The 137365-nt window shown below is 35.7% G+C and overlaps 21 protein-coding genes across 37 annotated transcripts; 11 read left to right on the top strand and 10 right to left on the bottom strand.

Annotated features, from left to right (window-relative positions):
• Nucleotides 1–3174: 3174 nt before the first annotated feature.
• Nucleotides 3175–5405, top strand: LOC131000341 (uncharacterized). The gene is made up of 3 exons (XM_057926208.1): nt 3175–3543; nt 4048–4267; nt 5031–5405. Exons 1-3 carry the CDS (start codon nt 3338–3340, stop codon nt 5244–5246), a joined length of 642 nt encoding a protein of 213 aa, XP_057782191.1. The 5' UTR covers nt 3175–3337; the 3' UTR covers nt 5247–5405.
• Nucleotides 5406–10035: 4630 nt separating this feature from the next.
• On the bottom strand, nt 10036–13656 carry LOC131000340 (phospholipase A1 PLIP2, chloroplastic). The gene is made up of 5 exons (XM_057926207.1): nt 12724–13656; nt 11840–12352; nt 11686–11745; nt 11093–11509; nt 10036–10823 (listed from the first exon to the last, which is right to left on the bottom strand). The coding sequence occupies exons 1-5, from the start codon at nt 13291–13293 to the stop codon at nt 10248–10250; spliced, it is 2136 nt and encodes a 711-aa protein (XP_057782190.1). The 5' UTR covers nt 13294–13656; the 3' UTR covers nt 10036–10247.
• Nucleotides 13657–22311: 8655 nt separating this feature from the next.
• Nucleotides 22312–25189, top strand: LOC131000339 (transcription initiation factor TFIID subunit 13). Of its 4 annotated transcripts, none has more exons than XM_057926206.1 (7): nt 22318–22553; nt 23357–23476; nt 23559–23596; nt 24051–24110; nt 24215–24289; nt 24475–24602; nt 24931–25189. In XM_057926206.1, exons 2-6 carry the CDS (start codon nt 23380–23382, stop codon nt 24583–24585), a joined length of 381 nt encoding a protein of 126 aa, XP_057782189.1. In that variant the 5' UTR covers nt 22318–22553; nt 23357–23379; the 3' UTR covers nt 24586–24602; nt 24931–25189. The 4 variants fall into 4 exon arrangements, with proteins under 4 accessions (XP_057782186.1, XP_057782189.1, XP_057782188.1 ...); XM_057926204.1 differs by having other exon boundaries at nt 22336–22553; nt 23348–23476; XM_057926203.1 differs by lacking the exon at nt 24931–25189 and having other exon boundaries at nt 22312–22553; nt 23348–23476; nt 24475–24779.
• A 1756-nt stretch (nt 25190–26945) lies between these two features.
• LOC131000338 (la-related protein 1A-like) lies at nt 26946–34835 on the top strand. The gene is made up of 14 exons (XM_057926202.1): nt 26946–27421; nt 28464–28989; nt 29422–29590; nt 29931–30021; nt 30345–30416; nt 30566–31095; nt 31606–31675; nt 32243–32332; nt 32398–32726; nt 32855–33001; nt 33140–33203; nt 33352–33497; nt 33994–34098; nt 34315–34835. Exons 1-14 carry the CDS (start codon nt 27161–27163, stop codon nt 34466–34468), a joined length of 2754 nt encoding a protein of 917 aa, XP_057782185.1. The 5' UTR covers nt 26946–27160; the 3' UTR covers nt 34469–34835.
• A 7626-nt stretch (nt 34836–42461) lies between these two features.
• On the bottom strand, nt 42462–43747 carry LOC131000337 (zinc finger protein ZAT4-like). The gene has a single exon (XM_057926201.1). The coding sequence runs from the start codon at nt 43562–43564 to the stop codon at nt 42578–42580; it is 987 nt and encodes a 328-aa protein (XP_057782184.1). The 5' UTR covers nt 43565–43747; the 3' UTR covers nt 42462–42577.
• Nucleotides 43748–49176: 5429 nt separating this feature from the next.
• Nucleotides 49177–54155, top strand: LOC131000334 (ABSCISIC ACID-INSENSITIVE 5-like protein 6). 5 transcript variants are annotated; one of them, XR_009093713.1, is made up of 5 exons: nt 49191–49434; nt 49741–50487; nt 50588–50659; nt 53303–53498; nt 53889–54155. XR_009093713.1 is itself a non-coding variant. In XM_057926197.1 (4 exons), the coding sequence occupies exons 2-4, from the start codon at nt 49828–49830 to the stop codon at nt 53961–53963; spliced, it is 807 nt and encodes a 268-aa protein (XP_057782180.1). In that variant the 5' UTR covers nt 49177–49434; nt 49741–49827; the 3' UTR covers nt 53964–54155. The 5 variants fall into 5 exon arrangements, 4 of the variants coding, with proteins under 4 accessions (XP_057782180.1, XP_057782181.1, XP_057782179.1 ...); XM_057926197.1 differs by lacking the exon at nt 53303–53498 and having other exon boundaries at nt 49177–49434; XM_057926198.1 differs by having other exon boundaries at nt 53303–54155.
• Nucleotides 54156–54308: 153 nt separating this feature from the next.
• On the bottom strand, nt 54309–56508 carry LOC131000336 (elongation factor 1-beta 2). The gene is made up of 6 exons (XM_057926199.1): nt 56283–56508; nt 56038–56157; nt 55777–55843; nt 55165–55279; nt 54755–54868; nt 54309–54651 (listed from the first exon to the last, which is right to left on the bottom strand). The coding sequence occupies exons 1-6, from the start codon at nt 56366–56368 to the stop codon at nt 54488–54490; spliced, it is 666 nt and encodes a 221-aa protein (XP_057782182.1). The 5' UTR covers nt 56369–56508; the 3' UTR covers nt 54309–54487.
• Nucleotides 56509–59983: 3475 nt separating this feature from the next.
• Nucleotides 59984–61908, top strand: LOC131000333 (probable E3 ubiquitin-protein ligase RHC1A). The gene is given in 3 exon segments (XM_057926194.1): nt 59984–60238; nt 60653–60852; nt 60854–61908. Coding segments are annotated over 2 exon segments (969 nt in total). The 5' UTR covers nt 59984–60238; nt 60653–60720; the 3' UTR covers nt 61691–61908.
• Nucleotides 61909–62768: 860 nt separating this feature from the next.
• On the bottom strand, nt 62769–66986 carry LOC131000332 (uncharacterized). Of its 2 annotated transcripts, none has more exons than XM_057926193.1 (2): nt 66752–66986; nt 62769–64859 (listed from the first exon to the last, which is right to left on the bottom strand). In XM_057926193.1, the coding sequence occupies exon 2, from the start codon at nt 64833–64835 to the stop codon at nt 62916–62918; it is 1920 nt and encodes a 639-aa protein (XP_057782176.1). In that variant the 5' UTR covers nt 64836–64859; nt 66752–66986; the 3' UTR covers nt 62769–62915. The 2 variants fall into 2 exon arrangements, with proteins under 2 accessions (XP_057782176.1, XP_057782174.1); XM_057926191.1 differs by having other exon boundaries at nt 62769–64867; nt 66752–66984.
• A 2239-nt stretch (nt 66987–69225) lies between these two features.
• LOC131000331 (polycomb group protein FIE1-like) lies at nt 69226–72900 on the bottom strand. Its single transcript, XM_057926190.1, has 13 exons — nt 72626–72900; nt 72482–72547; nt 72256–72378; nt 71890–71970; nt 71630–71722; nt 71460–71535; nt 70847–70926; nt 70657–70728; nt 70195–70254; nt 69986–70082; nt 69793–69856; nt 69660–69719; nt 69226–69572 (listed from the first exon to the last, which is right to left on the bottom strand). Exons 1-13 carry the CDS (start codon nt 72800–72802, stop codon nt 69509–69511), a joined length of 1113 nt encoding a protein of 370 aa, XP_057782173.1. The 5' UTR covers nt 72803–72900; the 3' UTR covers nt 69226–69508.
• Nucleotides 72901–74543: 1643 nt separating this feature from the next.
• LOC131000329 (uncharacterized) lies at nt 74544–77186 on the top strand. Of its 2 annotated transcripts, none has more exons than XM_057926184.1 (6): nt 74544–74770; nt 75330–75402; nt 75540–75633; nt 75733–75849; nt 75940–75997; nt 76458–77186. In XM_057926184.1, exons 1-6 carry the CDS (start codon nt 74738–74740, stop codon nt 76932–76934), a joined length of 852 nt encoding a protein of 283 aa, XP_057782167.1. In that variant the 5' UTR covers nt 74544–74737; the 3' UTR covers nt 76935–77186. The 2 variants fall into 2 exon arrangements, with proteins under 2 accessions (XP_057782167.1, XP_057782168.1); XM_057926185.1 differs by having other exon boundaries at nt 74554–74770; nt 75567–75633.
• Nucleotides 77187–78156: 970 nt separating this feature from the next.
• On the bottom strand, nt 78157–79862 carry LOC131000330 (cysteine proteinase inhibitor-like). 3 transcript variants are annotated; one of them, XM_057926188.1, is made up of 3 exons: nt 78765–79015; nt 78509–78655; nt 78157–78475 (listed from the first exon to the last, which is right to left on the bottom strand). In XM_057926188.1, exons 1-3 carry the CDS (start codon nt 78927–78929, stop codon nt 78311–78313), a joined length of 477 nt encoding a protein of 158 aa, XP_057782171.1. In that variant the 5' UTR covers nt 78930–79015; the 3' UTR covers nt 78157–78310. The 3 variants fall into 3 exon arrangements, with proteins under 3 accessions (XP_057782171.1, XP_057782172.1, XP_057782169.1); XM_057926189.1 differs by having other exon boundaries at nt 78157–78655; nt 78765–78854; nt 78918–78980; XM_057926186.1 differs by having other exon boundaries at nt 78157–78655; nt 78765–79862.
• A 1145-nt stretch (nt 79863–81007) lies between these two features.
• On the top strand, nt 81008–87985 carry LOC131000328 (protein DGS1, mitochondrial). The gene is made up of 14 exons (XM_057926183.1): nt 81008–81409; nt 81767–81881; nt 81969–82172; nt 82387–82524; nt 82693–82854; nt 83356–83550; nt 84029–84129; nt 85092–85181; nt 86025–86097; nt 86167–86195; nt 86275–86398; nt 87132–87242; nt 87415–87515; nt 87602–87985. The coding sequence occupies exons 1-14, from the start codon at nt 81156–81158 to the stop codon at nt 87720–87722; spliced, it is 1818 nt and encodes a 605-aa protein (XP_057782166.1). The 5' UTR covers nt 81008–81155; the 3' UTR covers nt 87723–87985.
• Nucleotides 87986–90021: 2036 nt separating this feature from the next.
• On the top strand, nt 90022–93625 carry LOC131000327 (bi-functional coumaroyl CoA and feruloyl CoA ortho-hydroxylase F6H2-2-1-like). The gene is made up of 3 exons (XM_057926182.1): nt 90022–90515; nt 90597–90604; nt 93004–93625. Exons 1-3 carry the CDS (start codon nt 90027–90029, stop codon nt 93578–93580), a joined length of 1074 nt encoding a protein of 357 aa, XP_057782165.1. The 5' UTR covers nt 90022–90026; the 3' UTR covers nt 93581–93625.
• A 3842-nt stretch (nt 93626–97467) lies between these two features.
• LOC131000325 (uncharacterized) lies at nt 97468–99692 on the top strand. The gene is made up of 5 exons (XM_057926179.1): nt 97468–98297; nt 98375–98504; nt 98596–98907; nt 98986–99090; nt 99173–99692. Exons 1-5 carry the CDS (start codon nt 98167–98169, stop codon nt 99578–99580), a joined length of 1086 nt encoding a protein of 361 aa, XP_057782162.1. The 5' UTR covers nt 97468–98166; the 3' UTR covers nt 99581–99692.
• Nucleotides 99693–101821: 2129 nt separating this feature from the next.
• LOC131000324 (G2/mitotic-specific cyclin S13-7-like) lies at nt 101822–104200 on the top strand. The gene is made up of 8 exons (XM_057926177.1): nt 101822–102142; nt 102247–102373; nt 102460–102526; nt 102615–102830; nt 102915–103037; nt 103119–103529; nt 103619–103800; nt 103886–104200. The coding sequence occupies exons 1-8, from the start codon at nt 102106–102108 to the stop codon at nt 104034–104036; spliced, it is 1314 nt and encodes a 437-aa protein (XP_057782160.1). The 5' UTR covers nt 101822–102105; the 3' UTR covers nt 104037–104200.
• A 4-nt stretch (nt 104201–104204) lies between these two features.
• Nucleotides 104205–105701, bottom strand: LOC131000326 (molybdopterin synthase catalytic subunit). 2 transcript variants are annotated; one of them, XM_057926181.1, is made up of 2 exons: nt 105379–105701; nt 104205–105019 (listed from the first exon to the last, which is right to left on the bottom strand). In XM_057926181.1, exon 2 carries the CDS (start codon nt 104946–104948, stop codon nt 104460–104462), a length of 489 nt encoding a protein of 162 aa, XP_057782164.1. In that variant the 5' UTR covers nt 104949–105019; nt 105379–105701; the 3' UTR covers nt 104205–104459. The 2 variants fall into 2 exon arrangements, with proteins under 2 accessions (XP_057782164.1, XP_057782163.1); XM_057926180.1 differs by having other exon boundaries at nt 105540–105683.
• Nucleotides 105702–107246: 1545 nt separating this feature from the next.
• On the top strand, nt 107247–111145 carry LOC131000323 (cyclin-dependent kinase C-2-like). Its single transcript, XM_057926176.1, has 13 exons — nt 107247–107482; nt 107617–107754; nt 108158–108239; nt 108391–108481; nt 108588–108617; nt 108771–108880; nt 109001–109073; nt 109154–109274; nt 109361–109478; nt 109717–109856; nt 109951–110008; nt 110283–110353; nt 110445–111145. Exons 2-13 carry the CDS (start codon nt 107645–107647, stop codon nt 110959–110961), a joined length of 1521 nt encoding a protein of 506 aa, XP_057782159.1. The 5' UTR covers nt 107247–107482; nt 107617–107644; the 3' UTR covers nt 110962–111145.
• Nucleotides 111146–111435: 290 nt separating this feature from the next.
• LOC131000322 (uncharacterized) lies at nt 111436–115566 on the bottom strand. The gene is made up of 8 exons (XM_057926175.1): nt 115407–115566; nt 114421–114885; nt 114136–114325; nt 113447–113550; nt 113225–113327; nt 112855–113147; nt 112392–112697; nt 111436–112031 (listed from the first exon to the last, which is right to left on the bottom strand). Exons 2-8 carry the CDS (start codon nt 114871–114873, stop codon nt 111681–111683), a joined length of 1800 nt encoding a protein of 599 aa, XP_057782158.1. The 5' UTR covers nt 114874–114885; nt 115407–115566; the 3' UTR covers nt 111436–111680.
• Nucleotides 115567–120923: 5357 nt separating this feature from the next.
• LOC131000320 (uncharacterized) lies at nt 120924–126465 on the bottom strand. 5 transcript variants are annotated; one of them, XR_009093712.1, is made up of 9 exons: nt 124895–126465; nt 124610–124799; nt 123903–124006; nt 123682–123784; nt 123294–123604; nt 122831–123136; nt 122005–122463; nt 121764–121923; nt 120924–121279 (listed from the first exon to the last, which is right to left on the bottom strand). XR_009093712.1 is itself a non-coding variant. In XM_057926174.1 (8 exons), exons 1-7 carry the CDS (start codon nt 126107–126109, stop codon nt 122107–122109), a joined length of 2586 nt encoding a protein of 861 aa, XP_057782157.1. In that variant the 5' UTR covers nt 126110–126465; the 3' UTR covers nt 121562–121823; nt 122063–122106. The 5 variants fall into 5 exon arrangements, 2 of the variants coding, with proteins under 2 accessions (XP_057782157.1, XP_057782156.1); XR_009093711.1 differs by having other exon boundaries at nt 121764–121823; XR_009093710.1 differs by having other exon boundaries at nt 121764–121823; nt 122063–122463.
• A 1796-nt stretch (nt 126466–128261) lies between these two features.
• Nucleotides 128262–136006, bottom strand: LOC131000319 (molybdopterin biosynthesis protein CNX1). Its single transcript, XM_057926172.1, has 13 exons — nt 135708–136006; nt 135132–135258; nt 134016–134146; nt 133386–133487; nt 133190–133273; nt 132080–132307; nt 131719–131909; nt 131490–131594; nt 130987–131295; nt 129465–129622; nt 129175–129281; nt 129019–129075; nt 128262–128786 (listed from the first exon to the last, which is right to left on the bottom strand). The coding sequence occupies exons 1-13, from the start codon at nt 135954–135956 to the stop codon at nt 128568–128570; spliced, it is 2067 nt and encodes a 688-aa protein (XP_057782155.1). The 5' UTR covers nt 135957–136006; the 3' UTR covers nt 128262–128567.
• Between the last annotated feature and the right edge of the window lie 1359 nt (nt 136007–137365).

Raw genomic sequence — 137365 nt, 5'->3', positions numbered from 1 at the left:
ACAAATCAGTGTCCTATCAAAGTTTTAGTAGTCTTCCCCAAATGAAGAGCCTGTATAAAAAAAATACACATAATATGTACTCCCTCCGTCCACGAAATGAGTACCCATTTGTGGACGGCACGGGTTTTAAGAAATGTATTGAGTGTAGTGTGAATAGAATAATGGTCCCACATTTTTTAGTGTATTAATTAAAAAGTTTTGTGGTGTACACTTGCCAAAAAGGGAAATGGATACTCATTTCGTGGACAATGTATTTACTAATGTGCATTTAATTATTTAACTAATAGTGTGCGTTTAACAATTTAACTAATAATTCCTCATCGATCCCTAAAAAAAATATCCTCATCGATTTTTGACGATTTAATTATACACTAATTTATCTATAATTGATAAAATTTATGACACAAAATAAAAAGGAAGAAAGACTGAAAGAGAGAGAACATTTATATGTTTCACTTTTATTTTCTTTTTTTGCAGAACTATGTTTCACTTTATTTGTCAACTTAAAAAATTACAATAGTTATTCACCTTCGTTGCTTATCTAATCACTAAATTAAGGGTGCTTGGTGACCTGATCTCAGGGGGGCAGGGGAAAATGGGAATGAATAAAATGGATGCTTAATTATCTAACATAGTTTGTATGGGTTTTTTTTTGCATAAGTCATTGAAATAATTTAATCTTTATTTGAGATCAATTTTAAAAGTATCACTAAAAAAATTAATTTTTGTTCTCACTGAGTCTTTGTTTTGCAATGACAATAAATAAAAGTCAGGGTCAATCTCTTGCAAATGTAGGTCAATATCTATCGAAGTCAGTGTTCACCCACGGCCAATTGTATATTGCAGTCTCAAGAGTCACTAGCAAAAAAAGCCTCAAATTTTTAAAATGTGACACGGAAAGACAGACGCACAACACAAATTACTAACATTGTATACAATGAAATTTTCGATAAACTACGAGATAATTTTGAATATCATTTTTTATTTTATTTTTTATGTCATTCTATAGAGGTTTAATAAACTTTCTATGATTATTATTCAAATAACTTTATTATTAAATTTTAAAATTATTATTTATTTTTATGATTTTTTTGCAGGTAAAATAGGTGGAATTAAAAAAATTGATGGAAGTTCTTTTTATGCAACATTAATATTTTCATACACAAATATAAATAAAAAGTTGTAAAATGTTAATGAAGAGAGAAAAAATAAAAATATTTTTACTTTAATTTTTTCATAATTTATTTTTTTTAATTTAATTTTGATGATTTTTTTATACCATATTAAAGATTTTTTCACGAACTTAAATTTAAGATGGTAGTATATTAAGTATTTTTTCTTAATTAAATTTGATGATGTTTAGATGAAAAAGAATTAAAGAAAAAAAAATAGAGAGAGAAATAGTGAAAAAATTAGTAAAAGAAAAGAGAGAGAGTAAATGGAGGGAAAAAAACTCATCTTTTATAGATTATATAGATCTCTATTTTAGTTTTACATATATGCATACCTTTTTTTAATATAATAATTTGACATTACATATTAACAGTTTTTTCAGTGAATAATATCCATAATTTATAAATATATTATTAAATAATTTCTACATCTTTTTTTATATAAATTATAACAGATTACGACGATTTACACACTAATATTTTATTAATCATGCAAAATAAACCTCTTAATATCAAATGACGTACACTCGTGTTGTATCTAATTAAAAATTAACCACCCCCAGGCACCCAAAATATGGACGCATTAATGAAGTGTTATTGCAATTTGGCTATCATTTATTCACCCATTTTCCTACCTAACTCATTAGGGTCCATTCACTTTAATGGAAAAGAAATATATATTTTATTATTATTTTTATATATTTATTATGATAAAAAAAATATTAGAGCATGATAGAATATTTTATCGGGCAACTTCTTTTTATTTTTATTTTTATTTTCAAATGTTGGATAATAATTTGGATAGCGGTGTTAAAATATTTTTCAACATTTTTTCTATTTTTCATCTCTAATAAACATATGATAAAAAATTAAGAGTAAAAAATATTTTAACATCTTATCATTATTTTTCAATAAAAATTTTACAACCAAAATAAATGCACCCCTATGAGTCAATTACAAAACAATACATGAGTAAATTACATCATTTTAAACATGCTTAAAAAATTGTTTAATAAATATCTTATGTTTGTATTTTTTAAAAAACAAATATTTTATATTCACACACACACACATACATATATATATGTGTGCGCAATTATCTTGCTAATCCAATTAAAATCATAATTATAAAGAAAATTAGATTATATAAAAGAAAGAAATGAAAAAATCTACGAAAAAAACCCTTAAGAGCACAGAGGAGCAAACTAAGAGTCAAGCCTCCTTAAAACCTCTTTAAGAAAAACCCGGAAAAGGAAAAACCAATAAAGAGGAAAAAACCTCCTTAAGGAAAACATGGGAAGGGAAAACCAATAAGGAGAAAAAAGAATTAAAATCATAATTATAGATTACTTTACAATCTATGAAATGGTGGAATATATATATTTTTCTCTTTTTTTCCACACGTTCTTTTAGATGAAATTTTTTCCTCGGGCATGAAGGAAATTTTTTTTGGGCTACCTATTTTTCTCATATTTTCACTCCAATTCTTAATAATATTTTTTGGGCTACCTATTTTTCTGAATTTTTTGTGAATATTATGTGTGAATTGAGTAAAGTATAAAATGGAAAGACTACACTTATTGTTCACATACGAAGATGAGAAAAAAAAAAACACATTTATCGTCGACTTTTACCATTTTGATCCGTTCTCGATACTGCTTCCATTTTTATTTATAGTAGTAAAGTCCACAAACTTTAATTCACAATAATAATAGCATCTAAATTCCACTCACAATAATATCACTGTTATCAATTGCTATACACCATTTTTAAAAACTCGTGCCATGTACAAAGTGTATATTTCATCACTCAAGAGAAAATGAAATAAAAAGATCGGAGACCACCAAATATAATAATAATAATAATAATAATAATAATAATAATAATAAAACATTTTTTTATTATTTTTTAATAATAAATTTATAACCAAAAAGTAATAGGGCCAATAATTGTAAATATTTCTATCAAAAGAAAAAAGGGAGTAAATAAATTGGAATAAACCGAAAGGGCAATTCGGCCAATTCAAGTGTGTTTCTTATTCGACAATCCAGACTTCAATGGTGTTTAGCTTTCTAGAAGCAGTGAAGCAGTGATTAATTTGAAGTGAATTGTGCGCAATCACCCTTCATTTTTAGCTTAATTCTGAACCACTCAACCACTCAAAGATGGCGTGGCTCACTAGATTTCTCACGGCGGTGGCGTTTTTGGCGGTCGGCGTAGTTTTCTCGCCTGAAACCTTCGGATCTAAATCGGACGGCCAGCATTCGCAGTTGCTCCTCTCCTCGCTGAAATTGGCGCACCTGCTGTGCTTCTCCACCGCCTGGGGCGCCGCTCTCTGGGTTACCTTTATCGGCGGCATCATCATGTTCAAGTAATTATCATTTTTTGTTTTTTGCTTTTTCCTTTTTTTTCAATCGAAAAGGAGTCAAATGACCGGTTGTTCATTGTTAATTGATGTTATTATGTTTAGCAATATAAATGCATTTGGTAGCTAATTTCAGGGCGTATCTCAATTGGTGCGGTATTGTTTTAGAAATTTTAACTGCTACGCTTTGTTAAAGAGTGGTTCATTGGAATTGTAGATGTGAATGGAATTTTTGATCTCCTCGGGAGGAATACACTGTGTGTAGTATACACCACTCATTTGCAAACAGAGAAGTGCACATGTTGTGTGGGATTATGCATATAAGCTTGTGAAATGATCTAATCATTCATCTCTCTATTTTGTTAAAAAAATGTAATAGTTTTGATGGTTGATTATCAGATTGGGAGGGACATTGTTTGTTATTAGTATTAATTTAGAAGTGAGCTCTATTGGTTAATGCTTGTGAAACTGTTACTGCAAAACTCAATATTGGTTGTATCTTTTTCGAAGGAATCTGCCTAGGCATCAGTTTGGGAACTTACAGAGCAAGATGTTTCCAGCATACTTTTCCATGGTGGGAGTGTGCTGTGCAGTGGCAGTGGGGTCTTTTGGATACTTGCACCCATGGAAGACGTCGGGGTCGACTGAGAAATACCAGCTCGGGTTCCTGCTTGCTGCCTTTGCTTTCAATCTAAGCAATCTTGTTATCTTTACGCCCATGACCATCGAGGTACAAACAATTATGGGTTAATAGTGTTTTATGTCTCGAACTTTTAGTATTTTCCATAAAATGTCCCGAACTTTCATTTTCTCCTAAAAAGTCCCGAACTTTCAACTTTTTCCATAAAATAACCTGCAATACAAAATTTGGTGACAGAAAGATAACTTATCTTGTGCGGATGAAATATTTTGAAAATCTTCATTGTTGAAAACCCATATTAGGAATCACCGTTGGTGGAAAATGTTGAAAGTTCGGGATTTTTTGTCATCTTTCCATCACCGCATTTTGTATAGCGGGACATTTTATGGAAAAAGTTGAAAGTTCGTGACTTTTTAGGAGAGAATGAAAGTTCGGGATATAAAACACTATTAACCCAACAATTATCTTCTAGAACTGTTTGCAATCAGTGCAAGAATTGCATTTGCTGGACTTGATTGACCTTTTTTGCAATTTGTGATTTTGTTGCTTTGATTGTGTTGTATATGATTAGAGTCATTACTTCAAATGTGTTTTAGACTTTTAGTATATCTACTCGCATCTTTGTACCAAAGAGGAGAAGGGATTCAAGGGAATAGAGTTCATTTTATTTTTTGTTTTTTTCCGTTCCTCTTTACTGCTTTCTGTGAAGAAAGTTGAAAATTTTGATTCATTTAGTTCTAGTTTTATTGATTTGAGGAATTTTATAGGAAAACCTTAGGCATCATTATATCTTACATCTGCCTTTAGTATAGCAAGCAGCATGTTACTCTGATTTCTTTTTGGGTGCAAACAGATGATGAAACAAAGGCACAAGATCGAGAGAGAAGTAAATATTGGGGAAGAAGTTGGGTGGACGAAGAACCAAGAAGTCGCAAAGAAAAATCCGAAGCTTGCTGCTATGAACAAGAAATTCGGGATGATCCATGGATTGTCTTCTCTTGCTAATATCTTCGCATTTGGTAGCCTCGCCCTCCACTCGTGGTATTTAGCTGGTAAACTCAATCTGTAAGTCTGCTGCGTATCCATCCATTTCACTGAGAAAAATATGCTTGGCTGAATGGCTGTATTTACATGTAACATTAAACATAAAATTTGCCCATTTTATCTTTTTCCCAAGAAATAGTATGTAGTTTATGACAACTTTGAAATAAAACATTTCTATTCTCTAGTTTGAGAACTGCTCTTTTGGGCATATACTTGTTCTTGCACTTGATATTTACTCCTTTCCTGCCCACATTTTCCTCTTACCTAATTCATGATCTCTTAATCAGGAGATCGTCCCCCATTTTCAACTAGTGCATTAAGTAGAAATAATTATACATATCTCCTTAGATGCCAAAAATTTCAAATTTGAATTTCTAATGCACAGTAGTGGGGTTTAATTAACCAATGCATTGCACACCTTAGGTAGTTTGTTGCAGGTTTTCTTCGAATATTAAAAGAAAAATAGAAATAGTGGTTTATATGATATCAATGGTATGTTTTGATAGCCTAGTGTGGCCTGTGTGGGACTGTTTTTTTATGTGCATTTAATTTAATGGGGCTGATTTTTTGTTGGCAGATGATATTTCTTGAGATTCTGGACCTTTTTTTTTCTTGTTCTTTAAGAAGATAGTTCATATCTTGGCTTAATGGGCCGAACCCAAAATATATGGGAATTCCATTGGTGTCATATAATTCCCCCGGCTAATAATAACACAAATCTATACTTTATATTAAAAAAGCAATTTCCAATTGGAAATCAATTTCAAAATTGAGTAATAATTTTGTAATTATAATAAAATTGAAGGTTTATATTTTAACTATATTGTTCTTTTTATTTTCCATTTCTTTAACTTCTGATTTGTTGTTTTAATTTCTTTCCAAAATTGTGAAATTCGATTAATTATAAAATATTTAATATGCATATCAAATTAAAGATCACGATAAGAGCTTTAATTTGATATATTTTATGTAAAAATATTTGATTTAAAATGTACAAATTAAATTTGTTTAAATATTAAAATCTTATAAATTTCTCTCTCATCTCTCATGTTTTTGAAAAAAAAATTATTTTAAATTCTTTTTTATTAGTATTTTTAATTTTTTTAACTTTTTTTTTCTTTTCATAATATCAAATTTTATAATTGTAATTTTTTTTTATTTTTTTATTTTTAATATTAAATTCAAATATATTTAGTTAAAAAATAAGTATTAATTTATATATAAATATAAAAAATAAAAAAAAATCGATGCAAATGCTAGTTAAAGGAATATCTTCTAGTATATGACAAGACACTGAATTATCACAAGCTGGTGTATATATTTTTAAGAAAACCAAATATATTGCTCGTAATCGTAAATGAATATTGAGGCGTTAAATAGAATTTTATTTGATACGATTTTATTTTTTCTATGTAAAAATTAGTTGTACTTCATTTGAAAGCTGGTTAATAGTATCTCATTTTTTATTGTTCTTCTTTCATGAGTGCCATATTTTCTTATAAGGTGCCTTTAAAAAGCTCTTATTAAGATCTTTTCACACGTGAAGCCAATATTAATGTCATTATATATTTCATATACACGCAAAACATAAATATGAGGATATAAAACTATAAATAATGGAAATTGATATTCTTCAAATCCACGTCGGCTGTATCAGCAAAAAATCCTTTTCGGTTGAATATAAAAATAAGATATTTTAGGCTCTCATAAGTCTATTTCCAACGTGTTATTGTCATTTTGTTGCGTCAGATTTTCCCCTTTGTTGAGCTTTCTATGAAATCTTGATAATTTGTATGACGTGTTGTTGATGTCGAAAATTATTTACATATTTTCCTTTTTTTAGAATAATTATTTACATATTTTCATTTTTATTATTTTCTTAATCCAGTTTTTTAGTAAACGCGGGCAAACACCCTTACATGACGTGTTGATGTCGAAAAATCTAGAAATACATAAACCAATTGAGACAAACAACGCATAAAGAAAATGACTATTCAAGTTAGGTTCGATGCGGTCAAAGGTGACTGTTTGGCTCAAGTTCAGCCCATTTTTTCAAATGATTAAGGATCTGTTTGCCTTGTTGGATGGATAAATCCTTTTTTTCATTTTTTATTTTTATAAAATCGTGGATTGATAAACACTGAATACAAAGAATTGTGCCATTTTAGACTTGGGACCCTTATTTTGTCCCCAAACGCGCCTTTGCAAATTGCAAGTATACAAAAAAACAAAAGCATTTTCTAGGCGACTTGTTTGGCATATTGAAAATGAAAAGGGCTTATTCAAATTGGGCATGTTATATATGGTCCCAATATTTCTTGGAAAGCTTGGGTTTACAATGGCCCAAATGCATTTCCATTTTTGGATCATCATACCCAATTTATTAAATAGCTATTTTTTTTTTTGAGGAAATTAATTAGCTAAAATTTCAAGAATCTTGAATCATGTAACTATAATTATGGGACTCTCAGGTTTAAAGTGTGCTTTAATCCGATGCTCAAATCATTGTATTTTATGAGCATATTGTCAAAAACCATTATAAGTAGTAATGTCAATGTACTTAATTTTGTATACTAAGAAATGAGATTTGGTTATTGGATCTTTCCCCATCGTTACTTCCATTAGTCGAATAATTCATGCTTAGTAATATATACTTAATATATAGTCCTATTTTTTTTAGAATTATAAAAGGTATTTATTATATAATCAAATAAGCAACTCGTACGCATAGGGATGGCAACGGGCCGGATCTGGACCGGGTCTGGCCAATACCAGATCCAGATCCGTTTTCATATACCAGATCCAGATCCGTGGATCTGAAAATTTTGGATCCAGATCCAGATCCGCGGGTCCACGGGTCTAGATCCATGGATCTACTATTTTTAAATTAAATTAAAAAAATTTCACAAAATCAACAACATCTAATTTCCATCATGAAAAATATAACACAAAATACTTTTATCTAATTACTTTTAGTTTTTATTCTTTTAAATATAATTTATTTATTAGTTTTAATTTAGTTAATATTATTAGTAAACTAAATATAAAATATAAAATATATATAAAATAAAACGGATCCACGGGTCGGATCTGGGCCGGATCCGGATCTAAAATTTCAAGATCTAGATCCAGATCCGTTTTCAAAACTGAGATCCAGATCCAGATCTATCGGGTCCAAAAAATTGGGATTCAGATCCGTAAAAACGGATCTGGATCCACGGATCTGGACCGGGTCCAAGATCCACTGCCATCCCTACGTACGCATACGGGACCTCCACATCACACAAATGTGAAAAAATAACCGTACGCATGTGGAACCAACTGCCCACACAAAAGTGAGAAAATTATCCGCGGACGAGATTGAACCTAAAATTTTTCACCAAGAAAAATTTTTAAATGCCTCAATTTTGTCATTTGAATTAGGCATAATTGACATATATAGTACTATTCGAACTTGACAAAAGAAAAACCAAAATCAAGAATGCTGGTAATTTTATTACACAATCTGTCTACATCTGCAACACCTATCAAATGTGTAACATAATTTTAATGCTACCTATAAAGTAGGGAGAGGTATTTATTAATTCCTTTCATTGCGAAAATCAAATGGCTGAAATTTTTTACCGACTAGTTAGGTAATGTGTTTTTTTTTTTTTTTTTTTTTTTTTGAGAAGTATTTTTTATATCAAATAGAAAACATTTCTGACGTCAAGTTTGCACATTTGCAACAACATTTTCATGCTCTTCAAAGTTGATGTGGTTAAGAAACAGTGTTCCAACTCTGTGGTTGAAATTTATTTAGTTTGACAAACAATTTTTGTAAGTTTCTGTTGCATATTTGCGATAATTATGCTAAAACCATAACGTGAATTTTTGCGCAAATACTGCCAATGACACCTAAAAAACGTGTAGTTTGCAATCACGCAAACATCGATATCGATGTTTTTGACAAGACTTTTTTCATTCGAAATATTTCGATCTAAAAATATTAATGAAATTCAAAATTATACTCTCCTTCGTTCCACTCCAATAAACTTATTTTTCTTTTTGGGTAAAAAAGTTGTACTTAATTGGTGTGGACCACACACTTTACTACCATTTTCTTAATCTCCATACCCAAAACAAGTGAGCCTATTGGAATGGGACGGAGGAAGTACTTAACTACAACTTCGTCATTTCACTACTAACCGTTGGCAGTCGCTACAAGAATTCTGATGAAAATTGTAAATTATACTCCTTCCGTCCCAAACGAAATGTCTCATTTCTTTTCGGCACGGAGATTAAAAAATGTGTATGAAGTAGATAAAGTGGGTTGGTGAAAATTATTTAAATATTAAGTATTGAGAGAGAGTGTATTGTCAAAAAAGGAAACAGGACATTTCGTTTGGGACAGCCCAAAAAGAAAAACAGGACATTTCGTTAGGAACGGAGGGAGCAGTATTTTTTTTTTTTTTAGGTGATGAACAACTATAGTAATGTGCTCGGGATCTCCAAATTTATTGATTAATAGATTACTTTTTTGAGGGAATATTGATTAATAGATTTATTAATATTTATATTTATATTTAGATTCAAAGAGTGTCAATTTAACGAGTATCATTTTAACGCTTATGGGGCAAATTTGCTATATGACAACATCGATTTATTTATCAAACTCCTATTAATTTGTAGAGCATAATAAATAATTTTTGCAAAATGATGCACAAAATAAACCATATCACGAGCTCATCACTTCACCAAACACATACTCCATCTTACTTCATTTGCACAACAAAAACCAATCAACTAATATTCGAACAAATTAACACAACAAATTCAATCAAATGCAAGTATATATAAATAAATGTTTATTTATATATATATAAGAACAATATTCGTGTAAATTTCCATAATTTGACCAAAGTTTGCAATTTGGTCACCAAGATTCTTGCCTCCCATTTGGAAAAATGAATAAAGAATCATCTACTACTATTATTGCAAACCCTAGTGAAAAATCATCACCCAAAGTTTGCAAAAGTGTTTATGATCAATTAAATTTGACCAAACTAAAGGCTCCCAATATCAATAATCTTGCAGGAAACAAGAACACCACAAGCAGATGCATGTGTTGAGAGGCAACTAACCGACTAAACCGTTTCAGCGACTCCCGCCCAGTCTGAACGACGCCGGCAAAGTTCAGCTGCCCCTGCCCGACCATGCCGCTGCCCGGCCTAGTAACGATGATGCCGGCATTGATCCCACCGGGTGCAAGCAGCGGCCACCAGGCTTTCCTGCGGCGCTCCCTCCTCGCCTTCCTGATGCGTTTCAGCTCGAGCTGGATGACGTTCCTAACGGATTTGTAGTAAGAGTTCATGTCGTGGTCTCGTTGGATGGAGCCACCGGAGCCGTATGCAGCACGGTCGCTCAGGATCTCGAGAGGGTGAGGCGAGTTCAAGAACACGGTCTGTGCAGCTTGGATCTGCTTCTCTGCCTCGTCAGCGTCTTCTTCTCGACAGGTCAGCAGATAGAGGCCGCTGCCCGAGGGGAGGAGGTCGTGGCTGGGCGAGAATTTGTCGTCGGGTTGGAGAATCAAGAAATCCCCCATTGGAGTGTATAACAACTTCTGTTGATGGAAAAATATTGAAGACAACAAAGTTAGTTATATGCAACAAAATGGATCAATAGTTCCTACAAAATAAAGCACATAGCAACTACGAAAAGCAAGAAAAAACACACGAGAATTGGTTACCCCTACGCGACTAAAACGACTAAAAGGGACCCAACTTAGTCATATCAAAACGAGCGTTGCAGAAACGTTATAAATCTCGCCACGCATCAAGAAAAGGCGATACGGTTGTATGTTATAGGCAACATTGTTTTGTGTATCCATACCTGTTTGCTGAGGCACGAAAGATTGCGGAAGTTCCCATTCACAGCCTTGAGAAACTCAGCAACATGGTTGGGATAGTTGCACGAGAAAGCACGTGGTACGATGTCCCGGTGCATTGTGATCGACTTGACATGATGTCGAGGCAGCCCCAGATTGCGCAGCAGGCGATCCCCACCACACATGATTGATGGCGACCCGAAAGTTATCACAGGAAGCAAAGAGGAACGAGGCGCTTCGCCCCTTATCAGCAACATGAGATTTACGAGCAATGACAGGCTTCCGCCGAGTGAGTGCCCTGTGAAACGGAATTTGGCACGTTCACCGTGAGATTTGAGATGCTCCCGGATTTCAGGCAGCATTTGCTCGTAAATCCCTTTTGCAGCCTCGTAGATACCTCTGTGAACGAGGACGTCCAGACCCTGAAGAAACGCGATGAATCAGATTTTCGTTGTCACGAAACACACATCGATCAACAGTGATTATAACTAAAGGGTTACCATAAAGCAATTTCTCAGACATCATATACATTTGAAGGCCAACAACTTGAAATAATATGAGAAATATTTTGCAATATGGTTAGTTTATGTGTAGTTACCTCAAACTGAATGGGCTCAAACAATAGATTAGCTTGCCATGAAGCCAGCGACTCTGACCCCTAAAAAGGACAGGTTTGGAAAATTCGAGTTAGTAACATTATCATATTACAAGCTAGTCGCAACGTGGATAAACTAACGACAGCATCATTCTACCTGTATGACAAAGAATCTCGTGGCGTTTTGATCATCATCACAAACAAACCACTCACACGGTGAGGATTTGATCGAGTTCAGATCATCTGCAACGGCCTGCTTTACTTCCTCCTTTGCAGCAACAACTGCAGTCACCGAGTCTGTGGTTGCCATCAACGAAGCCACGTCCTCATTCATGCGTCCCTCGGCTTCTTCAGCCAAATCCTCATCATTCGCCGTTGATTTGGATGATTTCAACCGAAGAATGCTTCTGGTATGCGAATGCAGATAGGAAGCCGCAGTAGCTGCAATTTGATAGGCAGCAGACGGTCTTATTCCATTAGCCTTCGCCTCACCAACGTCTTCACTCTCTGTTCCATGGCATTCATCATCCTGAGCTCCAGTTGCAGTCTTCAGTTCTTGTTGCGCCTCTTCAGCTGAGATCTTCTCTTTCTCGACTCTCAACGCTTGTTCCTTCTTCTCCAACGATGAAGTCACGAACCGTAGTCCATGGTGTCTCAGCAGATTTCCTGGCTGCAACACCATTCCACATAAACCAATCAGCAGAGAATTTACTAGGAAATTCAACTATGGGGAATCAAGAACTCAAACAAAACAAACCTAGAATTCAATCTATCATCACAAAGTTCCAAAATTTTCAGAAATTCCCACAACTAAACAACATCAGCCAGGAAAAAAAATGAACAGCTGAATCACAAAAGCTATCAAATTCTGCAACCCTAAATCAGACTAGAGAAAGCCTCAAGAATCAAGATTTACTCAATAAAAGAAAATCAACATTAGTCCAAAATCCCCAAAACTGCTGCTTCATGAAATAATCATCATACAAATACACCATCATTCTTACATTGATAGATATATAACAATTAAGCAAAAAAATATACCTTAATTTGTGATATCGAATAAGCCAAACTCCCCAAATAAGACATCTGCGAATAAAATCTAGCTTCTGCAAGAGGCACCTTCCGCAGCAATTTGGAGAAGGATTCTCTATCAAATTGAATATTTTCTTCATCATCGTAGTCGCAATCGCAAACATCGCATCCTTCTCTCTCTCCACCGCAATCTTTGCCGTCTTCTTCCAATTTCACCCCCAACTCCTCCACCAGATCGCCGTGTTTTTCCTCCTCTTTCCACAGAGATCTCACATGCAAAATCTTAAGAACCCAATTCCCATTGCGGCCCTCCTCTTCGCTTTCTCTGACGTCATCCCTCTCCTCAGCCAAAACGGCGTCGTCGACCGAGATGGCCGGTTCGAACCGGTTTTTGCCGCCGGGGCCGGGCCACAGAGATCTGAGGGGGTGCCGGAAAGTGAAACCCCACGGCGAGCTCTTCGGCTGCGCCGTCGAGACGGACGGCCTATCGCTCAGGCGGACCTCCCCATTTCCGGAGGCGGCGGCGATCGGCGCCGCCGCCATGGCGTGGATCCCCGCCTTAAACCACAAAGCATCCATTATCGAAAAAAAAGCAAATCTTTTTCTTCCCGTTTGATCTTCTAAATAAATCTTGCTGTGTTTATACTACAAGACTATTTGCGTCTGCGTATGTGTATATATATGTATAGGTGATACGTAGAGGGAGGCGGAGAATGATAACGTCAGCCACAATCTTTGAATTTCTGATTCCTCTTTCAGCAGGTTAGAGAGAGTGATTTCTTTTCCTCTGGAACTACTTTTTTATTCAGTAGCTACAAAATAAAACAGACGACCAAACTTCTTAAAACCTCTCTCTCCTCTTTGCCTCCCTCTCTCCCCTCTCTCTCTCTCCCTCTGTAAATATATGATTTTTTAATGCCAGGCTGCAACTAGAAAAACTCCTCTTTTCGTGGAAAAGGGCATAAAATAAAATAAAATAAAATAATATAATATCTGGAAACTAGTAATCAAACGACGTCGTGGGCACCACTGATTTACAATTAATTTACTTTCATCAACTTTTGCCGGTCGTCGGAGTTGTAACTCTTTTTTTTTTTTTTTTTCTTTAGGTTTCGTAATTAATTTTTCATTATTGGTATGGAATTAATTCATACCTTCTTCGTTCCAATTCAACATATTATACTTTTTCATTTGAATTTGTAGGTCATGTTTTAAAATAAAATATTGATAATATATAATAAACATTTATACATAACTTGTCGAAATTCAATGTTTGTACATAACTCATTATACCATTTTTTTTTTTTTTTTTTTTTTGATCGGTCAAAGTCATGTTAGATGTTAGTAATTAGTTCCCCATCCACTCCAAGAACCACCTTATCTCTCCATTCACCAAATCCACCTTATATCTCCAATCTCCAATTCGCTCCCAAGAGGGATCGAACCCGGGTCACTTCACTTAAGTGAGGACCCGGTGGCCAGTGGGCTAAGCCCCCTGGTTTATAACTCATTATACCATTACGACCTATAAATAGTTTATTTCTATTTTCACTTCAAAAAATACTTCACCCGTCTATGAAAAAAATTATTATTTTTTTTTTGAACAACCACAAAAGAACTTGCTATCTATTTTTTTGACTATACACCATCACTTATATATATCTCATTAATTAAAACACTTTTTCATCATTTCCAATACACTCAACAAATCTTTTCTCTACTTTTTCTTAAAATTCCCTACTAAAAAGTTTTTTAATGGAGAGACGGAATAATATTTTATTTTCACTACGTTAACTTGTGCGTCACACATATCCTAAATTTTTTTACTTTTTTCTCTTATAAATTGTCTATTTGATGATAATGTTTTTAGTCGTTCTCTTCATTATTCTTCCCCAAAAGACTCGATTTATTTTTGAGTGAAGGCTTAAAAGTTCAATAACTAATTTATGATGTAACAAATAATATAATATCAATAAGTTATCTTAAATGAGATTACATGTTCAAGAGAAGCTCAATTGGAAATTCTCATATCAGAAAGCAGTTGTGGATCCAAACTCGTCACAGCTAAAATATATGAACAGACAAAAATCAAATCTAAAGTCGAATGTTAAAAAGATACGAAGACAGTTAGTAGACTTAAAAGTTAATCAGATCTAACCAGTATTATCAGCACTGAAAGAGAGAAGCACATGTAATTTAAACAGAACCGATCACCTACCCACCGTGGGCATGCATAACGTGTCCACCATGATGTGACAATTGTAATTATAGTAAGATAATTTTAATTAGAGTAAGATTTATTAGTTATCTTTCCTAATTAAAATTGCCACATCAATAGTGGGCACGTTATGCTTGCCCACGGTGGGTAGGTGATCGGTTCTGATAATCTAAATTATATTCATTGTAGGAACAATGGGCCTTAGTATTGTGTAAACAATAGCGACATTCATTCCTTAAGAAATAAAATGCACTAAAAATAAGCTTTCTCCATTCTCTCTACAAGCTTATTCGAATTCAATTTCTTCGTTCTTAGTTCGATTTCTCTCATTTTTTAATAAATCAATGCTGAATTTAAAACTCGATTCAACAGCATTTTTTAACATCCATGTTCATATCTCGTGGCCTATTGAAATGAGATGAAAATAGTGCATTTTTCTTTCTAAATAGTATATTTTAATATTTTTGAATTTTCCATTTTATAATATTACGGTCATTTATAAATACATTATTGGATATTAATTTGTTATAGTAATAAATTGTCGTGACTCCCAAAGTTGGCTAAGTAAAGATGACATAGCTAACAAATTTTGTTGAGCAACTCGTTTTCTCAAAAGTTACTCAACCTAATGGATTCATACTTAAAATTGAGATTTTCTATAATCAAGTCTTCTGGAAAAAAGTTACGAGAAAAAGCTGTTACCTATAAACAAAGAGTCAGTGTGATGATAAGATCAAATTAATAATCAGAGTTATAATGATGAAATTATAAGATTAATTATACCTTAAAATTTACTAATAATCTAATTAGCACCCTCTTTTGGAGATAAGTAAAGTAGTATGAGGAATATAGTAACCAGGGGGCTTAGCCCACTGGCCACCGGGTCCTCACTTAAGTGAAGTGACCCGGGTATATAAGGTGGTTTTGGAGATTGGAGATAGGAATATAGTAATGAAGCACATTTCAATATCATATATTTTCAGATGTGAAATAATATGATTTTTTTTTTTTGAGGAAGATATAATATGAATTTAATTAAAATATGGTAATAATCAAAATTTGAATCCAATGTGGTAAAGACTTTCATTTGCGAAAACCTGTCACAACAAAACAAAGAAAGAAAATGCGTTCTTGGTTTTATTTGACCGGATTGCAAATCTGACGTGGCGAGAGAAGTGGGACCCGCATTACTCACACAAACGCTGTGATATTTTTGGACACGTCATTACGGTGCGGATGAGCTACCAAGCCCGCGTGACGTGTCGGTAAAGTGTTGTATGCGCCAGATTTATCGCGTTAGGTTGCCGGTAATTCAGTTGTCTTTCATTGCTAGTGACACCTGCAGGGCACGTGGCTATGTTCTTGATTTCATAAAAAATAAATAAAAAATGGCTGCTTGATTTTATTAATATGCATGTATATATAGTATTTGACTATTTGTAGTCTGTAGATGAATACTCAAAATTATTCAAAGTATCAGGAAAATCAAAACTGCTATGCTCATTATGAATGCTGGTATTCTTGGATCTCGGTGACAGAAAAAAAAAAAGAAAAGATAGTTAATTATTCTTGGTGCATAGTTATATAAATTTATAGTATTAAATTCAAAAGCTATGAATTGATATATATTTACATATGATTATATATTGCATGATAATTTGTATGGACAATACAAATAATACAAACACAACCGATCACCTATCCACCGTGGGCAAGCATAATGTGCCCACCACTGATGTGAGAATTTTAATTTGGAAAGAGAATTAACATATCTTACTTTAATTAAAATTATTTAAATCTGATTAAGATTTTCACATCAGTAGTGCGCACATTATGCCTACCCACGGTGAGTAGGTGATCGGTTCTGATAATACAAATTGGACGTCGATTAGTTTCATTTATATTATGGATTCAGAGTATGGCGCTTTACATAAAATACGCATTGTTTATATGAAATACTGACTTATTTCGAATAATATGTAATGTGTTGATGTGTTAACATGTATGGTAAATAATAGACATTCGTAAAAATTTAGGCATGAAATTATTTTGATGAAATAATTAGAATGCAAAATGTAATTAGACTATCGTACGTATCATCGTAGAAATTTAAAGAAAACTGACAAATTACTCATCATATCTATATAATATATAAAACACCAGTTTAACGTAAACTTTTTCCCACCAAATTTTCTCTTTCTTCATCTTTCTTTTTCAATTTTGCTTCTTTTATAAAAATCATCAATTTTAATTCATAAAAATATATTCAATATGGATGTTAAACTAAAGATAACGAAAAGATCTTTAATTTGATGTAAAAATTACAAAAAATAAATTTAAAATAAATAAATTATTATCATTTAAAGTCATAAATTTATTTCTTTTTCTCTCTCCTCTCTCATCTATCATCTTCTCTCTCCTAAATCCATTCTTTTGAATTTCACGGTTATATCTTTTCCCTATTTCATTCCCTTTTCTTTATTAATTTAATTTTATTTTTATAGTATTTTTATTTGACATCATTTTTAATATTTATGCGACTAAAAAGATTAAACTTGTAATTTGTTCATTTTAGAACTCTTTAGCTTAAAAGTACATTTTTAAAGGTGATATTTAGATTTGTATAAATTTATAGGAGTAAATCTTAGAATATTTTATGATACATAATGATACTCATTATCATTTACTTGCTTTTGATATTTGATGATTTTTATATTTATACACAATATCAATTATATTTACTCACATTTAATATGTATATTTATTTATTTAAAATATCACTCACTTTTAATATTAGTCGTGCATCGCACGAGCGGGCGTACTAGTATACAAAAATACACCATTCATATGACATCATCAACAAAGGCAAAATCCACACGCAATTAAATGAAAACTACTAATACAAAATCGGAAATATTTTGATGATCCTATTTTTCAAATCAACCGATCGATACATACTTTTCATGATAAAGCCGATGGCTGATGAGATTAATTATAGCAATTATTTGGTAAATGAGTTGAAAACTATCCATTTTCCGTTATTTAATAATTGCATTTTTTATCTTTTATTTTTCATATAAAAGTTAGGCTAAGTGTGTATAATTTGTTAGAAAATAAATACTATAAATAAAAAAAGATAATAAATAGCATAGAAGAAACCATCCAAAGTGAGCACACAATGCATGAGATCGATCGAACTCAAATATTAAATCAAATATAGGTGTTTATATCAGTCGATCAATCATTCAATCTCCTCATAAGAGAAACGAAAAATAAATTATTTTAGGATCGCTTTATTATAATATATAAAATCATTTCACGTGGTCATCATTACTTTTTAAAGCGTCATAAATTAATATTAATTGATAACTTTAATAAGATTATAGTTAATTATACTTTAAACCATTAACCTTGCATAATCACATGCAATAAGTGAGATCATTGAGTTATTAAATTATCATACTGCAGATATACAATCTTTGAAAACGAAGCACGACTACTTTTCATTAATATATTTGAAGCAATCTCTATTTTATTTAACACCTAAATCAAAATATTTTACATGTCGCATGCTTCGGAGACTCAATATAGGATTATGATAATATTCTCCTTTTCCAAAAGAAATACTATAATTTTCCTTAATGCAACCAAATTTTGATGACTCATTATGGAAAAAACGGTTGGAAAGGCTAAAAATGGTGTAACATACCTACACCGATTTTTTTTAAATTAAGTATTACTCCGTCCGTCCCGCTTCAAACGACCCTAAATTTTTTGGCACGGAGATTAGGGACTATGTGATAAAGTGTAAGGTAGTGGTGTGATCATCCAAAAAATAGTGTTAAATGTTTCTAAATTTGAGTTGGATCACTTGAAGTGGGACAACCCAAAATAGAAATAGGGTCATTTGAAGCGACACGGAGGGAGTACTTTTTTGTTTTACAACAAGGTTTTTATTTTTATTTTTGACCATCTACAGTACTCTCATACTCCCTCCGTTCACGATATGATTTTTCTCTTTGTGAAACACGAGTTTAAAAAAAATTGTGAATAATAATTGATGATATAAATAAAAGTGCAAATAATATTGTGGACGAACCAAAATGACAAAAGTGGAAACGATATGATTTTTCTCTTTGAGCTCATTATTATTGTGAGTGGAGTTTGTGAACTTGCTACTATAAATAAAAGTGCAAATATTATTGTGAACGGACCAAAATGACAAAAGTGGAAACGATATCGTGCACATAGATAATTTTTTTTTTCGATTCAAACAAAATATTTATAAAAAAGTCATTTCACAAATATTTTTTTAGTTACTTGATATGTAAATAATTTTCAATCATCCATCACAAGTGTGATATTTCCATTTTAAAATATACTATATCCTCATATTTTTACCTCATTCACACATGATATTTACAAAAACTCATTTCACAAACTATTTATTGATTACATAACAAATTAATTTTGGTGAATCTCTTACTTCACTTTACACACATCTCCAAATATTTTTTTTAAATGTGTGTCGTACCATCCACATCACACTCTTCAAATATTTTTTTAAAACTTGTGTCATCTCATAAACACTATATTTATTGTGGACGGAGTATATCATTTATAATACTTAATTAGTCTTAATTAATCCTATTTAATAGGCATGTGCACAAACCATCATCCCTCCTAGCCCACCTGCCCGCTTCCGTCTTGTGACGGCCGGCAATTCGATCTCAGCAGTTTTTTTTTTTTATGGGTAATTTCGAAATTATTTTTTTTTCTTATTTTGGATTAATTTGATAAACTGTATAAGTTGAGATATGAATGAGAATTGGAAGTCTCTGAGATGACAGAACCGATCACCTACTCACCGTAGGCAGGCATAATGTGTCCACCACTGATATGACAATCTTAATTCGAGTAAGATAATTTTAATTAGAGTAAGATATATTATTTTTTTTTCCAAATTAAAATTATCAAATTAGTGGCGGACACATTATGCTTGTCCACGGTGAGTAGGTGATCGGTTCTGTTTTTATATATAGGAATCTGAATGAGAAACTATGCCTGGCCGGTGAATTTAGTGAATTTTGGTGCCCATAAAATGTAACCGTGGATTTAATTGTTGTCTAATGACAATATGAAAATATAGCTTGTGTTGTGCTCTGTGTATGATGATGAATTTTACTATTTTAGTACATCGGAGTTTTCCAAAAATGGTGAGATATGATTATACATTTATACTATGTTTGCAGTTGCATGGATAATGGGATTTTTCGCTTGAATTAATCTCATAAATAATGACAAATGATTATAACCAAGTGTCACTATAGGTTGTTATGCAATTACAACGACGCTTGATGTATATATGATTATATTTGAATAGTATTGATTACTAATTTATATTACTAGGGTGTTTTTTTGCTTTTTAGTCCCTCTAAATAGAGGGATAATATAAAAAGGTACAAGTCTATCTCTTAAAGTATAAATCATATTTTTTTTATATTTTATTTAGTTTTAATAATAATATATTTATTCAGTCCTCATAACTTGGTATAAAATTATATCATCGTCCCTTAAATATAAAATTATTTATTCTCCAAAAGAAAAATTGTTCGTAAATTTATATAATCTATTCAAATTTTTTATTACGTCAAAGCAAACAAATTATAAAGTAATAAATAAAATTTATTTATTTTTTATACAACAAAGCAAACACACCCTCCATTTAATACTCGACGTTGGTGTATAAATATTGAATGGTTGTTCATTAATGACATCTACGTATAAAAAATAAAAACACATCGTCTAACTGCCTCGCGTACTAGATCTCATAGACTTCTAGATGCAAAAAATAAAATTTTAAAGTTGAACAAGGCCCTCACCTATTTAGAAACATCTAGTTAATTTGAGTGATAAAATATGATTAATAAAATAATTTAATTTAATTAAATATTTTATTTGCGTGATTCCACTCTTGATAATTAATTTTGAACTTGGATTTTAATTTTTTAATTGAATAATCATTTATCACTCTAAAATTAAATTAATTATTTAATTACTTTTAATCACATCTATCATATTAATCTTATTTATCATATTTATTTAATTAAATACCCCCTATAGTTTAGCATACGCTTTAATATTATTTATTTTTTTAGCATTGGATTTCCTCCACGAATTTATTTAGGTCTATTTCAATTAGTGGGATTCTATATATTTATTAATTTAATGAGGGTGAATATGGTACTATACGTAGGTTTTTTTTCAAGGGGTTGGTATTGGTTATACAATTGATTATCTAAATTTTCAATTACTAATGCTATATTCGTACGATGTCAAAATTTATAAAATTACATGATATTATATGGGTGTGTTTGCGTTTTATCCCTCTAAGTAGAGGGATAACAAAAATTTATGCCTTTAAATGTCTTCTTTCTTTTCTTATATTTTACACAAAAGAGAAGTTCGCCATTTTTCCTTTCTTATTTTCATTTTATGGAGGTCCCTCGATTTTGGTGGGATAATATTATCCATCATTGAAGTGAAAATAAGGAAGGAAAAATGGTGAACTTTTCTTTTGTGTAAAATGTGAGGAAAAAAAAAAGACATTTAATAGCATAAATTTTTGTTATCACTCTTTTTTTCCCATCCATCAACGTGAACGCACCCTATATATATACAAAATTTTATTATAAAATCAAAGATCAATATGTTAACTATAAAAAAAATATAATGTCGTGTTAAATATTTACATCGTAAGTTTTGAAAACAGTTCTTATACACAATACTATGAATAAATGTACGAACATCATCATCACCACAAATTAAATTTAGATTCAAATCAACGATTAAGAGTATAACGTTACTATCAAGGATAATCAATATATAAATTCATATCGGCCACTGAGTCGATCATTTAATTAGACCACTAGATTACCAATCAACTGATTAAATCGTTTTAAGAAAATAGAGTGAACTATTAAATTTTGATTAGAGAGTGAATGACATGGTATACCGGCCTTCACGTTAATAGTAAATTGGAATTTTTTTTTCTTGTCGATGTCAAAAATAAAAAAAAATGCTAAGTTCGTATGTTTGTGGGCTAAAAATAAAAATCATTTTAAATTTTAAAAAATGTAAAAAGTTCGTGTATTTACAGGCTAATAACGCAAAGAAGAAACATAACTTTTTTATATTTCAAATTTCTGAAAAAACGCATCTCTTTTTTAAAAGCCATGGTTTTATTAAAATTTATATAGATAAAGCCCAATAGCTCAATTGATTAGAAGATATAGGAGTATAAAGAAAAAAAGAAGCCCATCATGAATAAAATATTCCAATTAATTTAATAAGCAAGCCCAGTAACAACCCATTAAAATATTTTTCTTTTTGTTTACTAAAATCTCTCTATTCTTACTGTCAAAAAAAAAAATTCTCTCCATTCTTCTTCGCTTCCAGAGATCCGGCGTCTCTTCGCCGTCGATTACCCTCATCACTCATCTCTCCATCCAATTTATCTCACTTATATCGGCCGTCCGGCGAGAAATCGCCGTCACCGCTGCTGTCCCGCCTCCTCCGGTCTACTCAGCAGTAGCAGCAGTTTCAAATTCCGGTATTGTAGGTAAGCCGGAAGGCTATTTGTGTGTTTTAGAATAAACTTGCCTTCGATTAGTGATGAATGTTGCCTTATATATATAGATAAGAGCTACTATGATATGTGAAGACATTGATATTCAGGTAGTTATATGCATAGCACTTTAAGTTTAGGTTTCTCTTTAGAACTGTTTTAACACAATAAGGATGAATTGTTCTACTATTTTTTTTGTTTGATCAGCTAAGTTTAACGATTATTAATTCAGATAATTTTGTTCGTCGACATTATCGTATGTCTGTGGTTGAGTGAGTAATCGGTTTATTAAGCCTTTTTTTTTTTTTTGCTAGTTTCAAATTTATGACTAGTTTCATTTGGTTATGTATCAGTGGGTTTGAAGAAAGAATTGGTGAATAATGTCACTTTTTTAGGCATTTTTTTCCCGGTTTAGGGTTCAGTATATGGGAATAGATGCATCTCAAGATTATGGTATATTTATTTTGTTGATCTTCCTAGAACTTGAGCTGGAAATTTCAATTTTGCTTTGGAATGGCATTGAAATGTTGAATATTTGAAAATTATTGATGATATTTGACAGAACTGTATTGCTCAGTAAGGTGGTATATCTGATATTCCAGAACTCATATTAGGAAATTTTATTTATAATTCAGTGTTCTAACAGCATAACATGATGAGGGAGTAGTTTTTGTGTCATTGACTTGTTAGGAAACTACAAATTAATTTATGGTGCTCTTGTTATTTTTCAATACTTGCTGTAGTTTCAATTTGTGGGTTCTAAGTAATTACTAGTGATTTTGCAAAAGAAACTGTAGGGAGGAGCTGTCAGATATAGAGGATGAGTAACACGACGGCAGGTCCCTCAAAAGTGAGGCCGGGATCATCCCAACCTTCAGAATCCTCCAAGCGTAAACGTGGAATGTTCCAGAAGGATTGTGAGTTTTTCTCTTCTGGAAATATTTTGTTTGTGACTTTAAGTTTTATTTGACACACTTATTGTTTATCTGGAGGGAGCAGTGCAGCATATGATGTATGGATTCGGCGATGATGCTAACGTATGTCATATTTTCCTGATCCTTTTGACCCTGATTTTATTTGCAATGTAATATGAAATTAATTTTTTCAATAGTAAATCGCTTCCACATTTTTCTTTTATCATGTGTTCATATTATCTGGTGAAATGAATGAAAGATTTATCATATATTGGCGGTTAATGTTGGAATATAAGCACAATTCTCATATACTATATAACTAAATTGTAGTGATTTTATAGCATGTTTGCTCACCATTATGTATGTCTCATCTCATCTCTAGGAAGTTCAGTTATAAGTGGAATGAGCAAGGATGGAAGGTTCTTATTTGTCATATATAAGGATCAAACAAATCTAGAACTGTTTAGTTTCAATTTCATTTTTGTGATAATTCATTTGAATTTAGTCTGCAAGATGCATGATATAGCATTTTGATCTAAACTTGTAATGTCTTTGTGTTGCTACTGTTGCATTGCAGCCGCTTCCTGAGACTGTTGCACTTGTTGAGGATATTGTTGTGGAGTACGTCACAGAGATGGCAAGTCTTTATTTGTTTAAATTTTTTTCTCGATAATATTTCAAAGAGTTTTGCTTTTCCTCTCTGGTCGTCGTTCTTTCTTATGAAACGGGTTTTTCTATCAGGTCCATAAAGCTCAAGATATTGCATCTAAACGAGGAAAACTTATTATAGATGATTTCCTCTTCCAAATCCGAAAGGTAAGTTGCTACGCTGGAGATTTAATTTTCTACTAATCTAATTTTACCATCGGCTATGCGATACAGATATAAAATATTTAACTTCCACCATGAATGAGTCTGTAGTTTGAGTTTTCAAATCTAAAAACGTAAGCATAAAGGATTAGATCATTGTCAATTTGTCATACACAACTGTGATTGTGTAGGATATTCCAAAATTCAACCGGTGCGATGAGTTGTTGTCGATGAACGAAGAACTGAAGCAAGCAAGGAAGGCTTTCGAGGTGGATGAAGAGAAACTGGCTTCAACCGACTGATATGCAGTATAAACACGGTATTTTCAAAAAAATTATGGCATGAATTTTGTTGTTTGTGCAATGATGCTTTTAAATTCATTGTTTGACACTTGACTTAAGTTGTAATTACATTTCCCCTAAAAAAAAGAAGCTGTAATTACATTTCATTAGTGTTTCCAATTTGAGAAAACAAATAAAATAGTATTATGGAGAAATGTATATAGATATCCATAACTAGTAGTACTACTTTTCTTTTTGTATAGTTCATATTGGTCACCTGAGTAATTGTTACCTCAAAACAATACAATTAAAAAAATTTCTGCTTGGAATAATCAAATTCTGAATAATCAAGATTTTCTTTTTCAGCATGGGTTATGTCTCATCACTGACTCAAAATGGAGATTTTTGCGTATGAAGATTTTCACGATGCGACTCATTACTGTCTTTATATATGGAAAAAAAAAAGGAAAAATCACTACTATGTTGTGATTGCTCAGTTCTGTATTTTGCATGAATTCTAGGTTGAAAGTGCTCATCCTATGCTTCTATGTTTATACAAACTTTCAGCGTTTCTGTTTTTTCTTGTGAACTTTTGTTTTGAATCTAAATACACGAACTTAGTGCTCGTTTGGCTTTTTCCACGATGAGCAACATCGATCAAATTGAAATTAACCTCGTTTCTAGGTGGCGTACGCCGGTACGCGTGCTAATACTATGGACCAAGGACAAAACAAAATTGTATAGTTAAGTAGAAAATGATGTTGCTTTCCACGAAATTAAAATAATTGCACTTACATATTTCATTTAAAAATGATGGTGTTTGAAAGAAGTAAATGCGATATAATTTTGATCATCAACCTAGCTACATTGGTAGCTTCGGCAAAAACGTCAGTAGCAGCTTCAGCGAATATGTTAATATCAATTTGGGGGAAAATAAATTTTGTGGGACTACTTTATAGTTAGCTAATCGATAATTTTAGTAACTTGAACTGTTTTTAATAACTGAGTATATATATTTAGGGCTTACAGTTTCCACATTTAATTATTTTAAATACTTATCAATAGATGATTTTTGTAAACTGTTTTGGAATCCAATACTGAATTGTCAGGATTACTCATTCGTAGGCTGACAAAACATCTGGCCCGATAGGTCAATTTGGTTTTAAATGGGTTTGGGCCTTTAAATTTTAGGCCCAATAGAATTTTCGGTTGGACCTGCATGCCCGAGTGATCAAAAGTCTATGAAAAGTTTTGCAATTTTGCCATTTTTGACGTCATTAAAAATTATGACACTTTTCCTTTTAGTACATGATCATAAATATTTTTCTTATATTTTATTTTTATAAATACTTTTTGAGCGTGTTTTTTTTTTTTTTTTTTTGATAAATTTATCATGAAAAAAGATGGAAAAGTTGAATAAACGACCGTAACCTTTCACTTTCAGCGATAGAGGAAAAGAAAGAATACTTTCTTGATGCTATAGACTTTGTATATTCCCCACGTTATTTAATAATCAAACCAAACATAGAAATCAAGGAGTCATATTGATTTCTCAAACTAAAATCGTTGGCAATTAAATGAATTTAAAACACGAATTTAAAATGTTTAGTGCAAGACGTAATATAGTTTGTGGATACAATAAATTTGAAAGATTGTGTGCGAGTGTAGCCTAGTGAAATAAAAGTTACTAAAATGGCAAATATATAGTCGTTATTTTATGTTAAATGTTTAAAATTTCTTTTATACTTATTGACTAAATATTTATAAAATAAACAAAAAAATAAATAAACACATATGTTAAAAGTCCATATATGATTCTAAATCTTATCTATATTAATAGTTTGATATTTTTATTTATGTTTATTAAATATTTTATATACATTTATTGAATATTTTATGACTATTTTAGATAAAAAAAAGATATTATTATATATTTAATATGGTCATGTATAATATAATTAGGCTACAAACTTATTTTAAAATAAAAACTACAAACCATGAAAATGTCATAAATTCTATGAGCAGAAAAAAATTATAACAAAAATATATTTTGATGATCTAGATTTGACAGATAATATCCAAAAATAATATGGTAATTTTAGCAGAAAAATATAGTAAACTATTTTTTGTAAGTGGTTCTCCTTTTGTATAGTTTTATAGATTCCATTAGGATTTGTTTTCGTATTTGTTATTCTCCATATCTTTATCTTTATTCTATACTCTATTTCCACGATGATTTGTTTTCGTATTTTCTACTCTAATAATACTAGGAAAAATTTATCAAATATATATATATATATACACTAGGAAAATAAGAAATCCACATACATGATACATACATATCTCCATCTCCATATATATATATAGATACAGTCAATCTGTCAACATTATTCTGACCACTTTACAACCCTAGTCTCTCTCTCTCTCCAAACACACTCCTTCTTTACTGCCTCTTTCAGCCGGCTCCCGCCACCCTCTCCTCCACGCCCGCCGCCGTGCTCTCTCACTACTCATTCGGAATTCTCAAATTTACATTTATTTCACTAAATTTTACGAATCGACGTTTTTTATTATTTAATTCAGCGCACTCGTGGGGATGGGGGACAATGGGGTTAGTGATCTTGGTGATCGGCCCGAGAATCCGACTGACATCGCCGCCGGTGGTCCTCCGAGGTCGCCGTGGAAGACTTCGGCCACCGCGGCTCCGGTGGCCGGTGCTGATTCGGAGTCTTGGCCGGCACTGTCCGATGCGCAGCAGCGATCCAAGTGTAATGGAGGTGTCGATTTGAGCCCTGCTAAGTCGCCTCCCCTGCCGACGGAGTCTGGGACCGATAATTGTGCTGATCCTCCTGCGCCGGTGGGTGCTGCTCCTCTGCTAGTTTATGTCAATTTTATATTTTAATTTATTAACATATTATGTTTTATTAATGCACTAGGTATTTGCATTCTATCAGTTAAAGCTGAGGTTATTGGCTTAACTTTCTTTAAGCTCGCGCGAGTTCGTTTCTAGGCACCAATATGTTCTCATGGGTTAACGAATCTAAATAATGGATGGAAAATCAAGTCGTTTGATTTTAGGAGCAATTTTCATTCAAAGATTCTCACTTTCTATTGCGAGAGGGGGTTGAGAGTTCGATTGTGTATAAAAAAATTGACTGCACTTATAGTGTCTTAAATCTCTGGTGCCACACTGAAAGTTGAGGGAAGATAGTAAGATCATTCGGGATTTTAGATAGAATGTTGGGACGCCGCAGATTATGGAACACAGATTGTTTTTCATACACACGAGAGACATTACGATTCTTTGAATGGAAATTATGCCTAATTTTCCGATATGAAAAATAAGTCTGAAGTTTTAGTTAGTTGATGGATAATAGGATTTATCCATTTATCATTGATTTAATGCGATGTAATAGCAACACATAAGTTACATAACAGGATAGACAAAGCAACCCTTCTTGGAGGAGCCTCTGTGCTGGTAAAGTAAAAAAGAAATGATCCCTGAAAGTGGTTGGAAAAAAATGACCATATGAATTCAATAATTCATAATCTCAATTTTATTATGTTTTTAACTATCTTAAGTAGGCTTATTGGCTTCTTTATCATGTTTCTTGGTTTGGCATGATGTACTAAAATATAGTATTTCCCTTTTGCTCAACTTATATCCAACTTGTGCAATGTTGGACAAGATGTCACTAAATTCATTCTGCTTCTGATGAGGCAAGCTTCTTAATGTTTAAGTTCAGTTTCTCCCTTGGACGAGGTATCTCATATCTTGAAAACTCTGATTTCTTGCATATAAGTTCTTATACATAATAATTACCATAGGCTACAAATGTTCTGTTGAAATATTTTTGTTTAAATTGGTACCTTATCTGCCAGTTCTTGTGGACATCCAGGTTACTGTTGAGCCGCAGAAATTCCATGGTCGTGGTAATTTTAAATCTCCCCGAAGGCCGTACGCAGCACATCATAATAAAAATGGCCCCAAGCATGGCCCAAATAATATACCTCCATTTGCTGTTCCCTTACCTTACCATCCGCCGACAATAGCCCCAATTTTTCCTAGTATGGTTCCCATTTCACCATCTTCTGTTCCTGGATATAGTTATCAATTTCCAGCCAGATCTTTCCCGAGAGCTGATGCTCAACTGCTGAAGTCCGGTAGTGATCCTGCACAAGCCTATGTTCCACCAATGAATGGGAATATTCAACCTACACCACGTGCTGATTCGAGGGGCCATGATTCTGGTTCTGGTGGAAGAAGGCGTAGTACAAATGAGCAATATGGACCAACGAATCCTTCCCGCAACAATCAACGCCCTGCCTCTAACAACTTCTATATGCAACCAAATGTGGGCCCAAGACATTTTGTAAGGCCTCCATTTTTTGGGCCTGGCATTGTTGATGGGCCAAGCTATCCAGGTATATGTGCTACGATGCAGAAGTATATTTGACATTTTGTTTTATGAAATTGAGATCTTATATTCTATGTTTTATTTATTTACTCCCTCCGTCCGCCAAAAGTGGACCACTTTGGCTGGGCACGAGATTTAATAAAATTGATGATAATTTTTATGTAGTGGAGAAATGGTCCCACCACTTTATGAGATGTGTGGTTGAGATTGAATTTGAGGTGATTTTTTTGTAAATAAAGATTGTTTGTAAGGATAAAAGATTAAAGTGGATGGTGGGACCATTTCTATAAAAGGAAAGTGGTATACTCTTTGCGGACGCCCGATATAGTAAAAATGGTCCACTTTTGGCGGACGGAGGGAGTACTTTTTTTCCTTCTCCTCACTTTGTTCTTCTATTCTTAACTGAGAACACTTATCTAACGGAGTTTTCTATCTACAGGTCCACCAGGAGCTTTCATTTACTATCCAGCTGTGCCCCCAGGCTCTGTTAGGGTTCCTTATCCACCGTATTTAGTTCCATATCCATTGAGCCCTGGAGTTCCTGTATCACCCCCGCCAACGATAGCATTGAGGGCCCGCATTGTTAAGCAAATTGAGTATTATTTCAGGTGAATTATTTTAAATTGATCTCATGTCTCTAAAAATTCAGCCTACACGACAGGAGGGTCGGAACTAGTTCTATAAGAACCGAAACATGTATTCAAGCCTACTGTTGTGTATCAACTGCATTTGTTTAAGTTGATGACCATCTGTTTTGAATTTTTCTTTCATATGTTTAAGTTTGGGAAAAACTTCATAGATTGTCTTTAGTTTTGAGTGGTATTTCAAGAAACATGCTAATACTATTAGCTTTATTTGGTCATGTTTTGAGATTTTTAAAACTAGCAAGGAATTACTGCGAGAACTTATCCAGTTAACTATGCACTGAACGTTAATATACTTTGGCAGTGATGAGAATCTGCAGACTGATGCCTACCTGATATCCTTGATGGACAACCAGGGCTGGGTCCTGGTTTCGAGTATCGCAACCTTTAAAAGGGTATGTGATATTTTTATTTAATCTCTGAGCATGGAAGTACTAAATAATGGTTTGACAGTTTTTCCTTCTTAAGGTATCTGAAAATATTTTTACTCCTTGATCTTTGGAGTAACTTTCTCCTCCCCCCAACCCACAAAAGAAGAGGGAGAAAAAGCTTTTGCTCTTCTCTCTGATAGGTGGGTAGGCATGGGTGTAAGGGTGCATGATTATAGTACTTAAGTGGGCTGCAAATCCATTGTCTCTTACACTTGACTTGCTTCTCCCAGATGAGTTGTTTCTGAGTCTTTTGCTACTAAGAGCTTTCCTGGAATTTTGAGTTTCAGGTTGAACAAATGAATGTAGATATACCATTTATTATAGATGCATTGCAAACTTCAGAGACAATTGAAGTGCAGGTTCAATAAATTTTCTCTCCTTAGCATTTTTCAATTAAATTTCTTCATCTTTGGTGATTGTACAAAAAGCTCTTTCTTAAGCTTTTTGTTTCTCATTTTCAGTTCCTTTCTTCTGAACTCTTTCTGCATGTCTGATCTCAATCTCGCAGGGTGAGAAGGTGAGGAGACGCAATGAGTGGTCTAAGTGGATTTCAGAATCTGTGAACAAAGAAGCTACATCCCTAGTTAGAAATTCTGGGAACAATGATGATCAGAATGAGAATAAGAGAGACAAGCTTCATCCGGATGGAAGTTCAGTGGATTCTCTGCCATTGGCTGCAGATACTCTGGAAGGCTCCATTAAAAGTTCTACAGAACATAGCAAGGATAGTGAAGAACAGAGAGTTGCTTTAGGAAACAGTAATCTAAAATTAGAGCTGGGATGTCAACCCAGCTCTAGAAACAATATCAGTGTACTTAATACTGGATCAAATTTCCAAGCCACTTCACTAGGAGCTGATTCTGTGAAGTCAGTCATATTCAAAAACGGTGAAAACAAAAAAATGCAGGCTCTTTCAAAACCGAAAGTGAAGAACTTTGGTGGGTCATCTGATGATTTTTCAAGCACATTTATGCTTGATGAAGAGCTGGAATTGGAGCAGAAAAGGACAGGGCATGACCATCCTTCTACTGCTGGAAGGTATTTTAGGATTTCTTCCTGCTTGATTATATGTAACTTTGGTTAGATGCGCCCATCTATTTCTTTGTTACATCTAAGATTGTTTAAATGGAAAATGCATATGTTTGTGATGAACAGGAAATATATTTGTGGCTCATATTTGTAGCAGAAATGTACAATGAATTCAGTAGGTAGCTCATAATTGTCGAAGAAACATGTATGATAGTCAGTAATTTTGGTTATGCAAACATCTACGGTTCCATACTTAAAATATGCCAGACATGTGTTTTTTCAACTGTTCGAATTGTTTATTTGTGATATTCACATAGACATAGTATTTATGCATTTATCTGGCTTCCTTTTTGTAAGATTTAATTATTCTTGGTATGAAAGATCAATAGATTCTGTTGATTTTCATTTCTTCATGAAATACAACAAGTTACTCTGGTATCTTATCTCCCTTGAATCCACTATATACGTTGGTGCTCCGTGCATTAAGATTTATCTTTGTACATTGTTGGGTGTCTGCAGGGTTGATGATGAAGATGAGGAAATAATTATTAATGATCAAGCTGTCGAGAGGCTTGTAATTGTCACTCAAGTGAGACCATGATTTCTTGCCAGGCTTGTTTGAGACATTCTGCTAACGTATTATTTAAACTGTCGTTCTGCTGATGTTCTCTGGATTTATTAGTTTCTATAAATCTGCTATTTATTTGAGGTTCAGTGAGGTAAAATAGATTTGCGATACTTGAAATTAAATTACCTTTTGTCACATTGTGAGGTGAAAGATACTCTAGGTTGAATTATCTTTTGGTTTACCCAATTTATCTGTACCCCGGAATAACATGGTTGAACTAGACAAATGCTTATTTATAGCTGTACATTTGTCAAATCTTGATGTAATTTCTTCTCTTTATCTTCCTCATTCTCCTCATTTAGTTGAACAGCTATTGATTGTGACCCATCTTTACCCACACTAAACATGATATGTTGTTATGTGTCTTTGAAATCTTCAGTTTCTCCTTATTATCAAATTTGTTTTATTAGGTGAAGGGGTCTATTCAAAGATATGCTTTGCCCCAAAGAGATTACTACGAAGTTGTAATTGAATGACATTATCAGTTGGATTGTTTAAGTTAGTGACTAACTAGGTTCTATGATGCAGAATAGTCGAATGAGAGCCGGGGAAGAATCAAAACCATTATCCAGTGAGCTTGCTTCCACTATAAATGATGGTCTATACTATTATGAGCAGGTTGGCATATTTGTTTCTACATTATATTAAACGAAAAGCAATTGTTAATATGACTTCCTTTTTAGGAACTGAACTTAAAAAGGTCTCATCGTAGACATAATCAGCCTATTAGTGAAGGCATGGATGACAGCTCCAGAAATTCTGCTCAAGGTGCTGCCACATTAAATTCTAGGATTCTTGATCAGTCTACAGGCAAAAGCAGCTCTGAGGGGCATGGACATCCCAACTCTCGTAAAAAGCAAAATAAAAGTAACTTGAAGCAACAGCAGCGACTGTTCTATGGAAATCTTAAAGGTCATGTAAGTGGCCGGAACACTCTGGGAGCAGTATCTGGAAGTCCACCTAGTGATGCGGTTGGTTTTTTCTTTGGTTCTACGCCCCCAGATAGTTATGGGTGAGTATTACAAAATTATATTCTATAACACAAGCAATAATGAATAACCTGCCCACAGGTGAAGCATCTAAATTTCATTTAGATTTATTATGGTTTTCCCAGTTCCGATATAACCCATTTATTTTCAGGTTCAGGCATTCAAAGTTGAGTGCCTCACCTCAAAGCAGCAATCTCTCAGGAAGTAGTCCTCCAGTTGGTTCAGTGCCAAAGTCATTTCCACCATTTCAACATGCAAGCCATAAACTTCTGGAGGAAAATGGTTTCAAACAGCAGTTGTAAGAAGATACAATTTAAAGGAATTTTATGCTATAGTTACAAGCATGCATGCCTATTCAAGGAAGGAAGGACTCATTAATTGGCTAGTTTAATTGCATCCGCATTATAAATTAAGCTGGTTAATTTTATTTCTTCAGGTACAATAAGTATAAAAAGCGCTGCCTTGGTGAACGAAAGAAATTGGGCATTGGTTGCAGTGAGGTATCTTGGAAATTATAGATGAATTTCTGTTTGAACTGCTTCAAAATATTTTTTTCATTACATTTAAGGTCTTGGCAACTACACTAAATGTGGCGGTACCTGAGTTATTTCTCTGAAGCTGATGCAATTCACCTCTGTTTACTTGCAGGAGATGAACACATTGTATAGGTTTTGGTGTTTTTTCTTAAGAAACATGTTTGTCCCTTCCATGTATAACGAGTTCCGTAAGCTGGCTCTGGAAGATGCCGCTGCTGGTTACAATTATGGAACAGAGTGCCTGTTCCGGTTCTATAGGTACAGTTTTGCATGAGTTGTTTTCTTCTTCCTAATGCTTGTAGATTTTATTCTTCTAATATTTTCTTCATTTCCTCTATCTTTCAAATAGCTGTCTTTTCAATGGGATCCTTTGTCCCACTATTAATTACACTATTTCAACAATATTTATTATAGAAATAAAGATTGTTATTTTTATAATGAACCCTAATTAATCATTATTATTGAAAATTAAAAATTAAAAAATATATATATAGCGTAATCATGGAATGATGAACCCTAATAACCAATTATTAATTCAAAAATGTAAATTAAATATACATAATTATAAACCCATCTTGGATTAGTGAACCCTAATTAATAATTATAAAATTAAACTAAAACACTAGAAATGGAAATTGAAGAAAAAGAATTGATTCAAAATATAAGCAATTGAGTGGGACACGGAATGTGACACCATAAGTGGGATGGAGGATCCCAAGTGCATCTTTTCCTATACTTACTTTTTTTTTTTCAGTTATGGGTTGGAGAAGGAATTTAAGGAGGATCTCTATGATGACTTCGAGCAGCTGACACTTCAATTCTACAAAAAAGGGAACCTGTATGGCCTGGAGAAGTATTGGTAATTGCTGCCTGCCCCTTTTAGCTCATCTTCTATAAATAATCTGTTGTCGCATGTGGTCGGAGATTTGAGAAACGTGACAATTACCAGTTCACAGTTTAACAGATACAGATAGTTGTAGAAACACTAACATCACGAGGCTGCATAATTTTTCAATTACACCCGTCACGATTTGTCTTTGTTGTCGTGTTGACATGTCCGATTATGACCTGTCAGGGCATTTCACCATTTCCGGGAGGCACGGGAGGAGAGAGAGGCAGCAAAGAAGCATCCTGAATTGGATAGGCTGCTGAGAGAGGAATATCGTAGTATGGAAGATTTCAAGCGCGCCAAAGCTAAGAATGCAAGCGTGAAAGAAGGCAACCAGTAAGGCATATTGGGCGAAACGACTTGGCATTTGCAGTGAAGTGACAATGTCGCAAATTTTGGAAGGAGAATTCTAATAGTCTATAGAGGAAAAAGGTGGAAATTTGGTGGCCATTTTTGGTTGTTGAGGAATTTTCTACTTTGTTGTCTTGTACATAGAATGTTGACGACATTCTGGTGTTGCCACAAAGAATGTCAGATAGCAGGATTTTTTTTGAAGCTGTATATAAGAAATTGATGGAAAAAAATAGATAGGTAATAATGGCGTGAGCTTTGTACAACTTGGGGATTGAGCCATGTTTCAAACCACATTAGGCCTTTGTTCCGTCTCGTCTTTATCAAATAAGATTATCTGTCTTTTCCACTGGAAATGAACAAATTGTTTTACTGAAATTCGTTAATATAAGTTTCTAAAAAAAGAAAAATATAGAAATTCGTTAATATGTTAGAGCATCGACGGAAAGGCTCGAGCCCCACCTTGATGAGCCCCATCGCGTTGTTGAGCCGGGAAGCCCGATTGAAGGCTAGAAAGTACTCCCTCCGTCTCGCGAATCTTGAGCAATCGACATGGATTTTAAGGAGTTAGTATTTTGTGTGTTAAGTGTGATACTGATAAGTGAAAATGTGAATAAAGAGAACAAGTTTTGTCATATAAAGAAAGTGCTCAAACATTGTGGGACAACTCAAACTTCGCGGGACAGAGGGAGTATGAATCGGGTTCGAGGGAGGACATGCGTCTCAAAAAAAAAATTTAAAAATGTTCCATTTTTAAAAAAAATTCGGCCATAGCACGAGTTTGGGACACTTTGTTTTTGTTTTTTCTTTTTTTTTTTCTCGATTTAAGATTTTTACAATTAGTTTACAACATTTTTTATTTTTTTAAATTAAAAAATACTATTCCCTCCGTCCAACGAATCTTGACACGTTTGATTTCGGCACGAGAATTAAGGAATTATAGATTAATGTTTTAAGTGTGTAAGTAATAAAGTATAAAAGTGATAAAATAGGAGAGAGAACGTAATAAAGTGATAAAGTAGGATAGGCAAAGGTAATTAAGAACCCTTATTGTTTAGCTAATTGTTACTCTATTTAGAAACGTGTCAAAATTCTTGGGATGACCCAAAAAAGAATTCGTGTCAAAATTCGTGGGACGGATGAGGTATATAAAAATCCAATTTTAACTAATATAAACTATATTTATAATTTACTTAATTCTAATTATGATATCATCATTTCTAGAATAAAAAGATTAGTTTAAGTATTTAGAGAATATAAAAGTTGTCTAAAAACATTTAAAAACAATTTGTGCCAAACTCCTATGTTTGATGCACAATTTACTGTTTTGTGCACAGCAAGCCTTGTCGTGTTCTTTTTTTTTTTTTTTTTTTTTTTTTTTTTTTTATATCATTGCAGAGGATCCGAACCCAATTATTTTTGGGTACCAAACAGGCAATGTCGTTTCCGTATGTTTGTGCTTAAAATCAATACAAATAAAATAAATGGGTAATTTCGACCCTATTTTCATTTTTTTTTTCTTTCTAAAAATACCCTTTGTAAATAAAATATAAAAAAAAATATTGGTTTCATAGTGTATGGGTGGAAGGGAATACACAAATTATAATTTTTTGCGTTGTTTATTCAACTTAACTGATGATAAAACTGATCAGCTAGATTTAGGTGACTGAAAATAAGTGAGCTGACTTTGCTCACATAATTTGTCTTATCAAGTGTAAATTCAATTTGCCCCTCGAAAAGAAAGAAAGTGTAAAGTCAATTTGCTACATAACAGTAGGACAGTTGTAAATTAATTTAAAGAGTGTGGAAGTGTGATGGTTAAGTTAATAACTTACATTTATTAGTCAGAAAATCTTTGAATTAAAATTTTATCAGCTTAGAATATTAATCAGTTTGTATGCAGGTTAGCTGATAATCCAATAAAATGAAAATTTAAGAGAAATTTAAATGCACAGAATATTTGATGTTGTATTTATGTGTCGGTGTGATGTCAATTCAATAAAATGATTATTAATATTTTTAGGTCGTTCATAAAAACTCTTTGCATGTTCATGGAAAACATAAATTTTTTAGCCCCAGTTTATAATAGATAAGATATATAGTCATTTTAAGTTTAAAAAATTTTAATACCTTTTGATTTTTTTTTGTGTTTTCATTTACTCGATGGTGTCATCGTGCACACCATCGAATACTTCGATTACTCAATGATGTTATAGAAAATCTTCATTTTTTTTTTCATTACTCGATGGCACCATCGTATACACCATTGAATACTTTGAGTACTCGATGGTGTCATCGAGTACACCATCGAGTACGGCGGCGGCGACTGGAATGGTGAGGCGGCGATGACCCGCTAGAAGCAATTTTGATGTAGAGAAGAAAATGTTAAATAAAATGTTAAATGTTAAATAAAAATATAATTTAAAATGTTAAATAAAAATACAAAAAAGTCTAAGGGTGTTATAGTCTTTTAAACCTAAAATGGCTATATAACTTATCTATTATAAACTAGGGCTATAAAACTTATGTATTTAACAAAAAGGGCTATATGTGATAATTCCCAGTATATATATATAATTTTCATAACATTTAATTAAATAGTAAAACCATTCTAGTATAAAATCACAATTAATAATTGAAATAAAAAAGAAAAAAAAAATCACAAAACATACATAACTGTATATATTTATACATCAATATTATTTAGTACACACACACACAAATATATATAATTTGTAAATGATTATATAACTCTTTCATTTTAACCTTGTTTAATACTCCTTCCGTCCCACGAAACATGAGTCGTTTTTTGGGCAGGAGATTAAGAAAAGCTCTCTCCGTCCACAAAAAAATTTCCTATTTTTTCTTTTTGTGACGTCCACAAAAGAACTTCCTGCCTATATTTGGACTATATCCCACCACTCATTGTTTCACTTTCACCACTCTCAATATTAATTAAAACATCTTTTCAACACTCTAATACACTTAACAACCTTTTTTTACACTTAACAATTTTTTTCTTAAAATTTTTGACACTCCCTCCTAGGAAGTTCTTTCGTGGACAGAGGGAATATTGTTTAGTGTGTTAAATGTGATAGGTGAAATAGTGAAAATGAGAATAAAGAGATTTTTTTTGTCATATATAAGGAAACATAACAAATTTCGTGGGATCGCGTAAAAAGAAATGCGACTCATGTTTTATGGTATGAATGAAGTTATAATAATATATCAAATTAGAGTTTTTCTCGCAGTCTTTAAAATTAAGATACATATTGAATCTATTTTCATTAACATAAATAACATGCATGATTTTGCAAAAGAATAACATCATAGATCGAAAAGAGAAAAAGAAAGAAAAAAATATAACATGCAAATAAACTTTTATTTTTATTTTAATCACAAAATTATCACTTAATTTTATAATTTATTTGAAATTGATTTCTAATGAAATATTTTCTTTGAAGGGGAAAAAGAAAAACCACGCAGTTTTATTTAACTATATCTCGTTTTACAATTTCCTCCAAGCCAACGTGGAAAAGCCTTATTTGTCGACTTATACATATGAAAAACACCAACAAATTAAAGCACAATCTCGCTGTTTTGATGAAGAGCTCAAGGCGTGAAATATTTTCCTCCTACTCCTTTAAATATTTTCCTAATAAAAGTATTTTGTTTAGGATATTTTAACATTTAAAATGATTTCGTACAAATTATATGCCCATCCTAAAAAGCTTCAATATTCTAGGATAGTTGAAGAAGTGGAATTAGAAAGAGAAATTTGATATCAATATTTGGAATTGTCTGATCCACGCTGTTGGTATATGGGTTAAGTATCAGATTAGCCCCTAAGGTGGAGGCCCCTATGGTATTGGGCCCCTTATGGCAAGGGTGTGTCAAATAAGCCCCTATGGTAATTAAAATCGAACAAAATCACCCTTAGCCCTAACGGTGAGTTAACAGCCGTTAACTATTTAAAAAAAATAAAAAATCTTTGTCTACCATGTGTTCGACGAAATGACTGAGACTCGTCAACTCGCCGCAGCTCAGCCTCCTTAATCCGGAGCCGCCGTTACCGCCACCACCGCTGCCGTCGTAGCCCCCGCTTCCTCCACCACCACTTCCGCCACCACCGCTGCCGTCGGAGTGAGCCTTAACTCATAACTCAGAGCGACGACTTTTGAGTTTTCACATCACATAAATTTCAAGCTTTCTCTGTTTGCATCACAACTTGTTTTCCTTTTATGTTTTGTTTTCTCGAAAAAGCAAGAAATCCAAAGTCAAAAAAAGGGCAAGTCAATGGCCGAAAACGAATCCCCGCCGGCGGCGTCGACGACGGCCCCGATGACTCTGCTGTCGGGCTTCTTCCCCGAGAATGACCCCGACATCTACTGCCGTTCGTTTTCCCAGCTTCTCATGCCCAGCTTCGGCCAGCCGGCTGACTTTATGTTCCAGCAGAATAGGCCGGCGGGGTTGGTGGTGTCGCCGCCGCTGGCAATGCTCATGGTTCCGCCCGGTTTGAGCCCCGCTAGCTTGTTAGTAAATGTTTATTGGAACTCTCGAGTCATGGTTATGATTGGTGATCGAGGAAAAAGGTTTTAGTTGGCTTAAATTTAGCAATATTGCCTTCTCTTGAGACGACTATATATATATATATATATATATATATATATAGATATTGGTTTCACTTTCAAGTTTGAACTTTGACAAGCAATTTTAGTATAAATCTATGCTTCATTTTCATGGCATCGTATCTGCATGCTATATATATGTATGCAGAATTGTCTTACAAAGGAAATTACTAAATGTTTCCTTTTCACACTTGATTCTTTCCACACTTTGAGCCATTTCTAGTGTAACATTATTCTAACTTGCTCCTATGTTCCTCATACGACTTCCACCACTTTAATGCTATTCCAATCACTCGACATCCTCCGCGCCGTGGTGACGACGCCGTCGTTGGTGGCGGAAGTGGTGGTGGAGGAAGCGGGGGCTACGACGGCAGCGGTGGTGGCGGTAACGGCGGCTCCGGATTAAGGAGGCTGAGCTGCGGCGAGTTGACGAGTCTCAGTCATTTCGTCGAACACATGGTAGACAAAGATTTTTTATTTTTTTTTAATAGTTAACGGCTGTTAACTCACTGTTAGGGCTAAGGGTGATTTTGTTCGATTTTAATTACCATAGGGGCTTATTTGACACACCCCTTGCCATAAGGGGCCCAATGCCATAGGGGCCTCCACCTTAGGGGCTAATCTGATACTTAACCCTTGGTATATTTCAAAATCTTACTTAGTATTGCAATCCTAATTTCTTATTTTTCTTTACTTTTCAAAAAAAAAAAAGTTATTTTACTTTTTGCAACATTGCAATATACACTATATATATATATATATAGGAGGGCGCTCCAATAAGACCCCTATTTTTAGTGAGATCTTAGACACGATCTCGTGCGTTTATTTTATCAATCATATAGCTGATATTGTACTTAGAGGGTGAATTTTTTTCCCAGGGTTCGTATCTTGGAGGGAGCAAAATGTTTTAAATTTTGTTATTTATCAGTATATATTGCTTTGTTCATCAGCATATATGTTTTATTCATTACTATTTAGCCCTATTTTGTGATGAATTTTTGGGTGTTTACGTGTTATATTGATTTATATATTGGTCTCATTCAATCAAGAGTTAATTAATTTGAGCTTTTGTGCTAATTTTGTTGTCTCGGAATTTTATGCTCGAATTGATTAATTCTTGGACAAAAATGGAGACAGAATTGAGTCAAATGGTCTTAATAGGAATTGAACTTCGTCTCGATACGAGTTCGAGGCGAAAACGGATCTAAAATCAGACTTGAAACCAGTGAGAACGGGCCAAAACAAGAAGACTGCGCAAAGCAGTGGCGAGCACCCGGCCCCCGCCGCCTCCTGCGTGCCGTGGGGTGAAAAAGAATATAAAATCTCGGCGAATACGAAAGAAGAAAAAAAAATAAGACAGAACGGTAAAAGAACGCATAAGATTTTATGTGATTTGATAATAGCCTACATCTACAAAGATTAAACGAAACTTCATTATAACCAGATATTTACAACATAAACAAAAATTCAACTAAATACCATCGATACAGAAAACACTTCCTATATACTCTCTCAATCCCATTTAACATGATCATTTTGTCATTTTTGAGCTGTTCCATTTTGAGCTGTTTCATTTTGATGCCTAGGCCGAAGGAGTATATTGTATTCCTAATCTCAATAGAGTTGTGTTTGTAGGTGATGGATAATGTGCCCAGAAGCTTGCCTAGGATACCTGCTATATACTCCATATAGCTAAAACTAGTAACCGCCTCGAACGGTCATATTCATAACTGATTCGACATCCTTCAGCATTCCTCAATATTACCAGATTCCTGATCCTATGATTCTCATTGATTTTTTGTCACACCCTCACATTAATAAATTAACCCCTACACAATTGTCGATTGTGGTCCCACAATTTTTGCAGACCTTAATCTCACAATTTATTATGTTCCACTCTCAATTTACAATTTTCAACATCGTCGAAATGAAAAAAAGAGGAAAATCCAGAAATGATGAGACTTAGAATGATTACAAATCTTACATTTCACTGAATTACCCCTTGATAATTGTAATTGGAAATAAATGAATTACATGAAATAAACGAAATACACTATAATTCGCCTAATTACCGACCATTGGATAGATTCAATTAAATGGCTCAGATTATATCTTAATTTCTAACACTTAAAGGGTTTCTCAATTGAAGCTCACCCTATATCTATATATATATATAAAATATGATTTTTCATAAATATAGATAAATAAGTATATACATGTGTATATTTTCACGACTCTTATCTATCATACCTTTAGTTAATAGTTTGTCAGATATGTGCTTATCTAATTGATTTATGAGATAATCTGTGATTTTTTATTTTGAAGAATAATATGTATGTTGATTGGAATGTGACTAAATCGGACTAAAATTAATGTTGCCATCCAGAGGTTGATCAGGGAACATGTTTGTTTGTATGAACAAACAAATGATAGAAGTACTATTTTACTGAAATATTATCGAATTATAGTTTGTGATAATTATGCATGTACAACTTAAACTTTATTTTTATGCAGAATAGGGAATTTAATATTTCCATGATTCCATCTAACAATCGTATCAAAATACGTGGGGTTTCCACATATATCAATTTAATTTATGTATACACATCAAATACCCAAGACTGCAGTGCTATAATACTCTCTCCTTCCACAAAGATTATATGTTTACTCCCTCCGTCCACGAAATGAGTACACATATTTCCTTTTTCGCCCGTCCACAAATGAGTACTCATTTCCCTTTTTGGCAAGGGTACCCCACACATCTCTTTAATTAATACACTAAAAATGTGGGACCCTTAAACTATTCACACTACACTCCATACATTTCTTAAAACCCAAAACTCTACTCCACCACACACGTCTTCTAACTTTTTTTATTAAAATTCGTGCCCTCCACTCCACCACACACTCTTTGTGGACGGAGGGAGTACTAGTATTTTATTTTTTCATATATACATGTAGTAAGAAATAGGTCCCTTGTTTTGTCCCCTTATTAATTTTTATGCAATACTAATTAAGACTAGCCCTAGAAAACTCAAAACCGACCTGTTAATTATCAACTGAGGGTTTAGTATTATATTGCAGCTGCGCATGCATTTTGTTTATCAACATTCATATCTTAATTATAATAATTAATTATCATCTCGGGTAAAAAAAAAAATCTTGTTAATTAGTTAAGATTTGGTTATAGCTTAAGCAGCGTTGAGATCTTGTACAAATCTCCATTTGATTTGAACCCAATTGAGCCAAGACATACACTACTACTGTCTTAAGCTTCAACTGTATAACTCAAGAAATTAAAGATGGAACAAAATTAATTAACAACAATCATCGATCATCTCTAAAAACAGCTACTATTTTATGATAGAAGATCAAACACAACAGCAGAATATTAAACACAGACTAGAAATATTTATCATAAGCATGGGTTTAATATAATTCTAACATGAAGAAAAACCCAGAAACAGTAGCTATGAGTGAGAGGAGTCCACCATATCCTCATTCTCATCGTCGTCGTCATCGTCGTCGGCGGGCGCCACGTTGAGATCAAACGGAAAGGCGCCACCGCCATTAGCAGCGGCGGCATTGTTGGCGGTGGAGGTGGAGGCCTCGGAATCGAAGGCATTGGTGTTGAAGATCGTCATCTTGAACTTGTTGTGGCTGGATCGGTGCCCCCCCAGCGCCTGATGCGTCGAGAAAACCCTACCGCATACGCTGCACTTGTACTTCTCCGAATCCGAATTCGAATTCGAATTCACCGATGATCTCTGCTCTCTCTTCGCGCTCATCAGAACCTCGATCGCCGTCATGTACAGCTCCTTCTCCTCCTCCGCCGCCGCCGCCGCCGGCTTCTTGGCGTCGCCGTCGTCGTCCTTGAGCATCTTCATCAGCTGGAACCCCGCCACCAGCGGCGTCGAGGCGGAGCTGGAGGAGGAGACCGGGGCGCGGCCCCTCTTGGAGGTGGGCCACCCCTTGAGATTGAAAAACCCTAATTCGTGGTCGTTGAGAATGTCGTCCTCGTCGTCCTCGGAGGAGTTGATCTTCATCTCCGGCGGCGGCTCCATCCCGCGCCACAGGCGGTCCGGGTGGCACCGCATGTGGCCGAAGAGCGATTTCCTCGACTGGAAAACCCTAGCGCAGATCCCACAGGCGGCGGCGGTGGCGGAGGAGGAAGACGACGGCGATTTCCTCTTGGAATTGGAGGCGCTCATCTGCTTCTTCAAGTTGTTAGCTTGGACGTGGGCGCTGCTCATGTGGCCGCCCAGCGCCTTGCCGGAGTTGAAGCTCTTGTTGCATTCCTTGCAGTAATGGCTCCTCGCCTCTTCTTCCTGATCCTCCTCCGCCGCCGCCGCCGCCTTCTTTGGGATTCTGATCTTGATCACCGGAATTGATCTCCCCTTCTCCGATCCACCCGCCTCGTCTTCTCCCACCGGATTATCGCCGTCTTTCTGCTCCATGCTTGGAATTTGGAATTTGGAATTAGGAATTCAATCAATCAAGAGAGGGAATTGTGGGAAAAAGAGGCACGCGCAGAGAAATAAGGAATGTGTTGATATGCGTCAAGATCTTTAAATTTAAAAGGATCGGAGATATTTTATTTTTTTATTTTTTGAAGAATTAATTAATTTTGGGTAGAAGAGATTGTGTGGGATTCGAACAAGTTAGTAGTGTTAGACGAGATTGTATGGGATTTGAAATTGAGATTAAAAAAAGAAAAAGAAAAGAAAAGAAATAGAAAACCCTAACTAGCTATTAGTATTGGAATTAGAAGATAGAAGGGCAGTGAGTGAGTAAGTAAATATGGTAAGTGTTGAAATTAATAAATTGATTTGCAGAAGAGAAGAGGTGTGTTTCCTTTAGGAAATCAAACGACAAAAGAAAGAGGATGGGAAGAGCAACAACCAGTAACGATTCTTTTCAATTCAATTAGATAAACTTCAACTCTACTCTTATACTCATCTCTCTCTATATGTATCTCTACTAATTTAATTTTATTAAGGATGGCTAGTATTAATTACATATTTTCGTTATAATTTATATAAGTATAAAATTTATATAGAATCATAGGATCTTAGCTGATCAACATCAGTCCAGCTTCTGTTATTTGGCATTATCTTTTTTTCTTTTCTTAACTGTTTGTGAAGTTGGAATAGGAAAAGACTTATAATGCAATAACTCGTAAAGATCTTTAATTACTTTTTCCAGATATAAAATTTTTATGTGTGTCCAATTATTTTAAAACAGAATATATATTTATTGAGGGTGTTTTATGTTAATTTGTTTATGTTTGATTGTGGAGGAATTTTTTTTAGAGCCGTGCGTGTGCGTGTGCGTGTTTTTAATTAATTTCGCGTGTTTTTTTTCTCCCAAGTTTTGATGAAACTATAATAGCTTAATTTACGAAGAACCAATAATTATTCTTAATATTATTTTTATACCTATTGCCTCTCCTAAAAGATTTTTTTTTTTAATAACTATTGTCAGTACTTGATGATTTACCTTTGATCTAAAATTTTTCTCATATGGTAAGTTATCACTATACATTTCAAGATAATGCAAATCTTTTTTGTGGATTTGGCCATATTTCCATATAGATTAATTTCCATAGAGGTAAGGAGCTTTTTCCTTGGATTTTGCTAATATGTGCATTCTTAGATATGTGTATTGTGAGTTATAGGTAGGTCTGCATATGGTCCTAATATTTTATGAACCACAATTGTATTAATATGTGTTAAGCATCTAATTTTATGTGTGGTTAACAGACAATAATATTGTCTCCAAGGGAAATCAAACGGTACAAACTCTTGTCTACGCTCAAATTCAACCAAATTAGAATTTGAAAATCCAACTCCATTTTTGGTGATCAATTAATTTGACATGGGGTTAAAATGGTGATGGCCAATGCCCACCTCTGTCTCACCTAGCTAGCCTCTACTGCTGCCACAATTCCCTCAAGACTCAGACCACTACGAAATTGTAACTCACACTAATATGTGTGTTTTAGAATATGACGATGAACGAAGAAGAGGGAGGAAGAGGAAAATTCATTACTTATTAAAAGAAAAAAACAATAACTAGGATAATATATGTGGAAATTTATTTTGTAGATAATGGAAAACTTAACCATTCCGTTAAATAAGGATCGATTGAAATTAAAATTAAAAAATACAAGGATCTATTTTAAAAAAAATGTACGGGGATCTAATCTATATCTATCTATATAATATATAAAAGAGGAGTTTCTTTCCTCCAATTTTCCCTCTTTTTTCCTCTCTTCTTCTACTAATTTTTCTATTATTTTTTTCTTTTTCTTTTTTATATTTTAATTCTTTTTTAAATATTGTCAAATTTGATTCATGAAAAAATATTTAATATATATCTTGAATTTAATATATAGCATAAAAATCATCAAAAATAAATTTAAGATGATTAAGTTATGAAAAATTTAAAATCTAAAATATTTTATTTTATATCTTCATTAAAAATTTATGTTTGTGTATAAAAATATTTATATTATTATGACACATATTACTTTATAACAATAATGCCTAAGGCTAATTTTCGTAATCGAATAATTATTAAAATTATTTAATAACTATAATTATCATTATACTTTATACAAAGTTGAAATTTACATTTTCAAATATATCGTCTAATCTCGATGTTTTCCGTGTATCGCACGAACGGATGTACTAGTGAAACAAAAAGTAAAAGTATAGGGATTTGAAGATGTATCTTGCCTTTGCTAAAACAACGTATCGATCGGCTTAGATGCACTCTAACTTTTTCCCTTTTTTCTTTGGATCTCTTATTTGAATTACCGGAACCAATATATAGCAAATTTAAGGATATAAGAAGATTAAGTGAAAATGCTAAAGGCTTAGCTCAAGTGGCAAAATTGAGGTACACAACTCTTCTCTTCTTAGTGAGAGGTCTTGAGTTTTATCGCAATCAAATAGTGTGGAAGAGAACATATTAATTATTTTCAAATGGAGATTATCGCAATTTGAATCCCAATCTTTAGTTTTTGTTGTAAATTAGACTCAGGTTTTTAAAACCCTTCAATAGTGTCTCAAAATTTACACTTCTAATTTGTTGCACAAATTTGGATCTGATGAGAGAATATTTAGACATCTATCTTACGTTTATATATTAAAAATTGCAATTAAGGATTTTTGAAGCTTTCATTGTTATCTTGCATGTGATGGTCAGATTTACGATAGTGTTAAAGTCAATATTGACTACAGTAATATCGTATGAAATATTGATAACATTTTGCTATCAATATTTTTATAAACACTATCAATATTGACTCCAGTAATATCGTATGAAATATTGATAACATTTTGCTATCAATATTTTTAGATTTCATCAGCTACCATTTCGACTTTCGAGAGTCTTTTTGGAAGCTAGATTTTGAATCTCCAAAAATAAATGTAAATATTTTTTTTTATTTTACTTTTTCTTATTCTTTTGTTATTGATCCACGTTTGAGTGAAAGAGAGGTCAATCACGGTCCAAGTTAGTGGAACGATTTGTTCTATTTTCAAGAAGTATGTTCTCAACCAACATTACACAAGTGACTACGTACGATTTGAAAGTGTGATTTTACCGAGCTAATATTACTATAATCATTTCGAGTAATTTTCCTGTTGTAAATGTGGAACGATTGCTTCGAGTCTTATTTTGACGGAAGAGTTTTAGGTAGTCAAACTGTAAGTGCTATCTCTAGCAAAGAGTGTGTTCGTTGCACACAATTCATAAGCTTCATATTAATAAATAGTTAGAGTTGAATAATTGTAATAAATTTCACAATATATGATAATTAATATCAAAATAAAAAATGTATAAAAATTGTTCTTTTAATGGTTAATATAACATTGAAGATATATTTGTAATTAATGTCGCGATGGAAGATAAAATCATATAAAATTTTAGTGTATATTTAATGAATTAATATATTATTATAGTATTTTTGGGTTCTAATTCTTTTTTTGGGGGGGTGTGTTCTCTTTAGTTGTAAGTTTATCATGAGAAAATTTTATCACATTGTAGTGGTCCCACTTTTTTATTTCCTGTTCTCTTTGGTGAAAATTATAGTATGAAAATACTATGAAGAGAGAGAAAAGATATAGAAAGAGCGTGGAGAGAGAGAAGGAATATAGAGAAGGAGAAATATAGATAGATGAATTTTGATGGTATAAAATTGAAAGATAATAAAAATATACAATATGAGAAAATGTATCACACCTACAACTTGTAATAATATTATCATGAATTGGAGTGAAAAGGTGGGAAAAAGGGGCTGCTCGGGAAAATTTTATTTTCTACCCGAGAAAATTTTTCCAACAAAGAGAACTTATGAAAAGAGTGAAAAAGAGGGGAAAGTATATGTATTCCACTATTTTCCATCAAAAAGAACACACCCTTAGTAGAAAAGTAAAGTTATATATATATATATCAATCTATTCTTTTAAATATATAGCAGTATAAATAATGAAATCAAATAGAATTTTAATGTACATCTAATGAATTCGTTGAAAACAAATGTACATCTAATGCATCAATATATATATATTCTTCAAAATATATTTTATTGAATAGAGATATATTTATTTAAAAGTCTTATCAAATAGCTACATATATGTATATATATTAGAGTAGATTTTGAAAATAGCCCATTTGTTTTATTAAAATTAAAAATTTTCCACTGGTCATTGTTACCATTGTACCCTTTAAACATCACCCCTTTAAAAATTCACGCATTTCACAACCAGAATTCTTTGGTTGTGATTTCACAACCAATCGAATTCACAACCAGTCGAATTCACAATTGGAATTTATTTTGGTTGTGAATTCAAGTAGTTGTGAATTTGAGTTTTTAAAGTTTGAATTCACAACTAAAGTCAAAATGTATTTTGGTTGTGAATTCACATATCTGGTTGTGAATTCAAGAATATTAAGTTGTGAATTCATAGATTTGGTCGTGAATTCAAGAATATATCATAGATTTGGTTGTGAATTCAAGAACATTAAATTATAAATTCATAGATCTAATTGTGAATTCAAAAATATTATAATTTCATAGGGGTGTTGAAGTAATTAAAAAAAAATTGGCTTGAGGGGTGGAGAAGTAAAAAAAAAAAAATTGACTTGGGGGTGGGTGGTCGGGGGTTGGGGGGGAGCAAGATGTGGAGAAGTAAAAAAAATGGCTTGGGGGTGAATTTTTTTTTTTTGGCTTGGGAGTGGATTGTCGGGTGGGGGGTGGGGCAGAGGAGTAAAAAAAGAATTTTATTTTTGGCCTGGGGGTGAGTGGTCGGGAGGAGGGGGTGGAGCAGGGTAGGGGGCAGTATTTTTTTTATGACTTTTGGATGAATGACTAAATTTTTATATTTTAATGTTAAAGGTAATTTTGTACTTTTTCTCAAAAACTAGCCATTTTTTAATATTTTTATTTTATAAGTTAGATTTTAATTTTACAATATGAAAGTAGACATAGCTCTATATATTAAATAGATTTAGTGTAATATAAATATAATGAATTAATATATTCTCATAAATATAAATATAAATATATAATATTTCATTTATAAAATTACCCTTAATATAAAATATACAATAGAGATATAATAAACAATCTATATTTTATATCAATCTCACTTTTTATATTAATAGATTTAACCAAACCATAAAGCATTATCATATTTGTAAGCAAACAAGCCATAAATGTATATTACTCCCTATGTTTCATTATAAGTGACCCAAAATTTCTGAACACATGAATTAAAAAGAATGTATAAATTCAAGGGATAATTTTGTTATTTATGACATTATGTCACTTATAGCTGCACAATTCAAAATTAAATAGAGATAATTTTTAATGTGACAACTTGAATAGATTTTAACATAAAAATGATTGAAAAATGATGTATTTTCGAAAGTCGCTTAAACAAATCAAATTAATTTTCAAAGGTAGCTATTAAGTTGGATTGGGCATAATCTAAATTATAAATGTATTTCCTTTTTCCTTTTATAGTTATATTTATTTATTTTGGGGTGGGGGGTGGTGGAGTTGGCTTGGATATTTTGATGACACATTTTGGGCTAAGCATTATATTGTCGTTTCCGCAACGGCATCTTTTCCGGACAATAATCTAATCATCGTTTTTTTCTCATTTTCGCATTAACCAAAAACTAATCTACACAAATCCGACACCTCAAACCAAAATTTTCAATTCCAACACGTGGATCCTTCCAACAAGCCCACACAATACAAAACGAATCTTGTTTTCCGGCAACAGATCATCAGATCCTCCTCTGCTCCCAGGTAATTTTTGTTTTTATTTGCAATTACTGTTTTATCTCTTTCTCTAATTGCGCTTGTTTTATCACAAGTCACAACACATGCTGCTGCTGCACAATTTTTTGTTGTCCAAGCAGAATTGCCTGTTTCTTGAATACAAATCATTGGCGTCTCTACTTGTGTTCACTCAGAATAGTAACAGTTTTCATTTTTCTCTCAACATTTAAAATTATTGTATTGTTAATGACTGGATTTTCTTGTTTTTCCCTTCTTGACTTTTGATCGTTGGATGCATGGTTGCTCCAATCTTGTGTTTCTACCCATGTTCAGGTTTTGAGGTGTGAGGGATTGTGTGTTGATATCTGAGACTTAGTTGATTAGGTTTTGAAATTGGTAGTAGTTTTAGACAAAGTGTGAATGGGGATTCAGACAATGAATTCTCATGTGAGTGGTGGAGGGCAGCAATCTCATGTACAACATCCGCTGCAACGGTGCAACTCGTGGTTAGGCCTAACTCTTGACCAAGTTGAGAGGCACTTGTTAGGTAATTTGGCAAAGCCATTAGGAAGCATGAACCTCGACGAGTTGCTCAAGAAAGTGTGGACCACGGACTCTAGCCACTCGTCTGGAATGGAAAGTGTCGAAACATCCCCTGCAGCGTCGCTCCAGCGCCAAGCAAGTTGGTCGCTTGCTAGGGCTTTTACCGGGAAGACAGTGAATGAGGTGTGGAGGGATATCCAGCTAGGATATAAGATGAGTAATGTGGAGGGCTTGCGTAGCCAGACCCTTGGTGAGACAACTTTGGAGGATTTCTTGGTGAAAGCGGGGATGTATGTGTCCAATGCTCCCAGTGTTTCTATTGAACCTGTAATGTCATTGGATAGTGCACTCAAGTCCCATAAATTCTCATCTCAAATGGGCTTGTTGTCTCCTTCGCCTTCAATTGATGAGTTGTCAGACACGCCATTGCCTGGCCGGAAGAGGATGTCTGGGGATCTTGAGAAGACCATTGAGAGGAGGCTAAGACGAAAAATCAAGAACAGGGAGTCCGCTGCACGCTCACGTGCAAGGAAACAGGCAAGACTTGAATTTGTTTTGCTTGTTGTATTACGTTGCTTGCTGCTGGTGCATTTTGAATACATTGGCATTGGGATGTTAACTCGTATAGCATTCACAGGCCTACCACAATGAGTTGGTGACCAAGGTCTCACGACTTGAAGAAGAAAATTCAAAGCTTAAGAAGGAAAAGGCAAGTAATACCTATTTGTATCCTTCTTTGATAAATGCATTTCCATGGTGCATGCTGGTAATATATTGGACAATGAATGCAATGTTAATGAATCTGATTTTGGGGTAGAATTGAGTGATTCAATCTTAACTGGCTAACAACTCTGCCTCTTTTCCTGTTGAATTCTTGTTTTGGGTGATGAAGTTTTCCATTTGAGGTAATGGACTTCAACCAGCTACAAATCAAGTTTTGATTAAAAAGTTATAGAAAAGTACATGTATCAGAGGCCACAAAGATGTACTGCACTAGGTAAAAGTTATCAGACAGTTGGATTCATAATTTTATGTGATAAAACAATGATGAAGGATGTTGAGTTACTAAACATAAAATTTTACCTTAAATGTTATAGAATAGATAGAGTATGCACATGAAACCACCAGGATACATGATACATGCCTTGAGTATAAATACCAGTTGGTAAAGAAGGTGTGAATACCTTAGTCACGCTAATGGGCTGGATGTAGAAACTAGAAAGAACCCAAACTATATACTTTTTCTCGGAGATTCTCTACACGAGTTTTTAGTTGCATGAACTTGTAGATATATTCCAATTAATTTGATTATGAAGCTGCAAAGGTTCTTCACCTCAGCATCTACCCATTTTGTAGTCCTTTGTCAAAGTGCTGCATATTAACTTCTGTTAAAGTATGAATTCTGTGCTCTGCGTCATGAAAAATAGAAAGCTTGAGAATGTTATGCAAAATAGAAATCTCGAGTAAATAAAGAAAAATAAAGTTGGAATGGATAGCCTCAAGTGGATAGTCTTGTTATCTTAAGAATTATAATTAAAGAAATGGTAGTTAAGAATTCTATTGGAAGAATGGATATGATGGAAAACCATATAAAGCAGAAAAAATTAAAACAAGAAAACTTAGCAAGGTTAATCATACACTTCTCAGAATCTAGCTTTCAGTTAACTAAGTGTATTGTAAACCACACTCCGGTATCTTCTCTTTAATTGGCGTTAAGTGAGGAATCTAGCAGAAATATGTCTTTTGTTCCTCACATCTTGAAATCTGTAGGGAATATGGTTATGAATTGGCATCACTTATGATGATTCATTCAATATTTCAAACGAACCATTCATGTATGGTGGAAAGTGAATGTAATTACAAGAAATGAACATCTTAACACTAAAACATTAAAGAGAAGCAAAGGATCTTGGTGTGTGGGGGGGGGGGGGGGGGAAGAGATTCATTAGTGGGTTCATCAACTTATGTCACATTTGAAAATCGTCGAAGATTCACATTAAACTTACAGAAGGGTAGATATCAGGAACTTTGCATGTAGTGATGTCTAGTTGCAGCAACACATATAAGATGAAAGAAGAGTTGGTTACTTGAAGAGGAAAGGCTCAAGAAGAAAATATGTTGAGTTTGAACAGAAGTTGGTGATCGGTTGTAAGGAGGACTTGGGGGAATTTCAATATATAAGCCTCCTTCTATAGGTGAAGGAAGCATGGGTTGCATAACTAGGGGTGGGATGGTACAGTATGCCTTCCTAAATTCGTCATACCTTATACCTTACTTTTACCTTCGGTATGGAAAAATTTCATACCTTTATCTTACCTTTAGCTACGGTATACCTTAGTCTGGAGAATCTATACCTTTACCTTACCGAAAATCTTCGGTACGGTATCATACCTTATCAAAAAATCCGGTATACCTTAAGTTCGGTATTTTACGGTATTTTCCGGTACGGTATGACCATACCGAATTTTCGGTATATTTCCCCAGCTCTATGCGTAACTATCCAAATCAGCCTGGAATCAGGGACTGGTGACGGAATCTAAGATTTTGCAGAAGATAGGAGTCAAAAGAACCTTAATCTTAGCCAATATGTATCGAAAATTGATGTGTAAACTTACTAGGAAATGTCAGATAGGATGATCTATGGCTTCTATCCATACAGTTCAAAGTTGCACTTTTAACTACTTCAACATTTCACACTTGTAAGTACGATGGATTTCAGGCATCTAAATAGACTTCGAAGGTGAATCTATTTTTGAATTTTTCATAAGCTACTGAATAACCTGTGATATGATTGAACTGTACATTTTTTTTTGTGACTTGGGGGAGTTGGGGAGGGGGAGCAGTGGGGTTTGAACCCGGGACCTCACTGTTTACACACAGGAGGTCGCACCGCTTGGTGTCCCCTTGGGGACGAACTGTAGATTTTTCGTGACTGTAAAAATGGTATAATGATATATTTTCTTCAACGTGTGGATTGTGAGCTTTTATTTTGTCATTTTGACATAAACTTGCAAATTTGTGGCCCAGTGCTCTCTAAAGAATTCAGATTTCTCTTTTAAGTTTTAACTCGTTGTGCTAGCTTATTCTACCTTCAAATATATCTTGGTGCGAAAACACAATAATGGAGTTTGTTCGATAGTTATACTTTTCATGGGACATTGATCCACAACAAATTAACAACTTCCAAGTGGAAAGCAGCATAGTCTCTTTCTTAATTCTTACATGAATTATCTTATTGTTCTGTATTGTGTGGCATAGTCATGCAAAGTTAGCTGGCTGATTGGCTAATATCTATAAAACTTGAGGTCTCTTGTAACTAGTCCTATTAGTTTGTTCTTCCTTAACTTCTCAGGTGGAAAGCACCTCGAGGAGTTCTTCCCTTCATATTGTTCTCTGCCAGCAGCTTCTCTTAAATCATGCAAAATAAGCTAAAAGCTTTCTTGTTCTTCAACTCAACTTGTGCTGCGAATGCTGCAATAAGTTAACAGCTTCAAACTGGAAAGAACTGAGTTTCGTCCGTGCATAACTTATCAGCTATGTTCTTTCGAGTTAAGCCATCATAAGTCATGCTTTAACATCATATTAACAGCTATTTGGATCTCCCTTTTTCTTTATTAATCTTATTTTCGAACTATATTCTGTTGAGTGATAAAAACTGGTTCGAGATTTCCTTGCACTTTAGTTGTGTAAATTTCTCATGCTGTTTTATGTCTATTTGTTATGAAATTTGAAGCCGGTGTGGTCAGAATCATGAAACATATCATTCATGTTGCTCTTGCCTGATGACAAAAATGTGCCTATTCTTAAATTTAGACACTGTATCTACTTCATGATAATCATATAATGAGTACAATTGTTCCATATTTGTGTTTGTGTGCCGTTAATCTTTCTTAGTTTCAAGAAATTACACAACTTAATTTTGTCTACGCGTGTTGCAGGAATTCGAACAGATAGCCTCGTGCGAAGCAGCCTGCACAGTAAGGTACCAGCTGCGAAGAACTTCTTCGTTCTAATACTACGTCGACATAGTTTTTGTAGCTCTGCTGAATGGAGCCTATACATGTGTTACTGCAGTATGTAAAAATGTGTAGGAGGTGAGGACCGAGATGCTTATTAGAAAGAAATTACCGTAAAAACAGAGCCCAAATGTATATTTGATATGAAGTTTTGTTATTAAATTATTTAGCTGTGGTTAAGAGTCAAAAGTCCAGTTTGATGCTTGGTCCCTAAATATATTTAACCCTCATCACAAACTACCATTCTTTTCACAACAGTCGTGGTCATAAAAATATTTAATATCAGTAGAGTTTCAAGTTATAGACTACGACTGCAGCAGAATCAAAAGGAACAACAGCAAATTTCATCAAACACCACCAAATCAAATCCGCAAATGGAGTGTTTTAAAGCATCAATTCCTCTTCCCTTCAGAGAACACATCCCTCTTAGTAACAATGAAGGTAGTATAAACCAAAACAAGCAAAAAAGTGCTAGTGAATAACAAAATTATCGCCGGACAAGGCTTGGAAGCAGGTTGGCCTCAAATCTTGTTGAAGGCAACAATGTCGCAACTTTGGATGTATTCGTTGCAAGGCTCCACAGTGAGCTGCTCCTCTATCATAGTGTCAACAGAGACTAGATCATCAATAATGGTAAGCATGATCTGGAGCTTCTTAATCCCATAACCAACTGGGACCAATTTGGCTGCATATGGAAAAGTCATACACCGTGAGAATTCAGAAATGCAATAATAAATAGAAGTATATGAAAAGAAGAGAAGACAAGATTGCCACAGAAGATATCATACATGCTCCCCAGAAGAGTCCTGGCATCTCAATGCTTCGAACACATTCTTCAAGCTTCTTCATGTCTGTCTCGTCATCCCAGGGCTTAATATCCATGAGAACAGATGACTTCCCACCTGCAAGGCAAACACAACCAGGACACCTTAGAATCACAATGAACACAGAATAAAGAAACACAAGGATAGTTGTACAAACATATATAGATGCAGATCAATCAATCTGGAAATTCTAATCTTGAGATAGCTTTTAGCCATGCCCTGTGAAGGCTGAAGCAAATTTTAAAATGACAGTGGCAGGCAGATAATGCAGATAAATGACTTAAAAGAGCCAACGCCGTATAAAAGTAGCTTTTTGCTCAACAGACCTAAAGATTAAGATGTTACAGTGTAACGGTTCATTGTTAAAGACTCACTTTCTTTCTTCTTAGCAGGTGCCTTGGCTGCTTCCCTCGCTTCTGCAGCCTTCTTTTCCTCCTCTGTCTCATCGCCAAAGAGATCAAGATCATCATCATCATCGGCAGCTTCCTCCTGGATGAAATGAATTTAACTACGGTTATTATCCATCCAGTCAATAACAGATACTACAAAATTATCAAGCATGAGAATGCACCATCCAATCAACTCCAAGCCACTGATATATAGAGCCAGGACTATCCATAAAACCTAAGAAGACCCCAAAAGGGTAAACCACGTTGTCTTGACAATACCAATTCCAAAAGTTTCCTACTGTCACCTACAATGTCTTGGCAATCTGAATTGAAAATATTGATACAAAAATCTAAACATACATACTACAGCTCCTCTGTGGCTGCAAGTAACAACCCAAAAACTTCTTGCTGCATGAATTGCAAGAAAGAGAACTGAAAGACACCATACGGAAAGGAGGGGATTGTGCACATTCAGGTCAAGCAATTGATACTCATCAAAATGTCACATTTGCACAATTAATTAAAATAAATGCCATTGAAACGAGTAGCAAATTTTTTATGCAGATCGTACATGATTTAAATTTAAAACAGCACTACCTTAGCTTCAACAGCTGCTACGGCAGCTTGGCCTCCGATCTTTACTCCAACAGCTTTGCCAGGGAAGCTACACCATAACAAACAGCAAGTCAGCATTACGTACACAATGAATCACAAACATTATTATAACCATACACACGAAAGTAAGAGATAGTATAAAGCAAATTGTCGACATAACAGAAATAGATCAATCAGCAACTAAGCAGCACGAACGGAAATAGAAAATTCGAGCTAACAAATATGTCAAGTAACAAAACACACCTGGATGCTAGCTTCGCGGAAACAGCTTCGTACCACTTGCAGGCATTAGGGTAAAGATCGGCACTCGGCTTTCCCGAAATGGCGGCGTAAACTTTAACATCGTCTTTCGTCAACTGACTCCTGAAATCCCAATAGAAAATTCACACTAGGATTAATTAGAACCGCGCAATTGCGGGATTAATTGTGGCAGAATTGAACAGTGCCAAATCGTAGAATTGAAAGGAGAATGTGAAGAAGCGTGTTACCCAGAGATGTATGACTTGCCGGAGAGGAAGGCGTCGAGGGCCTTGAGGCCGGATTCTGTGTGCAGATCCGAGAAGGTAACCGCCATATTCGATTTGGGAGAGAGGGAAGAGAAAGATGCAGAGGGAGAAGCTCTGTAGATGCGAGTAGAGAGTGAAGAGAGGGAGTGAGAGTAGAGGGGCGAGATTTTATATGCGCTACTGAAAAAACCCTAGACCGATAAATTGAATGAGGGGTATATTCTTTTATTTGTTCCTTTTTATTGCAATTAATTCTACTTCTAGTAATTAGTAAGTTTTAAACGATACAAAAAAATGAAAATGATGATGAATTCATTGATCAAATATTTGAATTCGAGCTCAGATTCGATTGCTATGTGTAATTCTATTAATATTTTAGAGTGATATTGTACAGTCACATTATTATTAGTAACAATATAGTCAAAATCTGACCATTAATTAGGCGATATGCCTAATATACCCTTTTTAGCTCGGTCGCGGGGGACTTTGAGCGCTTGCGGGGTGCTAGTGGGTGAATAGCGCGGCCGCTTGAAGTTTATGGGTGAGTTGTGCGCTCGCGAGAAAAAGCCAGCGCCCGCTACACGTATGACACTTTCGTTGTCATTTATGGCACTGCTTATGACACTAATAGTGCCATAAGTGCCAAAATGACCATTTTAAACACTTCCCCGTAGGGTTTAGATGTTCCATTTAGAGTTTACATTATCCATTTAGGGTTTAGATGATCCATTTTGAATTTTTTGTTTGTTTCATGTGCTTCATCTTCTTCACATCGTGATTTATTCATTCTATTGCTGTTGTTTCTGTATTTATGCTGCACGTATGGCACTATTAGTGTCATAAGTGCCAACGGAAATTCAAAATAAAATCAAGTAAAATCTTGGCACTTATAGCACTAATAGTGTCATAAGTGTCTAACCCGACCCGACATGCGACATGCGTGCCTAATCCTATCCGATCCGCCTCATTATGGGTAAAAACGTCCAAAATCGTTAAAAATGACCAAATTGTATATTTTTCCAATGGGTGGCCATAAATGGTGTTTTATGCTTCATTTTATCTACTTCCAAATTTTACTCATTATTATTATTAGCCATAAATTAGTTAACATAAAAAAAATAGGAGTATTTTTTTCAAAATGAAAAAATTTTGAAAAAGGATTTTATTATGTTATTGTATTTTTTGTTTTGTAGTTATTTCTTTCATTCTTTTGTAATTATTTAAAAGATAGGCTATAATATGAATAATACAGTAAAATAATTAAATTTCTTTTTATTTAAAAATAAATTAAATGAATCATCCTTGTTACCATGTATAAAGATCCTATAATTACTGTTATTGTATTAGTATTAAATTATCTAGACAACTATCTGTATAGTATAATATTACATTAGTTGAGTTTGATGTGTCAATATACTATCTCATAGTATATGATTAAAGTTTAACTGTTTTTATATTCACCACAATGATTTATGTAATTCCAACTCTTGATATGTATAAATCAAGCAAGCTATTTTAAATTATAGAAATGATCGATATTTTTAGGATATTTATATTTCTAATTAATCTTAATAAATAATACATATATTATAGAGTAAAATTTTGAAATAGCTAAAATGAAGCATAAAACACAATTTATGGCTATTCATTGAAAAAACATAAAATTTGGTCAATTTTTATTGATTTCGGACGTTTTTACCCTTAAGTGCCAAGATTTTACTTGATTTTATTTTGAATTTCTGTTAGCACTTTTGGCACTATTAGTGCATAAGTGCCAACGGAAAATCCAAAATAAAACCAAGTGAAATGGTCTTTTTGGCACTTATGGCACTAATAGTGCCATAAGTGTCAACGGAAATCCAAAATAAAATCAAGTAAAATATGGGCACTTGGCACTAATAGTGTCCTTAAGTGCCTAGGAAAATCCAAAATAAAACCAAGTAAAATCTTGACACTTATGACATTAATAGTGACATAAGTGCCAACGAAAATCCAAAATAAAACCAAGTAAAATGGTCCTCCTGGCACTTATGGCACTAATACGTGCAACACAAATATAGAAACAACAACAATAGAATTAAGAAATCATGATGTGAAGAAGGATGAAGCACATGAAACAAACAAAAAAAATCCTAAATAGGATCATTTAAACCATAAATGAAATATCTAAACCCTACGAGGAAGTAGTTTAAAATGATCTTTTTGGCACTTATGGCACTAATAGTGTTATAAGTGTCATACTTGCAGTACAAATACAGAAACAACAGCAATAGAATGAAGAAATTGTGATGTGAAGAAGATAAAATACATGAAACAAACAAAAAAGTAAAAAGCAAACAAAATCTCATACCAAAACTTCATCGACGCGGAAAAGAGATAGAGAGAGAGAGAGAAAGCACAATTAAAAAAAAAAAATCAATCATCACTGACACAGAGCCCCAGCAATCGCTCCTGCTTCCTCGAGCTCCGCGGGGCCGCCAGCAGTCGCAGTCGCTCGATGCGGGAGCCCTCTGTCCATTGTCGCCTACCTCTCACTTGATTCAACACCAACAAATGTAAAACAGTAATTGGAATTGCAAGCACACGATCTTTGGCTCTGTGATTCGATTTGATTTGATTTATTATTAGTCAGCAGCAATCAGCAAAAGAAATGGAGATGAGCCAGCCGAGCAAGGTGGCCATCTGCGTGCGATCAATCCACTGCGATTTTGACACCAAAAGCTAAAACTCAAGGATTCAGACGTAATATAAAAACGATCAGGAAAACAAGTGCGATGGGTAAAAAGGGCAAATTAGGCATACCGCCTAATTAATAACCAGATTTTGATGTCTTAATATTAGAAGCCAAAAATTAATTTTTGTTCCTCATTATGACCATTTGAGTAGATTGTTTCTATATTAACCCTCAATTATAAACACTATATAAAATTTGAAATACATAGTACAATCTATGAAAGGAAAAAATAAACATTTAATACAAATGGAAAGGCCAATGGCCTTTTCATATGATAAAAAAAGTAATTGTTGGGCCATATTAATTGTGGCAATATCCTAATTCCTAAGACCGAGTATAACAGTGATCATGAGATATTCATAATTCAAAAAAAAAATATTCTTAAATCAATTATTTCGATCGAGCGTGATCTGATTTCAATCAAAATGAGACCTTGTGATCTCTTTCAATTTTAGATAAAAATTAAAAAATAAAAAATAAAAAAAATTGGACACATATCAACCATAATTTAATTCCAATCAAAACGAGACCTTGTCATCTCTTTGAATTTTAGATAAAAGATTGGACACGTATCAAGTATACTTGATTAATTGTGTATATTTAATTTAGATATTAAAATAAAATTTTATACTTTTATACTCTTTATTAAAAATTATACACACACATATATATATATATATATCAAAATTCATTATTTCAATTTGTGTGCAAAAGAAAATCATGGTAAGCGTGGTGTGATGAAATAAACGCGAGATGCTACAGTGTCTCGAAACAAAGTCACCTGAGTTGACCAGGTACGTGCGTAGAGCGCATCAGGCGCAATTTAGGATACCACCAAAATTCACCGTAATTTCTACAACCGCAAAATTCCAATCCTCCACCATTTCGCTTCCTCTTCCTCTTTCCACTTTTACTCTCTCTCTCATCTCCTCTGGTAACTCCTGCTGCAACCCCCAAATTCATTTTTTTAGTTGATTAATCGCTTTCACTTTTACGACTTTGTTTGCTTCGTACTTGGATTTTATTTTATTTTTCTTTCGTTGTTGGTGGAATTGTTAGGCGTGTTGTATGTCGGTTCGTGATTCAGATGGTTCTTGTTATTTGAAGAGGAATTAGTTGTGTGAGGCTTTTCCTGGAAGAAAGGAAAGAAAAATGATGTATGCAGTTATTGTGGGGAACTTAGGGTTACTGATGCTGGATTGCTGTAATTTACTCGGGAACTTACTCAAATTTATTGCGTTATAATTAATGATCATAGTTTTTCGTTGCCTAGGTTTTTGTTTTGCGTTGCCGAATTCGCAGTCTAATTTTTGTTAGTCTCTGAAATCAGCATAGAGTTTTATGCATACTGGTAACTTGCTTATACATATTCTGGGTCTCTATCTTTTGTGGGCAGATCTAACCGTGAAATGTACACGATGAACTAGCCGAACTGAACCCTAGATAATTAATTGAATATGGTCCGGGCTGCATTGGGAGATCTCATATTAGTTATTTGTATCAAATTGTTGATTTGCTAGAACTGCTTCAAAACTTGGCTAGTTGATTTATTTTCACCCTAGCTTGTGAACTCTAGTCGTCTCTGTGTTATGGTTAAATCATAGACGTGTGGATGCAGGAAATCGTGCGGAGGGTTAGAGATTGTGGCGCAGACTTCTTGTTTAAGATTATAAAAGCCGAGAAAGCATGTCAAGTGGTGGAAACACTCATTGGTGCTACCAGTGCAGTCAGCCTGTACGACCTCAAGGCCGTAACTTGGTCTGCCCCTACTGTGATGGAGGCTTTATACAGGAGCTGCCCGAAGTTATGGGTGCTCACTCCTGGTGATGGTTCTGGACTAGGTTTTATGGCTCCTTCGCAAGATCCGAGATTTGGTATTATGGATGCCTTTGCTGCCCTAATGAGGCATAGGATGATAGGAAGGGACCCAAACTTTGATGTCAGGGGACGACCTGCCATGCTCAGTGAAAGAAGTGCGGGTATTGGTACGAGGCCTCCTGGCCAATTATTGATATTCCATGGCCAATCTCCCGTTGCTGTCGATCCATTTGATTTCTTTTTCAGTGATGGACATGGAATGGGGCAAAGACGAGCTGATTTTGGTGATATCTTTATGGGGCATGGGTTGCAGGAATTGATAGAGCAGCTGAGCATGAATGATAGGCGAGGTCCGCCTCCAGCACCTCGTTCTGCAATTGATGCTATGCCTACCATCAAGATTTCCCAAAGGCATCTAAATACAGATGCTCACTGCCCAGTATGTCAAGATAAGTTTGAATTGGGCACAAGAGCTAGACAGATGCCATGTGATCATATTTACCACTCAGACTGTATTGTGCCTTGGCTAGTCGAACATAATTCATGCCCCGTTTGTCGTGTTGAGCTGCCTTCGCTAGGTTCTGGAAATGCTCGCTCTAACTGGAGTCAGAGAGCAATGAACACAAGCAGTAGTGGTGGAGGTGGCGGAGGCAGCAGCACCAGCACCAGCAGAAGGGACAGTAATTCTCAGAGTCAGGGGAGGTGGAATCCATTTTCATTCCTATGGCCTTCAAACTCATCGAGTCAAAACACTCAACGCCAATCAGGAAACGAAGGAAACAGTGCAGCAGCTCCGAATGAGGAGCATAGCAGGACACGGTGGCCTTTTGACTATTGATTTTGCATCTGAAGCTGCGTATTCTTCTTCTTCTTCAATACTCCCTCTTTTATTTGTTTCTCAATCATGTTTGTTGTTGTGTGCCTCAAAAAGTCTGGGTTACGGTTTCTGGTTGTTAAATCTTCTTGGTAAATCTTTTGGAGTTTAAACGATTTCCCCGCTTGTATGCTAAACTTACACCACTTGTGAAAAGATCAACCCCATATTGTCCTTAAAAACTTGTGTCTCCATTTTTCCACGTATCTCTCTCGGAGTTTTGTGCTCAATGTGACAAGTACTCGTTCGATTTTAGTTGTGAGCTTCCCCTTGATTTGCAGAATTTTGCTGAATAGGGGACTTGGAATGAGAACTTGATGACATCTGAGACGTTCTTGTGCTGCCACTTGCTTCTTGGTCCTTGTTTGATTTGCTACTCTTTTTCATATGTTTAGGGGCTATGGTTTAGGGTTTAGGGTTGTGATTGATTCTTCTTGATTTCAATGCTATGTTGCTCTTGAAATATGTTTTGTTTGAAAATATATCCTCCTTTTTGGGAAACTTATTTCATATCAAGTGATACAAACCAATCTTGTAATGCTGACTGAGCAATGACAGATTGACAGAAAATAATGACAAATTCGGCAAAATTGATGAAATTTAACTTCAAGAATCTCCACTTTATTATGTTAACCGATTTAAAAATTATAATACTCCATGTTTGGAGTTGTGTAACAAAAGTCGGAAAAATAAAAGTTACAAGAATTTACAAAAAAAAAGAAGTCGCCATGAATACAGGTCTTCATTACTTATTAGCAAAAAAAAAAAAAACAAAGTAGATGTATCGTATATATTTATATATTTTATTGAGATTCCTATATTTGTTTGATGGCTTCTCGTAAATTTGTTTTATTAATCCACAGCTTCTATGAAGAGTGAAACAAGGTGTTTGCTATTTTAAAGCAAAATAATTAGTGGTGCTGCCACACCAAATATAGCGTTAATACCATGAAGTGAAAGAGAATTGCATCGACAACTAAGGAATTGATCCTATAAGATGATATTTGAATTTCAAAAGATTTTTGGCATAATAAAAGACAACGAAGCAAAGAAACTGTAATGCTTTTTCCCATTAAGATTTTGTCAATTGACATGAAGAACAAAGGCAAAAGCATCAAAGAACCAACACCAACATCAAAAGCAAGCGCATGATCCCTTTTCTTTATTCATAGAATCCCTCGCCATTCACTTACAGTGTAGGAGAGGAAACAACCTGTCTGGGTAAACTGAACAGGTCTTTCTCTTCAAACGGCGAAGTCCATTCCCGCGAGGCAGCAGCAATCGGGTCGTTCCCGTCCATTGCTGCACCATTCCCATTCGACAGCCCGGGCCTCATAGCGGACTTCACACCCGCACCATAAGCAAACGAATCATATGAACGAGTATTGGTTTGAATGTAGTTTGCCCCAGTCCACAGACCGTTAGGTCTTGGCAATACTGACCCACGATCCAAACTCCAGTCTATATTGGTGTAATCAAATTGCAACATTGAGCTGCCGGTGCTCCAGTCCACCTGCGATGAAATCCCAGATGTGCCGCTGGCACCAACGCAGGAGAAGAGACCGAGGGAGGAAGGTGCAGCAAGTGCTGGTGATCCGCCTCGCCCCCAGAAACCATTGTTGGCTCTTTTAGTTCCTGATGAATCCATTGAGCCACTACTGGACATAAATTGCTGCTGTGACGACTGGTATGGAGGTTGGCTGTACAACTGATTTGAGCTAACAGCGTTAGACACAGCAACGGATGGCACAAATCCATGTGGCTTCATTGTTTCACCAGAACTAGTATACCAACTCATAGCCATCGGTCCGGGAGGAGACGAGCTAATACTTGTGCTGGGAGCCTGCTTTGCGTTAATAGATTGAGGTCGCTGCATGACAATGACTGGTTCTTTGACTGATCCAAGCTGCAAATTCTTCAATTCATTTCCAACTCCAACATAGCGAACATCCGTCTTGGTTAGAGTTGGTGATTGTGATGCTAAAGAAAACGACGCAGATGGATCTGACCCTGCACTTACCCACCTTTTCTCTGCTGGCACAGCAATCTGCTGTGGTTTTGCCCAGTCAGTTTTAGGTGGTATTTTCTTCAACACCTGCATGCTTTTGGTCGCAGCAGGATCCACTAAAGACCCTAGCATTGTTGGAACTTTGGTATAGTTGAAATCTTTGTCATCCCTTCTCTGCTGTACAGTGGTAGCTGAAGTAGACTTTGGCTGTATTCTTAAAGAATTTTGACTAATCGCAATTGCTAGCTTGGTATTTGCAACAGTAGGAGTATCGCCATTTTCATCAGGCTTAGACGGGACAGCAGGAGGATCTTCCTTTTGTGTCTTTAATGATTCTTCAGCCCTGTCAAGATCGCCCTCACAGGATACTACAGCTCTTTCCACCTCTTGTTTGGAAGCCTTATATCTAATTTCCAAATCTGTAATGCGAGCAAGCTCATCCGATATGTCAATTTTCAAATTACCCCCACCATCGAGATTGTGTTCCAATTTCTTGTCTTCTTCACCACCTTCAAAAAGCCATGATACTGATTCCTCTACCCTACCTTCATTCAGAATAAGAGCCATCGTCGCCCGCTCTTGGGAGAAACCCATAGCTACAAGCTGTTGTGCCAGTGCTTCCAGCTTCCTCGACATGAGATAGCCACTGCACCGTTCGTGCAACTCTTGAGCTCGCCTCTCCTTTTGACGCTGATGTTTCCTCTCATTCTTCTGCCGTATTTTCTCTCTTTTGTCATTGTCAGCTCCAGGTATTATATCCTGGCGCGTAAGCGGTTGAGATGGCTTTTCTTTATGGTCTTCAGAGTCACCAGACCAACTACCATTATTGGAAATAGAATCATACTCAACGCCAGTTCCTGATGAACTTCCATTATGATCATCGGTGTCATCTATATTCCGGAAACGACCATTAACATGAAGCGGACTGGCAGAAGGCACTGGTGCTGATTCAAATGTATGAAATGTTCCCAGAACAGGATTGTATCCACTTGCTGGGGCCCCACTACTGGTATTAACATGACCCAAAGGCTTTAGAGAATTCTTTGGAGCTTCCTTGCCAATCTTTTTATCTTTGGACTTAGATTTGGATGCTGGAGACATATCTGCAACTTCAAGCTCTATTTTCTGCAAAACTAAAGGATAAGAAGATTAGGCAATGAACAGTCACAGGCTCGGCCAAACATGCATATAAACACAGGCATTGATTGTCTTCTGGGTAAGTCTTGGTTAGAATATGAGAAAATAATTTGTTTCCCAATTGTGAAATAATAAATCCAACCCAAGGTGCAATTGAGTATAAAATCAAAGTCTAGCAACCTTCCCAATAAAATCTTAGATCTTGGTCAATAAATTTTATGTGCATGCCAAAACATTGATAAGATAAAATTAAACAAGGCAAAATATAATTAGTTGGCATGACTTGCATCATGAAACAAAAAGTACAAAGAGGGAGGAACATGTAATACCAGGACTCTGTACCAGCACTTTTGCAAAATATATGTACAAACATAGTTTTGAATTTGATTCAGTTAACTCCAAAAATTTGCCACAATGAAAGAAAATAGTGCATGACAAAGGAGATCAGTCAGAGAAGAAACATTATATCATATAGAACAAACATGCAAAAGAGATCAGTTAGAGCAGGGAACATTATATCATATTCAACAAACATATTATATCATATTCAACAAACATATAGCACAAAACAATATATGCAAGAACTAACTGAGTATAGCATTTCCCTATCATTAGACCATAAATAAAAAGCTTTCGCCGAGATGCCCTTTCAATCAGGGGAAAAGCCAATACATGTGCTCCCATTTAGAAACACAAATAGTTCCATTTGATATTAAGCTTATCCTGCAAGTATTCATACTTCTCAATACTGGTTAGAAGAAGCACACATCTCTTGCTCTCTTATTCAGTTTAACCGTCCTTTTATTAAATATTTGCAATGTATACAGTATTCTAATTTCAGACCCTTGATGTGACTTCTTTAAGTGATTGGCATATTGTAATTCAAAAATTCATGAAAGCTATTGTGTCAACATTATATTCAACTTATGTAGTCATCTCCGCAGTTATCATTTCCCAACCTTAATGACTACCTTCACATCATCTTTCAGAGTAACTACTGAGCACCAAATAATTATGCTTATATTTCCGACCCACCATAACACATATCTGAAGAAGGAGCTGCTGGGCATACAACAAATCCTTTTGCACATTCACATATCTATCTTGTTTCATCTCAGTTAGGTCAAATCACTACACAACACATACGACATATCAATACTAAAAGACATTAACCATACAACAAACATAGCGTCCACACCTACGTCCACATGTCTGTTTTGTTTTTAACTTTATTAAATTGTTATATGCATCTCACTTCAATACTACTGAACCTAAAATTGTCAGTTGAACTAGAGAAAATAACTAAAATGTCCTCCCAGCTCCAGCAAAAGCAAAAACAAATGTAAAGATAATAAATCATCTTAACATGCAAAAGATTAATCAAATAATAGCTAATGACTTCAAAAGAAACAGTGAAACACACACGCACACACATCCAAATCAGACCAGGTTTCCTCCAAGGAAAAACCACTAACAATCAAAATCAATTTCCCCCAAAAAAATTAGGGGAACGGCTCATCCACACTCAACAATCCTATAAAACAAGATATAACTCCTTAAATACGGTGAGAAAAATAAATTTAAATCACAAATTTACAAAACAAAAATCCATACAACCATTCAGCCATCTGCATTCAAAACGACAAATGTAAGGGGGGGGGGGGGAAGGTAACATCAGTCCGTAGATCAATCTAACAGAAGATTATGAGAACAAGCCCCCACCAAACAAGGAGAGGGAAAAAAAACGCGGCGAACCAAATTCATCTAATCCAAGGCCAATGCAAATACATTCCAAAATCTAAACAAACAAAATCACGCCGCAACCCTAGCCTCCCTCCGACAGATCATCGAGAAAGCGACGCAACGCAGCAAAACCTCACCTTAACGGATCGATGCGATCGATGACAATATCGAGCGCCGCGGCGTCAAATTGTTGTCGTACGAGGATGGAGGATTGGATTTAGTGTCAGAACAGACAGAGAATTCGCGAAATGTTATATAGAGAGAGAAAAAATGGATTGCGAAATGTCTTTATATATGTAGAGAGAAAGAGGGGAGAGGGGGTAATGCGAGGCTGAAAAATAAAACCGAATCGACAGCAATTAGGGTTTTTCCCCCCCCTTTTTTTAGAGAAACCCTTTTTCAATAAAGTGAAAGGGAATTAGTAATTTTTTTTGTAAAATTAATAAAATAATAATGAGTGATACATTCTTCCATTTTTGGAATGAACGAGTGATACATTGTAAAATACTCCATCTAAATTGAGATAAAGGGTAATATGTAAAATATAGATAAAATAATATTTATTCCGTCCATAAAGATTGTATATATATATATTTTTTTTGTTTGTTCGATAGAGATTATATATTTTTCTTTTTTAAAAATCATGTTTTACTATATTTTGAATTTTATTCACATTCAATATTTATGAAATGAGCTGATTTTCGTAAAATCCTCGACTTTTCACTAAATTCAATTTTTTACCATGACTTTTGTAATTGAGATCAAAATTCATGATCGGCAATTTAATTTGATTTTTCTCACGACGACTTAATATCCCCAAATTAGTGCTGATGTGGAAACTGTAATTACATTGTGGCTTCATCGTCCGACGAATACAAACAATGTCATTTATTTTTAACATAATATTGTGTCGTTTCAACATTAAATTTCAAATAAATTGAAATTGAATACGGATATGAACAGAGTTTGTCGTAATTTTATCTGGTCAAAAGACAGGTCAATTTGTTTAAGAGCTTATTTTGTCAAACACTTAAAAAAACTTATAACCCCAAAACAACTTATAAGTTGCTCTAAAGAGCTTATAAGCTCAGCTAGACTACTAGCAGGGTTACAAGCTACATATCCCCCCGCCTTTCATGCATTATTTCTTGCGCAATTATGAGGCGGATTATTTATTTGATAGTCTTTGGCATTTTTGTAGCAATTTTATTGAAGCTTAGTCTCTAATTGTTTATAATAATATTCTTTCTTTTTTTTTTGAGCAAAAATTGTTTATGATATTCTTCTATGCAATATATATCTGATTTTACACCTGCACACCTAAATTGAACAGCTTAAAACATAGCACGGTAACATCCATCTTATGATTACAAGACTTGTTGGATCCTTTTATGATTATTTTAGTTTACTCTCACATTTGAGTCATTTTTTTATATAAAAAGATACAGCTAATGCACTTTCTGTCCCACTAAAAGTGACATGTATTTTATTTTGGACTATAAGTGACATGTTTTCATAAATGAAAAAATTTAACCTTCTAAAAAATATAGATCCCACCATTCTTCTTTAATTTACACATTCTTTTTAATTTTGGTGCTGATTACAAGAAGACATGTCAAACTTCCATCCCAAAAGTTTTGCTTCCGTGCCATATTAAACTCCATCCAAAGATCAGAATTTCTTTTATAAATATTTTAAAGATCCCACTATATTTGAAATTGACACTGTCCCTATTTTTTTGTATCAAGCACCACAAAATCCATTTGACTTTGGCTGTACTTTTCTAGAGTATTCCACGTGATTTAACATGTCATCTTTTTAGATAACCATTTTACATTTTTAATATGTCATCCTTTTAGATAACCATTTTACATTGTACTCACCTGAGAAAGGTTAAACGGAGAATGCTAAATATTTAGAGAATAGAGAAATCGGAAACAAAAACGAACAGATCTACAAATTTAACGAACAGATCAATGTACCGCATGAACAACAATTTGCCCAGGGTTCGAATCCTGTTGGTGACGAGATTTTCTTTTTTTTTTACTAAATACGTCTGTTCAAATTGCTGTTCATGCGGTACATTGATCTGTTCGTTAAATTTGTAGATCTGTTCGTTTTTGTTTCACGATTTCTCTATTCTCTAAATATTTAGCATTCTCTGTTTAACTTGACTCGTACTCACCTTATCCATAAAAAATAATCTTAAAAAAGGGATAATACCAATCTTAATAAAAATGATTAAATGTACTCTGAATGCGAATGAAGAAGAAATCTCATTTAAAAGATAACAATATTAATAATAATAATTAATTATATTGTGAGCAAAGAAAATAACTCACCATGTGATTAAAAAGAGTAAATAAATAGATGTATTAACATAAATAAGTTGTAGAGTATTGTTTAAAAATAAAAAGTGACTAATTTTTATGGACGTTTCAAAATGACAAAAATAACATATTTTTTTATGAATGAAAGAAATATTAAAAATGAACTCACACATCTTTACTCTTTTAATAATCGTGCCAAAAAAAAAAAAAGTAAAGTCAGCTGGGACAAAGGAAGTAGATTATAGTGGGATGATTGTAGGTTTCCCTTAACATAAAAGAAGTAATAAAAAAGCTAACACATTAGCATAAGATAAAAAAAACTTACATTTGAGTGGTACAAAATAAATTTCATCGAAATGTTATCTTACATAGAAATTTCTGGCAGAATAAACTAAAGACTAATGATGTTTTGAGTTGAAGCTTGTACGGACTCAGTAGCATATTCTTGATCAGTCGTAGAATGTTCTCCGCAAAAGACTGGCTTCGTTTTTAAAAATGAAGCACGTAGTTTCATAGCTGCATTAAAAAGTTATACTGGCTTCTACTACATACCATTTCGGAATCTCAAGAGCTTGCAACCACATCCCATCTCCATATTGTTCCATCTTCACAGCAGCAGAGAATGGTGCTGCACCCACATGGATTAATATGGTTTACTCGCTCCAACGTCGTGTAAATTAGAGAGAGAAAGAAAAGTGGGATCAGGAGTTCATACCTTCCATCAAAAGACATGGCGGTTAATCTAATTGGAGATTTCGACTGGACATGGGACAATCTGAGAATGCATGCAGCAAATGTGTAAGAAGCTATAGCAAAGAAAGTGAGCGGGGCAAGCCAAGGAGACACACCTTGCAATGAGAACCGGAGGGTTAGACTGAACTTCCCACACATATATCTTCCCTTCCCTATTCCCTGAAAACAGCAAATTAAGAATACGGGGATTATGGAACAGCTGTAGCTTGGCTACTTTTATTTTATACTTATTTTGTTGTGGTTGTACTCAAAAGTCCATGAACAGTATGGCAGAATGATGGGGATTACCTACTGCTGCTGCCTTGTAATGGAAATCACAAGAAAACTTGATAAACCAAATATCACACTCGGGAACAGGATACTTTTGGAGGATGTCAACCGTACCCTGAAAAGAACTCATCAAGCTGTGTAAGCAATCATACCATATATGGCGAAAAGATCATATTTAAGCATGCAGATCTGAACATATCAGTAAGCTTGAAAATGATCATTCTAACCTCTCCAGGAGATTGTTCTTTCATTTTTGGTTCCCATAGTACAAGTTCATTATCAACACTCTGCAAATACGAAACAAATTATCATCATCCAAGCATAAAAATTGCTAACCCATAAGAGAATGGAAAGCAACATGGCATATAGAATAATTAAGGTCGCACAGTCCTGTTTAAATTTCAGGAAAACTCTGATAGCAGTAGATCCCTATATTTTGCTTCCTGAGTATTTCCAGAGTATATTTTCATGCAAATAGTACCACTTTGGTGGTGTATGAAAAAAATAAGTGTAATCGGAGAAGTAAGCAAAACAACCAATTAAAGAATGAAGGGAAAGAAAGCAGGAAAAAAGATTCTAGTCTTCCTTGCTTTTACAATATTGAACAGATGAGTGAGTGGCAAAAGTACTATTATGATGAGAAGTTAAACTCGAGCTAATTCTTTTGCCAAGGCATTGTGATTATTTACCTTAGAGAGCATAAAATCACCAATCCACCGGTTGCAGTCAACATAATTTGTATGTACTGATGCAATAAATATCTGGAAAAACGAAAAAGAGCCGACAGGTGAAGCACAACAGCTTTATGCATTCAGCATGATATATATCAGGCATGGAAGACTAAGAAGATAATGAAAAGAAGAATAAACAAAGACTAACTGGGAACTGGACGTATTTTGTTGGAAATTTGGAAGGTAGGTCTGTCCAAGTAAATGATTTCTCTACGTATGTCCAAAATTCTGCAAGAAGTTTACTAATAAATAAAACCAATATCACACCATGCAGAGAATAATCCACAGTAGACCACGAGCTTCAATGACAATAAGGCATTTGTTAATAAATTGTTGATCTACAAGGGAAACACAAACTAGCTTACAGTGAAATAAAGTAATGAGCAGTATCGAAAACAATCCAGTTTCCATACTTGTAAGCCACAGCTTCATCTTTTTACCAGGAATAAGAAAATTAAATAGCAAACCACAAAATGACCATATTTAATACAGGTACAAGCAAATGGAGCAGATTGCATTGCTGATTAATTGTGAGTAAAATACATAGCCAAAAAGTAGTGAAACACAAAAAAGTGAAAGCATCTAGGCTTGTAAGGAAGTTAACTGATCTCAGAAGGTGCAAAAAGAAGTTAAATGATCTCAGAAGGTGCAACGATGCAGCTAAACATCACAAAACAACCCCTCTGAAACGCATCACATTTATCAATTTATAAGTGACTTTATCAATCAAATAGACAAGAAAAAAACACAGCACCCCTTACCTTTCATTGACCAGATCTTGACAGTGTTATCCATTCCACAGCTTGCGATGCGGTAAATGTCAGAGGGGTGGAAGTCCTATATTGGCAATAACCCATGACAAGTAAGATACTTCCCAAAGAAAGAAAAACAAGAGAATTATAACGAGAGAAGGTATGATGTTATAGCATACCACACTAAGAACTTCATTGCGATGGCCACCTGCACCCGCAAATATCAAAATACATATCCCAGTATGAATATTCCACAGGCGCACAGATTCATCCTGATTCATTTCTTGGGTTAAAAAATTTATATGAAAGTAAATACCAAAAAGTCCCAGTCATTCCTCCTATTCTGGGAGATGGTACGAATAATAGGAGATTAAGATTGAGATTCACAAACTCAATGCTAACACAAGCAGGTGTAAGAAAAAACAAAAATATCACTCACTTTGCTCGCTGACACAACAAGGGATGGTTTCAGTGGCTGAGTCCGAATTTCATTAATAGAATCCCCATGACCAACGAAACTCTGCAGACATTTGAATTAGGACAAAACAAGAGACAAGTGGCTGTAACATTGCTTCCTCAGCAAATTTTTCTGCCAAACATAAGGGCATATGATCCCAAAAGCTTAAAAGAAGAAAATGAAGAATCCATCTATATTCCAAATAGACAAGGACAACCACAAATCAATAAGAATAAAGCATTACAACTACTAAAAAAATGTTTAAGCCTGTTTCCTAATCCTGTATTCCACATGTTCAGCATTCAGGATTCAGAAGCAGATCAACATTTAGCTTTCAAGCAAAACTACCTTGTATATCTTCTCACTGCCAGTATCGATAACACGGATGATTCCATTAAGCCCTCCAGCCACCAAAAATGGCGTTCCATCAATATTGCAAGCCCAACTGACTGTGTAGAAAGATTCATCCTTCTGATCTACGTAGCAAACACAATAAAACATAGTGTCTGAGAAAATGCATCTTCAGCTAAAACTACTCAAAAGATGAATAAAATAGAAGCTTAAATTTGTTCACATCTTCATCAATGTAGGATTGCAGCACAGCTATAACACCACCATCCAGACACTGGTAGACAGTCACCTAAAACATAATAACCACGAAGAGAATATCACCAATTCTCCCGATTTACATCAATAATGCGAGAGAGAGAGTAGATACGCGATTGCCGCCGGCGGTGGCGAAGGCGTTGAAGTAGCGGGAATCAATGAAATTGAAAACAACGGCGTAAATGGGGCGTTTGCCTTCCTGAAGCCTATTAGTGACCCTGTACTCCCGCTTCTTCGACGGCGTCAGCGATCCCGCCACCGCCTCGCAACCCAACGGAATCCGAGCCATCGGCCGCAGGGTTTGCGTTTCGGCTTCGGGTCTTCAACACAGCCACCTGAGTTGTCTTCGACATTTTGAACCTAAGTCGTTGTTTCACCCACTAAAATCAAACGCGCTTTCTTTTGCGTAACCGATATTTAACAAAATTGTTCTAAAATGACACGAGAATCAATCTTTCAACTAAACTAGTTTTTCCCCACTAATATTTAATTAAGAGTTCTCTTATAGTATATATACTAAAAATGGAACTTTTAATCAAAAATTAATTTTAAATCAATTTCAAAATTATTAATTAAGATTTCTCTTATAGTAAATGGAACTTTTAATCAAAAATTAATTTCAAAATTAAATTTAGTGGTTCACAATGAAAGAAGCCGAGTCATCTCATTTTTCGTAGTTTTAAGATCCCAGAATTTCAGTAGTATTCAACTCTTATCACACTTGAGATAGAAGGATTCTACTGACTTTTCTCAACTAATAACAAATTGGCTTCTTTTTAGAAAGCACTAGTATTATTCTCGTGTGATACACGGTGATATCTATTTAATTAAAATAGTAAAAAAAAAATTAAAATATTATATTTAGAAAATAAAATTCTATAAATTACTTATATTTTTATATAAAATAGCTCTAATAAGGATAGTAGCAATTATTATTATTATTATTATTATCTTCACAAAAAATATCATAACTTATTTTAAAATACATCCATGTTTAAGTAAAAATATTGAGTAGTCGTGCTTCACTATTTGATAGTTCTAATAGCCAAATTAGTCCAATCGTATATTATATTGTTTATATTTTAGTCATTTTTTTCAATCAAGATTCAAGGACGAAAGAATAAGACAAAAAAAAAAGTTTTAATATCGCATCAACTTTACCTCTGCCAAACATCAACCTTGGCGGTCAGCTCCGTCAACTTTAGAGCTTAGCTTCGTACAACCTTGGCGATTATCCTTACCACAATCTTAACGGTCAACTCTGCACTAACCTTGGGGCTCAACTCTGCCAACCTTGATGGTCCACTCCAAGATATAAAATGTTGTAATGAGACATGGGCTCAATTGCCTCGATTAATGGACTTTAGCGCTATATTTACTTTGTAATCTATTAATATGATTCTCATGTGTAAAATTATTAAATCATTCTTTACGCATTCAGCCCATTTTTTAGAATTTTCAATGTTATTATCTTTTTTAAATTTGCTAGTGAGATTCAAACTAGACCCGAGTAAAAATCAAAGTTGATTGAATATTTTAGCATGTAAAAAAAATGATAATAACATATTATAATGAATATTCTTTTAAAAATAAGTACAATGCATGTTTTCTGTAAAGAAGTTCTTAAAAATATAAATTTAAAAATATGTATTACCATGCTTTAGTCAATATTACAATTGTTAGTTTTTTATTTTTTTATTATTATTTCATCATAGGCCCCCTATTTATGTACACAATATTTTTTTAGGACCATTTTTTTTATTCATTAAAGATTATGTATTTTTATAGAATATAACACAATATTTTTTTATATTTTAGCACAACACATGATTAATCAATATATAATTAATTATCTATACAAAAAATTAGTAGTATCAATTTACTAGTAACAGTGAAGAACGTAGGAAGTTGAATGGAAGTCGGACTCAGTAAAAGAAAAGAAAAGGTAAATCGCCAGGGGTCGTGGGGCCCGCTAAAAACGAATCTACCCAAAATTGATTCCCTCCTTTTTCTATTTAATGTAATTAATTAGTAAAATTTATCCGAAGACGTAACGATTTTGAATTTTATGCGGGCAACAGGGTTAAAACTTTTGAGTTGGGAAGCTTCGTATATATACATACGATACATACAAACTCGGGTACATGCATATGTTTGTGCGCGCTGTGTGTGTATTCGGACACTGTTTTGAAGCTAGGGTTTGCAAAATTGGAGTGTTTGAGCCATGAGAAAGAAGCTTGACACTCGGTTTCCGGCGGTAATTAGTGTTTTTACCATATCCGTTTGTAATTTTATGAGTTGTTTAAATGATATCACCTTTTTTGCCGTGCTTAAATTATGCGATTTGCTCGTGTCTGCAAGCTTGAGTTGGAATTTAAATTTCAGATTATGTTTGGTACTTCTGTTATGCAATAACTATGTCAGAGTATTTTTTTTCCTTCTCTCTGTTTTCGTTATCTTGATAATTACTGAATTGAGAGGAATATCAAGGGGGTAAATGTGTGAACCAGTCCTCAGATATTTAAGTGTAATTTCTACGTCTCAAGCGAGGAACAAAGTTCGAGATAATTGTGCTTTTGTTGGTTTTGTGCAGGATTTGAATTTAGCAGTTGGCGGGTGGGGTGGGGGTTGTGGCGGTTACCGTTAGCTTATTAGAGATTCAAGAAGCTATGCCGTAGCTTTAGTAAAAATACATATTTGGAAAACAAGGATTTTTTTGGAAAAATGAGTTCTGTGTACTATTGAGACCACTGTGTACTATGTTTAATTGTTGATCAATAAATTGTCATGTTGTGTGACTTGAATTCATTTTGCAGGCTCGAATAAAAAAGATAATGCAAGCTGATGAGGATGTAGGGAAGATTGCTATGGCCGTACCACTTCTAGTATGTATGTATATCCACGTATCATCTCCTATTCGTCTCATACTTGCTATCTACCAGTTGTCTGGGATATATATGTGTCAAACTAATGTGTTTTTTCATGTTATGTTGGATTTATTTTTGCTGACTGCTATAAACATTCAGCTAAAGCTCTGGAACTATTTCTGCAAGATCTATGCAACCGGACGTATGAGGTTACCTTGAAACGGGGGGCAAAAACTCTAAGTTCTTTGCATTTGTAAGTTACTAAGTTTCTTGTAGTCTTGCTCATTTTTTGCTGGCCACAGATATATCATCACAAGACTTTATCATGTAATTTTACTTATTTCCCTTGCAGGAAGCAATGTGTACAAAGCTTTAATGTTTTTGATTTCCTGCGGGACACCGTACATAAGGTACCTGACTTGGGTGGTGCAGATGCTGCGAACGAGGATAAGTCTACTACAAAAAGAAGGTTGACATGCATATGAAATAGCTGCTTTCTGAGTTGGGGAAAGAAATTTGAAGATTTAAAATTTATATGCTATTATCTTATTTCGTGCAGGAAGTTTTCAGAGGATGAAGAGTCTGGTAATGAGGATGGCTCGAAAAGGATATGCATGGTATGATAATTTTTTAGATTACTTGATCTTGAATTTTGGCATGTAATCCAACATTTATATCTTATAACCTAAACTTTTATATGCAATATAAAAAATATTTAATTCAATTATATGTTGTCCATGCATTTTGTGCCTTTTTTCACGTTTTGTCTTGGATATCAACTTGCAATTTAATGGAGGCTTATGATCTATTACTAATACCTGCTTCTATAAACCTGACCGGTCCTGTTTTACACAGGGCTAGTAAATATATTTAAAGTACTCCGTACTTGTTACCATAATAGAATATTCTTCCTTGTTCATTCATTTGAATATTTCAAGGCTCCCTGGAAGTCTAGAACAGTGAGAATATATACTCTCGAATGAATGTTCAAGTTTGTAATTTCATATCTTTGTCCCTTTTTTGTGGAATAATGTTAATAACATTTATTGATCCTTGGTGGATGCTTATTTGGTACAGCGTGAGACTAGCCAAACCAGCAGCAATGGGAGAAGCAGGGGTAGGGGCAGGGGCAGAGGTCGTGGCAGAGGTAGTCGAACATTGCACAAAGAATCACTTGATCAGTATGAAAAACTTGAAGATAATTCTGACATCTCTAACCAGAGTGGCAATAACCAAAAAGAAAACCTAGAAAGGTCATGTAGTGTTGTAGCTGATACTGCTGCAGATTCAAGAACTACAGGCAAAAAAGATGCAGATAAGGCAGTAGTTACTTTTGACCTCAATGTTGATTTAAATGAGAATGGGGACTACACCCTTACCTTAGCTGGAGCCCCTTCTGACTCTTCCGAAAAGCCATCTCGTGGAACAAGACATGAAGATATTCCTGGATGGTCCCTTGATAGCATGGAAAGGCTGGCTATTGATGTAGTTCAACTTGCCAGTTTAAATAAGAGAATGAATGAGGAAGATGAAGATTATGATGAGGAAGGATGATTTGCTGCAATGTTGCTATTGCGTCACATTTTACCTGCATCTCGTACAGCTTAGTAACTTAGTTTGCTAATAATATGGCTAGATGTATATATGTGACTGAAAGAATGTTTCTAGGTGGTCTAGGATTTTAACAGATTGACGTAGAGCATTAAAAGTTTCCTTGTTCTCTTATTAGTGATTCTGTACAATATGTAAAAGTAACCAACATCAACTTTTTATTTAGGATATGCAAAACTTAGTATACTTTTGTCATTTTCCCTGTCTCTTCTAGTTCTATTTTGCTTATTATAGATTTACTGGTGTCAATGTGCTTTGCTAGCAGGTTTGATTTGATAATGCATTCTTTGTGCAGTTAGTACTTGTGTTCCTGTCATGCCTATGTAGACTTCACAGGCATCAAATATTTAAAGATCGGAGAATTTCATCTGTAAAGCTACTGTGCTTATTATCCCAAAATTGCTTTTCTTTTCTTTATATTTGGATGGCAAGACACATCTTTTTTCTGTTTCTGTGCCCTCAAGCAGGTGTTGCTTCTTTCCTGCTAATACGGTGCTGTTCAAAGTAGTCTAGCACCCTTAATCTACTAATTATCAGAAGGTAGAGCTTTTGAGTTAATGCTTATGTTCTGTCTATAACTGAATCGTCGTATACTCATATGCAGAGAGAAGTTGGTGTCTTCAAGATTTTTTGGGGAGCTTCTTGTAAGAGCTTTCCGTTTAGGAGCTAGATATTTTTCTTACGTGCTTCACTTGTTATATTGAAGTTGTTGGCTTTCTTTGGTGTATCAAATGAATCTGAGTGCCTAGCATGAGTTTGGCAATGCAGAAAAGTAAATTTTATCCTTCAGGCAAATCAGTCTGAGGCAGGTTTCCATATCTCTCAACCTGAAAACCTCATATTAACTCGAGTAATGAATTGTGAGCTATGAATCTGAGCGTTGCTATCCCATTATCAGTATTCAAATCTGCATTACTGGATTTATCTTACAGTTACAGCACAAGATCGTCACCAGGTTAGTTGATGCTCTTTCTGATTCAGAGTTCTTCACCTGAAAACTACTTTAGCAATTCTCAAATAAATCATTGCTGGCAGCTTCAATTTCTTTCCAATTATGAATTATGCTATATCATCTCATACATACAGGTGTCGATTCAGGATCGGTTGACAAACGTACATACAATATGGCAGCAATAACTGTCTGAGGAGTAAAGCACTCCAATCATGAGAAAGGTGAGAATCATTGGCTCACTTTATTTCATTGATATATGAGTATATCTTACTGTAGCAACACCTATAACACATCCAGATTTATGTTTACAAACTGTAATATAACTTCACGAGTCATCAGCCACATTATTTAACAAACCATCTCTGGTTTAGATTTTCTGCACAGAGGAGCAAATTGAAGCATCGCCCAGAAGCTTGAATTCTTCAAGTTGCTTGATATTCATCCATGACTGCTCCAACACCTTGGCCTCATATACTTTGTCCTTCCCGCCATCAGCAGCCTCACATACTTTGTCCTTCCCGCCATCAGCAGCCTCACATACTTTGTCCTTCCCGCCATCAGCAGCCTCACATACTTTGTCCTTCCCGCCATCAGCGGCCTCATATACTTTGTCCTTCCCGCCATCAGCAGCCACCAGTGTTATGTAATACATGGTCCCAGCCACCACCTGCTCCTTCACATCTATTACCTTCTTGAATTCCAAAAGAGTATTCTGAAACCACCACCAGAAAAATAATTGAATCAACAAGCACTATTTACCTCACATTTTGAAGTAATCACAATCAAGTAGCATAAGAAGGATGAAGAGGAAAGAGCAACACCTCTTTCTTATTATGTTCAGCGACAGCAAAACGAGCGAGATCTTCTATCTCGATGCTGTTATGCGATTTCTGGCTCGGGTGAATTCCTCCAAAACGAGCGAGATCTTCTTTCTCGATGCTGTTATGCGATTTCTGGCTCGGGTGAATTCCTCCTGCTGTCGCCATGTTCCTATATGTAACGAAGATGATGATATTGTTTGTGTGAATTAGAGATGTCGAGTGGAGCTGGTATTTATAGCCTGGGCTTCATCCAAAACGTGGAAAATGAGGATATTTATTAGTGGTATTGAGATTTTGTTTGTTAGATTTTTACCTTCTCTTTTCAGTCGGCAACAAGGTTAGAACATGGACCACTGTTTCTTGTTTGGAAAACTATATATGACAAGAATTTTAGCTTCCATCAATTTTTACATTACTGATATTTTAACAGGTTGTTTGTGACGTTTTTGGTGCAATTTTAGTCTCTTGAGTTGTTCCAATTGGTGCTATTGATATTATTTGTATGATTTTTTAAACCTACACCTAATTCATGTAGTTTGCCTTTGGGCGTCTGTTTTAGGGTGGTTTGGGTATGAAATTGGAAAAGGAGGCGAAAAGCAGTTTGATGCACACAGTTTATTTGCTAATATTTCCATCTATTGTTATTGGTGCACATTGACATTCCATGTTGGCTGAATTGAAAATTTTATTAAGAAAGAAGGAGAAAAAAATACAGAAAAAAACAGCCGAGTTTCATTAAAACCTTCTTGAAGGATATCAACCTAAAGGAAGAAAAAGAGTACTCGCCCAAAACCAAAAGAAAGAAACGATGGAGAAAACAAACCAAGATACTAAATCGCAGGACAGCAGCGGCGAAAAAACCCAGCAAGAGCAGGAAAAGTGAAGAGCAAACAAAATCCAATGAAGCACCCAAGAACGAGCGAAAAAGCGCAACATGAACCAACTCAAACTACTGAACCACACGCACAAAAGAGAGAGTATATGAACATCCTCATAAACAAGTTGAGAAATCTCAGGAATAGAATGAAGCCAGAAATCTTCCCGAGACAAATTAAAAGTAAGGAAGTCAGCCACTCTATTACCTTCTCGGTAAATATGCGAGCAACGAATATTGAGATTCCATGTTGGAAAATAGGCAGATTTGCTTAATGGTTGAACTAGTAGTGCGTCTCCCGCCCCCCAAAAAAAAAAAAAATGAAAAAGAAAAACTAACTTTGTGAATGTTTGAACTTTTTTGAAAAAAAATATCACATTTTTTGTAGTATTACCGAAGATACTGAGAATTTGTTGTTCATATAGATTTTGGTGAGTAATCATTTAGAAGATGAGTTTCGTATGTAAGGCCGAGGAATTTTAGCCTTTTTCATGACAACTTATGTATGTAATCTAATTTGTTTTTTTTTTGCACGAGAATTAAGAAAGTATGTTTTGTGTGTAAGTGAATAAAGAGTAAAATTTTTACCAAGATAGGTGAGACACCTAAAAAAGAAAAGTGTCTCAAGGTAGGTGAAACGGAGAAAGTATTGTATTATGATATTATTACTTGGCCTTTTTCATTCTTCAATTCAAGATTTGTTTTTTAATTTTGAAATAACATACTATGAATTTTACTGTTCACGCGATCAAAAGTACTTTATGACTGTAATAAAATTTATATTTTGTGGTCATCAATTTATTAATATTTTAATGTGTACACACTTTTTAGATAATCAATTAAACTTTTGAACTATAATATTATTTATGTTTATTATATATACACTTTAAATATAAAGTAGTTGCATGACATGAGAAATATACTCGAGAATACATATATTATTTAATTATAATTACTTAATTATTGTTTGATAAATGGCTAACATATTAACATGGTGTACATATAAGGTACATTAAAGAAATTATGATTCATAAAGTCATACATAATGCAATCAATTAACTACAATTAATAGACATACTTTTGATTAACTATAAAGAAATTCAATCTTTTTAATTATTTATAATTATTTGCAATCACCTCTTTAAATTGTAAATTGGAGATGGGAATGATATCAGTTTGTGTTGGGAATCTGAAGCATGGGAATTTCTAGTTGTTCCTTTCTAAAAAAGGAAACAAAGGAGTTTCTGAAAAATAAAAACAAATAAATAGAAAAATCTAAGAGAGGAGTTTCTAAGAATAGAAGGGAGAAAAAAGAAAAAACCGAAGAGGAGAAATCGACGGGCTAAGGAAATAAAAAAGCTTTTCAAACTAGGAAACGTTCAAAGCAGCCCAACAAGCCCAAACACGAAAACTAATGACATTTCTCAATTAATTTTTCCCTCTGCAACTTCACGCCTTCTTCGTTTCTCTCTCTAGAATTTTGGAAAACAGTCTGTCAAGCTCGGCGCGCTTCAGCAATGGAGGACTCGTCGGGGAGTGATTCTCCATCGCCGCCACCAAACACTGTCAGAGCTATGTTCGCATTCTACTCCAGCTACATCCACAACCGCCTCCGCGCCTTCTTCCCTTTATCGGCGATTTCCGTCGACGGTTATCTATCGAGGAGGATCGCGAACTTGTACGGCACCGCGCGACGAAGGCGCAGGAAAACTTGCCTTCCCCTGCCTTTGCCCTCTGCCGCCTCCACTACTTCTCTCGACCGCGCTTCTACGTATGATTTACTATCATTTAATCCAACAGTCGAGTGATTTTGAATTGATTTGTTTCGCGATATAGTTTTGCGCTTTCATTGAATAAGGTTCGTATAGATGTCAAGGGGTAGGACCTAGAAACTTTTTGTGGAAAATTTTGAGCAATACATGCTATTACAGTTTTCCTAATAGAGTTATGCACTAATGATTACATTGGACGATCAGGGTAGATAGTTTTGTTTTAATTATTCGAGCAAATTTTCCATTGCTGATAGACAGTGCTAGCTTTCCTCGTCAATGTGAAGGTGTAGTTTAGTGTTAGTTGTGCGACTGCTGTTTGTGATTGTACATGCAGTTATTACATTCTCCACACGCAGGGTTACATCTGAGGGAAGTAGAATTTTCGAGGTGCTGGAGGATATTATTGACCACACGCTTAGAAATTTGCACAATGTTCAGAAGAATTTGTTGTTTTGGCAGTCAACGGCTGAGGTCAGCATAAATAATTGCCTATCCTGTGGTGGCAGCTAAACTATTGCGTTCCATGTCAATTTTGAGCTTGTTGATGTGATCTTTCAGTGTTCAAATACTCGTAAAGCATACTTCATGATATGCCAAAGAGGGCCTGGTGCATTTATTGATGGTACTCGTCAAATGATACGTGATTCTCTTGCTGATGGTTCTGGCTTCCAGAAGCTCCATTGCTCAGCATCTTCTCATATATCTGAGAGGATTACTGTATTGACTTCTTTGAGATACTCTTTAGCTACATTTTTAGCCAAGGTTAGATATTCTGATTTGTTGTATTTTTGTTGGCAGTAGTTGTTGGGCACCCTTGTAATTTTGTTGCAGTTTTTCTGGTATCATAAGTTTAGGCATTTGAAACTTTGAGGTCGGAATGAATCAACATTTGGTTGCAAGTGTTTATACTGTATCATGTATAAGTATCAGATCCACTATCATGAATAAATATATATTTTCCTGACAATGAACATAGGTCTATATGGAGGTCGACAAAATTGGAGAGAATCTGGTTAAGGATCTGGAGAACTCATTGCCCTCATTATTGGTTGCTATAAACGACATATTTTTGAAACTGGAAGCATCCATTGGCCATTTTCATGCTCATCGCCAAGTAAGTGACATACTTGATAACCACTATTTTATTCTGTTAGTCACCCTCCTACACTGTAAAGCATTGTTTTACATATCTTTTCTTGCAACTCTATTTTATGAGGCACATGCATCCTTTTTCCTCCCTCTAGTTCTGCTTCCAACAAAATCTTTGTACAATATCTTGCAGACTGGCTCATCAGTGGATGGAAGCTATTCAGTTCCTTTGATTTTTGCAAAACTTCCGGAAGTTAATCAGGAAGGCTCCCAGTGGACTGAGTGTGAGATCAAAGATGCCATCAATTTGATTTACGAAAACCTGCAGAGATTGGACTCTTATCTGTCTGTGCTTGTAAGAAATTTGTCTTGATATGATTCTTGTTGATGTGCATTCCATACTTTCTCTTTCTCCTTGCACCTGCATGTTGGCATCAGTAGAACTAAAATGCATGTTAAATAGAAAAATTCCTTTATCTAGAGGATTTTGGATCTCTTGCAAATATATACAAGGGACTCAAATTTGATTGAGACTTGTAATTGATCTATTCTATAGTTGACAAATTGTCATGAAATGTCCTGGTTCACCTCATTTTTCATTGAATAAGAATTAATAACACAACCAGGACTGCAATAATAATCTACTAGTGGGACCTCTCTTAAAAACACAACCATTAACTGTTTCTGTAACTCTTCCACCCATGCTATTAGGATTGTTAGGATGAGATAGCAATTTAGCTGTTCTGTTACGAGAGGCAAGAGCTCTTGTTGACTATAATGCAACACGTCATGCATTTACATTGTGCTGACAATGTACTTTCAGGCTTAAATATCTACATGGCTCTACTTCATTTAGGTTTCTAAACATCGCAAGCCAAGGAAATTAACTTTATACTGGATGCGCTATAGCTGCGGAGCATTGGGAATTTCTTTTTGTTCATTGTGGCTTCTTCGTCATAGCAAGTTAATGGGAAGCCCTGACATTGACAATTGGATCAAAGAGGCCAAGGATTCAACCCTAAGCTTTTGGAATGATCATGTAGAACAGCCAGTAAGACTCCTTGAACCCACACGGTTTATCATTAGCTGATATTTTGTTTTGATCATGTAACTCTAGCTTAAAAAACTGCTTTTGCTTTATATATCTTTAGATTTTTTCGACAATACTCTTGGAGTTCTGTTCTTTGTGATCATCCATTGCCCCTGTTATTCTGTTCATTCTTCCTGTCTTGTTATCCTGGAAATTTTAATACTTTGTAGAAATAGTATGCTGAGTTTTATTTCCTACAATAATCTATGAGTGAGCTGATGCAGTATTTATCCCCCCAAAATAAAGAAAAATAAAATCCAGGGCTAATAATGTTATAGGTGACTTCTGTATTCAGTACTTGGTTAATTGAGTTTTCGTTATATTTATGCTCCTATTGGGATTGTTACTTAAGGAAACTGACTTGTAAATAGTGCATCTGCATACAATATGACCTCTAGACTATCTTCAGTTTATTAATCTTGCAAATTTGGGTGACTAGATTTTGGCTATAAGGGATGAGCTTTTTGAGACCTTCAGGAAGAGGCAAAAAGGTGTAATGGAGCGTGAAGAAGTACAGTTGACTGCTGACTCTCTGCATAGGTTGGCTGGTTCAATACCTAGTAGCTGATGAGAATAAAAAACATTTATTTGTTACTATTGGTTTATCTGAATGCTGATAACTGTTTTAATTATGTATATCCTGTACTTACTGCACATTTCATGCCCTTACACATGTTTTCATTCAAGTGGAATTTCTAGACTGTATATTATGAGCCACTAAACAACTTACAACTTACCAAAGCATTTGGTATAAAAAAGGTATAGGACCTTGTTAACAACCTAACTTCATGTTTTACATGTTCTTTCTTTTGAGTATAATGCATGGTTCCCCCTACTTTGAGACACATGATTGTAGTTCAGAAATATTTCTTGTTAGCCAGTAACTTGTTTTGGAGTTACCCTGCCTAAGGTTGTTTATTGTGCCTCTGGTGCCTTGGAACGTTAATCCCAAAATTCTTTTTTGAGGAAAACTAAATAAAAAATGGTATGCTTTAATATGAAGGTTTCTACTTCATGATGTGTTTGCTTTTGTGGTTCTTATTTCATGCTACTTACTGCTTTGCTAACTACCTTTTATTACTCAATAGTCTCTTCCTTCTTATACAAGTAAATGAACTAACACTAATCCCTGTTGGTCTTCAGTTTGTGGTGGGATGATTGCTCTTCAACAGGCTTAAATGCAAGAACTGGACTTTAATCCTTTCATTTTGGTTTACTATTTGATTTAGTGATAGTGATTTCTGGCATTGGGTAAATGTTGATGTGTTTTTTATGAAATTGACCAGCTTTTATTAACATGCTTTAGTATTGTCCATTTGTCCCGGATCTTGTGCATCTGCAGTATGCTTCTGGAGAACTGTGTTTCATGCTCTCACTTCGTACCTATTCACTTATTTAATTTTGATATCCATGGAGGTGAACATGGTTTCAATTCCATTTGTGGCTTGCTTTATTCTTGACCTTTCTACCACATGACATTAGGACCTGTTTCTCTTTGTCAGAATGCTGTTAGCTTTTAGTGAGCAGACAGCTGGTAAAAAATTTCCAGAGAATGCATCTGACCAGGAAATGCTTGAGATTGTAATGGTCAGGTAGAATTTCCTTCTAGTTCTTCAGTATCTCTTAAACAACAGAACACCAGGCTGTAAACCAGCACTGTAATCTAATTTTTGTAATTGCTTAAAGGTAGATTCTGTATGATGTTCTAAGTTCACTTCTCTTGTTTTTTCCTTTAGTAAGAGCCAGTTTCTTCAATTTCTTGCATCATTTGTAACAAGTTCTTGTAGAGTTATAGTTATCAAAAGCCCGTAAACTTTTTTATCTATTCTAGGATGAGTAAAATCTTACTGTTAGTTATTTCATGTTTTCTGTTGTGCATCCTCTAGTGACATGACCTGATGTTTATATATATATCTATATGTAGATCACTTTTCCTGAGTTTAGGTCAATCCCATGTTTCCAATTGTTTATGATTTTTGTCCAGTAACATGTAGGTTCTCTATTTTAGTTTCAAACTAGTTAATTAGGGATCCACAATGAGTTTAATCCACCTTATAATTAGAAGGAATCGATAGATAACCTTTGAGTGAAAATCATTAGTTAATGTATTGGTGGCGACGGTAATGTCATGTGGCCAACATAATGTCTGGAAAATTTGAGGTCTTAGTTTATTCCTTTTATTGGGATGGTGAGTAAGGCTTGATGTTAATGTTCTTGATCAAATGAGGCCGTCTGATTCTAAATTACGTTCCTTCTTGCACTCTAAAATCACCCACACATGCCATGTGTTTGAGGTTTCATACATATGCACATGGAATATGAAATGCAATGCCATTTGGAACAAAGGAACCGAGCTGTATGGTATTGTGTAGTGCTTGCACTTAGCATCTGCATTTCACCATGAGCAGATGACCAAACTGGTCAATTTTTTTTAGGTACGAGAAAGAACTTATGCATCCAATTCAGGGTCTTGTGGGCGGGGAGCTTGTTCGAGCTCTTCTCATTCAGGTAACAAACTTGACTTTAGTGAAATCAACTGTTTTTGGTCTTGATCCTGAAATAACTTCTTCCCTACAGGTTCAGAAGCTAAAACTGGATATAGAAGAGTGAGTGAGTTCACTGATATTCTTTTACTAGGCGCATATAGTTGCTGAAATAAGTTGCTTATGATCAATTTGTCAACAGAGCAATGCTTGAGCTAGATCAGATCTTGAGAGCCAATGAAATCAACTTTGCTATTCTAGCTGCTTTACCTGCGTTCTTTATCTCCCTCATTTTAGCCATGTTGGTGCGAGCATGGTTTAAAAGGGTAAGCCATTTGTCCTTTTACTCTATTGGTCGAATGTGGTTCTAGGAAGACATTTTCTGGTTGATGCTGTAGCATCATATGCTTTTTACCTATGTCTGTATACTGAGTGCTTGTTCTTTGGTGTTGGATGCATTTTCCGAAAACCTGTCTGGTAGTATTAGTATAACAAGAATCTCTTTAGCTCTTGCAGATGTGTAGTTATAATGTAATATGAAAAGTAAACTTCTCTGTATATATTTCTGGTACATTCACTGAATGATTAACAAGTCTATGTTCATTCTATATTGAGGTGACATATTGCTGTTCATTTATTTCACCTGACCTAGAGGAGAACACTAAGGCCTTGTTTACTATGGTAAAATGCAAAAGATTGCTTGAAATTTTGAAACTGCGTCCAGGTTTTGCTTTTCTTAGTATTAAATTAAATGGGTGTATAACTAGGAGTTGTGCTTTTTTTTAGGTTGAGTGACTAACAGTGTGATTTGTGTCCCACCTACAAAGGTGGGATATGATATAGACTATAGAAATACTGTACAGTATATATTAGATGTATTTTTTAATTATAAGTCATATCCAATGTTCAATCCACAAGATTCCGATGTACAAAATTGAAATTTTTAGAAGTAAAGAAGCCCAAAGTATGTATATTTGTTACTGGATGAACTAAATTGCACGCTGAATGTCAGAGTTTTAAGTGGTATTTTGTTAAATCTGACTTGTTATTGTGAATCAGGACACCAGAGCTGAAGGGAGAGGACGAGTTGCCCGTGTTCAAAGAAGGCTATTGCTTGTGGAAATTGAAAGGGCTACGATGCAGTTTCAGAGTTGCAAAGATCAAGGATTGGTATGTTCTCATTTGACAACATGTGTTACTTGAACTTCCTATGTAATGATTGAATCTATAGCTTGGGCGAATTCTTAAGTGATGCTTGTTTTATACATTATCCAGATAAGCTAGTTGTTTGTATGCATCTTTTATATGGAATTTTTGTAACTGTGTTGGTTAAATTTTGCAGGAAAACGATGCTGATTGCATGTATGGTTTGGTCTTATGTTTTCTTGATTCCCTGCACTGTGCCGTGGAAGGACACGCCAGAGAAACGGGTGAATGGATATGGTTGGTTTCTTTCTTTCTTTCTTTCTTTCTTATCTGAATGCAGATAGTTGTGACTAGTTTATCTAATGGATTTGGCACGCGATCAGTTTGAGACAGGATATTGTTGATTTAGCGAAGCCGGGCCTCCAAACTGAGTATAAGCTAAGCATTGCGTCGCGCATGGAACGGGTGTACGACTGCTTGCTCCCATCATCAAAACGTCGCTAGACGACTTACTTGCCTCATAAATTTCACCATAAATTTTGTTCTCTTTTGAGGGTTTCTGTTGAACAGAGAATGGATGCTTGCTATGCTACGACTGCCTATGAGTCCTCTCATCTTTAATGACAGTTTTGGCAACTTGATGATATCGCTGAAAATCTTTCCCCAATTTAAGAAATTAGGAAAAGTTGGTGCCATCTACAATTCTACATAGGTGGGGTGGATTACTGTAAATTTACAATTATTAATGAACCCTATGTTTTGTTGTATGCGTAGCATGGATAATGCATTTTGTTCGTTAATCCTAGTATTGATTGGTTAAAATGAAATTGTAACTTTAATAATTAAAATAAACAAAAGAAAAGCAAAAATTATGAGATTTGAGATCTGTGATACCAGGGACCTAGTTTCTGACGGTGGGGTTGAATGAAATTGCAAATCCAAATAAATCACTTTTCAGTTACAACGTAGATTTTTTATTTATTTTTTTCTCAATATGAGGTTTGGAAGTTGAACAAAGAAAGGTCAAAATTATATCCCACTTGCACTGAGGCCAAAATTGCAAAAAAGAAAAGAAAAGCCGAGTACAACCCAATAAATTTTAAATTGCAAAAAAATTAAAATAGAATTGCTATAAAAATAATCGACCAACTCACATATCTCAAAGCAAGCAAGTAGCCATGGAAAATCCAAGCTTCAACATGAAGCTCATCTTTGCAAATTTTTCTGAAACATTCATATTGAAGTGCGACAAATAATTACATAAATATAAACTTAAAATATATTTAATATTAAAATTAAAAAAAAATCTCTTAATCAAATGACTTCATAGTTATTTAAAAATGGACAACTCATAATATTTCACAATTTATTCTTGATATAAATCAGTTCAAAGAATATTCTCTCTACACTTACAGTAGCAATCGAAATAATCAACACCAACTTAATGAATAAAAACATCAAAGAATAAGTCATATATTTCTATTAATTTCAACAAGTTTCATCAAAAGAAAAGTAACATAATACAGAAAAGGTACCAATTAAAAAATAGTACTTTTTTTTATTTTATATACACATATAATACTAATAATGTCTTTTGAAAAAAAAATAAGGGTACAGTTCCGTGATCGTTTTTTTCTTTCAAAATATTTTAAAGTCAGAACATTTTTACAATTAAGCTTAAAAGTCAAATTAATTTTGCAACTTCACCCAAAGATCGAGCCATAAATTGGCATTAATAATTTCCCATAACTTCGCAAAATATGGCTGAACATCCAACTCCAGCTGCCTGACTCATAAAACTTTTGTTTCAGACATTTTTTGCAACTTTTTTGAAAAATCGGATTTTCTTTTGAATATTTCAAAGATCATAGTATATGTTATTTTTGCAACTCAATCTAAAGATCAGGCCATACAATGTAATAAAAATTTTAATGTTACGTATGAGAGTCTAGCTCATTCCACTCATAATATACTCCGTCAATTTTTTAAAACCAGTGTCATTATGAAATGGATCAAGAAATAATGAACCGAGAGAGTATTTGTTTCGTAACATCTGTGCTCAGCGACGTCCCACATTATGAAGAGTCATAGGGTTTTTTTAGGACAGTAACTTAGACCGATTTGAAAATTAGGACAAAAATTTTCAAGTTTGTAAAAATAGGACGCTAATTATTAAGTGTTACATTCACAGGACATTTTTCGGCCCATTATCAAATTCTCGGGCATATCCGCACGGACCAAACACATGGCATCCTATCTAGAGCCCGAAAAATGACGTGCTTATCACATAATCAATCCCTCCATCACTTTATATCACTAATGAGATGATAACGCCAACTTGATTAAGCCCATAAATTCGATAATGATCCGAGAAATATCTTGTGGGTGCAACACTTATTAATTAGGGATTATAGCCAAAAAATACACGAACTTTGATAAAAGTTGTAATTTTCACTTGAACTTTTAAATTAGCCAAAATATACCTGAACTTATATTTTTTGTTGTAAATTTCACCTGAACTTGCAATGATTGAACTCCGTCGAGGTGAAATTTACAACAAAAAATATAAGTTCAGGTATATTTTGGCCAATTTGAAAGTTCAGGTGAAAATTGCAACTTTTATCAAAGTTCGTGTATTTTTTGGCTATAATCCCTATTAATTAATGTCCTATTTATATAAGCCCGAAAATTTTTGTCCAAATTTCCAAATCGGCTTAAGTTACTATCCTAAAAAACCCTCGCTCTGACTCCCACTCTATATATAGATGCACATGTGGTATATCATATCGAAAATTAACAAGTAGATCGATGGAGAAACAGAAAATGACATGGAAACGTGAAGATCTGATAGATTTCTTGATAAAGAAAGGCAACGGCATCAAGGGGCTGTCGGAGCTGAAGCTGGCAAAGATCCCAGATGACTTCATCCAGCCCCCTCACCAAAGGCTAAGCCACACCAAAGTCGCAACCCAGCACTCCATACCCATCATCGACGTCTCCAACTGGGATGATCCCAGAGTCTCCCAATCCATCTGCGCCGCCGCCGCCGACTGGGGTTTCTTTCAGATCATCAACCACGGCATCCCCATCGGCGTGCTCCAAGATGTCAAGAATGCTACTCACGATTTCTTCAACCTTCCCGTGGCGGAGAGGAGCAAGTATCTCAAGGAGAACTCTCCTACTCCCTCCATCGTGTTGAAGACCAGCTTCAGTCATTCCGTCGACAAGGTTCTAGAATGGAAGGATTCTCTTCTCCACTTCACCGGGACACACGACGACGGCTCCCACCTCTGGCCTGTTGGGAAATCAGTTCCCCATCCAAACTTGGTAGAAGCAAGAAATAAGAATAAAAAAATAGACACAATTTAACAACACAAGAATTTAACGTGGAAACTCCAAATCCGGAGAAAAACCACGACACACTGAAAAATTACTATATGATAAATTTCTACAATCACACAGTATTTCTCACCCTCTCGACTCACAACCACTACACTCTTACAAGCCTTTGAAAACCTCTCACCCCTCTAAAACAAAGAGCAAGGAATTTCAAACTAGAAGTAATCACAAGACTAAAGGTAGTGATTGGTGCAATTGTATCAAAGACCTTGGAACTCCTTAAATAGCCTAAGGGTCTCCACCTACTTTGATAGCAAAACAAATGTGGGACAAAAATCCCCACTTTCATTTTTAACACAATTCCAACAATCTCCACCTTGTTAAAAATGAAAGAAAAAAACACCATTGTCTTCACCGACAATCATGATTCTTATCACAAAGAACCATCATCCTCAAAAGAGAATAAACCTACTCCACCAAATGAGTAGAACACTTAGAATAAACAATTCTAAGAATTTTACTTCGGCACATGTCGAAAAAACCTTGCTGAAATTTTGGTGCAACCTTCTAGCTTTTGGCCCTCCTAGAAGTCATCAGCCATCGACATATTTTTCACCACACACCTGCATCCATGCCAAAAACCATGCACATGTGGTCCAACTAACATCGTCACATCCTCTATCATGGCCATTGGACATGCCATAAGGATATTCATGTCCTCAAAAGACATCATCAACAATGATGTTAGCTGCTTGTTCGGAGCTTTCTGCCGAATCCGCTCCACCTTGACAAGCTCCACCTGGACAGTTTCGCTTCGTATGGCCGGGTTTTCCGCACCTCCAACAAACAACGCCCTTGGAGTCTTTCTTCCTCCCTCTGCTAAAGGCCACCATTGCTGAATTTTCCGATGAAAGACGTCCTTCACTCATCAGCCTTCTTTCTTCCAAAAGAAGTTTGCCCGTGACTTCAGCAAAGACCAGAGTTTCCTTCCCATAAACTAATATTGGCTTCATGTGTTCATAGGAACGTGGAAGAGACAAGATGAGTCTCAACGCCTTATTCTCATCTTCAATTTTCGCTCCAATACTCTCCAGTTCAGAGATAATGCCATTGAGAATACTCAAGTGATCTGAAATCTTCATACCTTCATCCATCCGTAAGGTATGAAATTGTTCATTCAAATACAACCGATTCGAGATGCCTTTTGCTTGGTACAGAGCTTCCAGCTTTTCCCAAAGCTCCTTCGCACTCGAAATCCCATGTACATTTGCAAGTACATTCTTGGCCAAGCAGAGACGAATTGTGCTTGCCGCCTTCAGATCCAGATTCTCCCAATCTTCATCACTCATACCGGACTTGTTGTTTGCGTCATCATCTGCACCGGGCTTTTTGACTGCACGCGGACTTCCTTTCAGGGCCTTGTGTAACCCAGATTGTATCAGCACATCCTTGACTTGCACTTGCCACAAGCCAAAATTTATTTTTCCATCGAATTTCTCCACGTCGAACTTCATTTGGACTTGAAGTTGACTTGACGTACCGCTTCTCCACCAAAATGAACAGCCGTCTCGCAAGAGACACCCCCGCCCGGATCTTTCTCAAGAAATCCTTTCTGATGTGGAAGATCAGACAATGCTGCAACCACAGAGCATACTTGGAATATCAAGAGACCTCAGCCAGGCTCTGATACCAATTGTTGGGAAATCAGTTCCCCATCCAAACTTGGTAGAAGCAAGAAATAAGAATAAAAAAATAGACACAATTTAACAACACAAGAATTTAACGTGGAAACTCCAAATCCGGAGAAAAACCACGACACACTGAAAAATTACTATATGATAAATTTCTACAATCACACAGTATTTCTCACCCTCTCGACTCACAACCACTACACTCTTACAAGCCTTTGAAAACCTCTCACCCCTCTAAAACAAAGAGCAAGGAATTTCAAACTAGAAGTAATCACAAGACTAAAGGTAGTGATTGGTGCAATTGTATCAAAGACCTTGGAACTCCTTAAATAGCCTAAGGGTCTCCACCTACTTTGATAGCAAAACAAATGTGGGACAAAAATCCCCACTTTCATTTTTAACACAATTCCAACAATCCTCCTCTCACCAGGTTACTTCATTTCTTTTCTATCTAAATTTTGATTTTTCTGGAGTTCGATGGATAATTCGAAGGTACGTAGTTCTCTAATGATTGTTAGGGTTTTGGTCGGCGGAAAAAAGAAAAAATATAGAGTTTTATGGCATCGATTTTCATGTCATTTTCCGATGATCAAAACCCGACATTATAAGTATCGTTAGGAAAATAACATCAAAAGCTTTATCAGACTCCCGACAATCAAGTTATCAGCCAAATGAACTTTGTGCTTCAGATCATTAAATTGATCCAAAAAAAATTAAACCCTAATTTGTTTATACTATTTTGTATGTACTACAAGCAGAGATCGAGTTTTGGAATATACTAAGTTGGCAAGACCTGTGATAGGGAATTTAGTAAGTGTGTTGCTGAGTGGTATCAACGTGCAGCAGAAACAAACACAATCTGATTTGGTGGGATCTGTAGATGTGAGCCTTCTCTGCTACCCAAAGTGTCCGAACCCGGATCTTGCAAGTGGGGCGACTCCGCACTCCGATGTATCGGTGCTCACGCTCCTCCTGCAAGACGACGTAGGCGGGCTTTACGTGCGGGCGAGCCAAGGCGAGGATCAATGGATCCATGTGGAGCCGATGGAGGGCGCTCTCATCGTCAACGTCGGAGATGTGCTCGAGATTATGAGCAATGGCAAGTACAAGAGCATCGAGCATCGCGTGTTTTTGGTGAGCGGCGACGTGGATAGGGTTTCGGTGCCTCTATTCGTCATCCCTCCGCGCGATGCACTGATTGGTCCCTTGCCGGAAGCATTGCACATTGGAGAGAAGCCTATTTACAGACAAATTGTCTTCTCGGATTACTTCAATCGTGCCTTCAGCAAACCCCCTAACGGCAAGCAAACTATTGATTATGTTAGAGTCTGATATATATAGGAAGTGGTTCAAATAAAAACTTCCTAACGAATAAGATATAAGAATATTTATTATATTCTTATAGTTATATCCTTTTCGGTCTATAATTATTTTTGTTGCAATGTACTTTTAATTATTTATTGGTTTTTGCTTGGAGGGAGATCTTGGTCCGGTGGTTATGTTCACGGACTCCTTGCTCGCCATCCATGTCATCCATGATACGTGTAAAGGGTTGGAATCGCTTAGTGGCGACCTTTGGAAAGCTTTCCAATGTGCTTGTGAGACTGTTGTTTTTGAGTTCTGTCATGCCCGTCGTTGTGCCAATAAAGCAGCTCATACTTTGGCTGATTATGTTGAGTCTGGTGTCGATTGTGTGTGGAAGTCGGGTTTCCCGGATTGGTTTTGCGATATTGTTTGCACAATAAAGTGATTTACCTTTCGCCTCAAAACAAAAATTCTATGAAATTAGTGAAAAAGTGTCTTTTGTGTGGTAGTTATGGAGATACTACACTTATTGTCGATTTATCATATTTGCAGCTTTCGAATTCGATTGATTAATTTATTGAACTTATATACTCCCTCCATCCCGTCATAAGTGACTCAAAACTTTTCGGTACGAAAATTAAAGAGAAGATGTAAATTGGTTAAAAGTGCATGGTAGAGCCTACACCTTTTTAACGGTTAAATTTTTTCATTTTTCCATTTATGGAAATAGGCCACATATAATGGGACGACCCAAAATAGAATACAGACCAACTTTTAGTGGGACAGAGGAGGGAGCACATAAATATAAAGCACATGGATTAGTTTTTAGAATGAGGAATGTAAAATAAAGATATCATATAAGTATATAATAAAGAAATGTGTATTTTTTTTTATTTTTTTTTGACTTGGGGGAATTGGGGAGGGGGAGCAGTGGTGTTTGAACCCGGGACCTCACTGTTAACACATAGGAGATCACACCGATTGTTGTCCCCTTGGGGACTACATATAAATAAGATAAAAGGAGAAATATGGAATGATTTTCTAAAGTAACAAGTGCAAAATAAGTTAAAAGACACCATTTCTTTCCGGAGAATATAACGAATATGAAGTTAAGTAAATTTAATTGACATCAATTTTTTTTCCCCTTCAAATAGGAATACCCAGCGCGCGGAAATGAGATTCAGTATATTACGTTTTATGTCTCACTTCAAGTCCCACTTTTAATTTTGTTTATTTTCTTATATAATTTTTCTTCAATTTCAACTATATATGTTTTAGTTTAATTTTGTGATTATTAACTAGGGTTATATAATTATTTTTTATCATTATATGATTTAGTTTAATTCCATCAAATTAGGATATATAATTATTTTTTATCATTTAATTTCACTTTTATTAGCTAATAATAGATTGATAAATTCAAAGTCATGGTATATTTTTAAAAAGTATAATTTTTTGAAATAAAAATTAAGTATAATTCATAGTATTATAACAAATTTTATTATACTTAATTTTATTTTTATAAAAAATATTGTTAAAATAATAAATCTAAAAATAAGACATAGTGATACACATAAAATTGTGGGATACTGGATCTAATCCCCGTTCTTTTTCAACTTTAATTCGTTGACAATGACATAGATAAGGCATAGGCCCTTCGCAAAAGTAATTAAAAAATGTGACAATATTTAAAAAAAGTGACATAGATAAGGCATACACTACAAGAAAAGAAGGGTATAACGACCAATTTTAACGACCGAAACAATCGGTCTTTAAAAAAGCGGGCTTAACGACCGAATTTTTAATGTCAACGACCGATATTAATTTTGTTTTTTTTTATTTATTTTTGCAAAATAACGACCGAAATAATCGGTCGTAAATTGGTGCCTTCGATTCAACGACCGAAATTCGGTCGTAGACATTTTATAAATATTTTTAAATTATTTCCAACGACCGATTTTCGGTCGTTGGTAACCTGAACTTAAAAAAAAATAATAAAGATGTCAACGACCGAATTTCGGTCGTTAATATTAAAATCGGTCGTTGCTGAACGGATTTACTTAGGGTTTGCTTTTCCTTTCCCCAATTTTTCCTTAGCCGATTTTTTTTACGATTTCCGCCTCCCTCCCCACCGATTTCCCCGTCGACGTCGATTCTCGCCGTCCGACGACCCCGGCCGCCGCCTGCTTTCCTCCCCGACGAACGGCCACCTCCACCGACCCCGACGCCGTGCCCGCTGCTGTCCGCCCGGTGCGCCCCTGCCGCTGCCGCTGCTTTTCGCCCGCCGCCGGAATCGCGTCGCCCTCGCCGCTGCCACTGCTTTTCGCCCTCGCCGCCGTAGGTAAGTGGTTGTGGTGTGTGTTTGGGTTGTTGTTTATGGAATTTAAGTTGTTTATTTTGAATCCCAGCCACTGCCCTCGCCGGACCGCCCCACTGCCTCGCCGGAAACCTCTCTCTGTCGCCGGACCGTCCTTTGAAAAGAATGTCTTTGATAAGAATGTCTTTGATAACATTTTGATAAGAATGTCTTTGATAACATTCTTTGATAAGAATGTCTTTGATAAGAATGTCTTTGATAAGAATGTCTTTGATAACATTCTTTGATAAGAATGTCTTTGATAAGAATGTCTTTGATAAGAATTTAAGTTGTGCATAATCTTGACGTTATGCACATTGAAAAGAATGTCTTTGATAACATTTTCAACACCATTATGAACACTAAAGGCAAAACAAAGGATACGAGCAAATCTCGTGAAGAATTGAATAGGTTCTGTCGCAGACCCGAGTTACAAGCCAATGAACAAACAGGAAATTATCCTAAAGCATGTTATATGCTTGATAATGATGAAAAAAAATTTTTACTTAAGTGGATTGAAGGTCTTAAATTTCCTGATGGCTATGTATCCTCATTGGGTAGATGTGTCAACTTGAGTACACTTCAAATGTTTGGCATGAAGAGTCATGATTGCCACGTGATGATGCAACGAGTGTTGCCGGTCGCATTAAAAGAACTTCTTCCAATCAATGTGTGGAAAGCAATCACAGATCTTTGTCTCTTTTTCAAAGATTTGACATCACCTTCTATTCAAGTGGACAATCTTCTTCTGATGCAACAAAACATTTCTGTTATTCTTTGTAAGTTAGAAAGAATCTTCCCTCCAAGTTTCTTTGACTCTATGGAACATCTACCAATTCATCTCGCCGATGAGGCATTGATGACAGGCCCTGTGCAGTATAGATGGATGTATCCATTTGAGAGGTATTTGGGAAAGTTGAAGAAAACGGTTAAAAACAAAGCCAAAGTTGAAGGATCAATTACAAATGCTTACCTTGTGGAAGAAGCTACAGCATTTTGTTCTTATTACTTTGAAGATCATGTTAAGACAAAGCAACGAAATGTACCTCGAAACTTTGAAGGTAGTGGGCCATCTAGTGATGTTGCTATGCATCCTGATATGTTGTCTGTTTTCAAATATGGTGGGAGACCATTTGGAAAGATGACAACTAGATTTCTGGATCCTAAGGAGCACACTGCTGCTCATTTGTACGTGCTAAATAATTGCCCAGAGGTCACAGAAACCTACATAGGGTATATTCTTATTATTTTATTGCATAAACTTAAATACTCATTAAACTTAAATTTTAACTAATATGAAAACTCTTAATATGTAGGTTGTTCGAGGATGAAATGAAAGCCAACTATCCACATCTTTCATCCAACCAATTTCAAATGATGCTTGAGAATGAATTTCCATCATGGTTCAAATCTTACGTAAGTTATCTCTTTGTTAATAGGGTTCAAATCCTCCTTGAATTGTTGTTGACTAAATATTTTGTCTCAATAATAGGCCTCGAATCCAAGAAATCGAATACTCAATTCTTTTTTGCATCATTTGTCATTGGGACCTTTGCAAAGAGTTTCTACATACCAAGGATATTTTGTCAATGGCTTCAAATTTCATACAGTTGCTTATGGCTCTAAGAAATCAACGGATAATAGTGGATTGTGCGTTAAGGGATCAGTGGATTACTATGGTCGTTTGTCAGAGGTTGTTGTTTTAGAATATCCTGGGCTGCCAAAGAAAACAACAACATTGTTCAAATGTGAGTGGTTCGACCCTGAAATTGGAAGTGGAACTGAAGTTGACCTTAACTTCAATTTGGTTTCAGTCAACAAAAATCGTCGTTATTCCAAATATGAACCCTTTATCCTTGCCGATCAAGCTATACAAGTTTATTATTCCTCTTTTCCTAGTAAAAATAACAATAGAAGGAATTGGTTGGCTGCTTGTAAAGTGAAAGCAAGACCAGTTGTTGAAGTTTCCACAACTGAAATTCCAACAACATCTTTGCCGTTTCAAGAGGAAGACATAGGCAGAATATCTCCAACGACTATAGATGACATCCCAACAATTATTCACCCACTTGGAGGCGAGGTGGAGATAGATGACGATGAAGATGATGAAATTAACAATGAAGACATTCCTTTAGACTCACCCGAGTCTTCAAATTCTGATTCTGATTGAGTAAATATATTTGTCAACTTATGTATTTAATGTAGTCTACAATCCTTATTGGAACTAATGAATTAATCACTTCAAATTATCATATAGATGTCTACTTCTGGCCGATCCGGATCTACGCATTCGACCGACGATGCGGATGTGTCCGAGACGCTGCCCACGGGGGCTATACCGACTGGTGTTGCTAAGGATGGGCGCATATGGGTGCATCTTCATGGCAGGTCTGTTTAATAATATATATCAATTTACTTCCAAAGTAAATAAACATTAATTCTAATCTAAGTTTCAAATTTCTAAGTGTTTTGAGGCCGAGTGGACCTATTCGGGCTAGGGCTACTGATAGCTTCCAAGGTATGCCAGATGCAAGTGGCACGAATTGGAAGAATTTGACTGAGGAGATGAAGGACTTGTACTTCGACGAATTTGTGGTATAATCATGTAATATATATAATTATGTCTTATTCTAAATGAACACTCACAAATACTAATTTTACTGTTATTTTCAATAACTTTCAACAGAAAGCATTTTGTTGGCAACAAGATAAATATACCAGACACCAAATTAAGAAGGCGTGGATCTCAGAGGCTCGAGTAGCATATAAGGATTACATTTCTGCATGCAAGAAAACCCTCCTACTACACAAGAAGAAGATTGAATCTCTCAATCCTATTGTTGAGGCTGCTTGGAGGGCTTATTGGGCATTGCCTGAAACTCAGGCAAGGTCTGCACAGGCGTCTAAGAATCGCCGTTCTGAGCCTTGCGGTGTTGGTACAGGGATGGCTATTCATCATGGCGGGTCGCGTAGCGCTCTGGATCATGCTGAGCATCTGGTAACTTTACATTCTAAATTTTATTTCAATGGGTTTATGTCTATTAAATCGTTACTTTACTTTAACGTATTTTTGAAGGCTCGGGAGAGCAATATCCCTTTTGACGCGGCGTCTTGGGCTACCTTTCGACGTATCCATTTTAAGAATGGACAGTATACCGCCGGACGACCTGCGCAGCACGGGGTATGACGTTAATTGCAAATGTTTAATTTGTTTTGTTATAATAATCTATTTTACAACTGTTCTAACATTTTTTATATTGTAGTTGGAGGTCGAGAGGCGAGTGGCAGAGCTGCGTGAGATACAGGGAGAGGTCACACCCGCCGACGTGGATCGCATCTTCCGAGAGGTAGTCACTCCTGATCCGAAGGGGCGCATCATGGGATTAGGTATGATGATGTCGAAGGCGCTTACTTCAGGCGACGGCGAGTCGAGCACCTCCACCAGCACCTCACACTTCGATGCTCCTTCAAAGGCTGAGTTTACCACTTTGAGGGAGGATCTTGACACCACAGCGAGTGCTCTGACCAGAGCAGTGCAGGAGATAGAGGCCAGGAGACATAGAGAGGAGGAGCAGGCTAGGACTATACAGGAGATGCAGTCCCAGATCGCGTTGCTCATGCGAGGATTTCGACCATCCACCCCTTCTGATGAGACTCACCCAGACCTTTGATTATGCTGACTATGTTTTGATGTACTTTTTTATGCTTTGAATACTGAATTTCTGTTTTTGTTGATATTTTCTAGGATTTTCTACTTTGTTATGGGATGATTATTTGTTTTTAGTATTTTCAAGATTTGGGACTACGATTATTATGAATCATTTATATATTGCTATGTTATGGAAAATAATAATAATAGTATACTAATAATCTGAATATATATATATATAAATAAAAAAATAAAATAAAAATAACGACCGAAATTCGGTCGTAGAAAGAATCTTTCGGTCAAGGTCTCATAACTGTATAAACAGTATTCAACGACCGTTTTTCGGTCGTTGATTAACGACCGAATTTTCGGTCGTTAATAGTGCCGGTGGGGGAAGACCGGTAAGACTGCCGGAATACCAACGACCGAAAAACGGTCGTTGAATTACGAACTTTGGTCGTATGCTCAACGAAATTTACGACCGAAATTTCGGTCGTTAAGGCCGAAATTTCGGTCGTTGGAATCAACGACCGAACATTCGGTCGTTAAAAGCCGCGCGACGCTCGAAGCTGCGACGCCCTTGTACGGTCGTAAATTCGGTCGTTAACCAATTTAACGACCGAATTTCAGGTCTTAACGACCGAAAATTCGGTCGTTAACGCCGCCTTTTCTTGTAGTGATAGGCCCTTCGCAAAAATAATTAAAAAAGTGACATAGTAATTAAAAAAAGGACATAGATTTTTCAACTTTGATACGTTGACAATGACATAGATAAGGCATAGGCCATTTGCAAAAATAATTTAAAAAAAGTACCGTAGTAATTAAAAAAAGTGACATAGATAAGGCATGGGCTCTTCGCAAAGTAATTAAAAAAAGTGTAGGGTAAAATGGAGATGCGGGAGGATCGAACCCCAGAACCCCATGCCTGTGGCTCTACCATTTGAGCTACATCCCCAGCGCACATTAGCGCACATTCAAAAGTTTAGTTTAACGCTAAAAACATCTTGATTGTCAAATAGTTGGAAAATTCATAATTCCATAAGGTTATATATAGAGGCAAAATGATATATACACTTTTTAAAATAGAAAAGGTCCCCGCACCCCCCGTGTTACCACCGGCCAACGATCACTGCTACGCTTCATCCACCGTCGCGTTTTCGCCACATTCATGTTTCTCAAATCATCCACCACAACCACCGCCGTCACCACCATACATGCTCGATGTATAGTTCAATTTGAATTATTGCTCGATCCTCAAGCGTCGAGTGTCGAGCGTTGAGCAATAGTTCTGTTTGAATTATTGCTCGACACTCAAGCGTTGAGTATCGAACATTACGTGTCGATCGTTAAACACTGAACTTAACTCAAATCTAAGGGGAGACGGAGGCGTAGCGCGGTGAGGCGAGACTCAGCAAAGCAGAAGGCGAAGGTGGCAAATCTAGAAAGGCAAAGAAGTGGAGGTGCACTACGGAGAGACAGTAGATCTGGAGAGAGAGAGAGAGTGAGAGAGAAAAGGGCGGAGATGTGGAGGTGTGGCGAGGCGATGATGGTTTGATGGTTACTATCACACCTTATATCATGGTGACATTCTTTACCAAAAAATCAAAAAGTAAAATTGGGCTGCAACATGCAATGATGGTTTGATTTGGTTTATATTTTTGAAGAAACCTAAAGTGTGAACCATTATTCTCTAAAAAATAAATAAATCTAATCATAATTTTTAAACCGCAAATCAAACCAAATTCCATAAATATGATTTGGTCCAATTTAATTTATGATTTAAACCAAATTATGAACACGCCATATGAATCGTGTCCTTTCAAAGAAAACATTTCTCCTACAACTAATAAATTGGATATTCGAGCCATCATATTAAAAAAAAAATAGTGTGTCCAAAATATTATTTCGACTAAACTTAAGTTTAATTTCACCAATCTTTTACTTTTTTATAATTATAATAAAAAATTCAATCACCGCTTTATACAAATAATAACAATTAATTATCCACCTTGTAAATTAAAAAAGAAAGTTATTACAAAAATCTTATATTTATGCAAGAGGAGGGGAAGAGAAAAAAGGGAAGATGTGAGGTTGAGATGTAGAAAAAGTAATTCATTAAACGGTAATTTTAAGTGCTCCGTCACAACGGCTAGTAAAATTAAGTACGAGTCTCTGCCGATCCAAACGGTAGGATTAAAACAGATCCAACGGCTCCTATTCGAAGCTGAAGAATATGACCGTTGTTGCGAACCTTATATCGCCCGCTCTCGCACAGAAACCCCTCTTCTCTCCATCGACGCTCTTCAATCCCCAACCACAAATTTTCAAATCCAAGAGATTTCTAGTTTATAGTGAGAGAAGGCCGAGCGAGGTTTGTGCATTGTGGCGACGGATAACCCCGAAGAAGGAGAGACGCGCAGCGGCCGTCTCGGAGTGCTTCTGTCGTCGTTTTGGGCCAGTCTTGGAGGGGTTTTCGGCGGCCGTGGAGAGGAAATCGAAATCGAAATCGACAGCGAAGAAGAAGAAGAGGAAGAATTAGATTTGGAGATGGCTTCAAAAGTTGTTGCTCCTGAGCAACCCATCGGTATTGTTCCCACATATTACTGTTTTCGAATTGTGTTTTTTTTTTTTTTTTTTAATTTACATTTCAAGATATCTTACGCGCATTATTCTTGATTTGGTCATCAGTTGCAGGAGGGAAGCAGAAGAATGCTCAGCCGGAAGTTAGGAATCGGAGGGTCTTGAGAGACATCGGCAACTTGGTTCCGGCGGCGGCGCCGAAGCCGCAGAATCAGATCACCCGTCCTATAACAAGGTTCGCACACACTCGCACACTTCAATCATGGCTTTATCTATTGTAAATTTCTTTAATTGAAATCTTGACAAATTGTTCTGTTTCAGGAGATTCGGTGCTCAGCTTTTGGCAAATGGTCAAGTTCAAGCAGCAGTAGACAAGAACAACTGCAAGGTAAGACCTCATTGCATATTTTTTGTGTTTGAGATTGCTTTGTTTCTTCTCTATTTTCCCTCAGCTGATTCTTGTTGATCATCTGCAGAAACAGCAGCCGGAAAATGCAAACATTTTAGTGGGAAAAGATGGTGCTGTGAAAGCTAATAAAGCCATGAATAGGAAGGAAGGTGTTGCTGTTAAGCCAAAGAATGATGCAGTGGTGGTCATTGATCCTGATTGCAAAGCTGGACCTAAAGTGAGGGAAGCATCGTTGAAAATGTCTTCTAAAAGCCTCACTGCAATCCTCACTGCTCGAAGCAAGGTGAGATTTAGATGGTTTTTCTTGAGATTATTTGCATCACCATCATAATTGGGAACTTGTTTTGATGATATTGGTTTATTCTAGGCTGCTTCTGGACTGACGAAGAAGCCGAAAGATCTGATAGACATTGATGCAGTTGATGTGGATAACGAATTGGCAGCGGTGGAGTATGTTGAGGATATGTACAATTTCTATAAGCAAACAGAGGTGCCAATACATACATACTGTTTGATCCTTATCATCATCATCGTCTCCCTCGTTTGTGTAACGCGTTTCAATCCTTTTCAGGAAGATGGCAGAGTTCGTGATTACATTGATTCACAGCCAGAGGTGAACTCTAAAATGAGAGGCATTCTGGTTGACTGGTTGGTTGAAGTTCACAAGAAGTTTGAACTGGTGCCTGAGAGCCTCTACCTCACCATCAACATAGTGGACCGGTTTCTTGCAGCGAAGACTATCCCGAGAAGGGAGCTTCAGTTGGCTGGCATAAGCTCCATGCTCATTGCTTGCAAGTACGAGGAGATATGGGCACCGGAGGTGAGCGACTTCATAGCCATATCGGATAATGCTTATGTGAGGGAGCAAGTGCTTCTCATGGAGAAAGCCATTCTTGGGAAGCTCGAGTGGTATCTGACTGTGCCAACCCCTTATGTGTTTCTGGTTCGATACATCAAAGCATCTGTTCCTGCTGATAAGGAGGTGAATTGAAAACAAATTTCCCTTTATTCTTGCAATTGAAGAATGTGGGATACTGATCATGAATGAATGCTTGCTTACTTGTTGTGTAGATGGAGAACATGACGTTCTTCTACGCTGAACTCGGTTTGATGAGCTACACTACAATCATAGAGCACAGCCCTTCGAAGATCGCAGCTTCTGCTGTATATGCTGCACGCTGCGCCCTTAACAGGAGCCCCTCGTGGACTGAAACACTCGAGCATCACACCGGCTACTCTGAGGACCAGTTGATGTAATACATTCTTGCTCTGTTTTTTTACCTTTTCGTCTCTAGATCATACGCGTGTATTGATTGATTTTCGATGTGTTTATATCAGGGCGTGCGCGAAGATGCTGGTCAGTTTCCACTTCGGAGCAGCGGAGAACAAGCTCAAGGCTGTGTATCGGAAATACCTAAATCCAGAAAGAGGAGCTGTTGCTCTCATTCCTCCTGCCTCTGCTCTCATTCCAATTCCAGTTCCATTTTGAGTTTGCTGCTACTGTTAGTAAATAGAAAGGTTTACTAGTTTAGTGTTTCAACTCAAATTAGAGATCATTTGGCTGCCATGATCTCTCTCTATATCTCTACGAAAACTGTGTGTTTATGTTCAATTTGAATGAATGAATGAATTCAATTTATGTTCTAGTAAAAACCAATGGTGTAAATTGTGTGTTTATTCCTTCCTTGAATGTTCAAAGATACACAATTACACAAGTAAAATGTTACAACAACAAAGATACAAGCTTTTTTTTTTTTATCTCAATTACACAAGTAAAATATTAATTATTGGATTACATGATCAAAGATACAACAAGCTTTTCTATCTTGATTCATCATCATATATGCCTTCTGCTATCTTCACCTTTCCTCCACAACAACCCTTTTTTCTCTCTGGTCCATCCACAATAACTTTATTCCGGCCACTTGAAATTCCGAAGCTCGTCCCGCCTCTGGAGAAATTCCGAATTCTCTTTCCAAACCTCACCATTGGTATAAACTTCCTTCTTCCATATTGGAACCGAGGCCTTGACCTCATCAATGATGAACTTGCAAGCATCCAAGGCATCTGCGCGATGAACGGCTGAGGTTGCTATGAAGACACTTGTTCCACCAACAGGAACGGGGCCTAGGCGATGGGCCACCGCGATTGAGTTTAGGTTCCAAGATGATCTCGCAGAAGTGCATATCGACTTGATGCATCGAACAGCCATGGGAACGTATGCTTCGTACCTCAGCTCCAAGACGGTTTTGCCCTCGAAGGTGTCGCGAGTCGTGCCACCAAAAGTTGCTATGGCACCACAACTCGGAGACTCGACATAGCTCATGTATTTGCTCATGTCAATGGCCACATTCTCCTCCAATATCTCGATTAGATTCATGTCTTCTTCCTCTGTGGCCATTGTTACTTTGATATTATAGGGAAGGATTCCACAAGAATAGCTAGCTAGCTAGCTCACTGGTTCAGAACATTCTGCAGAAAGGCAAGAGAGTGAAGATCAACCAATTGATCATTTGTTCCATCCGAAACACAAGAAAACTAAAACAAACTTCAAACATATAGCAAGTCTTTGCCAAAAAAAGGAGCATATATTCATACCAACTCTGCAATCTAACCTAAAATGCAGAAAATGCATATTTCATGCTACGAGAAATGCTAAATTAAAGTGAATACATTGATGCAGTAAAACACATTATCCAAAATCGAATAAAAATCATAAAACTTGTTCAACTTTAATTTTAATTTTAAAGTGAAATTAGCAACTAATTAGGATACTACAGCCAAAACAAAATCACAAAACTCAACAAAATCGAGAAAGAAAACATCCGAACCTGCTAATTAATCAAATTAATCCCATTTCCTATTTCAAACGTTTAATTCCAAAAGAATTTACTATCCTTCAACTGAAAACACCTAAGGTCAAAGCAAATACTGAACTTTTTTTTAGAGAGAGGGAACCGGTGAGTGAGAGGGAGAGAGAGAGAGAGAGAACCGATGAGGGCGGTCGACGGCGAAGAGACGCCGGATCTTAGGAACAGAGGAGAGATGTGCTGATTTTTTTATAGAGAGAGAACCGGTGAGAGAGGGAGAGAGAAGAAGAGTGGAGAGATGCAGGATAGAAAAGAAAAAGGAAAAAAAAAAGTAGAAAAATATTTTAATGGGTTGATACATTGGGCTTGGTTAGTTAAGCTTTATTCTCTTATAACCAATTGACCTAATGGGCTTATTTGAGCTTATTTATATAAAGATGAGAGTTTGTGAGAAATTTGAGATGGGATTTTTTTTTTTTTTAATTGTGATGAATAATATAATTACAGATAATTTAACATTTAGAGTTGAAGAAAGAGTGAGTGAGGATTGTTGGTGGAGAAAGATATATATAGTGTGAATAAAATAAAATGTATATAGTTAGAAAAAAAATATTGAAAAAGATAGAAAAGTGTAGAGATGAGATAAATATTTTTTTTATTTATCATTTTGTCAAAAATATTTTTTTTATAAAAAATTGTTAAATCGACTTAATAAAAAATGCTAAACGAATGAGGTTTTTTAATGCAAATTAATATGAGTATTCTGATTTCACGATAAACCTATACTATTTTAGTATGTGTTTCATAATTTAATGAATATATATAAAAATTAATTCTAAAAAACTTAATTTTGACAAGAGTCAAAATACTTCACAGGTTCATCGTCATTATATTAATTTTAAAGCGTGGAATCAAGATACATACCGACATTAATTAAATAATAAATATCACTAACCCTTGTTTCAAATGATGTAAGGCGTGACATCTAGTTCAAAATTAATACGAGCAGCTTGATCATTGAAATAAATGCATGTAAAATTGTGAATATGTGAATTATATATTACAAGTAGCATGTGAAAGCTGACAATGAATCAAATTAAAATAGACAAATTACAATTGCCACTCTATTTCTTGATATAGACAACTCAATTGTCACAAGTTTTCATTTTCGTAGGTATGCAACAGTCATAATCTACATTCAAATTTCACATCTTTCTCCAAACTTAATACTCCCTCCGTCCGCCAAGATTATGTAAAAATTACTATATTGGGCGTCCGCCAAGATTATGTCACTTTCCTTTTAAGGCAATGGTCCCACCATCCTCTTTAATATTTTATCCTTACTAACACTCTTTATTTACAAAAAAACTCACCCCAAATTCAATCTCAACCACACATCTCATAAAGTGGTGGGACCCTTTTTCCACTACATCAAAATCATCACCAATTTTATTAAATCTTGTGCCCAAGCAATTTTACATAATTTTGGCGGACGGAGGGAGTACTATATTTTGGTACCTTTTTTTATTAGATTCATTTAAATTTCATATATTTCTCCAAACTTAGTACTCCGTCTCATTTGTTATTGGCCTGTTTTTCATTTTTTGGATGTCCCACTAATATTGACCTGTTTTTATTTTTTATAATGATTTTATATTATAAATAATGTGACTCCACGTATATTTACACAATTTTACACTTTGATTTTATTCTCCTAAATATTTGTATACAAACAAAATAGGTCAATAATAATGGGAGCAAAGGGGGTATTTTGGTACTTTGGTACAAGACACATCATATAATTCCTAATCCAACAGAAGTAGTTTAATCAATGTGAAATTAAACTAAATTAACAATAACTGCGGAGTATTAATTATTTAATTTAAGCAAACTTTTCTCTGAGCTTACTTTCCTAGAAATACTTTCCCAGTTTCCTTATTGGGTTGTTTAATTATTTTGAACTACTTTCTTCCTTACTTGTTCCACTTCCATTCGGCGCAAACCACCGCCTTGCGCCGCCGCAGATCGCCGACCCTCACCGTTGCCTCGCTCCTGGCGACATTTACACATAGTATTTTCTTTATATTTCACCCCGGAAAGAGCTGTTCTTTGTGAATTTTAGAAGGTTAAACCCTTCTCCCTATCATTAAACCCTAATTTCAATTATATTTCTTCCTGTCCACGAATTAACTCCGATTTTCGGTCTCATCGCTTAATTGCAATCCAAAATCATAATCCGATTGTATCTTTACTTTGAAGAATCGAGAAGAAATTCGGGTTAAAAGGAATGGCGATAGCGGCGCCGGAGCAGCTAAACATTACAGAAATTCCGGCTTGGGGCTCTCGAAGTGTTGATTGCTTCGAGAAATTGGAGCAGATTGGTGAAGGAACTTATGGGTACTTTAATTTTTCTTAGATTTACTTGCTGTGGTGATATGTTCCTCGAGAAAAATTCAAATGGTGCCCTATTTTTAATTCTAAATGGGAAGAACTAGTGTGAAGCATGGATTTTGGAACTGAGGCATGAATCTTTCGTGTGATTCTCAAGACTGAGCTATGTATGCTCAAATGTTCTTGAACTTGCTATATGATATACTATCCCATTACGTGTCTTTCAGACAGTGATATGGATGAGTAACTTGTTTGGGATGGACAATAATGGATATTTGTGGCCTGTGTCTAAAAAGTGCTTGGAGTGTGATCTTCTATATGCAAGTTACAAAATTATATGATTAGATGACCTACTTTTAGGAGTTGGGCTGTTTCTCTTACTACCTAAGGTGGGAATTTGTACTTGCAGACAAGTTTACATGGCAAGAGAAATCAAAACAGGGGAAATTGTTGCTTTGAAGAAGATACGGATGGACAATGAAAGAGAAGGGGTATGCTTTTCAGCTTGGTCTGTTGATGGTTTAGATACTTGGTTCTGTTTGAACTGATCCCTATTATTATGTCGGAGGATGACTCTAATCGTCTTTGCATCAAGTAGAGATCCCAGGATATGGTTATTAATTTCCCCACATATGCCTGCAGTTCCCTATAACAGCCATCCGTGAAATTAAAATATTAAAGAAGCTTCACCATGAAAATGTCATCAAGCTGAAAGAAATTGTCACCTCTACTGGTAATCTTATGTTTTTTTTTTCCTTTTCCTACTTTATAGATCATTAAATTCTCTTTGTCGCACGTTTTTGGAGTTTTTATATCTGCCTTTGGAATTATGTATCCAGGTCCTGAGAAGGATGAGCAACCTGCACCAGGTAAATTTTAACAATTTAAACTGTATATGATGTATAATTCTTATTAAACCTACTTAAACGATGTGTGATGAGTCTGATCACTGATGAGATACATGAGTTTGTTCAGTATCTTTCAAGACTGATTGCTTGCATATTCACTTCTTGATTTTCTAGATGGTAACAAGTACAGAGGTGGAATTTATATGGTCTTTGAGTACATGGACCACGATTTAACTGGGCTTGCTGATCGTCCTGGGATGAGATTCTCAGTGCCACAGATTAAGGTAGTGGAATGGGTGTAATATAGTGGAAGAATATTTAGTTTATTGGCATTTCAGATACTTCTGTTGGACAAGAAGAGTGACAATCAGAGGAATGATTTTCACTTTCTCTCTCTTCTTTAGTGCTATATGAGACAGCTTTTGACAGGGCTGCACTACTGTCATGTAAATCAAGTGCTTCACCGTGATATTAAAGGTCTACATTTAAAATAATTATTCAGCTTAAGTTACTTACTGTGTTTTATGCTAATGTTGTGTTTTTGTGTCTGCTTGCAGGTTCAAATCTTCTGATAGACAACGAGGGAAACTTGAAACTTGCAGACTTTGGTCTAGCCCGGTCTTTTTCAAGTGATCATAATGCCAATCTTACAAATCGTGTGATTACTTTATGGTATAGGTAAGATATGGCACTTGTGCGATCTAATATTAGTTAGTATTAAGTATATGGCTGTATTTGATTGGCGATCTGCTTCAATATTTTAGGCCCCCAGAGTTGCTGCTTGGCACCACAAAGTACGGCCCTGCTGTTGATATGTGGTCAGTGGGTTGCATATTTGCTGAGCTTCTTAATGGGAAACCAGTATTTCCTGGGAAAGACGAGGTAGTTCATGTTAACTATCGTCTAATATACTGGGGTTTATTTTTAAAGATTTCAAAAGTCGCATTAAATGACTTTTAAGTTAATGTACGGTTAAGCAACATCCTCTTTGAGAAAAATTAACAGCAGGAGCTGTTAAACAAATCGATTGTTTTCTAGATGTTATCGTTATCCTTTTCTAATGTACTCTATTTTACATCTGTGTCATGTCTTCCTGATGTTTTTTTGTTTTCTTCTGTAGCCAGAACAACTAAATAAAATATTTGACATCTGTGGCACTCCTAGTGAGGAAATTTGGCCTGGGGTCTCAAAGATTCCTTGGTATAACAATTTCAAGCCAAGTAGAGTTATAAAAAGGCGACTTAGAGAGCACTTCAGACAGTAAGTAATTGAAAGTGGTGATCATGACTTTTTATTTGGCATTTGTCGATGTCAATGAACACATGAATGATGAGTACCACTGTTTCTATTCTAGCTTTGACCGTCATGCATTGGATTTATTGGACAAGATGTTGACTCTTGATCCATCTCAGGTATACTTGATTAAGCTCTTTCTCCTATACTTATCTCGTACCTCTTTTTCTCCCCCCATGAAGAAAAGAATATCTTGCTCTTGTCAGTCTTGATACTTGTTCATCTTTTAGTAGCTATGCATATTCAATCCGCTCATTTGATATAAATTCCACTATAAGATTCTGGTTTAATCTAGCAACGCTTAGATGATCCTTTTTTACAAAGCAATTGAGGAATTTTCTTTACATTCGTATTTTGACAGTTATTCTTCCCCTTTATTCTTTTTGAATGAAGAGAATATCAGCAAAGGATGCTCTTGATGCTGAGTATTTCTGGGCAGACCCGTTACCTTGTGATCCGAAAAGGTTATTCTTTTCCTTTTGGTGTTTATCTGTAGGCTTTACATCTTGACGCGCCTGTTCTGACATTTGTTCGAATTGTTAATCTTTTCATCAGTTTGCCCAAGTACGAATCTTCACACGAGTTCCAAACAAAGAAAAAGCGTCAGCAACAGCGGCAGCATGAAGAAAATTCAAAGCGCCAGAAGTTACAACACAATCAGCAGCATGCCCGACTCCCACCAATTCAGCAGTCTGGGCACGCACATGCTCAGGTGCGAGCAGGTCCAAATCCACCAGCGCATGGCGGACAACCTCAGGTAGCCGGAGTACCTGGCCATCATTACGGTAAACCACGGCCTTCAGCGGGGCCAGGAAGATACCCACCTGGTGGAAATCCGTCTGGAAGCTACAACCATCCCAATCGTGGTCAAGGTGGTGGAGGTTATGGTACCGGACCGTATCCACCTCAAGGGCGCGCTCCCCCCTATGGCTCTAGCTCCATGCCCGGTGCTGCTCCTCGAGGCCCTAATTACCCCCATGGTGCTCCTCCATATGGGACTTCCGCTGCTGGGCGTGGCGGCTCAAACATCATGTCTGGGAATCGCAACCAGCAATACAATTGGCAGCAATAATGTAATACATTTGCATAACACTTGAGCTCTTGAGTGTGCTTTATTGGGTCTTCCAGGGTGTATGATCAAAACCTAATAATATGATGAGGTTGTATTGTATAATTGTAGAGGAATGTATCTCTCTATTTTGTAAGGTACACTTTTTGTTTAGAATTTGTGATATCGAAATTGTTCTTTCCTTGTATTTTGTCTTCTAAAGATGTGTTTGTTAGCCTCTAGATGAAGAAAGGGGCTTTTATTGTTGTTGTATTCACAAAATAGACAAGCTACTTACATTTAGCACTTGGATATTGCATACATTATTACTAGGTAAAAACTATTGACTGATTATCTACATACATTGTCTAATTTCATTTAGAGAAGAAGATAAATTGCTCCAAGAAAGATGACATCATCAACCATATTGTTACTCTATAGAGCAAAAGACAATCTTCATGTCACATTCTAGAATTCAAGAAAGTGAAAATATGTCAGATTAAAATGATTTTCCTCCAATTGATAGGTCGGGAGTTTGAGTTGTCTGAACCAAGTTCACTCTTAATGCCTTATGTGGCATCTAATCTTGACAATGGCAAAAAGTCAAGATGCATTAGGTAGGATCTAGTAATCAATTAGAAACACTAGAAACTAAGAAACAACAATCACACCTCACATTATATCCTAAACAAAAATCTCAAGTACAAGAAATGCCAAGCTGTACAACATCACATGTATGACCATTAGTTTCTTCTCCTCTTCTTTCGTCTCTTATCCCTATCGCTTTCACTCTCACTTGACTCTGAACTTGAGGATCCCGATCCAGATCCACCAGAGTCACAACCAGAACTATCAGATTCAGAATCGGACGCGGGTACAGCCTTTTGTTGTTGCATGATGAGCCGAGGCATGTTCTTGAGATACTGCCGCAGGTTTTCTGTGATCCCTCCAAGCCCAATGGAAGTGAAGAAGTTAATAGCAAACCTAGTGTTTTTCGGGTTGTCCTTGGGAAAAATAGACTCGAATGAGTCTTGCATGCCAGGGTCGCTTAGACGTTCATTAAGCAAGCCAATTCCTAGGTGTTCTGATAATTCCTGCAACAAAAGAACCATAGAATTTGAGGTTTAACATCATCTTGAGAAGACAGCTAGACAATATAACCAAAACTCATGCAGGTGGGTAAGCAAATGAAAAAGCACCAGTTCATGGCATTGGGCAGTTTATACTTCTTTAACATATTTGTTCAGTAAAATTTCTTACTAACTCCATGTGATTATGTGAACTAAAAACACAGTATTATCCATAACATGCGTAGTAAAATTAATAAAACCTGCCTAGACTGCTGCAATTACGGAACAGGAAAATACTACGAAGAGAGCATTAAATTATTAACCACTTCAAGAAGTTAAAGGACCACATGAGAATATTGAAGAAAACCAGGGTAGTTTTAGTACCTGGAAGAGAATCTTGATGAAGATACGGGAAGAAGAAGTAGTATCCTCTTCAGTCAACCGAATGTAGGCCAAAACGTGCCAAGGCAATGCATCTGTGCCAAGTAAATGTGCAAAGAACTTTGCCACATTGCGCAGTTTATTGCTTTCCAGCCGGTGAATCATGGAATACTGCTGGACAAAACACTTCTCAAAGTTCTCCTGATGAATTCTGTTTATCATACAAAATCTCTGCCCAAGAAGCCCATAGTAGCAGAGGTACGTTCTCTCCTGGCTGCAACACTCCAGAAGCATGATGCATAGTTCCATCTGCTCAGGAAAAACATTATATATCAGGCTACATGCTCATGATGTAAAGAAATAGCTCGTAAGAATCTGCAAAAACCAATAAATAGCAAACTCTTGTTCGAATCATGTAAAACCAGAGAGGAAAGCAAAATATCATGCACAAGATTGCGATACCCACCTCCTGACCAGACTCTAGTTTGACCTTCAATAGCTTATGCCCAGCTTCTTCAAAATCAACACTAGACATAATTGTCAAGTAGATAGTTCTCCGAAGATTAACCAAATTTGTCTCTGTCTCATCCTCAATTTGCATCTGCTCATCATCCTCATCCTCTTCCTCATCATCATCCTCTGAATCTGCATCTTCATCTGACTCTGCTTCATCCTCAGATTCTTCACCTAGTATTTGCTTCTTTAGGTCTTCATACTTCTTCTCATTCTCCACGAAATGGGGATCCGGCTGGAAGATATCTGCAACAGAACTATATTAGCTCGGTGTAACTGAAGGTTATAAGAGATAATAGAAGTCAGCTGCAACCACGCTATACCTAAAGTGTTCTCAGCATCTATCTCATCCAAAAGAGAAACTTCATGAGTCAATTGGTCTTCCTGCTCCACTAGGTCCAGCTCTGGACGGACAGCAGGGTACCCCTACATCAGGTGCATTAACAGGTTTAATTTAAACACAAAAAAAGTAGTATCATTTAAGATGAAAAAAAAATCAGATTTAACAAATTAAGCTTTCCAATTCCATTAAAAATGAAGCTCACCTGAAACTTTGCTTTCCGCAATGCAAAGAGCCCTTCAATTAAGAACTGTACACGTTTATCTATTTCTCCTTCATGAAGAATACCACGGAATCGCTCAAAGATACCTGTTGAAGTTGAAAAGGCACGGTGTGTCAGAAAGTGCCCAAGGAGTTGCCAAAAGAGAGAGAGAGAGAGATTCTGCAAATCACTAAGTGAAATCTAGGTTTGCTTAAACGAATCCACATCTCAAGTGCATAGACAGAAAGATATTATCTGAATAAGTCAAGTCTTCTGCACCACCCACATTAACTCACAAACAAGAAAGTATATCAGCAGCTCAGTTAATTAAAATTTAACACCAAAACAACATCTTTAGTTTAAGGAGATGATCAGATTTATAGCAACTTATAGATCGTAAAAATAGCTCATCTCAGAATAAGTTAAATATAATGCAGGTCCAAAGAGCAGCGTCATAGCTCTCAACCGATCATTCCCTCATCAGACATACACATCAACTAATCCAATTTCAGATCAAACACTTTCCTCAAATTCAGCAATTGGCCTAGCTTCTACTATCAGAAACTGAAATAACTGAAAGAACAAAGAATAACCTATACTCAAGAATTCGATCCACCAGAAAAGCTTTAATAGTACTACGTATAAAAGTTTCTCGTAAATAATAACAAAAATGGCCATAGTCCCATACTCACCGTGCAATCCCCTGGGGGAAAGGTCCTGCAGCAAGGATCCACATTCTGTAACAAATCCGACAGCTACTTCAACACTATCATCCGTGGGCTTTTCCAGCAGTAATGTCAGCAGCTCAAGAGCAATAAGCTCATGAACTATCTGCTGGTTCACCAGGTGAGCTATGAATTTGACCGCAGCAAGTAGTTGTGGCTGCCACAAGATTTTCACCACAAATTCAACATACATATAGATCTCAAAATAGTAATGAACCTATAAATCATACTGAAAAGAATTTAAAAACAAACCTTATCATTGCGCTTAAATGCCCTCTGTAGCTGTAGTATGATCCTCCGCAGCAGAAGATCCCCTACTTCAGGGAACTTTGTGTTTACGACAGCAACCAAAGCTGCAAATACATGAGTGAACCCTGGAGACGCCATTTGAGACTTCATACATGATCGACAGAATAGACCCCGCCCTCGTATCAGATTTTCAGCAAACAGCTCCGGAATGATGTTTTTGATGTTGGTGGCGTTCACTTTGTTCACCAATCCATTGATACTCTTCCTCAGAGCGTCCCATGTCATTCTTTGATATTCAAGGCTGCTATTATCCTCGATTTCCTTCATCATTCTGGCCAACTTCAACGGAGGAACGTACACTCCGCCACTCCTTCCCATATTCGCCAATATCTTTGTCGTCAAATTCCTCTCATTCTTAGAGCTATTATAGCTATCACCATTCTCGTGACTCGTCATGCTTCCTAACTCCTTCTCAGGATAGAAAAGAAAAGAAAAAGTAAAAAAAAAAATTGAAAAAAGATTTTAATGAGTTGATATATTGGGCTTGGTTACTTAATTAGTTTATGTTGGGCCTTTATTCTCTTCTAACCAATTTAGCTAATGGGCTTCTTTATATTGAGCTTATTTGTATATATATGAAACACTAACGGTAACAAATTCCCGGCAAAATTTTGAAAGTTTTCATTCCAAAACTATAGGCACATTTAAATAAACGTGGATTTCATCATCGAATCAACAAAATTCATTCAACACCTTCAATATTAAACCAACTATTTTTGTTCAGATCTCAAAAAGAAGACATTACTATTAACAATTTTTGAGAGATTATCATCTACAACTTCCACTTATATCTAAGAAGGAATACGACAACACCTAAATTTTAATGGATTAAATCCAAGGGGAAAGCAGAAAGAGAAACAAAATTGGAATTTTCTCGATTTAAAATTCCATCATCCACCCCTCAATATTCCAACACATGATGCGCTTACCTGACTTCGGTGGCCGACGAAACGTCTTCTTGAAAGCACCGCAACACCCGAATACTAAAAGGGGGTGAGACTGTGAGAGACGAGCAGCGGGGCAGCGGAGTGTAGGGATGGAGCCGAGGTGGTTGCCGGTGGCTGGAATTCGAGAGAGAAAGCAAGGCCGCCGCACAGCAAAAATTAAAGGGGTCCAAGATTTTAAATACCATAATTTAAAAGAGATACTCCCTCCGTCCACAAAAAAGAGTCCCATTTGAGACTCGGCACGGGTTTTAAGAAAATTGTTAAAGTAGGTGTAAGTGGAGAGAGAATAAAATTTATAGGGGTAGTGTTAATAACAATTTTAATTGATTAATCCTTTATCAATGGGTAAACAATTTCAAGCAATATTGAGCAAACAATTTCAACAACAAATTCAAATTCAACAAGAAATTAATTTCAGCAACAAATTCAAACAAAATCAACAAATTGATTCCACTAACAAATTTAGAAAATTCCTAACAACAAATTTCAGCAACAAATCAATTCCACCAACAAATTTAAGAAATTCCTAACAATAAATTTTAGCAACAAATCGATTCCACAACAAATTTAAGAAATTACATCAACAAATTCAATCAATTTCAACAAAAAGATTCGACCAAAAATTTGAGGGTTTTCGTGCTCACTGGGAGACGGCAATTTGAGGGATGCGACAATTTGGGGGAGGCGGCGACTTGGGATTTTCGATTCAGAGGGAGGCGGTCATTTGGGGAAGACGGTCGACAATTTGGGGGAGGCGGTGATTTCGCACAAACGAAGAAGAAGAAGAAGAAGGTTGAGGCTTTAGAGGCGGTTACCTGAGAAATAGAGAGAGCGAGGGATGAAGGGCGACGTAGAGAAAGGGGTCAGCGGCGGCGTTGACTGGGCTCGGCGGCGGCTGTCCGACCGTGAACGGAGAAGTGACTGGGCTCTGCGGCGGTGGTGTTCCGGTCGTGACGCTCAAGGGAACGGTGAGAGAAAGAGAGATGAAGCTAGGGGATTTAGGGTAGATTCTGGATTTTGGGGATTTAGGGTTGAGTGGTGAGAGAGAGAGAGAGAGAGATGAAGCCAGGGGAGCGGCGCTCAGGCGCGTCTTCGCCGGAGAGGGAACCGCGGCGGTCTCAGCCCTCGCTGCTGTCACCTTCGCCGGCAGTAGATGAAGGCAGCGCGGCGTCTGAGATGAAGGGTGTGTGAGAGCTTGAGAAGAGAGAGAGGGCGAGAGGTGAGAGAAGGGAGGTGCACCGGTGGTGGTTCCCGGAGAGCCGGCGATGCCGGTGAGGAAGGAGGGGGCGCCGCTGCATCTATGTGTGTGTTGTGTGTGTTTTGTGAGTGTGTGCGTGTGTTTTATTAGAATTTAATTAAGGAATTAAGTGAATTATTTTTAGTTATTGAGGTAGATGTATTAATGGCAAAGTGAAGTAAATATTGAAGCCCATGAAGGGCATAATTGTACAAAAAGTGAAACAGGACTCTTTTTTGTGGACAAAAAAAAGAGGGGAAACAGGACTCTTTTTCGTGGACGGAGGGAGGTTTTATAGCCTCAACTTAAAAACAACTCTTTTGTATACCAAAATGAGTTAAATGACTAAAACACCCTCATATTATATCATTTAAAAAAAAAAGGAATCAAGATTTTCGTCCAAGTCAATCGCCCCCCCCCCTCAAATTCAATTTTCGTCTCTCTCTCTCACGATCGGAGAAATCTCACGACCGATCACCAACTCACGACGACATCGAGATGGGCGACCGCGATCGGAACGACGAGGGAGTCGGCGTCGGTGTCGGCAAAAAGCTCCGACGAGGAGTGTGCGACGCATCCTATTCCTCCGGTGAACCCTAATTTTCGCCCCTTTCAAATTTTTAAAATATTGTAGCTTAAATTCATTGTTAAATGCATGTATGTGTGTTATAATATTTTGAGAATCATGTTTAGTTGGTAAATAACTTGAGTTTCTTGAGATTTATTGAAAATTTATTGAGAATGAAGTTTTTTTTTCGAAATTTCCAGCGGTTTCCGGTGAGATTTGTTGTTTGGGGACGATGGGGGCAAGGGGGCGACCATCGTGGACGTGATGGCGCCGTCGTGGCCACGATTGTGGCCCACGATGGCTGCCGTCGTGTCCACGATGGGAGCCCCCATCGTGATCACGACAGCCCTCTTCCCCCCCCCCACCTTTTTTTTAAAATTTTTGTATTAATTCTTTCAAATACATGATTTTCTTTCTAATTGCTTTTAATACATTGATTTTGTAGGTTAATTGTGATTGGAAAAGACCTACATTGATCTATGTGACCCGTGGGTTAATCTTTATTTGAGGGCCGAAATATTCAAGGATGTGAAGAAGATTTTACTTGATATTGAAGGTCCTATCAAGAAGTATAGGTGGCTTGTAGGATCTAGAATATTTTGTCTTACCCAACTTTGAAACATATTGAGACTTATTGAGACATATTCCATGTTATTTATTTTTAGTTTGGTATGTTGTTCACTCTATTTGTTATGTTGATTTTTGTATATTATTGTCTTGAGAAACAAAAGAAAAACACAAAAAAATGTTGGTGGTTGTCGTGATCACGATGGGGGCTTCCCATCGTGGACACAATGGCAGCCATCGTGGTCACGACAGCGCCATCGTGGGCCACGGTCGTGCCCTCGCCCCCGTCGTGCCCCGCCCTCGCCCATGCCCGTCATTCGCCCCATCGTGTCCTACGGTCGTGTCCACGATGGTAGGACACGATGGTGGACACGATGGCTCTCACGAGTCATCGTGTGGTTATTAATATCATTTAATTTCAAACTTAAATATGATTATTGACTTGTTTAATGTATTATATTATGTCTAAAATTATAATTTAGCAATCAAGCTTGATTTGTAATCAAAATTAAACGAGTTGGAGTTATATACATCGAAATCTATGAATATCTACTTGAAAAATACTTATAACATTTCATGGAATGTTATATAGTTGTCATGACTCATTTCACAAAAAACACTTAAATTATGTGTTTTAAGACTAAATGGTTTGATTAACTATGTATTAAAATGTTGTTTAGAAGATATATAACATGTTCAAACTTAAATTAGTCGAATATAACATCATAAATTTCAAAATTTTCAAACAATAATAACACACGATCGTGTACCCGGTGGACACGATGGTGTGATCGTGGTCACGAACGTGTCCATCGTGCCCTCCCATCGTCGTGTCCTCCGTCCCCTTCCCCCGTCGTGTCCTCCCGTCCCCCCGGCCCCGTCGTGTCCTCCGTCCCCCGTTCCCCCCGTCCCCCCCGGCCCGTCGTGCCTTCGGCCCATCGATGGCCGTGATCGTGCAACGACCGTGCCCACGATGGACATCGACGGTCGTGCCCCCTGCCCACAATGGACACGATGGTCGGGGGACGGTCTTATCGGCTGAGACATTGCCATCGTGGGCACGACCGAGGGCACGATCGTGCCCTCGCGTCGTAGCCTTCGCTCCCTTCCCCGTCGTCCCCTCGCTCCTCACCCCCCATCATGGCCTTCGCCCCCTTCCCACCCCCATCGCCCCTCGCCTTTCGCACCCCCCTCGTTCGTGCCATCGCCCTCTTCTCCGTCGTGCGATTGTGGGCACGACGTGGGCGACGGTCATGCCGTCGTTGTGCCCCGTTGCCGCAGCCCCCTTCACCTCGATCGTGCCATCGTCGTCGCCCGTTGTGAACGCGATGGGGGCTCCCATCGTGGACACGATGGTGCCGTCGTGGCCACGACCGTGGCCCACGATGGTGCCGTCGTGTCCACGACCGTGGCCCACGATGGCTGCCATTGTGTCCACGATGGGAGCCCCCATCGTGATCACGGCAGCCCCCATCGTGTCCGCGATCGTGGACACGGGTTTGACTTTGTCTTCAAGTGGTGGGGACCGTAAGGGCTGTTTTAGTCTTTTCACAGATTTTGGTATACAAAAGAGTTAGTTTTAAAGAGGGGCTAAAAAGCTTATCTTTTTTAAATTTTGGTATTTGTTTATTAGTTTCCTCAAAATTAAATTTAGGCGTAGCGATAGGGTAATGCCTGTATGGTTGAGAGGAAATTAATAATAAGAATTATTATGGTTTTTTATGCAAGCAAATTTTAAGAATTACTACTATAAGATTCAAATAAGAATACACATAGAAATAAGTAAACGGGTCCAAAATAAAATCATTGACCCATATTTAGTAATAATTCTAAGAATTACTATAAGATTCAAATAAGAATACACATAGAAATAACTAAACGGGTCCAAAATAAAATCATTGACCCAATTTATATTTATATTATATATGATGAGAGTAAAATAGATCTAAATGCTTAACATCATATATATGTGTACTTTATCAGAGTTTAGCATATATAATGTTCTTTAATAATTTATGTATTCTTTTAGATTTTAAATTAATTATTTTTTATATTTTAATGGTGCTAGGTTTAATTTATACTTACCTAAAATAAATATTTTTTTATATTCTTTTAGTATTTTAATGGTAAAATTATGTGTAGGATGATAACGTCTAAAAATAGGATGTACATATATTTGGAGGACATACAAAAAAACGATATGCATGCATATATAATGTTCTTTAATAATTTATTAATTTATACTCCCTCCGTCAACGAAATGAGTACCCATATTTCCTTTTTCGTCCGTCCACGAAATGAGTACACATTTCTCTTTTTGGCAAGTGTGTCACACACATCTCTTTAATTAATACACTCAAAAAGTGGGACCTTTAAACTATTCACACTACACTCCATACATTTCTTAAAACCCGTGTCATCCACAAATGGGTACTCATTACGTGGACAGAGGGAGTATATTCTTTTTCTAATAGCTAAACATATTTTTCAATTTTTTTTTATAGGTATTGAACAAATGGTTTTTAAAGATTATGTGATAATGAACTCGATCCCGAGAATTTTAGCGTCATCCAGTAACTATTTTATTATTAAACTGACACATATTTTTAGGATGTATGCTCATAGAAGGTAGAAATAGTATTTAAAAAAATATATAATTAATAATTATAATGTGTTTCATATATATTATGTGAGGTAACGTGATAATCCCTATGAAATATTTTATAAAAGTATACAATATTTTGTACAAAAATATTTGATACATTAAAAAGGACATTTATAATAATAAAAAATTGATATTTTTCTTTAATGGTGCTTCACAAATGATATTTTTTTATAAAAATAAATGATATTTTGTAAAAAAAATAATGATACAATACAAATTATCATTCTTATGCATGCAAATAACAATTTTAATAACAATAAAAATATGTCCCTCCGATCAGTAAATAGGTCGGGAGTTTGAGTTATCTAAAAGTACGAAGTTCACACTTAGGCCTCGTTTGACTAGCTGCCAAGGCTCAAGCAAGTTAGTGGAAACCAAGGAAAGGTGGCTTGGGTGGTCTAGATATGTTTTATTGGCCACGCATTTGGTAGCGCTCGCTTGAAAGCGTGAAACACTTCCTTCTTTTTCGATAAACATAATTGGAATCGTGATTATAAACTGAAATATCCAAAATAACCTCCATAATTTCTGCCTGCGGTTCACACACACAGCATAAACTTACATTGCTCATCACACATTTCAGCTAATGTAACACACACAACCTCTACTCAAAGCACAAACATAAGACGTAAGAAAGAATGTTGTGTGGTGAGCCACAAGATCAAGATGACTCATAGTTTCTCCATTTAACTGAATATCGAAATCTGCAGGAGATCTAATAATACCAGAAAATAACTGATAATATGCCAACAGTCTTCATGCTTCAAAATGGCCCTCGGCAAGTTTTAGCCTTTTCCTTAAATCCACAGCTTCAACATCTGGTATATTTAAGAAAAACTCAGCTAAGTTTAAAACTACTAACTCATACATGAAACTTAATCGTAAGATTAAGGATTATATGTGTTTCATTATTGTATCTGAAACAAACTAAGCATGTAATTTCAAACATAATTTGATGCCACTCCTATTTTCCGCATCCCTTTCTTGGTGCAATCAAATGAAGAATTAAGATAATGAATGGAGATCACATGAACGAGATATATAATCACATGAGAAAGACTTCTCATACAGTCTGCTGTTTAGTTTCTACAAGAAAAGGGAAACTAACATTTTTCATTGATAATTTGCAAAATAGAAGCAGTTCAAAAAATATTATGACTCTACTACATTGTGAGCAGTCCTTCCTTCATATAAAGCACATTTCTCTAGCAAACAGAATCTCAAATTAAGAAACAGCAAGTATACACACTATATTCTTATTAAAAGAAAATCCAAAGATGAGCAGTGGCACATGAAACTAACCCTGTCAGTAAAAAGGCTGTCCATTTGGTTGGTCTTAAAAAGAGCAAGCTGGAACTCCTCCTGCAAGTAAACACATTTTGATGCAAAAATACCAAAGCTGAGAACCAGGATGTGAACCAAATAACAGGATTGTAACAAGGCCAAGGGATTCCTAATACAACTAGAAACAAAAAACAAGATGCATTAAGTAGGATCTAGTAATCAATTAGAATTACTAGAAACCAAGAAGCAACAATCTCACCTCACATCATCTATAAATATAACGCACATCAAATAATAATATCCTAAACAAAACTCACAAGTACAAGAAATGCCAAGCTTTACAACATCACATGTATGATCATTAGTTTCTTCTCCTCTTCTTTCGCCTCTTATCCCTGTCGCTTTCACTCTCACTTGACTCCGAACTTGATGATCCCGATCCAGACCCAGATCCATCAGAATCAGAACCAGAACTATCAGATTCAGAATCGGACTCGGGTACAGCCTTTTGTTGTTGCATGATGAGCCGAGGCATGTTCTTGAGATACTCCCGCAGGTTTTCTGTGATCCCTCCAAGCCCAATGGAAGTGAAGAAGTTGATAGCAAACCTAGTGTTTTTCGGGTTGTCCTTGGGAAAAATAGACTCGAACGAGTCTTGCATGCCAGGGTCGCTTAGACGTTCATTAAGCAAGCGAATTCCTAGGTGTTCTGACAATTCCTGCAACAAAAAAAAAAAAAACCATAGCATTTGAGGTTTAACATCATCTTGAGAAGAGAGCTAGATAATATAAGCAAAAGTCATGCAGGTGGGTATGGAAATGAAAAGGCACAAGTTTATGGGCAGTTTAATTTCTTACTAACTAGTAACTACTTTTTCTTGATATATCTTGTCAGACTACATGTGATTATGTGAACTAGAAACACAGCATATCAATAACATGAGCAGTAAAATTAATAAACCCTGTCTAAACTGCTGCAATTACAGCACAGGAAAATATTACGAAGGGAGCATTAAATGATTAACCACTTCAAGAACTAAAAGGACCAAATGAAAATGCTGAAGAAAACCTGGGTAATTTTAGTACCTGGAAGAGAATCTTGATGAAGATACGAGAAGAAGAAGTAGTATCCTCTTCAGTCAACCGAATGTAGGCCAAAACGTGCCAAGGCAATGCATCCGTGCCAAGTAAATGTGCAAAGAACTTTGCCACATTGCGCAGTTTATTGGTTTCCAGCCGGTGAATCATGGAATACTGCTGGACAAAACACTTCTCAAAATTCTCCTGATGAATTCTGTTAATCATACAAAATCTCTGCCCAAGAAGCCCATAGTAGCGGAGGTACGTTCTCTCCTGGCTGCAACACTCCAAAAGCATGATGCATAATTCCATCTGCTCAGGAAAAACATTATATATCAGGCTACATGCTCATGATGTAAAGAAATAGCTCGTAAAAATCTGCAAGAACCAATAAATAGCAAACTCTTGTTCGAATTATGTAAAACCAGAGAGGAAAGCAAAATAACATGCACGAGATTGTGATACCCACCTCCTGACCAGACTCTAGTTTGATCTTCAATAGCTTGTGCCCAGCTTCTTCAAAATCAACACTAGACATAATTGTCAAATAGATAGTTCTCCGAAGATTAACCAAATTTGTCTCTGTCTCATCCTTAATTTTCATCTGCTCTTCGTCTTCATCCTCTTCCTCATCGTCGTCCTCCTCATCATCATCATCCTCTGAATCTGCATCTTCATCTGACTCTGCTTCATCCTCAGATTCTTCACCTAGTATTTGCTTCTTTAGGTCTTCATACTTCTTCTCATTCTCCACGAAATGGGGATCCGGCTGGAAGATATCTGCAACAGAACTATATTAGCTCGGTGTAACTGAAGGTTATAAGAGATAATAGAAGTCAGCTGCAACCACGCTATACCTAAAGTGTTCTCAGCATCTATCTCATCCAAAAGAGAAACTTCATGAGTCAATTGGTCTTCCTGCTCCACTAGGTCCAGCTCTGGACGGACAGCAGGGTACCCCTACATCAGGTGCATTAACAGGTTTAATTTAAACACAAAATAAGTAGTATCATTTAAGAAGAAAAAAAATCAGATTTAACAAATTAAGCTTTCCAATTCCATTAACAATGAAGCTCACCTGAAACTTTGCTTTCCGCAATGCAAAGAGGCCTTCAATTAAGAACTGTACACGCTTATCTATTTCTCCTTCATGAAGAATACCACGGAATCGCTCAAAGATACCTGGTGAAATTGAAAAGACACAGTGTGTTAGAAAGAGCCAAATGCGTTGCCACGAGAGAGAGATTCTGCAAATCACTAGTGAAATCGAGGTTTGCTTAAACAAATCCACATCTCAAGTGCATAGACAGAAAGATTATCTCAATGCACTCAAGAGAGATTCTGCTAGTGAATAAGTCAAGTCTTCTGCACCACCCACATTAACTCACAAACAAGAAAGTATATCAGCAGCTCAGTTAATTAAAATTTAACACCAAAACAGCATCTTTAGTTTAAGGAGATGATCAGATTTATAGCAACTTATAGATCGTAAAAATAGCTCATCTCAGAATAAGTTAAATATAATGCAGGTCCAAAGAGCAGCGTCATAGCTATCAACCGATCATTCCCTCATCAGACATACACATCAACTAATCCAATTTCAGATCAAACACTTTCCTCAAATTCAGCAATTGGCCTAGCTTCTACTATCAGAAACTGAAATAACTGAAAGAACAAAGAATAACCTATACTCAAGAATTCGGATCCACCAGAAAAGCTTTAATAGTACTACGTATAAAAGTTTCTCGTAAATAATAACAAAAATGGCCATAGTCCCATACTCACCGTGCAATCCCCTGGGGGAAAGGTCCTGCAGCAAGGATCCACATTCTGTAACAAATCCGACAGCTACTTCAACACTATCATCGGTGGGCTTTTCCAGCAGTAATGTCAGCAGCTCAAGAGCAATAAGCTCATGAACTATCTGCTGGTTCACCAGGTGAGCTATGAATTTGACCGCAGCAAGTAGTTGTGGCTGCCACAAGATTTTCACCACAAATTCAACATACATATAGATCTCAAAATAGTAATGAACCTATAAATCATACTGAAAAGAATTTAAAAACAAACCTTATCATTGCGCTTAAATGCCCTCTGTAGCTGTAGTATGATCCTCCGCAACAGAAGATCCCCTACTTCAGGGAACTTTGTGTTTACGACAGAAACCAAAGCTGCAAATACATGAGTGAACCCTGGAGACGCCATTTGAGACTTCATACAGGATCGACAGAATAGACCCCGCCCTCGTATCAAATTTTCAGCAAACAGCTCCGGAATGATGTTTTTGATGTTGGTGGCGTTCACTTTGTTCACCAATCCATTAATACTCTTCCTCAGAGCGTCCCATGTCATTCTTTGATATTCAAGGCTGCTTTTATCCTCAATTTCCTTCATCATTCTGGCCAACTTAAATGGAGGAACATACACTCCACCACTCCTTCCCATATTCGCCACTATGTCAACAGCAACATTCACATCTCCCTTCGTCTTCAAATCTGCAGTTTCATTCCTCTCATTCTTAGAGCTCTTATACCTATCACCATTCTCGTCATGTCTCCTATCTCCTTCTCGATCTCTTTCCCTCCTATCACCATTGTCAGCATGTCCTCTCTCACGCTCTCTATCCCTTCTATCATCTCTGTCTCGCTCTCTATCCCTTCTACCATCTCTTTCTCGCTCTCTATCCCTTCTACCATCTCTTTCTCGATCTCTATCCCTTCTATCATCTCTTTCCCTCTCTCTATCCCTTGGCCGCTCTTTCCGGCCATCTCTACCTCTGTCCCTTGGCCGCTCTTTCCTGTCATCCTCCCGGACCCTGTACTCTCCTTCTTCTTCCTCTTCATCGTCTGATTCCCGTCCCCTTCTTCTATCACTCTCCAAATCTCGACCACGTCCCCTATCCTTCCGGCCACTCCTATCATCTTCTCTATCATCATCATGTCGTGGTTTTTCATCTCTCCTGCTCTTACGCTCAATCTCGTCAATCCTCCTATCATCACTACTCCTATTCAAATCTTTACTTTCGGAGTCATGCCGCGATTTCCTCTCCCTTGACAAATCACCTCTCCTACTCTTCCTATGCTCAGGATCCGAATCCTTACTCTCTGACCTACTTGTGCCCTCCAATTTCAGATCGGTTTTCCTCCTGTCTCTCCTGTCATCGTGGCCGCCACTGCTAGAATCATCGGCATTTGGATTGTTCTCGCTCCTCTCATATCGCGAATGCCTAGTTTGCTTCTCCTCATCCTCACTGCTGCTTGAATCATTGCGACGCCTCCGAGCCATTATTTGATTGGATGCACCGCCGAGACTTGACTTGAAGGAAGTGAGATTCAGATATTGGAAGCGAAGACCCTCTTCTACATAAACCCTAAATCCGCGCTTTGCTTTCCCCAATTCAAACGCCTAACAAATTTGGGACGCACTTGTCTGAGCGCAGCGCTCACGGTGAGCGCTATATTAAAAAAAAAAATACAAGGGATTTACTACCTTATGTATATATCTGTGAATGAAATTAATATCAATAGAGCGCGCAGGCGCGCAGCGGAGCTGCTGAGGCGGTGATGCAAGTGACGAGTTGTGGGTTTAAAACCTAGTGGAGCGAAATTTTGTAAGCATTTGCGCCTATTTTCTGTATTTACTCGATTAATTGCCACATTTATCAGCTCCCTCATTTTATAATTTACGAAGTTGCTGCGCCTATTTTCCTCAATTTCTATATATATATATATATATATATATATATATATATATATATATACACACACACATACGTGTAAGCTTTTTTCATCACATTTATATATTGAAAGTCAGGGACGGAGCCAGGAATTAAGTTCGGGGGGCTGAAATTGTACGGGGTTCCGCCCCCGAGAAAAAAAATTTGGGCATTCTGTATATTCAAGGTATTTTTTTTTTATTAAAATACGAGCATAATACTAATAATAACGAACAATATTTTCATAGATTATATAGTTTCAATATATCACAAAACTTTTTTTGGACATTCCGTATATTTAAGACATTTTTTATTAAAAGGCAAACATAATAATAATAATAATAATAATAATAACAAACAACATGTTCATAGATTATATATTTTATATATATTACAAATTAATTTCAATACATTATAATTTTTTTTTAGCATTTCATACATATTAGGCATTTTTTATTAAAAGATAAGTATAATAGTAATAATAACAAACAATATTTCATAGATTATATAGTTTTAAATAACAGGATTATCCTTAAATTAAGTATATATGAGAGAATATAATAATCAAATACTCTTTTATAAAACAAAATTATTTTATAATAGGTATAAACATATATCTATATATATTTAAAAAAAAAAAAAAAAAAAAAAAAAAAAACTCAAAATTTGGGAGGGGGCTCTAGCCCCCCCCGGCTCCGTCCCTGTTGAAAGTGTCTTTCATTTTTTTATATTTTTTATTAGACTTTATTTTTTAATTTACTGTTAATATATATATATATATATATATATATATATATATATATATTATCAGGCTCTTCTCGGTGACATTTATATATTAAAAGTGTCATCTATTTTTAATAAATTTATTTTATTTTTTAATTTATTGTTTATTTTTTATCTGTATTAGTAAATAGTGTCATTTATTATATTTTGACATAAAAATAGTGTTATTTACAATGTTATAGTATCAATACTATTTTATAGTGTCATTTATATATTCGAATAATGTAAATTTCAAATTCAAAGTATCATTTGTATATCTAAAAAATGTCATTTAAAATATTATAGTTTCATGTGATTTTAAGTTCTCTATCGTTTTCAATTTAAGCATGTGATTTTAAATTTTCGCATTCATCGTCATTATTTTAATTGTGGAGAGAGAGAGATGAAACAGTAGTTATATTTTACTTTTATTTAATATATGGTTGATTTATATTTGTAATTTATCATACAATTTGCATCTAAAAAAAATTATCATACAATTCCATGTTTATGATACTTTCTTCGTCCCATCTATCTTGAGATAATATACAATTCGATGTTTATAATATTTCATTCGTCCCACCTATCTTGAAACAATTTCTATTTTGAGCGTCCCACCTATCTCAAGACATTTCTTTATTTGACAAAAATTTTATTTTTTATTCATCTTTTCACTTTTTTACCTAACGCACTTAAGTTTTGTCTCAAGATAAATGAGACAGGAGTACTTATTATATAAAGTACAAATATTATGGCCAAACATTTGAGCGATTTCACGAAAATATCCAAAATGTTTAGATACTCGTATTCATATATCGAAAACAATCTTTCCTCATTTAAAATATTTATGTTCCAATTTGATATTTCTAACAATCAATATCCTTTACCTTGGAAAAAAAAGATGAAATCCCATCAGTGCTTTTTAGTTGTTGTTGTTGAATTAATCCATAATCTAGTGGATGAGCAATATAAACATTATTATTACACAAAACATCACATAAGCTTACTACTTACATATAGGCCTCTTTTGGTACACAGCATGAGATAAAGCGTCACGTATTTGACTGTGATATCTTTTATTATGATATACGGAACAACTTCATGTTTCTACTCACAGCTAATTACATACCCTTCCTTGTACAAAATGGACGCCGAATTTCACACAAAATTTCGTTCATTATAGTATTATTCTTGTTGCTAAATCTCAACTCAATGAAGAAGAGAGAGAAGAAGCGGGTTACCGTGTGATGCAAATCGAGCGTTGTGTTAATGGGAGCAAGAGCAGCCAGTGTGTTGAGCAGCAGCCAACTTGTGGCTACGTTCCCAAGTATCGAGCGGGGCTGCTTCTGCTTGTGCGTGGGGTACGTGGCGAGGGTGCTTCTCTCTCTTGTCGCCCTTAACTTGCTTCAGTGCATGCTTAAGAACAGGTAGCAGAGCATCCATACATTCTGCCACAGCATTCGGATTTCCCGGCATGTTTATGATCTGATTCACACACACAACACACTCAACCAACTATAGCTTTGTAAAGCAGTATCACACCAATTATCCTATCGTTTGGGATGTAGTTTCTTGAGATATTAGAGCAAAGGCTAGTCGTGCTGTAGGAACGCGTTAAACAGAGGAACGAGAAAGAAACATACTAATAGGTTGAGAGTTGGAAGAGATCAATCCGAAGGGAACTTATGAAAAGAGTAGATCGTATTTTTGTACTAACCAATGTTGATCCTCTTATTCCAGCTGCAGAGCGCGATAGAACTGCAAATGGTGTCACCTGCTCACATGATCACATAAAAATCAATAACAAGGCTATGCATGTTTTCTTTTAGTAGAATTATGATTTTTTTTTTATTATTACGAAAAATATAGGTACCTTTAAACTCTCTTGCATCATAACATAAAGTAGACCGGGTGTCTCCCTGTGTATCACTTGTTTGGTAGCTTCGGGAGTTACATCTCTCGGGGTGAATCCAGTACCACCTAATTTCATTTCACGATTCATGTTAGTGCGGAAGAATGAAAAAGTAAACTCGAATGTAATATACAGAATCCGAGCCAACTGTAATGAATAGATATCTTTGTCCTTACATGCAGCGGAAGAATAAAGAGAAGCAATAATGATTAAGAAGATGATTTCTCAAACACAAAGATATACTGTCTCACCAAGAGTAAGAATGAGATCCATTTTATCGATATCACTCCATCTCTCCAGCAATTCCTTGATTTTTGGGATTTCGTCTGGAACAACTGCTGTAGCAGCAACACTTGCCCCACCTAGTTGTTCTGACGCTGAATTCACAACGGATACTGCCCTTGGGCCACTGCAACATTATATATCTTATGAGCTGGAAAATAGGGATTTAAAGCTCAAGGTTTATCATGCAATGCAAAAAGATCGTGGAATGAGAGTCGGGCAGGATTGGCTTATAATTTGACACCAGTTCATCAATAAAGCTGTAACCAGAAATGAAGGCAGAGGACGAGAGAGGAAATGTTCTAGAGTGCAAACATTTGGTGGGGGTGGGGGGGGGGGGGGGGAAGCAAAAAGAAAAGGCAAACAACCAACTAAAACAAAACAGAAGAGATAAAGAAGCCCTCACAACTAATACTTGAGTTCCAAGATCAAAGATTCCAAATTACGTTATTGTTAAGATTAAATTTTTATTAGAAAACAAACGAACAAAAAAGATGTTTTTATGAGGATGATCAATATTATACCAACAATTAAGATCAACTGGAAAGAAAAGCCCTGAGTTTCCAAAGCAGTCACATTACCTAACACAACCATATAAATTCAATCAGATCAAATGGGATTTTGTCGCAAAGTCTTCAGAAAATCCATGTTGATCTCTCACATGGATTTAATATCGGTGCTGCGCTTGTTTTAGCATCAGTAAAGTGACCTTTCAGGAATCATGATCCTGAAAGATGTATCATGATGCAACGTATTCTAGTTCAGATTTTCACCGCCAAATGCGACTAAAGGATCCTTTCGCTGATCAACTGAGTTGTATTTTCAAGTAACTATCATGAAAAATGACCAAAATGCCTGCAATGATTATCCTAGCAGTTATCTTTTTCTTGGTTTCTAGTCAGCGACATATGTGCCATATTAGTTAATCTGAACTTGCTCTCTGAGGCTGAAAGAGATCTGAGGGAAAACAAACAGAACCCTAACTGAATTTGAAGTTTAGTGGGAAAGAGAAACGAGCCAGTCTTCATATGTGCCATATTAGTTAGTCTTTGATAGAATAGCTCTTGGCATGTGCATTATTTGATAAAGAGTATTTGTTAAAAAGTATTTGTGGTGATCATTTTTAAGTAAGATGTAAAGGAGCTTATATGTTGTTTTTGATAAGTAAGGCCACCAATATACATGTGTATATATATATCTTTTTAAAACTACTCATTCTAAATGACATTAATAACATCTTTATTTTGAAATAAGTAAGCAATAAAAACATCTTATAAGATGTTACTTGTTAGAGCTTGTAAGCTCTACATAACTTGCCCTACGAAAAATCCATCTGCTATCCCACTCCCAATCCCCTCCCCTTGAAGGGAAGACGGGATTGGGAGTAAGATCAATGCAGTAAAAGAGTTTGACCAATTAGTGAGGCCGGTTACAATAGCAAATGCATTTGCAGATAATAAACAAATAGAATAAAGTGACAAAGATCCTAACCTTCTGTCTGGCCCCTCCCCTGATGCAACGGTGTCGCTCACAGTGAGAATAGCCACTCTATACTCAGAAGCTTCAGACTTGACAGTGTTTATGTGGCTAGGGTTAGTTTGAGGTGCTATAGAGTCTGGAGTTAATGATGGCAAACAAGTAGTCCCAGCAAAACCTATTATATCAGAAATAATAATTGCCACCACGGAAGTCCCAGCAGGAATCAGGTTTCCCGTAGGTGGCAGCTCCAACAAGGCATTTGCTGACTTCATGCTCAAAAGCCGACTGCTGATCTGGTGGCCTGTGCTCTCAGCGACGAATCTGGAAATCATTTCCATCCCATCAAGGACAACCAGATTTGATAACTGGAAACTTTTACGAAGCTGTACTAACTTTTGAGGCTAAAACACGAATCTTCATACATGAGAAGACAGGTGCCACATATGAGAGAGAGAGAGAGTGAGGGACTGAGGGAGTAAAAGACACTCGATATAACAAAGCAACCAAAATATTACCCAGTGGTTTTTGTTCCATTATCAAACTCCCACCTAACAGTTGCACGATGGAATTCCGGGCGAACGTGATCTGCCTTTACTGAATGCTTTAAACGAGCATGTACTCTGCAAAGCATATGAATGACTAGTAAGAGGTGACCACTTAGAATGATGATTGGGGGGTGAAATATCAATATGAAAGAGAGATGATAGAGAAATAGAAACACAAAGATTTACAACTTTCATAAACCTTGGAAGGTGAGGTTGGGTCCATCCAGAAAGTCGTCGAATCGCGGGAATCAAAAAGAGATGGAAACAGACCATGCAGCTCACTGGATTTCCAGGTAAACCAAAAGCAAGAATCTTATTTTGGGACTTATTATCAGTTGATCCACGAAGGATCTCGGCAAATGTAAGAGGCTTTCCTGGTTTCATGGAAACCTGAATGAAAGATCATGCCAAAAGAAAAGAATAAACTTCATTTTTAAGGGTTCACGGATCTCTTAGTACACGAAAGAAGAAAATGTTTGTTAGTTAATTGAACAGCAGGCAATGATAAAATCAAGATCAGAGAGGAACCAAACTACGAAGCAGAATAATGAAATAATTACCTTGTGAAAATGTAATTTTCCACTCTTTGCAAGTAGGGGCTTTACGAAATCCCGGTCTCCCATTGAAACTCCTCCAGAGGTTATTAGTATATCAATTCCACTTGAAAAAGCTCTATCAAACATCCTCTCTATTTCGTCTTCATCGTCGTGAACTATACCAAGATCAAGAACTTCACACTGCTGCTGCACAGCAGCAGCAAGAATCATGGCACGGTTGGAGTCCCTAATCTGCAGAAGAATAGGTATCCAAATAAATCAAGAAGAACTATATGGCAAGTAGAAAGTCATGTCATGATAGCATTACATCTTCAAATTCCTTATCCAGTAGATTTATCGCCAAGGAAAAGAAAGTAAAACAAAGGAACCAAAACAAAATAAAGAGATGCATTATAAAAGTAAACCAAACCATAACATTATTATTCGCTGATTCCTTCGAAATCAGAAATAGGAGATCGAAGGTAGAAGAAGAGAGGGGAAACTAAACTATATTTAAGATGTACAAAATGAAAGGGAAATTTTCCAGAAACAAAAATAGCATTTTGAGCACGAGATGTGAAAGCAAGCATAAAATCATCATCCAGATGCACCAAACTTTTGTTCAAATCATAGTTCATAAGCATAATGATTTGAATACCATTTACTGGAAGAGGAAGAAGCACATATTATGCTACAAAATAAAAGATAGAAACCCACAAAATCATGTCTGCAAATGTATAGCAAAACATGGACTTCGTAAATACGCCAAAAATCACAACACTTTTCCAAGTTCTAATATGATGGGAAATTTTCCCATGGACAACCTAGTTAACAATTAATTATACTTGTCACTTGAGTGCATGTGTTGGCCAAACGGTAGAGTGGTTAATGCCTAAGGCCAAAGGTCGTGGGTTCGAGTCCACCGTGGCACAACCTTTAAATTTTCATTATTTAATACTGTTAATCTATCAAAAAAAAATTATACTTGTCACCACAAGTCCACAGTCACTTCTTGTTTAGCCAAGATGCTATTTGAGATCTACCCAACAGGACCTACTCGAACCTAAAAATGACAAAGAATCCTAGATATTAGTCTTGTAAGGACTAATAGTATTATAAAAAAAATTCTACTACCTGTCCACGTTTTAGAGATTCAGTCGTAGGCTCAACAAGTTCATTCCCTGTGGAAAGCACAGCAACTTTCGGCATGGGATATACCTGTATATAATTTTGTCATTAAGCTTTTAAAAAGTTCGTCTCAGTGGGACCAGAACCAAGAGACATGAAGGAGAGAGGAAACAGACCGAAAAAGGAATTAAAAAACTAATACCTTCACCGAAGTCACGCCCACAGTCGCAAGTAGGCCAATTTCTGCAGCGGCTAAAAGTTCTCCAGATTTCAATACTACATCACCTTTAGCAATATCACAACCCTAGCAACATTTACATGGAACTTAACATACAAACCATTGAAAGGAAGGACAGCAGTATAGCAGCAATTTTTTCCAATTAAAAGTAGACGAGATCAATTGAGTAGTTGCTTCTTTTCACATTGAAGGCATACATTCGACTCGAAGGATCATGTGATAACTCAAGTAGAGCCTACAGTAGGAAGAAATTTTTTCCAGGTTTTCTTAGCCTATATGGGGAAAAAATGGACACTGGGCAAGATTGTATTACTGTGGAAAGGAAGACCAAGAAGACCGATTCTCAGAAGAAATTTACAGGTATTTGTGCAATCTTATAGATGGTCAAGCTTTTAACTGAAAAACATGTGAAACATTTTATCCAGGCATTCAATTGCAGATCAGCATATGTTTGCATGGATGGTAACATAATTCTGATTGAGAATATTTTAAATGGAATAATGTAATAGAATTTCAAAATAAAGTAATGTTCTGATACCAAGAAGCTCCGAATTAATCAACAAATGAACGTAACAATATGGAAAGCCTTCGTACCACTGGCCTAATATCAAGTCCCTGCGTGACCTGTTTCAACACCCGTACTCGCTTCTGACCCGCTGATGCGCTCTCTACTTGTACAGTGTCCTCTACTTGAATGACAGCATCAGCGCCGTTAGGTATTGGTCCTGAGCCCAAAAAAAAAAAAAAAGCAAAATCAATTTTCAATCAATCAGGTATCACTTTACATTATCAGCAGGCTAAAATTGAACTTTTCAGTTTAAGGAGTCTAGAAATGAGAAAATGGGTTAACGGTGTTCTTTCACAGGATTCAACAATATCTGGACCCACTCGATGTTTATAGTTGTTAGACAACCTAATTCAAGTTCGATTCTCTGAACTAATGAAACCAGAAATTGGACAAATAGATAGGCATCTGAAGTTCCTCAACCATTGCTTAAAAGAGTACCTTTTCACATCTGAACAACTGAAACAGTTGGACAAATGCATTTATTAGGCAGCATATTCACATCAAACCCCTCTGTCACTAAATACTGAATGGAGCATATCCAAAAAAAATTTAAAAGAGATCCCCACCCCCCAAAAAAACAATCTACAACAAATAACAATACATGGCTGGAGAATCGCGCATCAATTGTCCTTGAAGGCCATACTTACAAAACTAAGCTGCTTCATCAACTAGACTATAATCTCAGAAAACCCAGCAGCACATGATAAAAAAAACACAAATAGAAAGTAACACAGCATTGACTTTCAACAAGGTAAAAATATATGCTTCAACATCATGAACAAAAGTTTTCCTCGGATTATGGTAGCCTGTTTCTGAAGTTATATTCGGTTAATCATAAGCTTTAGTAATCGCATTATTTAAAACCATTATCTTTTCTTTCACTACTTTGGAGGCAAGAGTGTCTATATCCACTAGCCAGAATCAATTCCTGGCTCTGGTTAGTTAAAACAATTTTTGGCTCTTAACTCATCATGTTCAAAACCTGAACAGCCAAGCCAACTCCCTAAAACTCAGAGAATTTCTACACTGTCTAAGCAATAGCATACTGTCCATTAACATGAGATGATGTTAAACGAGGAAAAGAAAAGGGGGGAAAAAAAAACAGAAAAAAGGAGATAAATCTTGACCACCAGATGACTAACCTCCAGTTGTCACATAAGCAACTGTTCCAGAAGTCACTGTAACATCAATACCATCATCACCCGCTCGTGACTCGGTGATTACAGGATACTCACCAGGACCATCTGAAGCAACCACTGCATACCCATCCTAGAAAACCGAACAACAGAAAGTTGATTTTCAAAAAAGAAGAAAAAAAGAAATGTGACTGAAACAATAGAAACACTTTGGAAGCTAAAGTGCACCAAGCATTGCTAGCAAAGCTTGACTTCCAGCACACAACCAACTCTTAGCATTAAAATCTAAAAGCACAAGAAAGTTGCTCATTCTCAAATGCAGCAATTACTGAAGAAACCCACAAACAGCAGTACACGCATATATATATAGTCCACAAAAGTAACATTTCTCAAAGTGCCAATTAGACAGTCACTCCAATAAAACAGCAATTTCCACTGCATAAAAACCTAATAAACCATCAAAAGAATCAATTTTTACGCACTAATCCGACATTTTCACACCAATTACACCTAAAACTCAGTAAACCACCAAAAGAATAGACTTTAATAGTTCGGATATTAGAGAGAGAGAGAGAGAGAGACCTTGATAGATGCGGGGTAAGGCGGGTGTGGGTCGGGAGCGGAGGCGTCTTGGGCCAAGATTTTGCCGAGTGCGTGGTGGAGAGATACCGTGACCGGTGGCAGCCTCTGCGCGACACTCAGCACTATCTCCGCCGCCTCTTCAACAGACAAGATATTTCTTACTTCTCCCATTTCCCAAACTATCAAAATCCGCTTAATCAATTCTTTCTCTTCTTTTCTTTTCTTTTCTTTTCCTTCTCGTGTCCTCATTTTCAGCCTATTTATCTCCTCTTCTTTTTTCCATATTTTTCACTCAGTTTTTCCTAATGCAGAATATACTCGGCTGGACTGATAGTCGAATCAATTTCAAGGCCCACTTGATTCCTTTTGTCTTATTTAGTGCATTGAATTCAATTTCAGCTGCTCAGTGCAATTGCTAATTAAAAAACCAATTTACTTTAATATTTTTATTTTAAAAGTATAATTTTAATTCAAGCAAAACAAGCTTAAATAATAAAACTAATCAAACGCATTGGAATATCCCAAAATTTCAATTCAACAAAATAAACAAGAGATTAGTCTTTATATTTTTATCTATTAATATTAATCCTTAAAAATAAACGTCTCCTTATAGTAGTATATAATAAGAAATTTAATTTTTAATTGCAATTCTTCCTCTCTCTTTTTTACAACATTTTATTCTTCTTTTTTAACTTGAAGAAGGCATAACGGTGGAATTTGAAACTTAGACCTTGTTGTTTACGGAGTCCGTACCATTTGAATGTCTTTATGCAGACATAACATCTTCTATAATCAGACTCCACCATTGAAAAATCTATATAAATTATATTTTTCATTACACAATTATTTTACATCATAATTAAATTTGACCAAATAATTATATTTTTTTTAAGAAATATATAGGTTTTTTATATATAAAATAATACAAATACAATCTATTAACAATTATCCAAAAATAGATGGGCAAGAATTGTGGTATTTTTTTTTCATTAAATAGAAGTATTAATTGCAGCAAATTAGGTCAACAAACCATTAAACTTTTCAACTAAATACTAAGTTTTTTTGAAAGAAAAAAAAAATAGAAATTACAGTTAGCGGAAAGCCAATTTGGTTATCATACTGCTTTTATATAAATAAAATCAAATTACAAATTCAACATAAATTAGATGCGAAAACTTGATATGATATTTTCAAATATGTAATTATTAATATTATATATAGAATATATATAAATAAAATATTATTTGCTACAAAAATTGTAGTATTAAAGTTAGTTACATTTAATTACCTCGTTTTAATACAAACACACACGTATATATTATAATTAAAATATATATTTACAAGGTGCGTGCTATTTTTATATATAAAAACTAATGAAAAGATTAAAACTAGCTAACTTAAACACGAAATTTCTTTAAGCAAATCAAAGAATCTATATATTAGAACCTCTTCCTATATATATATATATATATAATATAATATATATAATATAATATAATATAATAGCAAAATAAATCATATTCTACGTGGCGTCGTATAATCTCTTCATTCTAATTTTCCTCAATTCTCATTCATTCTTTTTTTTTTTCTAAACTTTTAATCAATTTCCATATCTAAAAATCATTATATTAATGTTTCATAGATCTTGATAAATCCCT

The sequence above is a fragment of the Salvia miltiorrhiza genome, chromosome 8 (assembly GCF_028751815.1).
Source record: "Salvia miltiorrhiza cultivar Shanhuang (shh) chromosome 8, IMPLAD_Smil_shh, whole genome shotgun sequence".
NCBI classification, from domain to species: Eukaryota; Viridiplantae; Streptophyta; class Magnoliopsida; order Lamiales; family Lamiaceae; genus Salvia; species Salvia miltiorrhiza.
This window is presented reverse-complemented; position numbering and strand designations above follow the sequence as displayed.

Excerpts from the sequence above, each read along its gene's own strand:
- LOC131000340 (XM_057926207.1), bottom strand. The coding sequence starts at position 13,293 with ATGGATGCTTTGTGGTTTAAGGCGGGGATCCACGCCATGGCGGCGGCG. Across the intron at positions 12,353-12,723 it reads ATTCGATATCACAAATTAAG|CCAGGAAATCTGCTGAGACA; the intron begins GTATATTTTTTT and ends ATGGTGTTGCAG. Across the intron at positions 11,510-11,685 it reads TTGAGCCCATTCAGTTTGAG|GGTCTGGACGTCCTCGTTCA; the intron begins GTAACTACACAT and ends GCGTTTCTTCAG.
- LOC131000320 (XM_057926174.1), bottom strand. The coding sequence starts at position 126,109 with ATGGCTCGGAGGCGTCGCAATGATTCAAGCAGCAGTGAGGATGAGGAG. Across the intron at positions 124,007-124,609 it reads TTCCCCCAGGGGATTGCACG|GTATCTTTGAGCGATTCCGT; the intron begins GTGAGTATGGGA and ends CAATTTCACCAG. Across the intron at positions 123,605-123,681 it reads AGATGCTGAGAACACTTTAG|ATATCTTCCAGCCGGATCCC; the intron begins GTATAGCGTGGT and ends GTTCTGTTGCAG.
- LOC131000326 (XM_057926181.1), bottom strand. The coding sequence starts at position 104,948 with ATGGCCACAGAGGAAGAAGACATGAATCTAATCGAGATATTGGAGGAG.
- LOC131000329 (XM_057926184.1), top strand. The coding sequence starts at position 74,738 with ATGAGAAAGAAGCTTGACACTCGGTTTCCGGCG. Across the intron at positions 75,634-75,732 it reads ACTCTAAGTTCTTTGCATTT|GAAGCAATGTGTACAAAGCT; the intron begins GTAAGTTACTAA and ends TTTCCCTTGCAG. Across the intron at positions 75,850-75,939 it reads AAGTCTACTACAAAAAGAAG|GAAGTTTTCAGAGGATGAAG; the intron begins GTTGACATGCAT and ends TATTTCGTGCAG.
- LOC131000325 (XM_057926179.1), top strand. The coding sequence starts at position 98,167 with ATGTCTACTTCTGGCCGATCCGGATCTACGCATTCGACCGACGATGCG. Across the intron at positions 98,505-98,595 it reads TGTACTTCGACGAATTTGTG|AAAGCATTTTGTTGGCAACA; the intron begins GTATAATCATGT and ends AACTTTCAACAG. Across the intron at positions 99,091-99,172 it reads GACGACCTGCGCAGCACGGG|TTGGAGGTCGAGAGGCGAGT; the intron begins GTATGACGTTAA and ends TTTATATTGTAG.
- LOC131000322 (XM_057926175.1), bottom strand. The coding sequence starts at position 114,873 with ATGACGAGTCACGAGAATGGTGATAGCTATAATAGCTCTAAGAATGAG. Across the intron at positions 113,551-114,135 it reads TTCCCCCAGGGGATTGCACG|GTATCTTTGAGCGATTCCGT; the intron begins GTGAGTATGGGA and ends CAACTTCAACAG. Across the intron at positions 112,698-112,854 it reads AACTAGAGTCTGGTCAGGAG|ATGGAACTATGCATCATGCT; the intron begins GTGGGTATCGCA and ends TTTCCTGAGCAG.
- LOC131000336 (XM_057926199.1), bottom strand. The coding sequence starts at position 56,368 with ATGGCGGTTACCTTCTCGGATCTGCACACAGAATCCGGCCTCAAGGCC. Across the intron at positions 56,158-56,282 it reads GGCAAGTCATACATCTCTGG|GAGTCAGTTGACGAAAGACG; the intron begins GTAACACGCTTC and ends TTGGGATTTCAG. Across the intron at positions 54,869-55,164 it reads ACCTGCTAAGAAGAAAGAAA|GTGGGAAGTCATCTGTTCTC; the intron begins GTGAGTCTTTAA and ends TTTGCCTTGCAG.
- LOC131000324 (XM_057926177.1), top strand. The coding sequence starts at position 102,106 with ATGGCTTCAAAAGTTGTTGCTCCTGAGCAACCCATCG. Across the intron at positions 102,831-102,914 it reads TCCTCACTGCTCGAAGCAAG|GCTGCTTCTGGACTGACGAA; the intron begins GTGAGATTTAGA and ends GGTTTATTCTAG. Across the intron at positions 103,530-103,618 it reads CTGTTCCTGCTGATAAGGAG|ATGGAGAACATGACGTTCTT; the intron begins GTGAATTGAAAA and ends CTTGTTGTGTAG.
- LOC131000334 (XM_057926195.1), top strand. The coding sequence starts at position 49,828 with ATGGGGATTCAGACAATGAATTCTCATGTGAGTGGTGGAGGGCAGCAA. Across the intron at positions 50,488-50,587 it reads GCTCACGTGCAAGGAAACAG|GCCTACCACAATGAGTTGGT; the intron begins GCAAGACTTGAA and ends TAGCATTCACAG.
- LOC131000337 (XM_057926201.1), bottom strand. The coding sequence starts at position 43,564 with ATGGAGCAGAAAGACGGCGATAATCCGGTGGGAGAAGACGAGGCGGGT.
- LOC131000331 (XM_057926190.1), bottom strand. The coding sequence starts at position 72,802 with ATGGCTCGGATTCCGTTGGGTTGCGAGGCGGTGGCGGGATCGCTGACG. Across the intron at positions 72,379-72,481 it reads AATCCTACATTGATGAAGAT|AAGGATGAATCTTTCTACAC; the intron begins GTGAACAAATTT and ends TACGTAGATCAG. Across the intron at positions 70,927-71,459 it reads CAAGATCTGGTCAATGAAAG|AATTTTGGACATACGTAGAG; the intron begins GTAAGGGGTGCT and ends AACTTCTTGCAG.
- LOC131000330 (XM_057926186.1), bottom strand. The coding sequence starts at position 78,929 with ATGGCGACAGCAGGAGGAATTCACCCGAGCCAGAAATCGCATAACAGC. Across the intron at positions 78,656-78,764 it reads CTGAACATAATAAGAAAGAG|AATACTCTTTTGGAATTCAA; the intron begins GTGTTGCTCTTT and ends TGGTGGTTTCAG.
- LOC131000338 (XM_057926202.1), top strand. The coding sequence starts at position 27,161 with ATGGGGGACAATGGGGTTAGTGATCTTGGTGATCGGCCCGAGAATCCG. Across the intron at positions 27,422-28,463 it reads GTGCTGATCCTCCTGCGCCG|GTTACTGTTGAGCCGCAGAA; the intron begins GTGGGTGCTGCT and ends GTGGACATCCAG. Across the intron at positions 33,002-33,139 it reads AATGGTTTCAAACAGCAGTT|GTACAATAAGTATAAAAAGC; the intron begins GTAAGAAGATAC and ends TTATTTCTTCAG.
- LOC131000319 (XM_057926172.1), bottom strand. The coding sequence starts at position 135,956 with ATGAGGACACGAGAAGGAAAAGAAAAGAAAAGAAAAGAAGAGAAAGAA. Across the intron at positions 134,147-135,131 it reads TGCTTATGTGACAACTGGAG|GACCAATACCTAACGGCGCT; the intron begins GTTAGTCATCTG and ends TTTTGGGCTCAG. Across the intron at positions 129,076-129,174 it reads TGATGCAAGAGAGTTTAAAG|GTGACACCATTTGCAGTTCT; the intron begins GTACCTATATTT and ends TCATGTGAGCAG.
- LOC131000339 (XM_057926206.1), top strand. The coding sequence starts at position 23,380 with ATGAGTAACACGACGGCAGGTCCCTCAAAAGTGAGGCCGGGATCATCC. Across the intron at positions 23,597-24,050 it reads GATTCGGCGATGATGCTAAC|CCGCTTCCTGAGACTGTTGC; the intron begins GTATGTCATATT and ends GTTGCATTGCAG. Across the intron at positions 24,290-24,474 it reads TCCTCTTCCAAATCCGAAAG|GATATTCCAAAATTCAACCG; the intron begins GTAAGTTGCTAC and ends GTGATTGTGTAG.
- LOC131000332 (XM_057926193.1), bottom strand. The coding sequence starts at position 64,835 with ATGTCTCCAGCATCCAAATCTAAGTCCAAAGATAAAAAGATTGGCAAG.
- LOC131000328 (XM_057926183.1), top strand. The coding sequence starts at position 81,156 with ATGGAGGACTCGTCGGGGAGTGATTCTCCATCGCCGCCACCAAACACT. Across the intron at positions 83,551-84,028 it reads ATGATCATGTAGAACAGCCA|ATTTTGGCTATAAGGGATGA; the intron begins GTAAGACTCCTT and ends TTGGGTGACTAG. Across the intron at positions 84,130-85,091 it reads ACTGCTGACTCTCTGCATAG|AATGCTGTTAGCTTTTAGTG; the intron begins GTTGGCTGGTTC and ends TCTCTTTGTCAG.
- LOC131000327 (XM_057926182.1), top strand. The coding sequence starts at position 90,027 with ATGGAGAAACAGAAAATGACATGGAAACGTGAAGATCTGATAGATTTC.
- LOC131000341 (XM_057926208.1), top strand. The coding sequence starts at position 3,338 with ATGGCGTGGCTCACTAGATTTCTCACGGCGGTGGCGTTTTTGGCGGTC. Across the intron at positions 3,544-4,047 it reads GGCGGCATCATCATGTTCAA|GAATCTGCCTAGGCATCAGT; the intron begins GTAATTATCATT and ends TCTTTTTCGAAG. Across the intron at positions 4,268-5,030 it reads TTACGCCCATGACCATCGAG|ATGATGAAACAAAGGCACAA; the intron begins GTACAAACAATT and ends GGGTGCAAACAG.
- LOC131000323 (XM_057926176.1), top strand. The coding sequence starts at position 107,645 with ATGGCGATAGCGGCGCCGGAGCAGCTAAACATTACAGAAATTCCGGCT. Across the intron at positions 109,479-109,716 it reads TATTTCCTGGGAAAGACGAG|CCAGAACAACTAAATAAAAT; the intron begins GTAGTTCATGTT and ends TTTCTTCTGTAG. Across the intron at positions 110,009-110,282 it reads TGACTCTTGATCCATCTCAG|AGAATATCAGCAAAGGATGC; the intron begins GTATACTTGATT and ends TTTTGAATGAAG.